Source organism: Planococcus citri, chromosome 4, assembly GCF_950023065.1.
Source record: "Planococcus citri chromosome 4, ihPlaCitr1.1, whole genome shotgun sequence".
In the NCBI taxonomy this organism is placed as follows: Eukaryota; Metazoa; Arthropoda; class Insecta; order Hemiptera; family Pseudococcidae; genus Planococcus; species Planococcus citri.
In genome coordinates this window covers 33,319,328-33,463,506 of record NC_088680.1, presented here as the reverse complement: position 1 = coordinate 33,463,506, position 144,179 = coordinate 33,319,328, and the positions used below count along the sequence as shown (strand labels likewise).

The 144,179-nt window shown below is 35.6% G+C and overlaps 8 protein-coding genes across 22 annotated transcripts; 3 read left to right on the top strand and 5 right to left on the bottom strand.

Annotated features, from left to right (window-relative positions):
* Positions 1–32,949: 32,949 nt before the first annotated feature.
* On the bottom strand, positions 32,950–34,757 carry PPP1R15 (Protein phosphatase 1 regulatory subunit 15). Its single transcript, XM_065364965.1, has 3 exons — positions 33,520–34,757; positions 33,323–33,421; positions 32,950–33,250 (listed from the first exon to the last, which is right to left on the bottom strand). The coding sequence occupies exons 1-3, from the start codon at positions 34,114–34,116 to the stop codon at positions 33,029–33,031; spliced, it is 918 nt and encodes a 305-aa protein (XP_065221037.1). The 5' UTR covers positions 34,117–34,757; the 3' UTR covers positions 32,950–33,028.
* A 232-nt stretch (positions 34,758–34,989) lies between these two features.
* LOC135846017 (zinc finger protein 37-like) lies at positions 34,990–37,918 on the top strand. Its single transcript, XM_065364961.1, has 2 exons — positions 34,990–35,228; positions 35,338–37,918. The coding sequence occupies exon 2, from the start codon at positions 35,400–35,402 to the stop codon at positions 37,587–37,589; it is 2,190 nt and encodes a 729-aa protein (XP_065221033.1). The 5' UTR covers positions 34,990–35,228; positions 35,338–35,399; the 3' UTR covers positions 37,590–37,918.
* A 401-nt stretch (positions 37,919–38,319) lies between these two features.
* On the bottom strand, positions 38,320–44,887 carry LOC135846018 (putative fatty acyl-CoA reductase CG5065). Of its 3 annotated transcripts, none has more exons than XM_065364962.1 (8): positions 44,577–44,887; positions 40,303–40,738; positions 39,963–40,217; positions 39,603–39,858; positions 39,339–39,531; positions 39,023–39,262; positions 38,664–38,924; positions 38,320–38,570 (listed from the first exon to the last, which is right to left on the bottom strand). In XM_065364962.1, the coding sequence occupies exons 2-8, from the start codon at positions 40,645–40,647 to the stop codon at positions 38,501–38,503; spliced, it is 1,620 nt and encodes a 539-aa protein (XP_065221034.1). In that variant the 5' UTR covers positions 40,648–40,738; positions 44,577–44,887; the 3' UTR covers positions 38,320–38,500. The 3 variants fall into 3 exon arrangements, with proteins under 3 accessions (XP_065221034.1, XP_065221035.1, XP_065221036.1); XM_065364963.1 differs by lacking the exon at positions 44,577–44,887 and adding an exon at positions 43,791–44,008; XM_065364964.1 differs by lacking the exon at positions 44,577–44,887 and adding an exon at positions 41,246–41,270.
* Positions 44,888–46,268: 1,381 nt separating this feature from the next.
* Positions 46,269–51,027, top strand: Patr-1 (Protein associated with topo II related - 1). Its single transcript, XM_065362874.1, has 14 exons — positions 46,269–46,526; positions 46,704–46,866; positions 46,963–47,052; positions 47,144–47,235; positions 47,311–47,778; positions 47,848–47,949; positions 48,025–48,358; positions 48,434–48,834; positions 48,909–49,058; positions 49,142–49,267; positions 49,355–49,510; positions 49,632–49,802; positions 50,059–50,280; positions 50,362–51,027. Exons 1-14 carry the CDS (start codon positions 46,503–46,505, stop codon positions 50,620–50,622), a joined length of 2,760 nt encoding a protein of 919 aa, XP_065218946.1. The 5' UTR covers positions 46,269–46,502; the 3' UTR covers positions 50,623–51,027.
* A 250-nt stretch (positions 51,028–51,277) lies between these two features.
* On the bottom strand, positions 51,278–92,738 carry Ca-alpha1D (Ca[2+]-channel protein alpha[[1]] subunit D). 9 transcript variants are annotated; one of them, XM_065362868.1, is made up of 42 exons: positions 90,329–90,818; positions 76,648–77,151; positions 76,425–76,530; positions 73,709–73,848; positions 73,477–73,583; positions 73,240–73,392; positions 72,940–73,154; positions 72,755–72,858; positions 72,517–72,677; positions 72,345–72,441; positions 72,070–72,215; positions 71,893–71,966; positions 71,647–71,798; positions 67,314–67,524; positions 67,065–67,185; positions 66,827–66,924; positions 66,631–66,746; positions 66,453–66,550; positions 66,174–66,297; positions 65,960–66,089; positions 65,700–65,878; positions 65,523–65,616; positions 64,870–64,977; positions 61,062–61,169; positions 59,317–59,369; positions 59,084–59,230; positions 56,079–56,280; positions 55,729–55,998; positions 55,517–55,630; positions 55,191–55,370; positions 55,000–55,102; positions 54,567–54,736; positions 54,238–54,462; positions 53,956–54,160; positions 53,643–53,776; positions 53,101–53,202; positions 52,942–53,022; positions 52,756–52,859; positions 52,565–52,672; positions 51,926–52,089; positions 51,648–51,775; positions 51,278–51,562 (listed from the first exon to the last, which is right to left on the bottom strand). In XM_065362868.1, exons 2-42 carry the CDS (start codon positions 77,022–77,024, stop codon positions 51,380–51,382), a joined length of 5,892 nt encoding a protein of 1,963 aa, XP_065218940.1. In that variant the 5' UTR covers positions 77,025–77,151; positions 90,329–90,818; the 3' UTR covers positions 51,278–51,379. The 9 variants fall into 9 exon arrangements, with proteins under 9 accessions (XP_065218940.1, XP_065218939.1, XP_065218937.1 ...); XM_065362867.1 differs by lacking the exon at positions 90,329–90,818 and adding an exon at positions 92,371–92,738 and having other exon boundaries at positions 72,345–72,677; XM_065362865.1 differs by having other exon boundaries at positions 72,345–72,677; positions 90,329–90,819.
* Positions 92,739–120,903: 28,165 nt separating this feature from the next.
* Positions 120,904–122,137, top strand: MED9 (mediator complex subunit 9). The gene is made up of 3 exons (XM_065363764.1): positions 120,904–121,099; positions 121,238–121,343; positions 121,739–122,137. Exons 1-3 carry the CDS (start codon positions 120,999–121,001, stop codon positions 121,877–121,879), a joined length of 348 nt encoding a protein of 115 aa, XP_065219836.1. The 5' UTR covers positions 120,904–120,998; the 3' UTR covers positions 121,880–122,137.
* Positions 122,138–122,532: 395 nt separating this feature from the next.
* Positions 122,533–136,686, bottom strand: LOC135845284 (serine/threonine-protein phosphatase 2A 56 kDa regulatory subunit gamma isoform-like). 4 transcript variants are annotated; one of them, XM_065363759.1, is made up of 15 exons: positions 136,570–136,686; positions 136,283–136,452; positions 135,977–136,179; positions 135,022–135,334; positions 126,590–126,789; positions 126,154–126,287; positions 125,796–125,865; positions 125,582–125,712; positions 125,435–125,494; positions 125,123–125,336; positions 124,908–125,027; positions 124,406–124,533; positions 123,974–124,075; positions 123,703–123,892; positions 122,533–123,344 (listed from the first exon to the last, which is right to left on the bottom strand). In XM_065363759.1, the coding sequence occupies exons 3-15, from the start codon at positions 136,001–136,003 to the stop codon at positions 123,204–123,206; spliced, it is 1,830 nt and encodes a 609-aa protein (XP_065219831.1). In that variant the 5' UTR covers positions 136,004–136,179; positions 136,283–136,452; positions 136,570–136,686; the 3' UTR covers positions 122,533–123,203. The 4 variants fall into 4 exon arrangements, with proteins under 4 accessions (XP_065219831.1, XP_065219830.1, XP_065219832.1 ...); XM_065363758.1 differs by having other exon boundaries at positions 136,283–136,632; XM_065363760.1 differs by lacking the exon at positions 135,977–136,179 and having other exon boundaries at positions 136,283–136,632.
* Positions 136,687–137,277: 591 nt separating this feature from the next.
* Positions 137,278–139,853, bottom strand: LOC135845286 (protein phosphatase inhibitor 2-like). Of its 2 annotated transcripts, XM_065363763.1 has the most exons (7): positions 139,617–139,853; positions 139,449–139,536; positions 139,139–139,358; positions 138,834–139,013; positions 138,661–138,755; positions 137,875–138,051; positions 137,278–137,800 (listed from the first exon to the last, which is right to left on the bottom strand). In XM_065363763.1, exons 3-7 carry the CDS (start codon positions 139,252–139,254, stop codon positions 137,751–137,753), a joined length of 618 nt encoding a protein of 205 aa, XP_065219835.1. In that variant the 5' UTR covers positions 139,255–139,358; positions 139,449–139,536; positions 139,617–139,853; the 3' UTR covers positions 137,278–137,750. The 2 variants fall into 2 exon arrangements, with proteins under 2 accessions (XP_065219835.1, XP_065219833.1); XM_065363761.1 differs by having other exon boundaries at positions 139,449–139,853.
* Positions 139,854–144,179: the final 4,326 nt, after the last annotated feature.

Below are 144,179 nucleotides of genomic sequence, written 5' to 3'. Positions count from 1 at the left end.
TTTTTCAAAAAATACTCTAAAATTCAAAAATCAGTGATTGAGTAGCTCTAGAGCTAAAATTTAGAAAATCTTTTTTTCAAGTCGTATCCTCACTAACCAAACTTTTTGTGGTGTCCAATGTCCATTGTTGACATAGGTGAGAAAAAGTGGGTTTTCGTGGTCAACTTCTTTTCAAAAAAATACCTCAAGATCTCGAAATGTGCAATTGGGTGCTTTGCTGGAAATCTTCCACCATTAGGCTATATTCTCGCTACTATGTTGTTTTGAAGGTGTTTTTTCACATTTTTTACAATAGGTATTTTTTTTGAAAAATTTGGGCCTTAAAAATTGTCAAAATTAAAATTGCGCTTCTAATGAGTGATTGTAATTTAAAAACTGATCGAAAATAAGGGTTTCTTATTCTTGAATAGCTTTGGACATTCCATTTTTCCATCAGTTTATCATAATTTCGGAAAATTCAACACGGGCAGATGAAATTTTTTGGAAGCTATCACGTCGATCCCCATGATTTGGTAAAAAAAAAAATGCTCAAAATCAATGATTTTGGGATCTTTATTCTTAAACTTACAGTCAGTCAAAAATCAAAAAAAAAAAAAAAATGGAACCAGGAAAATGGTACAATTTGGTACATTTTTTCATTTTATAAAACGATGGGTTTTTATTCTGATGATGAGTCAACAAAAAAATGTTGAAATTGAAAAACTTGAGAATGCTTTAGAAAAACAAAGTAGAAAAAGGATCACATAGTGTCCAACAATCCTACCTTATCCGGTTTTTTGTACACATGTCGTGGTAATCTTTTTTGCTCTGCATTTTTTTTTTTTTTTTGCAAAAAATTCCAAAATATCTCACTTTTTACCATTATTTATTCTAGGTACCCTTTCGTAAAAATTGAACCATTTCATCCTGAAAAATGCAATCTCCTATTTCATTCATCAAAAATTGAAATATTTGAAGAAGTGTCTTTTTGAAAGTTCTTCTGCTTTTTTCTTACTTTTTCATGTTATCCTGTACTTTTTTCCAGTTTTTATCCATTAAAATTTTATACTTTTTTTTTCTTCTTCTTTTAGAATTTTGATAAGTATTCAAAAAAATATTTCTTGAATGATGTCATGTAAAGTTGAAAAAAAACTGGAAAATGCTAAACTTCTTCCCTTTCCTTGAAACTTGAAATGTTTGAAAAAATAATTTTGAATGTAGCCCTTTTTAAAAAATATGTAGGTATTGAAATGAGTGATCCCAAAAACGGTCAGATAACAAAATTTTGAAAGGGGGAGGGACTGACTCTCCTTTGACTCCTCCCTCCCCCGACAGGACCCCTCCACTGTGGTGTTTAGCAAATGTCTCTCGTGCTTGAAAATTTTGTTTTGTTTTTCTGAATTTTGGGCATGCATGGGCACATTTCTGGAGATGGAGGGGGGGGGGTCGACTCAAAAAAATTTTGGGGATGGTTTTACATCAAAATTAACATTTTTGGTGAGTTTCGTCCGAATTGGAGAAAGCGCGGATTTCACTATCTTATACCAAAAAGCTCTTGGTACCTAAAAAATTGGTTAAAAACTTGAAAATTTGAAAATTATAAATTTTTAAATTAAGAAAAAGTTTTAGTCCTTTAGGCTTAAATGTTTTTTTTTGAGTAATGAAAAAGGTCTGAAGAAATGTTGAGTTTCCTCACCCCCTCAGGCCCTCACCATTTTTGAATATTCGAGGAAATTCCTTCTGGTAGTTATAAACACCTTGAAAGTTTAATTAGAATAAGAAACTGACCACATAAATTTCCTTTATATTGATATCCACCTAATTTATTGACTTTGATTGACAACTTGAAAATTCTACAAGGCAAAAAATAAGCTTTTTTTTGCAAAATTTCAATTTTTTGACAAACACTGTAGGCACTTGGCACACAAGACAGGTATACAAATCTGTAAAAATCTTCAGTCCAAGCAAACCTAAATCAGAAGAACATGTAAAAATACCCATCAAGCAGAATTTCAGGTTTTTGAGTTTATTTCTTGAATTTTGGGACATTTTCAGAAATGAAATTTGGACTGAAAATGAAAAAAAAAAACTATACAATACAATTGAGCTTAAATCTGAAATTTGATATGCATGCTCTCGATTCGAAGCAGTTTCAAATCGTTTTGAGTAGCTCTTGAGCCTTTAGAAAATTTTCAGAAATTACCTACATTTGTTACAAAACGTTAAGATTTTGGCCAGAAATATGAAATGTGAAATGTTGGAAATTCAATTTGATATTTCAAAACAGCCTCGAAGTAGGTATAGGTAAGTATCCAATTCTATTCAACAGCTCCCGAAAAAATTCATCACATATACCCACTAGTTAAATTTCCAGAAAACTGATGTCTATGAATTCGGATTTGGGCTGCCACTCTCCCAAACACCAACCGACGCGACGTGTCGTCGTCGTTTCGGCAATATTGACCAATTAGGGTGACTTTTTGGGAAACGGTTACGTACGTTGTTAATATCAACGCGTTTGTAAATTGATCTATATGTAATATAGCAGATGTATTTTCCAAAATGCATTTAGTTTTCGCGAAAGTTTACGCAGTGTTCAAGTTATTTACCAAATACTTCCCGTTGTAATGTTGGTTGTTACATTAACATCGACGTCAACACGACGTATATTAGCAAAGTAAATACACTTGGCGAGACTCTCTCTCTCTCTCTCTCGTGTATCTAGCACAAGTAGGTATATTCCACGTTTCCATACAAATAACCGTTTTACTCGTATAGTACATCGTTTGGGTGAGATTTGGTTTCAATTTAGTATATAGCGAATGAAAAAAAAATCTACCAATCCACGCCACGATTCACGTTCACCCTGTATATCGTATTCGTCATCGAGAGTACATTAAAAAAACGTTATGTTACTAATAAAAAATACCTAATACTGGCTAATAACAATAACGACGAGCGTATGATAAATAAACATCGCGTACGTTCGCGAGTAAAAAAAAAAAGAAAATCGTTGTTTACAAAAGGGATACAGATAAATTTTATATTATATCAGAATAATAAAGGCGGAGACCCAATAATTCAAATCAACGCGGGAATATATCCGAATTGAATACGCTTCTTGGGAGGCTAAAAGGCGGATTAAAGTAACTACAGAGGCACCTTGTATGTAGTATGTGTAGTATAAGCTGTATAGTGTTTTATTATTATGCTGCCGCGCACATGCATGGTTTTTTTGTCTTGTTATTCTGGTTAGTATAAACAAACGTGTTGGCCAATTATTTTGTTATGTATTTGTACGTTAAACGCCTTTAATACCTTTTCAAAACAGGGGGATGTAAGTAGAATAGGTTTAGGTGCCCTTGGAAGAATCGCCAAACTATTCAATAAACATGCCCAGAGTTCACGTGGGCGGTATTCCAGAGGTGAAAATAAACTATTTCAGATGAGAATGGAATAAGAAATGTATGAGAGTGAGTTTTTTAAAATATCAATTTGAATTTTAATCGTATGAGATTCACAGTACGAAAATAGGGCTCTTTACTGTTTAAAAAGTAGATATGAAAATTGCCTGATGGTCTATTTTAAGGGGCTCGGGCTCAGTCAAATGAAACGAAATCATCGGGTTAAAAATTCTCGATAAATAATACATCACGATTTTCAATTAAATCGACACTTTACCACCCCAATCTCTTCGAAAGAAGATGTCGAACACATAATCGTACTTACTAATGGTCGCGGTTTCGCAATTTCAATCCATCGAGCAAAATTTAAAACGCAATCTTCCAGAGAATAACCACAACGCAACAAAAAATTACCGTCGTATTAACGCATTCAGTGTGAAAAAAAATTGATTCATTCAGCACTGTAGGCCTATTTCAATTCTTCGTACGATCTCTTCGACAAGAGGTAGGTAATCTATAATCGTTAATTTCAGTTTTCAAAACAACTATACCTTTCGACACTGGAACTGGGGTCAGTTGAGTAAAAATCGCGCCAATACTGTGAAATTAAAAATAAAAGAAAAAAATCGCGACTGGTGGATGAAAAAAAAGAGACCCTAACCTCGGTTATAATGTTATCCGTTACCTTTGGTGTACGAGGTTTTGAAATTATAACATATCAAATGAAAACCGATGATCCGATCGATCAAAATTAAAATAAAATTAACTATACAAGGGTGCTGACGGCTTGTCGTTGGAGAATGCTCTAAGTGCGAATTTCGTACTCATCTGGAACAATGTGTAACTCAGCATGTCGCGATATTCTTGAACAAGTAGGATGCCAGATCGATTTATCCGTCGATAAAAAGTATACGCGATTTGCACCGTGAAAAAAGGGATCGATTTTTACAATAAAAATCATTTATTAAGTGTTGTCATTTCTCTTTCGAGCCTACTTATTATTTATCAATCTGTATAATGTGTTGACGATGAATTGCGTTTATTATTTTTTATTTTTATTTTACGTCATCGTAACGTCGCGTGAGGTTGTCGCTAGGTTGCTAAGTAGAGACTAGAGACTTGGTGATCGAGATAACCTATTAAAAAGAGCAACTTTTAAATTCGTGATTTCGAACATGCTTAGATTATGTTTCAGAGGTAGACACAGAGGTTTTAGAATCATTGATTCTGAAATATTCATCACAAAAAAGGTTTCATTTTTTTGAAACAATTTTTTTTTATCAACTGCTAGCTCATGTCAAAATTTCTGCAACTTTACAATTGGTATTTTTGTGTTTTAATTTTTTGAAATGATTTTGGATAAAAGATCAAATTTCGTTCCTCCTTATTTCGGTGAACTCCCCCTCCCCCTCTTCTTTCAATTTTGCAATTTTTCTCAGTACTTCGACACATTTTTCGATTATGTTTCCCAAATCCAATATTGTATGTGCATACATATGTATTATGCTTTTTTAAAATCGAAAATAAAATGTAATGTTTTGTGTGGATTAAAGTTTCTTGGTTACCATTTTTTTTATATTTAACATTTTTTGGTTATTGTTTGGTTACTTTTTCCAGCTTTTTAAGTAAGGTGCACCGGGGCAAGTCAGAATGATTTTTTGCAATTTCAACTTTGACCAGCTGTTACTCCCCTTCTAATGAACCAATATGGATCAAATTTATTATGTAGGTTCCCATAAGGGTTCTTAACCTATGGTAAAAATTTGAGTGCGATTGACACAGTAGCTTTCGCTCAGTGGAATAAAATATAAACTGTCCTGACTTACCCCAATTGGGGGAAGTCAGAACAGGCAAAACTTTGCAGAGGTGTAGATCACAAACCGAGCGTCCTAGAAAAATTGCCTAAGCACAAAATTGTAGAGAATTTAATTCTCTTTGAGATCACTCTCATCAGATTTCCACTAGGACGCACGGTTCGTCCGCTATATGCGAAAAACTAAGAAATAGAAAGTCTGTATTTTAGACCAAATTCAAAATAAGTTCAAAACAACAACAAAATACAATTGAACCAAAGATATCTAAAATGAAACTGAATCGCGAAAATTTTTATGCCGTGATGAAGTAGGGGTAGTACCCTCAAGTCACCTTTAGTGGCACTTCGCCAGATATAAACCTCTAGGCGCTAGAGCAAGTTTTCTAACTTACCCCGAATTCCAACTTCCCCCGGTGCACCTTAACTAAAGGTACTTTTTTGAGAAAAATTTGAGTACAACCCCTGCAATGTGTGTATTAATGCAATTTTTGGAGCATTCAAACCATTGTACTTTGTAGCATTCGACGTCGTGGTCGCACTCCTTTACAGGAGATAGCGTATACTTCCACTTCAGCTCTCTGTTCTTGATATCTTCTACTATGACTTTCAACACCTCTCCCACTCTTGCTAATACTTCCTTGTTGGTAATGAAGTCCTTCCATGAGATCCGTACTAGCCTTCAATAATAGTACCACATCTCAAAAGCAGATACGTTCTTCTTGCATTCTGCACTCATGGTCCATGTTTCAAAGGAATACTTCAGAACAGTCTATACGTAGCATCTCATAATTCTCTTTCTCAGACCTAGACTCAATTGTTCAATTTCCCAGCACATTGGCTAGGTTATGGAAAGCACTTTTTGCCATTCCAATCCATGATTTAATTTCTTTATGATCTCTACCATCCTTGTTAATCAGCGTGCCAATGTATCTGAATTGATTTACATTTTCAATTTCTTGAGTTCTGATCTTGATTTTGATCTCTTTATTGCCTCCTTTTGTAAATCGCATAACCTCAGTCTTACCTGCGTTTATTTTCATCCCATATTTTAATCCAGCACTGTTAATTCAGTTGATCATTTTCTGCATCTGCGCTTCTGTCCCAGCAAGGATCACTTTGTCATCTGCGTAACTTATTTCATTTATTCTCTTGCCGTTGATCTTGAATCCCATTTGTTCGATTCGCGCTTCTCTCATTATTTCTTCTACATACCTTACATGTTGAACAACCTGGGTGCGAGGGGGCATCCTTGCCACACACCTCTCTTTATACCATCTACCTTTTAGTTGACTAGACGGCTACTCATACGCAAAATTATCCCACTGGTTATGTCGCCAACTCTGTTGATTTCAGATTGGAAACAAACGCATCTGCGCATGTCTCAGGAAGTCAGGAATTGATGCTTGTGAACAGTAAGGGGAAACACCACCAGAACCCCCACTTCCATCACTAATCCACTGACAACAAAATACACACACGTGCTTCCTGAGACATGCGCAGATGCGTTTGTTTCTAATTTGAAATCTACGAGTTGGCGACATGTGGGATAATTTAGCTATGAGTAAAGTAGCCATCTAGGTTAACTAAAAGGTCGATGCTTTATAGTTTATACATTCAGTCCCCGAGTACTCAGTTCCAATCTTGATGTTTGCACTCTGCTCCCAGTACAGGTTCTTGATTATTTGCAGGTCTTTGTCATCGATATTGTATTTCTTCAGGATCTCCAACATTCTCTCATGGTGGACACAATCAAAATGCTTTCTCATAATCGACAAAGCAACTAGCAAGCAATGATTTCCCTATTAGCATTCAGTACTCTTTAAATGATCACTTTCAGCAGGGCAATTGCATCTCTCGTCCCTTTTTTTGCTACAAAAGCCATATTGTGTTTCGCTTAGATTTTCACCTATCTTCTTTTTAATTCTGGCATTTATGATGGTGGTAGTAGCCAAGGGGGGGGGTGAAGGGGGCCATGCCCCCCTTGCGAGTGAAAATTTGAAAGAAAACATGCAAAAATTGACGTTTTTTTGTTGTTTGGACCCATTTTTTCAAAAAATTTTCACTCTTGCTTTGCTTGAGCAGTAATTTTGCCTTCATTTTCATGATATCATCACACATCACAATAGATTTCCAGAAAATTACTCCTCATTTCGATTTTTTATGCTTAAAAATCTTGTTTTGGCCCCTCCTTGAGAAAATCCTAGCTACGCCACTGGTAGTAGCTTTAGTGTGTGGCTCATTAATACGGTGGTTCTATATTCAGAGCATTTTTGTGAGTTTTTTTTTTTTGGTATTGGTCGGGAATTTACCTCTTTCATGTCCTTAGGCAGCTACCTTCATCTTATATTTCATTTATTATCTTCAACAGCTTCTTTTTATACTCCGGTGTTAGATGTTTAATCAAGTCTACTGGTATGAGATCTTCCCCCACTGCTTTGTGGTTTCTGGCTCTCTTCACCGCGTTCCTCAGCTCCCACATTTCAATTTGTCCCTCAAATTCTCTATTGGCCAGCTCACCTTAATTTGTTAAATTCAATTTTGAATCCTTCAATTTTTCATTATTGTTCTTTTAATGAACATGAGAAATTTTATTAAAACCGAACACTTGAATTCGAGCATGCAAATTGTAGTAATTATTTTTTAAAAAAATTAATCCCCAAAACACGTTTAATAACATTGAAGCTGTTTTCTTCAAGCAAAATTTGTTTCATTCTTCTCCTTCAAATCCCTCAAAACCATATCTATGTATTATGATCTGAAAACTTTTCTTTTCATAAGAAAAACTTGCTGAATTTTTTCTTTTCACTTAATTTCATCGAACCAGCATCTACAATATTTTCATGACATTTCACGCAGCCAATCTGAAATTAACGTCACCGTAGGATCTTCTCCCTCCCTGCCCTCTTCTCATTCCACATCGAATAACTATATTTCATCAATTCCAGCGTAAAAAATTGCTCGATAGAAGTCGAGCACTTTTGATACGCCCACTCAGCAGGTCCCTTTTAGAGGAAATTAAATAGACTCGTCGTCGCATCGTTTAACGGAGAATATCGCGAAAGAAAATCTATATAGTTAATGTTGGAAGAAAATTCATCCAGTGTATTTATAGTTGTCACAAACAGCTTCTATACCATACTATAAAATACTACAGTGGGGATTTCAGCTCGTTATAGTGTATAAGACCGTTTCGCATTAATGGCCATAATTACGTTACTTTGTGTTAATCTGTTGACAATTCCAAGTATAGCGTTGGCGAGAGAATTTGGTGTTTAAATAAACCAAAAAGCGAACCAGCGATGAGTCTATATAAGGGAGGCGATTGCGATAAGTCTTAAAGTAAACCACTTCTTATAGCTGACGAAAGGCATGGCAAGGCGCTATAAGCTTACGTATAGGGATAATTACATAAGTGGCTAGGGAAAAAAAATACCAATACCTTTGGTGGTCGATGGTTGGTGTGTGCTGTCTTTGGTAGGTAAGTATATATAAGGAAGTACAACAGTATAAACACTCGAGTAAATATTTAAGTAACACTTTAATGAGTGGTAAATTCATAGAGAAGCAAACACCCCATAGTATAAGGAAACATGTGGTTTGATTTGAAAACGCGGATTACGCTGGCTTGGATGTTTAGCTATATATATAGGACTTGGGGCAGCGTTCAGTCAAGACGAAGGGGTTAGCGAGGGAATTAAATCTCATGTTCGGTGTAAATCGCGCTTTTATCAAATACACTACCTCTACCTCTACATTAGGCGGGTTGTTTTTTTTATTTTTTTTATTTTCAGCAAACAAGCCTCCCCGAACCGCAATCGTCGCTGTAAACGCGACTTCACTTCGGTTCCGTATTCACATAACAATTGATTGTTGTCTTTTTAAACGATTCGCCAACACAATAGGATGCACTTAAATTGGGTTCCAGTTCGGTATAATATAGCGCGTTCTCTTTTTATAATATTTTTTTTATTTTATTAATAGCGTTTAACGCAGGCAGAACGTAAAAAAAAACTAGGGGGAGATTTTTTAGCCGAAGGCGTGTATTAAAAGACTGCCACGCCGCCACCGCCGCTGCTGTTTTTGTCAGGTCTGATTTGCATTCTTTTCGCGATGTTGTGCGATCTACACGGCTGTGTGTATAACCCGCCTCTACGCCTCCTCCGGTCCCAGGCTCCGATGACAGAGCGCCTCTAAAACCGGGCAGGTCGAAATTACATTTTAAAAAGTTTTTTTAATAGAAGCAATCTTTGCCAAAAACAGTTCGCTTTCTCGTCCTCGTCGTACGTACTGCGAAATTTATTACAGGTCTGCGAACCAACCCCCTTTCTCTTTTTAATTCGCGAATGAAATGATAAAGAGATTATTTTAATCATTCCATTCAGCGTAAACGAGGTTTTTTTCTCTCTCTCATTCCTTTACTCTCTCACTGTAGTGTAGGTATGTATAAAATACTCTTATAGTCTTTATTTTGGACCATTTTTTTCCTGCCCTGCGTAGCTTTCGTACTCTCTGTGTAGTGTTTTAAGGTCGTCTATAGAACGAAATTTTTCATTGGCGAGTTTTTCGGGGGAGAAAAAAAAAGTTCTTCGTGGTTGTTTTTCGTCCTCTCTTATTATATAAAACTACGATAATTATGATTCGGTGCTTTTAATGTGTATAAGTATAATGCGAGCCTTTTGCTCGAACGTACTATTACTCGTGGCGTAAAGTTTTTAATTATTCGAGTTTTTGGTGAAATTTTATTCATTTAAAAAACACCCTTCTGCGTTATTTTATGCATAGGGTTACTTTAACTTGTACCGCTTATAGAATGAGCGACTAAACTTTTAGAAAAATCGCGTAAGTTTTGGAGGTTTTTTTTTTTAGAAATGTGTTTCGAGTGCTCTTTCGCGTTTTAAAAAATGAGACACGAGTCACCGAGTCAGACCTCCCTAGCCTTGATACTTACCTAATTTAATTTTTTTTTTAATACTACAATAGGTACATGTTGTTTAAATTCAAATGATCGGTTTTGATAAAATTTCTCATGCTTATTAAAAGGAAAATAATGAAAAATTAAAGGATTCAAAATTCAATTTAACAAATTAAGGTTAACTGGGCAATAGAGAATTGGACGGTCCTAATGCTACAAAGCACAGCGGTTTGATTACTCCAAAAATTGCATTAATAGACACATAGGTGTAATCTAATCTACCATATACACTGGTCACGTTTTAACCATTCGATGTTAAATTTTGATTCCCACATTTTTCACTCCACCCCCTCCCTCAAATGGTTGGTTTTTACATTATGAGAAAAAATTCTTAAAAATTTTAGCCCCCAAATGAACTTTAACTTATGCCTGATACGACCTAAAGTTGAAAGAAATACTAAAAATGTAATTTAAAATTTTTTTCAAAAAATTTCAGCATCAAAATTCCTCTAAATAGATGATAACCACCTATAATTTCTTTTTAAGAAAATCGTCTTCCCCGTCACCGTTGAAAAAATTGAAAAAAAAACCTGTTAATTGTCATTAATACGTACCTAACCTACCTATTCTAAAAAGATTTCAATTTATGGGTCATGATAATTTTAAATAGCTCCTTTTTCTACTGAAAATATCCCTTCTTCCTACTTCTCCAAGTTACGTTATTCCCTCCACAGTCCACATACAACCCTACAAAGTTGAAAAAAAAATTAAAAGTTTACTAATAGATTTTTTATGTACAATTTTAAGGTCAGAATTACGTACTTACCTATTTTGTTCCCCTTCTCAAGAAGATAGGTACCTCCACTGGTTTTTTAAACAATGCTGGTCTTCTTATATACAAAGCTACTTACAGTTTAAAAAATTCTCTCACCCCATTCAAAAAAATCATCAAATCGAAGCAATTTTCAAAAATTATCAATTTATGCGTCAAAATTTAATATTTTTAAAACTCCCTCAATCGCCCTTATCTTCTTATTTTTCTACACTCCCTTCCCAAAACACACTGCTGAAAATTTATTCAGGAATTATTCAAAAGTTGAAAAAATACAGAGTCATTTTTTTTTTATTGCAGATCATTTTTAATTAGGTAATGTCCATCCACTCACTAGATAATAAATAGGCATTGGAAAATTTTTAATTGATGTTTTGAAAGTAATTAATTTCAATGTGTAGAATTTTGAGTAGAATTTTCACAATTTTCAATTCTTGAAAATATCAATATTTATGCAATTTTATTTCAATATCCAATTTACCATCAACATATTGAAGGAAATTTTGAAACACTAATGCCACATCACTCACTGTTACCTATTTATTTTTTTGACAAGGATATGTTTTTTGGGCTAGGGGTCATTCCAAAATTTGCATGATTCTAATTCGTCGCTACCTGTCTGGGCTCTTAAGGTCACCAACAGACCTGTATAGCCTCTCAAGGTCGTCTGTATGCTCGTCTGCCCTCTTACGGTCATTGACCCGTCTCTCCGGCTTCCTAAGGTCATTTATGTCTGTCCTCTCAGAGTATTATGTCTGTCCGTCTAGCCTCTGAAGGTTACTGACCCGTCTGTCTGACCTCTCAAGGTCGTCTGTCCAGCCGTGACTTACTTCTTAAGGTCATTGATTCAGCTGTCTGGCTTCTCAGGGACATCAGTTTGCACAAATCGCCTCTTAAGGTCATTGACTCATCTGTCTGGCTTCTCAAGTTCATCAGTCGTCTGCATTCTGGCCTCTTAAGGTCATTAACCCGTCTGTCTGGCTTCTCAAAGGGGGTCTGTCCAGCTGTATGGCCTCTTGAGGTCATTGACTTGCCTGTCTTGCCTCTCAAAGTTGTCTGGCTGGCCATTTAACTCCTTAAGGTAATTGACCCATCTGTCTGTCTGCCCAACCGACTAGTCTCTTGAGGTCTTTGACCTGTCTGGCTGTCTTCCCAAGGTCATCTGCTTGCCCATCCATTCTCTTAAAGTCATTAACCCGTCTGTCTGACCTCACAAAGGTGGTCTCTGTCTGGCTGTATGGCCTCTTGACTTGAGGTCATTGACTTGCCTGTCTTGCCTCTTAAAGTTGTCTGCCCGGCCATCTAACCCCTTAAGGTAATTGATTCATCTGTCTGTCTGCCTGACCGTCTAGTCTCTTGAGGTCTTTGACCTGTCTGGCTGGCTTCCCAAGGTCATCTGCCTGCCCATCAACTCTCTTAAGGTCATTGACCTGTCTGTCTCGCTTCCCGTCTGGCCTTTTGAGACCATTGGTCCATCTATCCGGGTTCCCAAGGTTGTCTGTCTGGCGTCTTGGGGTCATTGAACCATCTGTCTGGTTTCTCAAGGTCGTATGTCTACTCGTTTTGCCTCTTAAGGTCATTGACTCATCTGTCTAGTTTCTCAAGGTCGTCTGTCTGGTCGTTTCACCTCTCAAGGTTGTCTGTCTGCTCGTCTGGCCTCTTAAGGTCATTGACCCAATCATAAGATCGAAAATGAAGTATAAAAATAATATAATTTAAATTTAATGTATCGATTAAATTCTTATTTTTTTTTAAATACTTAAAAAAATGAGTCCACATTATTTTGTGATTTAAAAAAATTCGACAAGGTCGAAAAATGAAATTTATCTACATACTAAATTTTTGAGCTTGTGGTGTAACTAAGCATTTTTCGAGGTTCTTTCAATTTTTTTCATCCAATCGAGAAAAAAAATTCGCCAGTTGGGATACCTCTTCTGTAACTTAAATCACGTGTCTGTATCAAGACTTTGAAATATACTGATTAAAACATTTACTTACTCGAGAACTTTTTCGTAAATTGTTATGAAAGCTTAAAAAATAATTGTAAGGTAAAGAGAAAGTTTCAATTCGAAGATGACCATTTGACCAGGATACATGAAAATAATGTTAAAATCAGAATTCCGTTCAAGTAATGTGAGCATCTTTCTCTCGTGTCAATCCTCACTGATCTCATAATTTCAAATTGGATTTTAACCTTCGCATAATAACAACTAGAAATTTTCATCCAAAATTCCTTAACACAATCTCAAACATCACGTCTGTCGATCTCGAGCTACGCTTCAAAGGCCACAAAACTTTATCCTGTACACCGATCTCACGATACTCTGGTATTTTTAGCACGCAAACGCCGCTCTAAATACACCCACCTACATCGTAGAATTAATATACTTAGATTAATCCTTCTTAGCACCTTTATCGAGCCGGTATTTAACACGTATAAAAATCAACAACCACTAACCGAAGCAAGGAACAGGTCCTACGACCCGTTAAATTTTCACTTAATTCGGGGTTGGTTCATTTAATAAACAATAAAGTTCAAACAGCGCGTTTTCTACACACCCATCAACCCGATAGAGGTAATTTCTACCGCTTTAATGGTATTTTCAAAGTTTATAGTTAAACCCGTTATCATGTACTTTTTTTCAACAAAAAATACCTATAAAGCGCCGCACACCGCGCTCAACTCGACCGTAATTATTAACTCCCTCGAACGTACCTACAATTCAATTGGAATACGACCAAAACGAAAAGCGAAAAAAAATACACGAAAAAAATTAATAAAGGATCTGGTTAAATCTTTCGAAACGGATTTATGAAATTGCGCATTGTAAAGGTAGGTATTTTTTACCCAAGCCTTTCTAAATTCCATTTTTAATTCACTTTTCACTCGAACGCTTTCGGTGAAACGCCCAGAAAATACTTTTGAAAGAATTATAAAAGGCCGCCCACGGAGCTCTATAGTTCCTCGTTTAAACGTTTTTATTATTGTTACTATATCAAACAATATATAAACAAACAAATAAAAATACGAGTTGGTTTTTTCCCTTTTTTCTGCGTATACCTACTATAGTTTCTTCTTCGCTGTATTTTTTTTCTCCTTCTTCGATCAACGAAATTGTGTATACGATTTGTGTTTGCGAACGAAATATTAAAAACCTTTTCATTCGGATTACATAAATAATATTCGAAAGCGTTATATACTTGGAACGAATTTTTATCGAGTATATTTTTAATAGTTCGCTCGAGCTCGAGGGGAAAAAATAAAGCTTTTTTTTACAAACTCGGCGTATTATACGAATTTTTTTTTTCAAATAATGGAATGAAAATAGAATAATCACGTAGGGAAAAATAATTTCTCTCGATATCTGTACCAATCCACTACTACCCACTTGCAGTTTTTTCAGCAGTAAAGGCGATTGTCAAATACAATATGACAAATGATTATTTTCCTACGCAATAATTTCGTAGATAATTTATTCAACGCTGTGTTTAGATAGGTTGCCTACTCGAAACTTGGAAGGAGCAATGACCCGAATACCGTCGTCGATGCTCAGAACAGTCACGAGATATCGAAATAAGTACCTTATTGGCTCCACTATTAAAAGCTTGACGACTTTGGGTATCTATGGGTGGGATAGAGAAAACCGAAAAGTGATGAAAATAATGGCTTATTGATAAAACGAATCTTTTTTTCAAGTTGTGAGATTCGGTTAAAGTGAGGTGTTTGAAGAAAAACACTCAAAAAAAGAGAGGTTTTACTGGAAGAGAAATCCTCTGATTTCTACTTTTTTTCGAAATTATTTTTAATGTATTCATTTTAAAGAAAGTACTAATTTTGAATAGATTCATCATGATTCATTCTTCTAAGATTGGCTACACTGCTGTACAAAATCTTGAAGATGAATTTCCCTCAACGTTGATTTACTTATTAACAAAAAAAAAATCAACATTTACAGATATTCTTGCAATACTTCAATTCTAAAGCCAATTTTTCATAGAAATTTTCAAAAATGTTGGCAGCACTGCGATAAAAAATTTTCGAAATATATCTTGGGCAGCAGCACGAGCCAATTAATGCTTTTTATAAAATGAGAAATCTCAAATTTTTCAACTTGTCAACTTTTCAAGTTTCAACGCCCAGTTGAGGACTAAAAGTGCCCTTGAATCGAAGTTGGCAATGGCTCAAGAGGATGTAAAAAGTCAAATCGCATATTTTTAGTGCTGTTTCCAAAATGTCTCCCTACGCTTGGGGAGTGTTCAGGTCAAAAAGCACACTTTTTTCGAAAATGATCCTACTTTGAGACCTCATAAATCCATCCCTCCTTAGTCTTGGGTGCCCAAATTTTTGAAAAACTTTTTTTGTAAGTATCTACCTAACTAAAAAATTTAAATTTTTTGAATTTTTAAACAATTTTAAAATTGTTTTTAGCATAATATAATTATTTTGTTTGGAAATGAACTATTTTAGTAGAGAATCTTTTTTGCTCCTCTTTAAAAGTTATATCAGGTTTTATGTACATACCTACTTGATATTTTCATTTTTCAGTATTTTGAATTAGTATCCCCTTCAGTTCCAATCAATGAACCGAATATCCTAATAAGAGATTAAAATACCTACATAATAAGAATTGACCAAATCCGCAGATGAACATTTAATTGCTAACTTTCTAAACAATACCTACGTTATTGCTCAAATAGTACATCATCTTTGGTTCATTCAAACCTCAGAGTAGGCAACCCAACTTACATTACAGTATTTTAGGGTACAATATTGTTGCACGAAGGACATTCATTCATTGTAAACCTAAATATCACACCTCTTTCCCCTGTTGCAGATCTGTTCGAGTTCTTCAAATTCTTGTCAATAGGTCGATTTTTGTTGAGACATTCGAGAGAAGAAAAAAATGCCACAACAAGACAGATATGGACATCCTAATTCCTATCAAAAAAAATATGATCATTTGATCAATGTTTAAAAATGAGTTTTCATTCGACGATCAAAATATGCAAGTATGTAATCAATCACGTGAAAAAATGTTCTAAGTAGATTATTTTCCTAAATAAATTATACATAAGTAATTATTACTGATGACGATAACCTCCCCACACGAAGTTATCGAAACAAGTCTTAATTATGCTTATCGACAGAATTCCATTTAAATGTACCAAAACCGCTACCTACCTAAATTAAACATCCGATATTACAAAACGAATTGCATATCACATGAAATGCAGGTAAATGATCAAAAAACTCTGAGAACGAAAAATTTAAATACATTAAAAACTAGCAAAAAATGGAAGTTTGTACACTTTTAAATTTTTTTTCAAAAATTAAAATTCATACGAAAGGTTGAAAAAAATATTGCCAAATAAATTAACATCTTCGAAGTACGTATTCGAAATTAAACTCTCAATGAGATCTCAAAGTTATAGAATTTTCAAAAATGGTTTTTCAAGGGTTCATAAAAACAAACGAAAACAGTAAAAAAAAAAAAATCGCCGATCTAATGGGATCGAAGTATGAAAAAATGATTAATTTTCAATAAATTGTTTCATTGTTTTCTAATTTTCACAATAATCAATGAAAAGTATAATAATTTTTGTTTTTCTCCTTACTCTTAGGTACATAGATAATTATCTACCTATACTTCTGTTTATTTATTATTTATTTGCTTATTTTTATTTTTCACTCCCCCCTCCTCCAGCCCCACCAGAATGAAATCAACCCTGAAGGCGTTTTAATTGGCAAAAAAAAATTTACTAAAAACTTCCCACAACTGAATATTCTCCAATTTTTTCGAGAAGTTGAAGGCTCTGGTTCGGGGAAGTTATCATGGTAATTTTCCCTTTAACTCATTTTATTTCGATTGTTATGCCATTTTTTAGTACTACAGAATACCTACCTAATAATTATTTATCTGATACCTACTTAAGCGATTTTCAGCAACAATATTAAATTCCAAAATGGTTGTTTTTTTGGAGTTGGAAACATTAATTGAGAAGCTAGAGCCTCAAAATAAAAGAAATGTATCCAGGCTAAAATTTTGGGCTCTTTGATTTTTGACTTATTTTGAGACCCTAAAACTTGAAACTTTGTTTGAGTCTTTGAGATGAACAGCGAGGAATAATTTCTATGTAATGTGTACAAATGAGCCCCTGAAGGAACGAGAAACTTTTTTCGGAATTTTTTGGGGCACCTAGACTGGCCTTTTTTCCTGCTTGTAACAAGACTGAATCTTCCAAATATGATTGAAAAATTGTCTTCAATTTTATGGCGAAAAATAATTCTTTAATCAGACAAATTTTCACTGTTTTCAAACACGTTTGGTATACGATACCATTTCATTCAGCTTAATCCAAATTTGGAATATTTCCCCCATTTCTTCCAACACTTTTCAGCTTTTGAAATTCTATTTTTCTCCTTCTTTAAGAAGAGATTGCGAAGTAAACCAGTCTCCTTTGAGTTTTTCAACTAAAAAAGGGTCAGAATTAGGTTAATTTTTTTAAAAGAAATGTAGAACATACATCGTATATAAAGCCTCATTTTCAATTATGTTATTACCACGATGAATTTTTCTACTCTAAACAGGGTCGTCGAGAACCAATGCAGACTCATGGCAAATACAATTTGGCTCCATTTCTAGGGACCAAACTACTTGAAGGTTTTTTAGGAGGGGAGGGGGAGGGGGTTCGACTGAAAATTTGTCGACTGATACATATAGGGAGAAAATACCAATTTTGCCAATTGATATCATAATCATAATATATTTTTTTTTTTTCATAATTATTCATATGACTTATAAAAATTTTCATTTTCTGTTTTGGGTTTTCGGGGGTCCAAATGTGCTTTTTTTAAAACTTTTAAACAAGAAACAAATTAACCCGAGCGAAGCAAGAGCAAATGTTTTTGAAAATTTGATTCTGAGAGGCCTAAAAACAATGTTTTTTTAGGAAGTTGATTTTGAAAAAAAAAAGAGGAACAGCCTAAGCGAAGCAAGATCAAAAGCTTTTGAAAATTTGTATTTTGAGAGAACTAAAAACGATGTTTTTTATGCAAAAAGTTAATGTTTTGGCAAAGTTGATAACATTTTACAAAAATCAGAAAAGTATCTTTTTTAAGTTTCTGTGTTGAAAATTTTAAGCTTGTGGTAATTTCAGATCAGAATTCTTGATAAGAATATTATGTTTTCGACTAGATGGCATTCGATTCATTCCCTCGAAACATTCGACATCGCCGAAGCGAAGTTGTATGCCACACAAAGATACACCGAAGACTGGAACTCCGGGTCCACACCGTCCGCAAAGATCTGAGAGGCAGGTATATCTATATACCCTTTATGACACATCGTTAATTACCTACACCAGATCGTAGTACAAAGATAGAAGGTACATATAATGCGTTGATTATATTATTGCATGTAGTAGATACGTTGGCCGCAAATGCGACAATACAAACGTATTAATTCACAATGTTCAATAAATTTCACTACAGTCGACATTTTATGATATTTGATTACAAGTGTAACATATTTTCATGACGTCACAGCGCCGCAATGATGCTGGCATCTGCGACTCCTCACGTCTCTCGTGTAGCTTCTCTACACAGAGAAAACACGGTGCCTTGTACATAGGCTATATACCTTCTCGCTGTGTATGTAATGTATACGATACGCTGCTATAGCTCATTTATAATATAAAATCATAGGATACGGTTGTCGTCTCTCGTCTCAGCATCGAGCGCAGTACACGTACCAAATAGAGATAGAGAGAGAAAGAGCGAAACAGAATTATCAGCGTAATTCATCTTCTTGTGCTATAATATGCAAACAACAAGACTCTTCGGCGTGCTCGTTTTATCGTTCAAACGAATAATTTCTAGGGTATCTCTCCAGTCTCTCTAACTATTACAACTACGTAATACGAAGTATATATCTCGGACAAACAATCGAGAAGAACCCTTACCCTTACCCTTGCCATTGCGAATAAGCTATTCTATTAATATCCTCTTCCTCACTCAGTTAAAGGTTACATTTTTTTAACTGATGCGATTAGAATTGAAAATTTTTCCACCATGTTATTTTTATCTAAACTTTACTTATCGAATAAACGCATCAAAAGCTGTTTTCATACCGCCATTATAACACAATAAGGTAACTGTTTTTGATAGATGCGTTCTCCTTCTCTGCGTTCCACACAGCAACGCGAACGCAACGCAACCGAGGGAAAAAAACGCGCAACCCAAGGAAGTGGAGAAAAAAAACGAAATTTTCTGCAAGATTTAACATCGTTTTTCCAAACATAAAACATCGACATTTTGGGTTTTCTTTACACTGTTCACGTCAAAAGCACGCCAAATGTATAATTATCGAGCATAAATAAGCTCATGCTTATATACATTGTACCTACTACTCGTATTTTAGCGGCGAAAGCGTCGACGAAGTCGCGTCGCATATAATACGCGCCACCGCTGCAGCCTTTTTTTCACGCTTTGAGCAAAAAAGCGCGCTCGTTTATGCGATGGAATTATTTATTTTCATTTTTTGGCGGTAAATAAGGCGCAGCTAGACGTATAATGAAGTGAAATATTATACACGTACTATAACCAGCTCGAAGTAAACGTACATAGTCGACTTACTAGGTAACCGTGTAAATAGAGACGGAAATTAGAAACGAAATATTAACAAATATTTGTGCCCCTATGTGAGTTCAAAGAGACACAATTCGAGGTAGGGAGGAGATGAAAGAAGGAAATAAACTTCTAAAAATCATCTCAAAAAACAGATATTTGGAAATTTTGCGTGCATTGCTGGTCCTGCAAACTCCAAAATCTTTTTTCCATTTTTTAATTTGAAGCTCCTGCAAAGTGCAAACTTTAAAAGAAGGAGGGTCATTATGGCCATTTTCGTGCCCCTCGCTACTTGGAGACTTGAATGGCCTTTTCTTATAGGGCATGGTCCCTATTATTAATATCGGGTGATATTTTCCCAGGGGAACCCATAGGGGGGCTGTGGGGTGGCTCCAAAGTCGAAAATTTCAAAAAATTTTAGAACCACTGCTCGAAAATGTAAAAAATTAAAAATAGCGAATATATGTTGCTTTAAGGGTAAGCAATGCAGCACGTAACGCTTTTTTCATTTTTGACCTTTTTGAGGGTTGTGGTGGGGGTATTTCTATTCTTGAAAATTTTGGAACCCCCTTTTTTTACCCTTCCCGTCGAGCCCCGCTAATGCCCTTTTCATGGTTTATTGCTACTAGTAGTAAGTTCAATTGATATCATTTGCAACCCCCTCAACAACTTGGCTCATATCGAAAAATTCAATTTTTGACTTTTTTTTGAGGTCCACATTTTGGGAAACCATGAAAAGCTATCGAGGCCTGGTTTGCGGCAAATATGTTGCATTTTACTTCTTAATTGACTGGCTTGCTTGAACTTTTATTTCAAGTCAATTTTTGTCTTCATCTTTGCAGATCACTTTCGGGGGTGGCGAACTTTGAGAACCCCTGAAAAAAGTTCTAAATTCAATTTTTTCAAACTTTGAGCTGAAATGGTCTTAAATACATGTGTTTAACCAATATAATATGCGAATGCGATACTTTCATTCAATTTGTTGCCTCCCTAGCCCTTTCTTGACTAACAAATGAAAGTAGGTACATATGTTTATTTCAATTTACAAATCGAAAAATTTTTTGAAATTTGATAAAATTTTCGTAGTTATGAACATTGTTGTGATCCAAAACATCCCTCCTCTTCCCTCCTCAATAGTTTTGTACTATTGTACGAGATTCACTATAATTTCTTAGAATATCTAGTTTTAGAGTCAGGGCCGTCAAGAGGGGGGGGCAAATGGGACAGTTTGCCTCGGGCCCATGCTTTCTGGGGGTCTTGGTGAAAAAGGTCCTGTGATGAAAGAAAAGAAACCCCTGTTTTTTTACTTCTTAAAACACAAATTCTCGAAAGCTTTTGCCCTGCTTCGCTCGAGCTTGTTTTCTTTTCTTTTCCAAAATTGCTGGAAAAAAAATATCATTCAACTTTTGAACTGTTTTAAAGTGAAAAAATAAACTTCTTGCATGAAAAGTACATATCTTTTTTATGCCTCTCAAAAGTCGAAATACAAATTTTCAAGAGGTTTCACCTTCACTTGGGCCTGTTGTCGTTTATTTTTCAGAATTAGGTAACATCCTTAAAAAATCTATCAAATTAAATTTTTAAAACAAAAAAATCAACTTTTTGCATAAAAAACATTGATTTTAGTTCTCTCAAAATACAAATTTTCAAAAGTTTTCGCTCTCGTTTCGCTTAGGCCTGTCCATTCCTAAAAAAAAAACATTGTTTCTAGGTCTCTCGGGATCAAATTTTCAAAAACATTTGCTCTTGCTTCGGTCAGGTTAATTTGTTTCTTGTTTTAAAAATTTTTAAAAAAATCACATTTGGACCCCCAAGAATCTAAAATTAAGCTCACACACCTTTTTCAAAAAACGTGAGCCTTGAGCAAATTTCCCCTCTTGCCCCTTCAATAATTATTCAACTTGGCTTCACTGAAGTCGGATATGTTTCCAGTCCAGTCGACTCTTTTGGTGGTTCTAATTATAAGGGCATTCGTACTTACTATTTATAGTAAAATAAGCATTCAAATAACAAAAAAACCATTTCAGTACTGTTTTGTCACAATGGAGCAAGGGCCACCAGGCACCAGTCTCGTTTCATTTTGCAGTTTTGAGGGTACTACAAAATCCAAAATTCATCAGAATAATACGTTTTCTACGTCTTTCTACCCACTTCAATATTTTTCTCTAATTTTTTCATCTCCTAAATCTAATTTAGGATAGTGCCCGGTAAACACACCGAACGCGAATCGCCGGCGGAAATCGCGGTCGCGAAAATCGCGTTCGATTCGCCGGCGAATAGAAGGCAGAAATCGCAGTGAAAAAAATGAAAAATCTCGTTGCAAAAATCGTAGGCGTATCGCGGGCGAATAGACGGCGGAAATCGCAGTGAAAAAAATGAAAAAACTCATTGCGAAAATCGTAGGCGTATCGCCGGCGGATTCAGCAGTGATATTTTCAACGCGATACTCGCGTTCTATCCGCCGGCGAATCGAACGCGACAATCGCGCTGAAAAAATTTAAAAAAAACACTGCTGAATCCGCCGGCGATACGCCTACGAATTTCGCAACGATCTTTTTCATTTTTTTCAGCGCGATTTCCGCGGTCTATTCGTCGGCGAATAGAAGGCGAATTTAGTAGAGTTCTTTTACAATATTTTTCATGCGATTTTCGCATTTGTTTCGCGTTCAATCGAGTGAGCATTCAGATGTTCTTACGCAAGCATGCAATAACGAGCAGAATGTTGTGTTTTTTTTTTTATCTTTTCGTTCGTGTTTATTTCAAATTGGTTTTCTGGTGTTGAATTTTGATTAATTTTTTTGGAGTGATAACGAACAATTTTTTTTCGTGGTGTGTACATAGAATAAATTTTTCGGCGATGAGTCAGATTGGAATTTTTTTGTGATTATTTCTAATGAATTTTTTTTTAGCAATTTTTGACACTTTTTTGTGATTTTTAAAATAAATTTTTCACTGTATTGATTCAAATTTAATTTTTTTATTCAGCTTGGAATTTTTCATGGTGATTTTGAACTGTTTTTTAGTGATGAATTCTGATAAATTTTTGATGATTTCAAATGGATTTTGTATGGTGACTTAGAATAATTATTCTAAATCTCCATAATTCAATTTTTGTGTTTTTGGTTATTTTAATAAATTACAATTAATGTTGTTGCATTCTTGTGTGAAGTGATTTACCCAAGTATAGGTACTTCATCGTTTTTTCTTTTGTTATTTCCTAGTTTGTCTTCCTACATCAGAATCAGAAAGCATTCTTCACTTAATTTACTCGTTATTTATTTTGTTTTCTTGATTTTTAATTATGTAAACAAGTAAATTACTCGTAAAATTAATTGAAGAATACGTTCTGATTCTAATGTGGGAGAAGAAACTAGGAAAAAACCAAAGCAAAACATCATTGCGATTATCGCCTTCGAATCGCCTTCGAATCGCGTTCTGATATCGCTGCGATTTCCGCCGACGAATCGCCTTCGAATCGCGTTCTATTTCAACAGCGATATCGCTGCGATTCCCGCCGGCGTATCGCCTTCGGATTCCGCTGCGGAAAAAGCGGACATTTTCGCCGGCGATTCGAACGCGATTCCCGCCGGCGATACGCCGGCTGCCAATACGATGGCTGCCAATACGATGATCGCCTTCTATTCGCTGGCGTATCGCGTACTATGTGTTTACCGGGTGGTGATGACCAATGAGTCTTCAATTTTGATTGGTCTAAGCAGGAGCAGGGCTTTGTTTGTGGGGCGCGCGGGAGAACTGCCCCTCCCCCAAAAGAAGGTTCGAAAATATTGATAAATTGTCATAAAAACTAAAAAAAAAAATGGAAGAATTTGAGAAAAATAAAAAATAAATAAATTTTGGTAACTTTTTTAAAAAAATTGAATTTTTTGTTTAGGTCAAAATTATTGAAATACCTACAAAATCTATAAAGGTTGTCACATTGAAATTTTTGAATTATGGAACATTACTACATACATAAATAAATGAAGAGCAAAAAAAAATTATCAACATTTTTTATTTCAAAAAAATTCAAAACTTTTTTGAACAATAAAAAAATAATTCAGGTACTTACTTCGATTTTTTTTCTCAAAACACAGTGGGGGGTATGAAAATTAGGGACTTGCAACTTCAATTTAGCGCCAGCTCCCTCCCCCCCCTCCCCAGGAAGGAAGTATGAAAAAAGGCTTGGATCGAAGACCTTGTTTTTTTTCTTTATACGTACCTATGATTTCTTTTTCTTTTTGACATATCTAATGTGATTTTATGTAATTTTCTACAGACGTTTTCATGTTTACCAAAAAGTATTCTTGTCTAATTTTTTCAAATGTTTTATAAATTCCAAAGTGTTAGAATTTAATAAAAACCTTGTGAACTCCTGTGTGCCTCTATTCGAAAAATTCGTAGTTTGGAGCTCCCTACGAACTCCACAATTCATTTGTGAATTTTGTAGTTTGGAAGTTTTGCGAACTCCAAAGCTATTTTTCATTTTTGTAATGTGGAGCTCCTGCAAACTCCAAAATTCATTTGAGAATTTCGATTTTTGGAGCTTCTGAAAATTCCACATTTCATTTGTAAATTTCGTACTTAATTTAAAGATCCTGCAATCACCAAATTTCATCTGAAAATCTTGCAATTTGGAGCTCTTGTAAACATCAAAATTCAGCTGGAGTCTTTGTAAGTTGAAAGGGCCTCCAATTCATTTGAGAATTTCGCTGTTTGGAGCTCCTGTCAATTCCAAAATTCATTGGAAAATTTTGTACTTTGCTGTTTCTGCAAACTCCAAAATTATTTTTCTGTTTTGTAATTTGGAGCTCCTGCAAACTTTGGAATTTATTTGAGAATTTTGCATTTTGGAGATCTTGCTATTTTCAAAATTCATTTATAAATTTTCTACTTTACTCGAAAAATAATTTTTCAACACAGGGTCCAAGTTTCACTTGTAAATTTTATGGTTTAGATGTCCTGCGAACTCCAAAATTTATCTGAAAATTTTCCTGTTTAGAGCTCCTCAAAACTCCAAAATTCGTTTCAAAAAATTCGTAGTTTGAAGCTCCTGCCAACTTCAACATTTATTTGAGAATTTTGCAGTTCGGAGCTCCTGCAAATTCCAAGGTTCACATGTAAATTTTGTAGTTTCAAGGTTTTACAAACTCAAAGGAACGCCTGCGAATTTCGAAATTATTTTTCAATTTTGTAAATTTAAGTGCCTGCGAGTTTTGAAATTATTTTTCAATTTTGTTGTTTGAAGCCCCCGTGTGAACTCCAAAATTCATACATCTTTCAATATTTTACAATTTGGAGCTCCCGCGGATTCCGAAATAATTTTGTTGTTTGGAGCTTCTGCAAACTCCAAAATTCATATGAAAAATATCTTGTATTTTGGTGTTCCTGCAAACGGTAAAATTCATTTAAAAATTGTATGCACCAATCGTGTTTATATGTAGGAGCTAAACTCAACTTGGACAGGGGTTACCTGTGTTTTTTTTTCGAAAACGGAAATTTACACAATTACTGGAGTCTCCAGAACTGTTTGAAATCATCGCCAATTGACTCAGTGTTTTGAAATTGTGAAACAAAGTAAATTTCAACTTTTTTACTTCCTTGGGTACAATTTTGCGGAAATTGTCACCTACTAAAATCTTCTGAAAGCTTCAGAACAGCTCAAAACGTTTTGAAATCGATTCTGATCGATTCAGTTGTCGAAAATAGGGCACATACCAAATTTCAGCGTTTTAGGTAGACTTAATGAAATTTCGATTTTTCCCCATTTAGGCCCCTAACTTTGATTTCTAAAAATTCACCAAAGTCAAACAGTGCACTTTGCTAGCAATAAAAATTTTGTTTTGATGGTGTAACTGGGCCCCTTCAACTTCAGTACACGACAAACATTTGTTAATAAACTCACGATGGGTTGCCTATGCTACTAGTGAAAAGGAGTAGTTACTCTGTGGCGGGATACCCTGTACATAAAACCATAATTCCCACCACCCTGTTGTCATTTCGTCATGAATTAATTTCTGGGAAAATTTGAAAAAAAATTTCCGCCACTACATTTATCTACTTCAAAGAGTTGATACAATTCGGAGTCATTAAACGAATTGCTCGTTTCCTGCTCGTGTTAAACATTTACTCGCAGCATTCCACCTAAAATTGGTTACGATTCAGAAACTACATTTTATACTATACGTCAATACATAAAACACGAAACAAAACAATAAGATAATTTCGGCTTTAAAATAGATACATGAATAATGTACATGTACGTCGAGACATGGATAAACTGCGCTTGCTCATATCCCTTAAGCCATACCACACCACATAAGCAAAGCACAATATATCGTATCTAAGCTAGCTAGACCTACACACAAATAACGGTATATACGTATTACGTATATTATAGCATATATAGGCTCGTGTACTTTAGATAAACACCGAATAAATTCTAAAACAACAAAAAGAGAGACTATGTAGCAACTCGCGCAGCGCAACGCAAGTCGCAAAAAAAAAATAGAGCCGACTCCATCATCTACGAGAGAGAAACAGAGAGACCGACTCGTAACTCGTAAAATATCGCAAATACGATAATAGTAGTGACAAAAGAATGAAAAAAGAGTACGAGCGTGGAGAAAAAAAATAGTCAAGTTATGTAGTTAAGGACTATAAGCAGGGACTAAGGACAAGGAGACGGTACGCAGCGAACTAAAGTGGCACCCATATTAACATTATACCGCTTTTCAACATGAAACGTACCTCATTTGTCATAAGACGTCATATGCACGCTCCGAGAGAGCGCTGCTTTATACGCTAAGAGTGAGCTCTCTCCCCTTTTACCCCACAACGTACCCTCGATCCGGTACACAACGAGAGCAAATTTGGTACTCAATTACAACTCGCATTCATATCGCCCTCTACCACTCGTCCCTTCTGTAGCAGATTTTTTTTCTCTTTATCTAATAAAGCTCTCTCGCTCTCACGTGCTTCAAAAGCACCCCTTTTACTCCTTATATAGGTACCTACTACCTACCTATACGTATGTGCGCCGCGCAGATATATATACGTCCGAGCCTAAAGCAATGAATTTTCCAAACAGTCCCAGTTCCTCCTTCCTCCTGTCTCTAGCTCCGGTACCGTACTCTTCCCCCTCCCCCCTCATCTATGTAGGTACTAACACACCTGTCGACAAACGTGAAATTAAATCGCGTTTAATTTTTTAACGTCGACGTAGTCATACCTGTACTTTTCATTTCTCGTATAGGTATACCTTCCAATTCCCTTAAAATTACTGAGAAGGTTTTCTAAAGTTAATTTACGCCTTCGATGTTATTTTTTCCTCAACTCTATAATGCATACAGGCTTCCTTGGTATATTTTCATCAATAATATTACATCACGAAATTAACATAACGGCTTGTGTCAAAAATGGAGTGTGAGCTGCAATATCGTATACATTTGGTTGTGACTTTCGTCACGTAGTTACAAAGTATTGTATGGTAGGTAGTAATAAGGTAAATGCAATACTACCACCAATGTTGCATCATGCACTTTACCTCACTACACAATGGTGTTATTGTATCGCATCCCAGACCTCGACAATAATACGTACACCTCGAATTGTTTACGTTTCAGTCCCTCTACCTTTGACACATTTCGTTTCAAAACAGTCGAGAGATGATGAATGAAACGAACGGTGCCACTAGTTTTTTTTTTATGGAGAACTGAGTCTCAATTTCAAGTACGAAACAGAAGACATTCAAAACTGTATTCCATCAACCATATCGAATATCGACTGATTTTTCCTTCATCAATGAAATTCTCAACTGGCTCACATCTCAAATAGGTACCAACTGTGCAGAAAAAAGTTTCGAATAAAAGTTACTCCTTGATGTTTTTTGCAACAATTTTAGTGATTATAAAAATTCAATTAGAAATGAGTTTTTCTTTCCTAATTTTGAAAAAATGATCAAAAACATCGAAACAGAAATTTTTTCCAACAATGAAACCTTTCAAACTGGTAGTTTCCAATTTGAACGAACGAACCAAGCTAAATCAAAAGAGTTTCCCCCAAATTTAAAGTCCTAAAGTTTATTTTTGGATTTGTGAAAATTTAAAAAATTCAAAACGGAGTTTCAAGAGCAACTTTTGAATATTTTCATGAAATACAAACATTTTTTATGAATAAGATGAACCAATATACGAGTTTTGAGCTATTCTGGAGCCTCCAGCGATTTTTTTATTTTCTCCAGAAATTTCAAATCGCTCCGAACTCTGACTGGAGAAGTCAAAAATGAACGTATAAATGGTCGAGAGAGTGCCCAGTTAGCATCTGATCACTTTGCTCAAAAAAATGTATATTTCATGAAAAAATTTTAAAATCGCCCTTAAAACAGTTTTTTTGAAATTAGCAAAAAATTCAAAAATAAAGTTTAATTACATCAAATTCCGGTAGCAGAGATTTTTTTTCGATCTGGCTTGGTTTCGCTCTAATCGAAGGATCTCAGTTCAAAAGTTACAATATATTTTCAACGAGCAATTTCCAAAGTAAATTATTTGTAACCTCAGAAAATATTTGAAAGTAATTTTTTCTCCATCTCGATCTATTTTTTTTTTTTTTTTTTTTTTTTGTCTCAATGAATCCACATCACTATTTCCCCTCCCTCCTTGAAGTGTTCATGGCATGTCCCTTGTCAACTGAAGCCAAAAAAGGAATCAAGTTGATTTTTCTACAATTTTTATTACCGACGAGTTTTCTTTGACAAAATAACCATAATTCCCTTCCTAATCCTTCACGAAATGAGAGAGAAACTCGTCATTTTCATGCATATGCAGTTATGCACTCCCTGAGAAACAACAAATTTCTGAAGGTCGATCACGTTTCAAGATTAAATAAATTTAGAGCAAATATTTTCGTCTGATTTAAAAAAAGAATAGGGACAGAAGATTCAACAGCAGTAATGAAAATTCGAAGAGCTCAACTCGGAAAAGTTCGAAGTTATCATTTGAAAATTTGAAAAAATTTCAGTAGGTAAAGATCCTTTTTCAAATTGAAGTCAGCAGTCAGCTCAGAGAAGCGCAAAGCCTCCCAATTTTGACCAACGTCTAAAAAAAAAAACAAAAAAAAAACTCAAATTGAAGGAGATATGACAATCATGGCGCCATAAAATTGTTTTCAATATTACCTATATTTCAATCGAGCAAATTTATCACATATTGAAATCTTCCTAGAAATGCATAGCTTACAAATAGGTACCTACGTGCATAAGATGACCAATAAAAGGTATAATTTACATGTGGAAGTTTTTTCTCGTGTTTTATCTACAATTTTTTAGATATTTATTTACTAAACGAGGACAAAACGTGGCAGCGAAACTGCACGATATGAAAAAATCAATCTAGAAAAATTTCCTCCTGATTAGATAAGCTATTAATTGCACGTGACTATCGAGTAATTTACAAAAAGAAATGTATCGTCGCTTTTATAAAACAGCTTATGCTGAAGATCAATTAAAAAACACTTATTCTACCTACCTATCAGTCTAATCTGATGGAAAATTCTAATGTAGGTATTTTTTGGCGAGCTTAATTCGTTTATATAAAATTGCAAACACTATAACCAGGAATGTAGAGTGATTCTGAAATGTATGTACTTGTAAATTTGTTTTGCGATTCCTTTGATTTAAAAAAATCAGCAAATTTCAGTCTTCAAATTAAAATCAAGTCTTCTAAAGTTGAAAAAAATTATTAAAAATCTGAGACAAATTTTAAAGAGAGGAATCTCAATTCATGTAATGAGAATTCTTCCATTTTTAATCCCTTTTTCGAAAAAACACTTTTCATGGTCCTTCATCAAGCAATGTTGTTTCCCCCCCCCCCCCCACCTAATCCACAATCATTGAAAAAACGAAAGTCGGTGACGATTTTTTTAAACACTCTTTTTAGTCATTTTGGACCCTGAGATAAAAACCAAGTCCAAATTTTCAAAGAAAGAAAAAAAAGATTTCAATTGCTGCGGTAGAATTGATTTAAATAAACCCATCTTCGAGAAAAAAAACTCCATGGACCCCTAAACAATTTCGGTCCTCCTTCAATTTCAAAAAAAAAACAAAAAAACCATAGAAATAAGAAAAATTGTTACAGTAACTTTCAATTTCTGCGCTAAATTCTTCGAAATACCTATCCCTCATTTTCAAAAAACCCCTTTCCCCATCAATCTGATCAATGTCGTAACCCTTGTAATCTCTCTCTTCAGTTGAACTATTGGAAATTTATTTGTTCAATTCTTGAAAGAAGGCAAAAAAATTATTTTATCATTCTCACAGAACATTTTTGAAAAATGTTCACTCACTTTTATTCACATTTTTTTCATTTTTTGTAAATTTAAGAACGATTTTTAAAAAATTCATTGCTTAAAATTTTGATGCTAAAATTTGGAATTTTTTAATAAAAAAAAGTTTTTAATGGAATTTTAATTTTTTTTCCTTTGGAGGCGGGAGATCCTTGCAAAAAAAATTTAAAAACTTAAAAATTGAGTAGAAAATTAAAAAAAAAAAAATAGGGAATTATTTTCTAATACGTCCAGTGGATGGGAACATAAAGAACATGAAACAAAACTTCAAATTAAGGGTCACCCACAATGAAAAACAAAAAAGGAGCATAAAAAGAAAATTCTTGAAATGCAATTGAATCAGTCATTTCGAAAACCCCATTCTGACCCTTTTTAAAATTTTTCAGGAAATGAAAAAAACTGTTTGTGCGCTTTATTTTCATGGTATAACAGCAAACTTATGCAGTAATCGATAGGTCTTATGATTACTAATATTTCTGTACCTTTACCAGAACTTGAAGTTTTGTAGGCTGCGAGCAATTCCATTGTGAAATATGTGGAGTTATGGGGTTTTCGAAATGACTTGTTTTTAAAACTTGAAAAATGACACGTAATCCTAGAAAATCCAGTAACTACAATACCCAAAATGATTTGAGTATGGATTTTCATTCATTTATTGAAGTTATACCTGCAATCTACGATTCAATTAATTTAATGTAATAAAGAAGCAACAAAAATGTTATCCATTTCACGGCATAAATTAAAAAATTGAATTACGTTGATGTTCATGAAATTAATGTTCTTCATTTGTCTTATAAAAAATAATTTCAAAAACCCTGTAAATGCAGGAGTTATGGGGTTTTCGAAATGACAAACGCTGAAATATGCACTTTTGAGCTACCTTCCAACTTTATCCGATAGAGCTCGCAAAGCACCATCAGAATCAGTGAAAAACATAAAAACCCCTAAAATGGTGATTTATGGGGTTTTCGAAATGACTGATTCAATTACTCTGTGTTTTGTTAGAGAAATAAAACGAACAAGCAAAGGTAATTAATCGCAGAATTAAAAAAAAAAAACAAGAAAATTAATACTTACTACAAAATCAAAAATTTTATAATTATCTCATATTTTAGCACTCGAACTACAGTACCGGTGGCAGGATTTTTCCTTGGAGGGGGATAATTGGGTCAGAACCAAACAATTTTGCCGTCTCATTTTTTTGGGTGGGGGGGGGGTAAAATTAGGCTTTTTGGAGAGCAGAAATCAAATAAATACAGTGGCATAGTCAGAATTTCCTCAAGGAGGAGGCAAAACCAGATTTTTAGGCATGGAAAATCGAAATAGGAGTCATTTTCTGGAAACCTATCGTGATGTGTGGATGATTATAATGAAAATGAAGGTAAAATTACTGCTCGAGCGAAGCGAGAGCGAAAATTATCAGAAAAAATGGGTCCAAACAACAACAAAAAGCGTTCATTTTTGCATGTTTTCTTTCAAATTTTCGTTCGCAAGGGAGGACAATAGCCCCCTTCACTTCCTGGCCACGCCACTGAATAAATATGTCGTTTATTTATTTAATTTTTAAAAAGGAGGGACCTCAGTGACTGAAATTTGCCTGCAAAGTATTATTCAAAGTAAATCGTGTACGAATGTATACCTATAATGTGGGCTTGAGAAGAAAAAAAAGGCCTCTTCTTCTCAAAAAATATGGGAAAAAATGAACATCGGTTTGTAATCGGCATCCATCTCAGTGAAACAAGAGCGCAAAAATGCTAGGAAAATTCCCACTTTATAGCATCAAAATTTTTTCCAAAAAAACTGGCCTCTTGGGGGGGGGGATTATCACCCAAATCCCCCCCCCCCCCTTAAAACCGGCACTGCTCGAACACTCTACCAATGATTTATTCGCATTTTGCTTCAACTTATGAAACATTTTTTCAACAAGGAATTTTTCTAAATAACTAATGTATAAGTGTATAAAATACTTGGCGCCAATTTTTCCTCAAATTCAAAATTTTCAAAAATGAATAAAATTCTGTTGAAATTCAGATAAGTAAATGATTCAGTTATTAAAATGTTTAATTCTAAAAAATTGCATATTTTTCCAAATACCTAATTTAAACTTTCCTCGAGTATTCTCCTCCTCTTTTGAATCAGATGTTCTATACCTACCATGTATCTTATTTCAAAGACTCAAGGTTAACGTCTCCACAGCGACTGGTCCAACTTCCGGGTATAATGAAAGATGGTAAAAAAGGTAACAGATAAGATAGTAAAGAGAAAAACCATGTAGCGAGAGGCGTTAATAACATACACTGTTGTCGTATGAGACGAAAGAATTTGGCCTTTTTGATAAAACTACCACATGAAAGATACTCGTACTTTAATTTTTAAAGAAAGTACACAGGCGAAAAAAAGCATCCCATGAAGTAAACTTCTCAAAATACTCGTTATTTATACTTCATACGTGTATTGTACTCATTTCTAAAAAAGTCATTTATCTTAAAGAACTCATTGTCATTTTCTTCAGTAAATACGTCTTGTTTCTCTTCGACCCTCCCCTCCACTCTGTATTTGTTTTTAACATAATCTGCACTCAACTTTCACTCATTTAGAAGCGCATGCATTACTCCCGCATACAATGAATTTCATCATAAAATATCGCAGTCGTATCGACTGCGAATAAATTTCAATTCACGATAAGTATCACTCACAGTAGACGTGCTGTATAATCAATTCGAACGAGTACTAACTATCTCAAGTTACGAGTACAACAACCCTGTGAACGTGATCATGAAAATGTTCACTACAAAGACAAACGAAATGAATCTTCACAATTTAAGGAAGTTAATCATCGTTTCCTTGGAGCGGAAATTACACCACCGTGAGTGATTTGCGAAAGAAAAATAACAATTTCGTAATACGCTGCAGGCTGCACCTACGCGTAAAGTCGTAAGAAAAGAATTCGATTCGAGGAAACCCCATGACGTCATATACATGACAAACACCAACACGGTCAACGCCATGATCTTTCTTTACCTACATGACGAACAAAAACCACTATTTTTAAGAAATATTTACATGAGAATTTTATTTAAACAAAATTAATATAACCTTAAACAGAAATGCTCTTATTTTTACATTATTTATAAAATTTTTCCATCCTTTCGTGCCAAATTTTAGATCTATGGACTGGGTCGAGAACAGGGGCAATTATAGGCTCTATTGAACGAATTTTCGATTGGAATCGGTTCGCGTCCCGAGCAACCATCTCCCATGGACTAATACGAGCTGCTCTGTAAGCGAAATCCCATGCGATGATAAGGTGTACGGTGGCCAGTTGTGAGTTATCAGCGAAACGGACCTGGAAAACAACAAAACGTGTTAGTGGAACTAGAAGGCGCGAAAATCTGCCTACGTGACTAAGAGAACATACTCGTTTTCTTTTTTTCGATGATGTATCAGGAGTATCTAGAGGAATGTTTGAAGTATCGGCGGGGTAATTTTTATCGGCAATATCATCAACGTAACGAATCTGAAAAAAAAAGATGAAACAAACATACGTTGATTAGAGATTTTGCATATTGAAAGACTAAGGATGGTAATGACCGCAAAAAAAAATAAGACACTCACTTCATCGTGATCATCGTAATCGTCTGTAATTTCGAAACATATGAAGCTATCGTCGCTATTAATTGAGGATTCGCTCGAAGATCTGGATTTACGTAGCTGAGGGAACTCTAATACCATGCTCTTGTCGTGCGTAATATTTTTACGTCTATTATTATTATAGCGCGAGATCATCGAGGAACTGTTACTTCCATAATACATGAATATATTATTCTCCATAAAATTATTAAAATCGTCGTTCTCGTTGATATCGCAATAACAGTTTAACGGGATGAAATACCACTCTGTTGATCCTTTGGACGACGGAAACGACATGGTTATGTTATTCTCCAACATGTTATTATCCAGCCAATCTGTTATGGGTTCTTTTTTAGTTTTGGCGTTACGTTTTTCTTTATTTTTGGAGTCTTTCTTCGGAGTTTTTTTATTTTTGACGATTAAATTGAACTGGCAACTGGTTATAGGTTCTGATTTGGCGGTGAAGTGACGCAGATTTCTGTTACACGACGTGTCATCCGCGTTACTCCCCTTGGTGGCTATTGTCCTGGGGTGGCTTTCTTGATGGATGGATTTACGGTGTTTGCGGTTTCTTCGCCTCATTTTTTGGTGTAGCTGACTTAGATTATTTACTTATATACAGGTAGCTGAACAGGCAGACTTCGAAACGGTACTGGATCTCGGTACAGGTCGCCAAAGCGATGAGAAAGGTGTACTATTCTTCCGTCTTTCCAGACAAGTATTATAATTTGTACAAATTTTACTAGTTTCTAAATTGAAATCTTTATGTACAGAAACATTAGACGTCACCATTTTAACGGTGTTGCGGGTTTCATTATAACCGCAATTAGTCGCTGAAAGGCATCTTTGCTGCGATGAATTTATTAATTTCCAAATACCAAACGATTTATCGCAATGCCATTTCGAATCGATTTGCGAGGATAAACTGCTGTAAATTGAATCATTTATAACTGGGACATCGTGATCGTAATAAAACGATAACATAGTGCAATCACGTACATCAGTTCAAAGTTAACACATCAATACATTTTCACTTCAAATACACCGAATCAATACGAAGTCGACTTTTAAAACGATACGCGCACAATTCACACTACTTTTTACTCGAAATAAAACAAAATCAATCGCGAAATAACTTGGAAAACTTTTAAAACGTAAATGAAAGAATTATTAAATCGAAATGATAATTGTGTAATCAAGGTAAAGATGCTTGTGCCTATCCTTCTCCCCGTTCTCCTCTCCCTGCCCTACTCCATGCGACACGAAAACACGAAACGCTACCGTAATTTGTTTCAATGCCCCGTTTTTACCATTTTTTATCTAAGTTTCACATAACGCTCGTTAGGAGCGCTAAATAAATTCTGCGTACATTTTGGTGACGTAACGTGCCGGCATTAAAATCACGGTTTTTCAACATGCGCATGCGCAAACAGCAGTCAGCGGCGTGGCGACAGCTGTGATCGTTGCGTTCGATGTTGTTGTTATTTTTGAAATTTTGAATTGATTAGATTAATTTTTGATTACTTTTATTTGAGCTGAAAATTGAAATTTGATAGTTGAATATGTCAGCTGCGTTCTACAAAGACAAAATCATTGACCACCAAGAATACTCATGATTTTCCACCTCAAGTAACTTTTCTACGTACCTACCACCACGAAACCACGATTAATCAATGTTATCACTATCAGAGCAGGTACGTAATACAATATGTCAATTAATAATAACACGAAGAATAACTCTTACAGTACGGTATTATGTTCAAAATGCCCAATAATCTCGCTATATTTCCATCTTGTTTCCAGAAATTATCAATCGATGGTCAAGCCGAATTCGTTTCTTCAGATAGCTTCGCATCAAGTAAATCATGGTACACACACGCAGTCTACTAGAACCTTATTCTCGTTCACAAAAGGACCAAAGTTATTGGGACATTATGAAGGAATTAAGTCCACGCTCTCGTGAAATGAATAGACAACTCCGTGGCTTGTCATCCTCATCGTCATCGTCGTCGTTGGATTCTGCATCCGAACTAGGGAGCAATGATTTCCATCCCGATGAGCTTCAGAATCCGATTCAACTGAATGAAGCTTTCATCGAACAAATGGTCAAATTTTGTCCCATTATGAGCGGCGATAAAGATGAACAATCGTACATGAGCGATGGGGAGTACAGTACGAGCAGTGAAACGCAAGTACTGATGGAAAGTGCACGAATTCCGGTCAGTTTATCAGAAAAACGATTTTCGATTTCGCTCGAAGACATGCAACTGCCTCCTCCTAGACGTGAATTACCTTTTAGAGAATCTCGTCGTTCGCTGGCACTGCGGGAGAACCCACGTAGGCTGGCCGAAGTGCTTGAAAATGAGTCTGAATCGAGTCTCAGCGATTCTACTTCCAGCGGAGATGATCGTGTTGCGAATACATCGATGGAAAAACGCAAACTTCCTTTTCGAAAATCTCGTAGTTCGCCAGCAGTACTGAGGACACTACGTATGTCAGAAGAGTCAGAATTATCTGAATTATCTTTCAGCGATCGGAGTGTATGTTCTAATGGAGAAATTCGCAAAGAAATCGAGAAAGAAAAACAGTTCATGCGTCAGTTGAATTTGCGCCATTTTGATGATCATAATCAGAACGAATCGGAAAGCGATTCCGAAACTGATAAAATTCAGAATTCCAAACAAGTCGTTACTGAACATCAATTACCTCGTAGAAATATTCGTACTCCGGTAAGATACGAATCGTTCGACCAATCTTCCAAACCGTCTGCAAAATCAACCGCTCGAAGAAATATCTTTACAGAAACATCTAGCACGAAGAATTTAATGCTCACACGGAGTAGATTAGCTCAAAGCAAATCCAGTGAAAAAAATCGGAACGATGATCAAATCAAAACCACCCCGATTAAAAGTACTATCCTCGGTCAAAAATTGCTAGTTAAGTTGAATCGTGCAGATGTGACTCCTGAACTTCTCCGTAAAGCGCAATCAAAAAATAATTTCGTAGAAACTTTGGAAGAGTCTAACGCTAAAACCATAGAAAGTCACGACGATATCGAAACCTTGTTACAAGCTCTTGAAGGGTCGAGTTCCAGTGATTCAGAATCAAATCGCCGATTAGATCGAGTTAGATCACCGATTAAATCGAAATCACTGATAAAAAGGAAAAAAACAACGACTGCAGAAAAACCTAAAAAAAGTAGAAAATCCGTCGATAAAACCACCAAAACGGAATACATACGAGACCTCGTAGGGTTGAGTTCGAGTGATTCCGAATCAGATCGAGTCAAATCGCCGATAAAAAGGAAAAAAACAACGACTGCAGAAAAATCTAAAAAAAGTAGAAAATCCGTCGATAAACCCACCAAAACGAAATATATTTGCCACGTTTGTCAGCAGTGTTTTACGTCGATGGAATCTTTGAAAGATCACGATGAAACACATTCTGCCAAAAAAATTCGAAAGTGTGAATATTGCGAAAAAACATTCACTCGTAAAGATGAATATGGGAAGCACCGACGTCAACATCAACATGATGTCGATTTCAGCTCGCGTGTCGATAAAGCGTTTAAATGTGACATTTGTAAGAAAAGGTTCTCCTATCGTCATGTCCTGCGACGCCATGAACGAATGCATGAAAATCGAGCAGAGTACAAATGCAAGCAATGTGACGAGAGATTCGTTCGTCAGGATTATTTACGTGATCATGAAAGATTGAAACATTCGAAAAATCCTTACTTTTCTTGCCAATACTGCGACAAACAATTTTCATACAAACATAGGAAGGAGGAACACGAACGTGCTCATAGGGATGAAAAACCTTTCAAATGTCGTTTTTGCAATGCCCGATTCAATCGCAAAGAGTATGCAAAGAAACATCAACTTAATCACGAAATAAAAATTGCTAAATATACTTGCGACGAGTGTGATGATACGTTCGTTAATAAATTTACTTTGCAGCAGCATGTCCAGAAGCATTTGAAACTCAAAGAAGCGGAGGAAACGGAAGATTATATAATTGAGGTGCACCAGTTATTTATTAATGACGATTTTTAAAGTGCTTCTTGTTTCATTTACCAAACTTCCTCGACGATACTTAATACTATGCATACATACTTGAATGTGTTATTTTTACATGAAAATGTAACGTTAGATTTACGATCTGTTTTATTATACGTAAGGCTTTCAGAAGCTATGGTAGTCGAATAGTAAACGCGATTTTTTTTCTATTCACTCGTTATTTTGTCACGTAAATCTCCGATTAATTTATTATATTTTCGACAAAATTTTATATTAGATTATTTAAGGTATACGAGTTATCTAGTGTTTTAAATTTTGTCTACCTATACGTATTTTTATTCGAAATAAACTCTTTACTTCTTGAATGATTATCACTATGAATTTTTGAAAGTTTTCCCTCTCTTCGTTCGGTCCAATTTGCTATTCTGTTTGAAAATCTAAATTTATTTAAATCTGAAAAACATTAAACTCAAAAAATCAATTTCACGCATCAAAAATGATTTTTTCATTTCCTTCCTGGATTATAAATTTTCCAAAGTTTTTAGCATCAAATTTGCTAGGAAAATTTCAAAAATCAAACGTTTTAAACAAAATTTAAAATAAATTTGGTTTATCGAGTTTACTACATTTATACCTTACCTGTTTATTATTTTTTTTGTTAAACTATTACCATCAAAATCTGTCGTAGACCTTTAATCGAATGCATTTGAAATACTTACTTCAGTATGCAATAATTGGTTTGAAATTCAGAAAAAAAAACAATTATTTATTTGTAAATGCAACAGGTGAATTATTACAATACTTACACGTATAAGTGAGCATTTAAATGAATTTTGATTCTAAATTAATTTTCATTTTTCGTATTGGTTAGATACGTAAAATAAATAAAAATAATTACAAATACCTCTGTAACAGTATGTATTGAAAATCATAGTGAAATTAAAAAATTAATTTCTTAGAAGTTTCAGAAGAACAATTCCTGTCATGATTTGCAAAATTTTATGCGCCCAGTACAATCTGAAAAATTATTTTAAAATCGATGATGAGAAAAATGTCAAAGCTTGTTGGTAATAACTGAGTTAGGTACCTACTTATAATAATTATATCTACCTTTGTAATTTTTTCTTGGCACTTGGTATTGTTTCTACAGGATCTTTGAGCACGTATTTACGAACACCAAGGACATAGTTTTTAATATACACATCCCAGTTTAAAGTTGAGATATCGACGTTGAAAATATCTTGATCTATAACGCTGAGCATTTCATTTTGAAGAATTTTCACATTTTCATTGGCGAAATTCCATTGATGGAGAGAAAAAAATTCGCCCATTTTGGCAGCTAATTTAGATCTATGGTAAATTTTCAACATCCTTGAAGAATAAATAAAAATCAAATTCGTGTTATTTTAGAATTATTATTATCATGTGGGTATTATTTATGTGTGTTTGATGATGAACAGATAACTTACATCGGTTTAGACCCACTTAAGCGTAAAACTGCATCCAATAAGAAAGCAGGAAAAAATTGAAACATCATTTCACTGAGTAAATGTATGAAACGATTTGTATGATATGTGAATCCTGGATACCACTGGATATATTTTGATGGCGCCGTTAACGAATGGCGTTGAGTCAAAGCACCTAGTTCTTCCCAACTTAGAGGATTCAATGTACCTGACGTACAGTTGTAAACTTTTATCGCATTTGTCCTGTAATATTTATATTAAAAATTGAAATTATTTTGTCTTTAGGAAATATCTACAAAATCTGGTTAAAACTGGTAACCTGAAAGTAGCAGTATGCCAGGCAGCAGAGACTAAAGTATTTATTACAAAGTCTACTGGTATTATGTCCACAACTAATCGTTGATCACCTAGAATACTGCGTATAGTTCCTCGGCCAATTTCCATCAATATACCAGTAATACCGCTGACGTTGTCGACCCATCCTTCGAACGGTTCTCGCCAAGCAGCTGTCACTGTTGAGGGATAATTTAAATGAAAATTGATACCTAATTGAACGGAGATTTCAGAATCATCGGTCATGTACCTATACTTGGCCTAACAATGGCAACGGCGATATCATCTGAATATTCTGCAACGACCCATTCAGCCATAGCTTTGGTAACTGTGTAAGTATTGGGATGTTTTCTTTGTAATTTACGGCCAATTTTTTTTAGTAATTCTTCTGATAACATTTCGTTAGGTTTAATTTCACCAAAAATATTCGCTGGAATTGGATAAACTGTTTCTAAAATTTCTTCTTTGTCAGCATTCGAGTAAGCGGTAGAAACATGAATTAAAGCCTACAGAAAAAATGAAAATAAATCAAGAATATTTCAATACCTACTACCTAGACGTGTTAGATGATTAGTTATGAATGAGACTTTCATTTGAGTAGGTAACTTACTTTTAAATTTTTCATTTGTTTACAAAACAGTAACACCCTTTGAGTGCCTAATGTATTGAGCGTTACGGCAGTATCCAAACTTTCATTGAACTTGACGGTAGCTGCGGAATGAAAAACTATCGTCACTTCTTGCAAAAGCTTATTTTTATTTTCTTCGGATATTCCTAAATCTGGTTCTGTTACATCTCCAGCGATGCAAACGACCTTTGAAAGTATTTTTTTGTAACATTCTTCGGCTCGAATACGATCAAAGACCTGAACAAAGATAACATTATGAGATAAATATAGGCCTAATATTTAATCATTTATGTTAGAATTGAAGATTAGAAATACTACTGACAGGATTTTGTAGCAAATCATTACATCTTTCTTCGCAGCTTTGACCTTTCTTCGGCCTTATTAATAAATATATGGTGGATACGGTGACGCAAGTTCTGAGCAATTTTTCAGTCAAAGCTTTACCGATGAATCCAGTACCTCCAGTGATGAGAACTTTTTCTTCATCGTAGAATCGAATTATTTCACTTTGCTCGTTGACTGAGAGTAAAATATTGTTGTTTATGGCCGATAAATTATTATTATTATTATTATTATTATTGTTGTTGTTGTTGTTGTTGTTGTTGTTGCAATAATTCCATGACGTGTTCCAATTAATGTCTCTGTATCTACGATTATTGTCGTTCATTTTAATTTATTTTTCAGTTTTGTTCGAATTTCCATTACGAATCAAGTTTGGACTGGAAATTACTCGAAATCAACCATTTTCGGTGTTTATCCTGTAAAAATGCATCGAAATCGTAGTTAAAATATGCTACAGAATGCCTACGTTTGATCGAGTAGGCTACTTTATTTACACCCTGGTTAGAATACTGTATTCCAACGACCAGAAGTGAAAGGAGTTCCTGAGAATTCAGACTCGAAGTCTTTAAACGCGAGTCTTTCAAAATTACGACTCTGTCGAGTCTTCAATTAGTAAAGATTCTAAGTCTTGATCTCTTTACGAGTCTTCATGGTAAAATTCAAAATTATGAGTTGAAAAGTCAATGTTTTGGGTCATTTTAACGTTCCCTTGTTTTCCTCATCCCCTTTTTGACTGACTCGAAATTATTACCTACCAACGAATGTTCCTCAAAATCTTTAAAAAAATGTACCTTTTTTTTGTTAAAAAAAAAAAAAAAAAAAGAATTAATTTAGTATTTTGATTGTATCTTTCTAAATTAATTCTAATATCTAAGTATATTTTTTTCATATTATGAAAAAAAAATTTATATAATATCCATTACTTTTGACTGAATTTTGAAATGAAGCCATATTTTGACTTTTTGAGGAATAAAATTCTCAGTATGAACTTTGAACCTCTGGAATTTAAAAAACAAATAAAAATATGATAAAAATATCTGAATAGGTATAGGTAGGCACCTATTTTAACGACTCGGACTCGCAAATAAAGAATTTAAAGTGTGAAATCATCTGGGCTTGATTGAAGAAATCAAACCTGCTACATAGATTTTCATATTTTTTGTTTTTTTTTCAATTTTTTTGCACGAATATTTTATGAAAAAAGTTCTTTGTCAAGATGATTTTTTTTTTGAGATGAGGATAAATACTGGAACTGGAATAATGTTTTTAAATCAAAAATTTTTTTTGGGAATGGATAGCTGCAGTTTATTTGATTGTACAGGTTTTTTTTTACTGTCCATTTTTAGCAATAATTTGGGTATGAAGTGAAATTTTATTTTTTGTTGCCTCCTTAGCTTATTAACAGGCAGGATATTTCGTTGGAAGTTTCGAGTACTGATGTAATCCATCAAATGAAATCCATTAAATATGATCACTTAAAAATTTTATAATTAATGTGCTTGTCTCTTTCAATTTTCTTTTTGGATGAGACAGAACATCAATATAAGGTAATAACATTTTTTGAGACGAACTAAAAAGGTTCTATGAATGATTAAGGCTCTTTTTTCAAAATTGAAATATCGAATTGATCACATTTTTTAGATCACGAGTATCGCCTTTAATAATAATAATTTTCTCTCGCAGACATATGGTATTTTTGAAAAAGAATTCTCCAGATATTTCGTTAGATGGGTAATTGAGTAGGTAATAAGAGAGAACTAATTGAAAAATTCCATAGGTCAAAATCACCTTTGTATTTTTAATGAACACAAATATTTTCCAATTCCTTCACTAAAATAACTACACCTAGTACCAACCTCCTCGCATGCGAACAAATAATTTGACCTTATATCGTCAATGAATTTATTTCGACTTCGACAGACCTTTAATTCAATCTACGTTTTTAAAAACTGTCAATCAGGTGATTAGAAAAAACCAATGAGCTATTTATTCTTATTGTGGTATCAGATGCGAGCATTTTAAATAGTAGTCGAATCGATACTTCTAGGACAAATATTCTCGTACAATTATATCTTTCTTGTCCTTCCAAATGGTTAAAACGTTATTGCTGCCGTACTGACAAACATTTGATTGGCTGAAAACAATGCGATGACACTTTTGAAATATTTATAAGCTAAACGCCCGTATCGGTGATAGTGTTGCATGCACAAAGAGTATTGAGTTTTATTTTCGTGCTCGAAGAAATATGGCTTAAAGGCAACAAGTTTCAATAGCGTGGTAACACGAGCACGACGCGTAAATATCAGCTCAACGATTTTGAAGGCATTTTTAAGCGTTTAGACCTTTGAATAATTCAGTACATTAGTACCGGGCTTTTTAAAATGGGTGCGTTTTTCTTTTCTCTTCTCCTTTTTTTTTCGACCAATCTAAAAATAGGCACTTGTATGGACGTTTATTTTACCTACCTATTAGATTAGGTACCTGCATGTGTAATAAAGTCGTTATGAAATATTGGTTTTTGATAGTTTTTGGGTAAAATTGACTTGGATTTGGAGTTGCGGTTTATCCGCCCACTTTTATAAGCAGTACAGGGTGTTTCAAAACTCAACACAAGTTCTAACACAAGAAAAACTACGAGTAGGAGGACTTAGGAGTAGGAAAACGTGCAACGACGTATGATGGTTTACCTAACCCTTGATTAATATAGGAGCAAAGATTATTCTCCATAATTACAAATATACTTTTTATCAGTTATTTGAAGAAAAACTTTAATTGAGCATTTCTTCCTCGTATGGATTTTTACAGGAGCTGTTCAAAATACGTATGACACATCAAAAGACCAAAGGAGAAAAAATTCAAAATTTTCCCTAATAAGATGAGCTAAATATTCCAAGACGATGTCACCTGATTTGTGGAGGTTGAAAGCGAGGTACATATTAATCAAATTTCAGCATTCTAACTTAATTTAAAAAGGATTTTTTTGGGTATCGAAATTTCTAAAAATTTGCTGAAGCCTCCAGAACCATTCAAAATGGCTAAAAACCGCTTTAAATCGATGAAATTGATCACGAATTCTCAGAATTAGCCTTGCTTTCACAATGAAATAAAATACCTAAATTTTTCGAAAAAAAAATATGTTTTTAAAAATCAAGTACACTTTTAAGTACGTATATCTTCAGAAGATTGGGTCCAGGGTTCGTGTCCCTGTTCGGAAGCCAATGTCAAGATAAACACACTATACTCACACTTGAGGTTGAGGTATGACTCTGATAAGTGATAACGTTCTTTCTTTCTCACCAGTAGTGCCACGGATAATAGTTAATTGAGGTCAAAAAGGCTCGCTTTGTTTATAAACCCCTATAATTTTAAAGGAGACTACTTTTGAAAAAGGTCACCTATATACTCGTAACGTAGGGCACCTATTAAAAAAATAATTATCTGAGTGGTTTTCTATTTTTCAATACAAACCTGTAAGTTGATTAATTATGTATGGTTTTTCGATGTTTGGCAACGTCTCGTTCGACCGCAATTAATGGTAGTTAAATTGAATGGAAACTCGAAAAATAAACCCAAAGTTTAAAATTTTGAAATTTAATCAAAATAAAAATAAGAAAAATTACACGAGAAAATGTTTAACTTGAAGAAAAAAACTTTAAAACCGAACGAGCAAAGTAAAATAAAACGGTAAGATGCTTAAAGAGGTATTGAACCCATCAGCGTAAACAGTTTAGATAAATCACGACATGATAATTCTAATTGATTTTCAAGAATTATGAATTCTGTAACGATTTTAAAACAATTTTTCATGTATTTTGAACTTTTATTTTTGCAAAAAAAAAAAAGTGCAAATACGTGACTTTTAAAATTAAAATACGTGACTTCCAACCTGGTTTTGAGAAGTATATTCCTAGATATAAAATGATTTCTTTCAAACGATAGGTAGGTAGGTACCTACAAGTATCCTGTAAGTAAGGTAATCTTCAACGATTTGGAAAATTTCCGCGTCACTAGCATAATTTAAAATCAAAATTCTCTCAACTAATTAAATACTATCATAAAAATGAAAAAAATACTCGTAAGTACAAAATTTCAATTAAAAACAACCTTTAAAAAATTCCAAAAAAATTCAACATTAGCACAACGATAACTACCTATTTGAAAAATAGCACGTTTTATTCGAAAATTCAAAAATGTGAGAAACGAGAACCGTTGGACGAAAATATCACTTACAATTAAATAAATGAACCAACTTACCCGCGAAAAATAATAACTACGAATAAAACATGAAAATATTCGAGTTGATAGAAAGAACACTCTCTCCACGATCGAAATTTGTCAATTAACAAAATCGTAAATTGGTAAAAACGGCGGCACGGCGGCAAAAAAGGACTACCGAATGTAATTTGATAAGGTTGCTCACATAATGAAAATCATTGGTCGAAGAACTACCTCCTATACTCGAACCTCGACGAAGAAAGGACAACGCGAGTAGTACGAAAAGGTGGTGAAGAGAGTTTCTTCGTTCTTATTGTTTTATAGCCTTCTTCACTACTGATTGATATCCGAGCGGAGCGAATACATAAAATTACAATTAGGTATCACTCAGTACGAGTAGGAGTAAATATAGGTAAAATGTACCTGTGCATTGGCGATACCTTGCTCCCCCTCCCCACTTCACTATTTGTCCAGAAAAATTGAAAGGTCAGTTTCCTAGGTCTACTCGTATTTGGGATGGTGCAAATAATACCTACTCAAGAAATTAGTGTAGCAAATTTTTAATGATTAAATTTTTCTGAACTTTACAAGGTTCTTATGGGTCCAGGTAAGGATTGTAAGGGTTCATCATTTCGATTTTGGTAAAATTTATAAATCAAACTAGGGTCAAAAATTCCAAAAAATTTAAATTTCATCAAATAGACCTAAAACGCTACAATTTGATACGAACCCTATTTCAGACCACCCAAATCAATTGGAACCGGTTTCAAACTCTTTTGAGTAGTTCTAGAACCTCCAGCAAATTTTTGAAAGTTGAAATTCCCACAAAATTTTACCTAACGAAGTGGAAATGCTAAAACTAACGTTGTACCCTAATTTCACTATTAGTCGATTGGAGGTAGTTTCAAGCTGTTGTGGAACCTCCAGCTCCGATATTATTTTCAATTTTCGAATTGCTGGCGAAATTATCTGGTTCAGAAGTTCAGAACCGACCGAAACCAATTTTAGAAAAATTATATGTAATCGATCAAGTAGGTCACTAACAAGCTAACAAGCTCCAATCTCGTTTGGTACAGTTTTTATGATCTTTTTTGGATTTATCTTGAACTTCTTCAGAGCGGCTGGAGGCTACAGAACAACTCAAAATCACCTCCAAGTTCGAATCGATTCAAATAAATTCAACTTATGTTGAAATTAGGATTGAGGTAAATATTCGCGTATCCACTTCATTAAATAATTTTTTTTTTTTTATTGAAAATTTTCACTTTGAAAGTTTGAAATTTGATTTCCTATAGGTTCCTTCCAAACCAGACCAAAAACCAGAACTGTTGAAAATGGCTCAAGGCTCAACAAAGTGTATCTAAACGATTCAAGAGTTGAAAAATAGTCTATCTACTATACCTACCTAGTAATTTTTAATTTTTTAGACCTGACTCGGTGTAAAATTTCCAGTTCTTCATCTTCTATGAAAAATGAAATTCTAATACGAAAGAGATTCAGAATCAACATCTGAAATCAGAATCAAAATAAAATGTCCTTGCTCCTTGGTCCTTGCCTCGGAGCTGATTCGACGTTCCGTTCCGTTCGACTTCGGAGTCGGACAAAAAAAAATAAAAATATGTGGTGGGCAAAACGATCACTTTCGGTACTTAACGTAATTACCAAGTAATTACCGTGTTATTCGCCGGAAGAGCACGACCTGCGAACCGAATCCGCCACTCCACCTTGGCTTTGGTACATGGCTTTTTGTGATGCATTTTTGTTATCATCATTCATTCATTTAAAAAAAAGCTAGAGAAAGTGTTTTTAAACCAATTTTTACCGTATAAAAATGACATTTTTAACCTGGAAAGTGTAACTAAGTGACAAACAACATTCAGAACAATGCGATAAAGTTCCTGCTACGAAGCAAATACCGTCGTGTTTTTCCGCAAAGCAGTGTTTCGAGGTACAATGATTTGAAGCATGTTACCTCATTCCCTGACCAAGGTAAATATCCTGCATTATTCAGCTGAAATAGTTCACATAAGCCTTACTTTACCATTTATCTACTTCTCGAAAAAACCTTCGAGCTATCAGCTCTGTGCTCGAACGTTGAAATACGTCAAAATATTGCGTATTAACTTATGCTCAGCTTCCGTTATCTAACCCATGTTTTGTTTACAGAAGGTGGTTGGTTCGACGAGACCGACTTATATGGAACCTGGTAATCGTCAAGATGTTTCTAGTGAAAATTATGACTTTTTTAACACAGAATCTGACATCATTTTAGAAGACGAAGAAGAATATGATATCCTAAACAATGAAACTTTCGGTGGATCGAAACCCGGTATGAATTTCATTCGTTATTGTACCTACCTACCTACCTACCGTTCAAATCAAATCTAATTATGGACCGAGTAACTCAAATTTATGCTTATTTCAGCTGCAGTTCCTGCTGAAGAAGATGAATCCATTGCCTGGGATGATAATTATGACCTCCATAACGATGAAACGTTTGGAGGGGAAATCGAAGGTGTGTATTTCATCAGTCAAGGTTTTCGTCATCGACTCCAGAGGAAAATTAAATATCGATTTTGATTTATTTATATATTTTTTTTTTGTAGAGTATGATTGGGAAGCAGAACATGAAAAATTAGTTAACATCATAGGACATACGCCGGAGTCCAGTAAAGATGATATCGAACAATCTCATGGGGTACGTTGTGTGATTGGATTTATTTTTTTGACCATCGTAATGCAGTCGTATTAATGTTTGTTGATTTGAACGCAGATAACCGATGAGAAAAGTTTCATTCTCAGTCCAGATATCATTAAGAAGAATGGCTATCATAAATCGAACGTAACGCCAAAAAAGAACGTTTATAATGAGACTGATTCTCATAAGTTGAATTCGATTAGAAATCAAAAAGATGAAGAACCGTTTAAATTTCCTCCCGTTGTCATAAACGATGCCGAAAGTTCGAGTAACGAATACGAAAGTCATCTAGATTATAGTTATAATGAAGCATTCGAACATATCGAAGAGCGCGATGAATTTGGTAGCAACGAAACTCTCACGAATGATTTCAATCGAGATCAGAAACATGACAAGTGGTATAATTCGAATTTCGATCATTCATCGGGAGGTCCGAACCGTAATTCTTGTGATTTCTCGCAAGGGTATTCGTTGTTTTCATCTGGTACTAATCTATTGCAAAATGCTGGCATTCATATACCTTCCGTTTCGACTTCTTCAGCTGTAAGATAAAATTGTCTAGAGAGCTTACTTCGATCACGAGATGAGTTTTAATCAAAGAATTCGTTTCAGATTTCGAAACCAGTCGATGCTCTGGAAAGCAAATTCGATTCGATGAAACTTCAGCCTTCCACTTCGAAAATTCCTAGCGTTGCTGATTTAGAAAAACAATGGGTAAGCGTAATTTATCTACCGATGAAGAAATTACTTGCCGAAGGGAAATTATCATGTGTTTATTTTATATTTTAGATAAACGAATCTGCCTCGTCTTCGAAATCGATTATAAACGCTGACTGTTTTCGCGCATACAACAGCGCCTTATTTCTGAACGGTAATCACACATCTAACGATACATCTCAGCCTTCGGTCCAAAAATCATCGCAGCCTGAACATATGCGCTTGGTTAACGACGGATTTCCTAATTTTATCAATCAACAAAAAGCACCGGATCAGATAAAAGCACCTTTAATGCAGTTCAGAGTCGAGGAAAATGATAAAAATATACCCAAAAAATTCAACGTCTATGATCCTCAAACCCCTGAAATGGCTACGCTTTTTTATCGTAATACTATAAATTATGCCAGTAAGTTGATCATCGATCTCTACCGACTCGTATTCCATACCGGTTTAATTCATTGCTCGATTTTTTCCTTCGCAGATCTCAACGCGAATATATTAAATTCGTATACGAACACGATGATCCTGCCAGTTGACGCTGCCAAAGGATTCCCATTGGTGGATTTGGCGAAAGAGCCGCCGATGTTGATTCCTAACGAAGCTCCTACTCATATTACCGAAAGTACTACCATACTTTTGGAGAACGCTCGAACAAATCCGATTCCTGGATTAGATCGCATTCATTTGGGAATGTTCCCTCCACCGCCGCCTGGTCTGACCATCGATCCGAGTAAAATGTGCCATGTGCCTGCTGTACCATCTGTTGCAGCTGTGGCTTTACGACCGGCACCGGCACCCGCACAACCTAGCTCGTATTTAACCCTACCACCGCCTCAGGTCCTGAATCGTATTACGACCATTGAGCAACAAAAACAACTTATGGTATTTGATTTTTTTTCTTCATCTTTAAATGTCTGTTATAAACTTGATTGTAAAATGCATTCGTCATTTTGTAGAAAATGCAAAACGAAAGCGATGTGGCTAATTTATCCAATATCGACGAATATGCCGGTATGATGACAGAAAGGGAGAAATATTGGTTGGCTGGTGTTCAACTTTTGCAAATTAATAGTATGGATCCGTATAAAGATGATTATTATTTCACTGTGAGTTATTCGCCGATGAATCTCCTCCGATTGATTCTTGTTCCTATTATTTACATTCAAAATGATTGATTTTTTTTTTGTAGAATTTCCAAGCTCGTCGAAAAGGTAACCGTAATAAGAATCAAAATACGAATAACCCTGCTTGGAAAAATAACCATACTAAGGATTACTCTCCTCTTCAGTTTGAAAATTCATTAGGCAGAGTTCAAGTACGATTTATAATCATTTCCCTTCTTATTTTAATTAATAAGATGAATGTGCTTCATGTATTTGTTTTTTTTTTTTTTTTTGGGTAGATTGGTAGTGTAGTGGCGCCCCGTCAGGTAATCGATACGTATTTAATCGAAAGCTCTCCGAAGACAAATGCCAATATGGAAGATATTATTCAAGAGGACACTCTTGCCAACACATCGAATAGAAAACGTAAAGCTCTGATGCTTCAAATCGAAAATGTAAGAATGATTTCCATCTACGAGAAGATGAAATTTTATTCTACGACTTTTGTCGATTTTCATTTTCAAAACTGATACAATTTCGGTCACGTTTCAAGGTTATATTTTTTTTTGTTTTCAGATGTATTCGAAGATCATAGCGTTGGAAGGATTGCATATGAATAACGGTAAAAATAAACCTGATCCGGATGAAATTAAATTGGAATCCATGTCGATAGCTGCTGTTTTACGAGAAGAAATTTTAAACATGAAAGATGATTTCAAAATTATCATGTCTATCAAAAAAGGAAAAGTAATGGATCTTGTTTCATCTGCAATCATTTTACTTTTACTCGATCAGATTTTGACCTCGAGTTTTCTGATTCGGCTCAATATTTTACTTTCCTAAAAATAGTGAAACCATCGTTGATAAGAATTATTTTCACTAAAAATAGTTTCATTCTGTGTAGAATTCGAGGTTAAAATCTGCTTGAATTTTAAGAAAATGATTACAATTTCGTCGAATATTTAACGAATAGCGACTCATTACTGTCTTTGAATTTCCACAGCGATTGGTGCTCCGATTTTTAAGTTTTTGCGATAATCCAGGCGAGGTTTGGTTCGAAATATTCAAGATACTCGATCGTGTCGTGAGAAGTGATCAAGAGCACGGGTTGCTATTATCGTACCTTCCATATTTCAGAGCCTGGTTGACTACGACGCAATTAACCACACTAATTCTAATCGCTAATCATTTTCAGAAAAATTTAAATTTATATTTACGAGATAAAGTACGTACATTTTTATTTAAATTACTCATTTAAAAAAATCAGACACCATGATTTTCATTTGTGTATGTTTGCCTTTTGCAGTTTTGCGTTTCGGTAATAGCAAATATGATCGAGCAAGCCGAACAGATATTCCTGTTATCCAAACCAGAAGAACAGAACGCCTGGATGGATTTCGTTATTAGTTTAGCTGAAATAGCGCACACATCTTTTGATTTTATACAGAAACCTGTCGTCTCAGTTAAACCACAAATCTTACGTAGCCACTTGTTAAAATGTAAAAAGCTGGAAAATGGTTATATGTCTTGTTTGTTGAAAATTTTTTCTAATAATACTAGAAAGTAATAATTTTTTACGTGTATTTGTGACTCGAAATATTTTTCGTTAATTATTATTCCTTTTTATGTGTCATTATTGTATGTAGTAACCGATTATTTAAATTTTTTTAATGTACGCAATTCACGTACATGTTCTTTTCTTGTTTTTATTTCAGTTTTTATCTTCCCTTCTTATTATTTTTCTCTTCTCCTTCTTTGTTTCTTCTATTTTTTTTTGCATTTTTGAATTTGAAATTTACATTTTATTTCGATGTTTCAATTGAATTTTAACTCACACGTAAAGTTTTTAGTTTTTTATTGTAATTGTATTATTTGAGAACATGTTGAACGTTTTAGACATGTTTGTTGCAGTTTTCTTTGTGTATTGTTATAATCATCTTTTTAAAAAATATAATAAATCATTGGAATTATATCGTTATCTTCTATAAGCAATGGGCATTAAAAAAAAATTGCAATTTTTATTTCATTCGTTTTTATTTTTGTAGTAATTTTTTTTTTAGGGTAGGGAAAGAATATTGAATTGGTTCTGCGGAAGATGATTGTACTTGCCTGAAGAGAAGATTCTTTTTTCAAAATAAATGGGCTGTATATTTGTCCTTCAATTGAAGAAAACTGACATTGGAGAGGGGGTGAGGTTGAAAACAATGTGATAACTCGAAAAATTTACGAAAATAAAACATCAACTTGTATTTAGTAAAATAATAAAATAATATACCAGACGAAAGTACTTAGGTACCTATAACAAAGTAATAGGCGGAAAACGTTTAAATATTCATATGATCAGATTCATGCCTCCGAGCAGCTTTCATCTGTTCTTGAAGTAAAATACGATGAGCAGCTCGATCAATTTCTTCTTTGGTCATATTCAAGGCCTCTTGAAGCTCTCGTGAAGTATATCGAACAAAATCTTCGTCGCAATATTTCGCCAAACCTTGCTCAGCGAGTACCTATAGGTACGGATCAAATCACCCATTTGTTAATTCGACGAAAATTGAAAATTTCGCTTAAAACTTCGAGTTGAAATTTACTCACCCTTCCAACTAAACTTTCAGCAGATCCTACAACTCCTGAAAATGATTTATGTTCTATCGGACTGCCTGGCAGTGATAATGAGTGGCGTTCGGAAGGAATATCGCCGTTTAAAATTTCTTTTTGGTTTCCTAGTTGAATTAAAATTACCATTACGTCGATGAAATGATAAGATTATAAAATACATTTTTTTTTTTAAATAAATAAAAAGCAAAAAATCATAATCGAGCCTACGAAGTTATAAATTTTAAACAAGCCAAACCAATTGCATAGATAGATACCTCTTCCATGAAACGAAGCGCGGTGTTTAATAGGTGTTTCTTTTTTTCGAAACTCAATTCCAGCTACAGCAGATGCCATTTGCTGTGCTACCGCTAACCCATTGGCAACGGGTGACGGAGGAAGTGATTTATCAGTTAAGCATTGAGGTGGAGAATGGTATTCGCTGTTAGTGTAAAAAATATACTCAAAAATTATGCCAACTATTTACAAGTGCGGCGGAATTATGAAAGGTTATTAATGCAATACCTAAATAATTATATTAAAAAATTGTTAAGAAAAATCTGCAAATTAGGTAGGTACATTTTAATTTAGCGTGTGAGAATATAAAACGGTTTATCAAATTTACGAGTAAATATAGCGAGGAATTGGTGAGAAAAAATGTATCAAATTGTTCAAAAAATCCAAACGTTTTGGTCATCTTACCCCTTTGTCTATTTGCTGGATTTTTTTTATCGCTGAAAAAATATTAAAGTGTTAGAAAGGATTTGTATTTGAATTAAAGATGTAAACTTCGATCCTTTCGTCAATTTTTTTTATTTTTTTTTATTTTATTTATTCAGAAGTGATTGTGATTTGACTTGATAAGTAAATATTTGGCTAAATAATTAATGATCTGAGTAGGTATTTGTTTTACTTACACTTCCACAACAACCATATTATTCTGTTGTAATCTCGACAACATGTTGTTTCTAAACGATAATGGAATTTCTTCGAATGCTTGCGAATTACTAAAACTTAAATTCGGTCTGTGGAATTGAATTCATATTTTGTTTAAACCAAAGAAATTGATTAAGCATTTGGATAATGTGTAATTTAAATAAGTACCTACCTGTTGAAATTTGAAATGAAATTTTCCCTCGAAATGTAATTTATTCCATCGGAATTAGTTAATGGCATCGAGGATGAGTATTCTGAAAATGGTTTGGACGGAGCCTTCAAAAAAAATAATAATAAAAGAGATATTGTAAAAGTGGACAGAAAATAAAATAGGTAAACAAGAAAATTGTCATCATACTTTGAACAGTGGACGGTTATGAAAATGTTCAGTTCCTCGTTTCACAGATGACCACACGTTACCAAATAAAGAATGATTCCTCTGAGAAATAAAACGTAAAATACGATCAAAGCAAATGAAAGCAAATTGGGTAAATATTTGAAAATAAGATCAACATACTCGATGAGATGGTTCCGGGTTATCATCAATAAGTTCGTCGAGATTACCAGAAATAGCTCGTTTTAATTCAGGTCCTACATCATGCAATGTACGAAGGCCAGCCTACACATAAAAAAAATACAAAAAAACTCCATCAATGTTTAAATATTCAAAAAAATGAATCCAAATATTTAAAAAAAAAAAAAAATGGAGTAAGTACGAATGAAATTGCATAAATTTTGTTGATTATTAGATAATGCTCATGCTTGAGTGTTTTAAAATCACTTTTAAAATTTGAAACACACCTTCTAAGCTATTAATGTACAGAAAAAATATTGTTCTTTTAAAATTTCGAAAAATTGGAAAAAGAGACTGGTGAAAATTTTGAAAAAATGAGAAAAGAACTGATTCAAGGTATTAGGTTTAAGTATCTACGTTTCTGTATTTTTTTTTTTTTTTCTAAATGGTAAAACTCTTTATAAAAATTAAAGTTGCAAATTAAAAGAGATAATTTTTATTCAAAAAATACTAACGAAAAAATAAAAGACCAACAATAAATTTACTTGTAAGGTAACTGTATCGTGAGATTCTTTGTCTCCTTCTCGTAATTCTTGTTCTTTTCTTTTCTTGAACCGTCGAAAATAATCCTGAATAAGGAATGTAGCATAAAATTTACCAACTGTGACTTCGTCATCATCTGCGAATAAAATTATTTAATTAATTAATAAGAAGATGAAAGTACGTAGGTATGTACTGTTAGCTAACTATATTACACTTTAAAAAAATATTTTTCAGCTTTTCACCCATCCATTTCTCCTTATAGGTAAAAAGATAACTATGGATCAAACTCTGGAGTATTTTCAAATATAAACTCACTTCCAGGAGGCGGAACAACTTGATCTAATAATTTAGGACTGGTTCGTTTCCAAATTTTCTTAATTACAGCTCGTAATTCGGCGTTTGCTTCGTCTATGTTACCATCCGTTTTGATCTTCAACGAAGTTCTAACCACAGCAAACAGAGTAGCATTGAATAGAACCGTTCCATCGCTATTTAGAGGCATATTCATGGACACCAGTCTCTGAAAAATTAACCAGAATTAATCGCTGCTTTCCTAAAACATTATTTTTCATTTATATCGAGTTCACAATTACTTACTTTACACGCTACTCTATGAGGGCACAATTTGCCAAACCCTAAAGGAGGTGATATTTTACGTAACAAGGTGACAACATCTAAATGCTTTATACGTCCTTTAGCATCCGGATCGTATTCGCTCCATAATCTCACAAATTCGTCTAAATGATGCGGACCTAAGATGGACCAATCTCTGGTTAAATAATCGAAATTATCCATAATGACAGCAACAAAAAGATTAATAATCTGTAACCAAGATATTCACGAATATGTTACTTAACGTGCCAAAATCTATAGCAGAAAAATTCATTTTTTTCGATGAAATGTTCCATGTGTAAGTAGGTACCTACCAGGAATGAACATAGAACATAAAACGAAATAAAATAAGCGTATGCGGAGTTTGAGCCACAAGAATTATCTTGAATGGTGGTACTATTCGCTTCTGTTTCGTAGTCGCACATGTCGCCTTTGTCATCAGTATGCTCGGCACAATCTAACATTATACTTTGCCAAGATTCACCTGCAGGTAATTAACAAGCGTAAAAATTTTGTATTTTATATTCGAACATTTTGAGATAATAATTAGACGTTTGAGTGTTCGATAAAAGGCCAGATAGGTACTATCAATTTTACTCCTTCAATTTTCAATTTAGGCAAACTAACTGATTCGAGTTTAATAATTTTAGCCATCCTTCTAATCATAAAAATAGATCTAGAGAGAAATAATTATCGAACAATCAGCGAGTAATTAATTAATACAGAATTTATAAGAAAAATATTAACCTGTAGATGACCGAAATAATACTAATAACGCTTCGGGAAATGATTGGAAGTTATTATTTCGAAAGATAGCCCCGCTCTCACCTTTTTTAATTTTACCGAACATCTGAAATAATCGAGTAGAAGAAATGTAGAGATTTGATGACGAATAATATTTACGCTTTGAAATTGATGAAAATTGCAATTTCACTTACTTGCATACCGATCACAGCATATATGAAAAATAACATTACGATTAATAATGCTACATAAGGCAACGCTTGGAACGATTTTAAAAACGTCCACAGAAGTGTACGTATTCCTTCTCCTCTGCTTAGTAATTTAATCAAACGCATAACTCGAAAAAGCCTCAAGAAACTGCTACTGTATCCTTCCTATAAAATAGAAAATCATCAAAAAAGTTTGATTAGAAGCCTACAATTGTTATATTGTTACAAAAAATAAAAAATTAGAATCTGGATGAGAACGTTGAATTCAAAAATTGATCAAAAAAATAAGAATTTTACTAAATGATAATTACATTTGGTATAGCTGTATCTTTGACGTTGACTCCCAAATCAGCAAACATAATCTCTATAAAACTGCCTAACACAATCACAAAATCAAATATATTCCAAGGATCACCGAAATAATTCTGTAAATGAAACATAAACCATTAATAGGTACCGATTAAATATTGATATCATTCTTATCCTTTATCATTTATTTTTCCCAATCTATATAGAAACTTACTTTAAATCTAAACGCAGCTAATTTGAATAAAAACTCCAAAGCAAACGCCCCGGTGAAAAACAAATTCATTTTATCAAGAAAACCGACATAATCGTCGGACATTTTATCATATTTCATCGCCAGCGTTATGGTGTTCATTACAATTAGCATGAAAATCGTGTACTCGAACGGCTGCGACGTGACAAACCACCATATTTTATATTGAAATTTATGCTTTGGAATGTAGCGTCGTACTGGTTTTGCCTTTAGAGCAAATTCAACGCAGTTACGCTAAAAAAAAAAAAAAAGTTTAGTCAATTTAATTGTATAGTCTCACATAAAAAAATATTGGGATTTTTTTCGCCTCGTACCTGATTTTTATCCAGTTCGCAATTTTTGTATTCTTGTTCTCCTTCGTTTTGAAATGTAACGATGACAAAACCCACGAAAATATTGACCATGAAAAATGCAATAATAATAATATAGATTATAAAATAAACAGCCACGATTGGTCGATAGTTGTGCATTGGTCCCACGTTTTCTTCATTTGAGTCAATGGCGGCGTATAGTAAACTGAAACAAACGATAAAAGTAAATTCAAAATAGGAACTTCTGGCAACCCATCGAAGAGAACTTGTCAAAAGAAAATCAAACCAAAATCGAAGAACTAGATTTTATTTTATTTTTTTCAATCGGAATAAGTTTGATTTGAAGACAATGCGGTGGTGTTAATAAAATTGCATACTCAGTTTGCCGTAAATACGAGTTCGGGTGTTTTTTTACGGTGAACCGAGTATGCAATTCTTTCGACACTAATGCGATTTCTTGCAGAACTGCAAATTTTAATTTTGGAGATATTTTTTTTTTTTTTTAACGGATAAAAGATTTGAAGAAAGGCTCAAATTTGAGCTTTCAAGGTGAAAAATCAACTTTTCACGATAAGATAGGTACAAAAATTGAGAACTATCATTCAAAAATTTGAAAAATTACGGCGATCAAGACCATTTTTTAGCTAAATTCAACACAATAATTTTCAAAACGGAATTTTAATACCCCCCCCCCTCCAATTACGATCGAAATTCAAGGTAAAAAATGATGAGGCAAATTTATTGTTCGTGCTGAGTTCAAATATTGGCTTTTTGACCCAACGTCCCTAAACCCTTCTCCCCCATCCCTCCTTTCCTCTACTAATGCTTCCATAAACTAGTCAAAAAATTGATAAATTTAGAAATGTACATGGTGCATTATTTTTGAGGGGTTTGAGGGCCCCGACAAGGGAAATTTCCGAGCTGATATAAATATTTTTAAGCTAGACAAAAGGGAATCGATAGGAGACTTTAAAATACACCATCAGCCAAAATTTCAGGCGCTGAAATGCATTTTTCGATTTTTGACCAATTTTTAAAAATAAAATTTCGGCCAAAAATGGTGAAAAATTCAAAATTTTACCAAATTGGCCTACAAAGCTGAAATTTAATTTTAAACCCTATTTTTGGCCTCTCGAATCGATTGATGATGATTTCAAACCGTCCTAAAGCCTTCAGTAGATTTTTATTTTTTTAGAATTTCATTTTCATCCCACATTGGAGAATACAGAAATTCGCTGGAAGCTCCAAAACGGTTCAAAACCATCACCAATCAACTCGGCAGGTTGAAAATAGGTCACAAATCAAATTTCAGCTTTCTAGGTCAATTTGGTGAAATTCTGATCATTTCTCATTCTTGGCTCAAATTTGAATTTAGGGTCATTCCATGTCAACTCAACCAAAAAAACGCGATTTTGAAAGTCATGTCTTTCGATTTCAATAAATTTTTTTTTACAATATATACCCACCCAGTAAGTAGGAACCCCGCAATTAGTTTGGTCCCAGCCCCCTCAGGGTGGTGGGGGGGGGCTTCCATTATTTTCACATTGTCTCGAGGTACTCAACTTCAGCAGCCCTTTCCTCCAAAACTATGATACTTTGATCAAAACTGATTTCACAGTTCGAAAGGGCATTGCATTTAGAGCTTTTTAGGCATTTTGAAATTTTCAAAAGTTGAAAGTTCAAATTTCAAAATGGCGCTGTAAGTGGGAGCTACCATTTAAAATTTTGAAAAAATGTCCATAGATGTACCTGTTGATGTTTTTTCGAAATATTCAAGTTTCGAGATGGGATCTCTTAATGGAGGGGGGCACCCCCACCCCCAATTTTGGGCGACACTTTCGAAAGAAAAAATCTGGGGCATGTAATATATCGAATTCTAGGTTTTTGGTGACGCTGAAGACGAATATGACGTCAGATTTTTGATTGGACTCCATCCACGGCCCCCAACAATTTTTTTGGACTTTTACCTATCGGGGGAGGTTCTGAGGGCCATGGGTGAAGTCGATTTGAAAAACTATGGCTATATTCGTGTTCAGCGATATCGAAAACATACTATTTCATGTGTCACACGAATGTAACCATTTTTGGGGGGTTTACCCTCTTTGGGGAGGTGCTGGGGGCCATGGATGGGACCCTATCAACAATCTGACGTCATATTCGTCTTCAGCGTCACCAAAAACCTAGAATTCGATATATCACATGCCCCAGATTTTTTTTTGAAAGTTTCGCCCAAAATTGGGGGTGGGGTACTCCCCCTCCATTGAGAGATGCCATCTCGAAACTTGAATATTTCGAAAAAACATCAACAGGTACATCTATGGAAATTTTTTCAAAATTTTAAATGGTAGCTTCCACTTACAGCGCCATTTTGAAATTTGAACTTTCAAATTGAAAGTTCAACTTTCAACTTTAGAAAATTTCAAAATGCCTAAAAAGTTTTAAATGCAATGCCCTTTCGAATTGTGAAATCAGTTTTGATCAAAGTATCATAGTTTTGGAGGAATGGGCTGCTGAAGTTGAGTATCTCGAGACAATGTGAAAATAATGGAAGCCCCCCCATCCCCTGAGGGGGCTGAGACCAAACTAATTGCGGAGTTCTTACTTACTGGATGGGTATATATTGTAAAAAGAATTTGAGCGAAATCGAAAGACATAACTCCAAAAAAAAATTCGCCAAAAATGTAAAAATGATTTTCAGTTCTTGAAATTTTGGCTAGAGATGTATTTTGAAGTCCTCTATTGATTCCCTTTTATGTAGTTCAAAATTTTTTGAGCTGGTTGGGATTCAGTTCAACGTAATTTCCACTTTTTGTGCCTGCCTCCGAGTTGAACAGAAGCATGACTTTTGAAAAAATTGTTGTATGAAACCACCAGAAACAAAATTTCATCTCCCTAAATTGATATTTAAATTTTTGACGAATTTTTGAAAATTCAAACTTGACCATTTTTTAACGATTAATTTTTTTTATATTTTTTAAAATCATAATTGTAAAACTACTCGTGCATACTTTGGCCATCCTTCGAAAGTTGAAACGGTAAACAAGGTGAGCATAGCGTTTAGTACATCATCAAAATGAAAAGGTGGCTTCTCCCATTCTCGTTGTTCGATTTTTGGCTCTTCGATATCTCCGGATTTATAACTCATGTACAAGCCCCTGTACAAGAAACGGAGTAATTTAATTAATAAAATAATTACGTACCTAAAAATTAAAAGCTGAGTGAAAATAATTGATGTACGTACTCGCATTCGTCTTTTTTACTTTTAGATAAGTCCGAACAACGATAAAATTTTCCCTATAACAAAATATATCATTAATTATTTTTCCTCTTTTAAAACACATACCTTTTTGAACGTTATTGAATTGGAAAACCTTTTAGAAATGTAAAGCCATATAAATCAGTAAGTGTAGTTTAAAGCATTTGCATCAACTCAGTGCAAAGTTAAGATGCGGAGTGAATTTTAGCATTTCAATTTCATTTGGTGAAATTTCAACTTTTAGAAATTTTTTGGAGGCTTTAGAATTGCTCAAAACGATTCGTAACCGTTTTCAAATCGATTTGGCGAGTCAAAAATAAGGTGTTTCTTAAATTTCAGCTTTCTACGTCAAGTTGGTGAAATTTTCCTTTTTTTTTTTTTTTTTTTTTTTTTTTTAGTTTTTGTCCAAATTTGTTTTTTAATGAAATTTTGGCCAGTCTGAAATTTTTTGTTCAAGCAGCTGGAATTTTTTGTTAGCTAACTCTATGACTTTTCTTTTGCAATGCTCTAGTCGAAAAAAAATTTTAAAAAGACAACTGTGTAACCAAAAAGTTCTCTTATCAGTTATTCTCATTGAAAAAAATGCACTAAACCGCTTCTTTATGGCTTTCATCTCGTAAAAGGTTCCGATAAAAAAAAAGTAATAAGCTCACATAACAGGGAATACAAAATCAACTAGAAAAAAATGACAATATGAAGAAGTGCAGCTAAGCCAACATCAATAATAATAATTCATACATTAAATACGTTTCGAAATAAGTACGTACATATGAAAAAAATCTATATAGGCTATTAGTGGCTAAACATAAATGTATAAGTAGATAAGTACATGTCGGAAAAAAAACATCCTTTATCAAAAACTACATTTTCTACAATCGATGGTAACGCATGCAATGGAGAAGTTGATGTTAAAACGAAATAAAATTGTGTCGATTAGCAATGGTTTTTAAAAAAAATGTGATACCAGTGTTTTTTGTTTTCTATATAAGTACATTTATCGACCTACGTAATGCAAATTTTACGGCAAGCAAATAAAAAATAATATTTTCATACGGGATTCGATAATAAATACTTGATCAAAAGAGACATTCGATCAGGAACAATATCACAATAAGGACCACGTATGGGTAATCATACCTATTTATGTCTCTTTAAAAAATAATAACTGAAGGACGCCTACAGACTACTCGATTTGCAGATAAACTAAATACATATAAAACAGTTATAAACGTAAGTACGTTTAAAGTAGGTAACATTTATATTGAAAGCGTTATAGGCATAAATTACTACTTAATTAATCGCATCACTATATTCTATTTATGCAGTCAGCAAGCAATGTGAAAATACAAAGTGAACATTGAAGGATGGAATTGAACGAAATATAGGAGTGAAAAAAAATAAATCTGGTTGAATTGTATTCATTAAAATAGGTACCAATACATACGATTATACTCCTACATAGGTATACAGAAAGATGAGATTCATTATAGACATCCAAATTCACCTACAAACATCTAACAACTCGAGATACATGGAAAAGCATTAAGTGTACAGCGCCAAAAATTTCAACTACACGATTACAACAGTTCTACCAGCTGTGGTAATTACTATTCGAGAAAAAAAAAATAAGAAAAAGAATAAAGAAAGAAAGAAAATATAAGTGCAACGCCATTTTCTAAAATAGGTACATCTCTACATAAACGAAGAGTAACTTAAAAAAGAAAGTTTACCTTAAAAAGCTGAACTCCTATGACAGCGAACATGAATTGAAGGATGTATGTAACCAACATAATATTGCCAATTGTCTTAATGGCTACAATCACGCATTTTACTACGTACTGGAAAACAGGAAAAGTGATGTAGAGGAAAAAGAATCAAAGCAACAACACAATTTGAACATAAGCGAAGACATTCATTCGATTTTTGTTTTGTTTTTTGTTTTTTTATTTTCACGTGCATGTAGGAACAAGTTATATTAAAGTAGCACTGATCCTGGCAGTCTTACAGGGATAGATACAAATGGAGAATACACGTGCACATAAAAATGTGTGGAAAACGTGGGCCATATTACACCGTGCCTCATTAGGCTATCATACGATTGGTTAAATGTCGACTATGCAATTCATTAATCCATGGACTACCTACCTATAATGAATAAAAGTCTACCAAATCCTAATTTTTTTTTTTTACATACGAGTTGTTTGGCGAAGCACATTGAGAATTTGAGAAAAACAAAAATTATATTTATAATATTTATACCTTTGACGTCAAAGATTTATACTTAATATTTTAATTCGCTACGAGCGTAACAATTTTCTTCAATATTCCATCGTCGTGTATGCTTCTGAGAATAATTTGCGCCAAGCTCAAGTATTCATTTGTTAATAAAGTAGTTTTGAAGTAGTGTATAGCGTAAATTAAGTATTCATAGTGCGATAAACTCTGCAGTTTTATCAGTGTTTTATTAATTTAGCCTTATATCTGTAAATTAATTATAACGAAACGATCTGAATAAAGCAAGACATGCTAAAATGCAGATATGTTATGAAGCGTTTCTTTCATTATAGATTTATGTATAATGTAATAGGTATATTTACACCCGACTTGATCTGAGCAATGAACGAATATTGAATAATATTACAATACATAAATAATTATAAGCTATCAATAATCGGAGTTCCTGAACAATTTTCACGTTTTAAATTATAATTAGGTTAATAACGTTTTCTGTTTTGTGCGCATGCGTTACTGATTGTCTTATCACATTGAGTCAGAAATTTTTAAAAGAATGGATAACAAGCAGGTAGGGTGCTTATTATGTCACATGCATCACTTGATTCAATTTTTATATCATCTCCTATCTTGAAATTCTCTTACGCATTCTTACTGGTATTAATGCACATATGAATGTTTTTTGCTGGTTCCAGGACATGGTCATTAGGAACAGCATACCCATGTAGCTAACCTAATCTAATTTGCGAATATGAGGTTCAGTTCAGTTCAAATTTATTTCTTTGGGCACGTGACCAATCGGTCAACATTTTTCATCCTACCTACAATCAAAACCATATCAATTCACAGCAATTTTTTGGATTCAACGGAGAAAAATCCAAACAGAATCCAAAAATACACCACCAAACAAAATTCCAAAGGCTGAATTTCATTTTTAAATTTTTGGAAAATTCAAAGACTTATCTATCTATGGGTACCTATTTTTTAAAAAAAATTCATTGATCCAATTAAGTGGTCAGTTAGTGATAGATTCGAACCATTCGGAAGCCTTCAGCAAATTTTTGAATTTTCCAATTATGGGCCGCAGCGCCGAAATCGAGTGGTGGTAATTATCTAAGCAGTTCTGGAGCCTCCAGTGGATTTTTAGACTTTTCAGTTTGGAAAAAAATACCATAAAAATTGGCCGAAATGCAAAAATTTGATTAAATTGTGATTAAAAGTTAAAATTGATATTAAGGCATTCTATTTGTAACTACCAAAATTGAAATCAATTGAAACAGTTTCCAGGCGTTCTGAAGCCTCCAGCAGATTTTTGGACTCTTCAGTTTGTGAAAAATGTCATAAAAGTGGCCAATAAATATCAAAATTTGATCAAATTGTGGTTTAAAGCTAAAATTTGAATTATAGGATTTTTCTACTTTCAACTTCCAAAATCAATAGAGTAATAGTTTTGAGCCATTCTGGAACCTCCAGCAGATTTTCAGACTCTTCAGTAAGGGAAAAATACCATAAAAATGACCAAAATGTCAAAATTCGATTACATTGTGGTTTAAAGCTAAAATTTGAATTACAAATATAAGCAGCTTATTTTCAACTTCCAAAATCAATAGAGTCGTTTTGGAGCTTCCAGCGGATTTCTAGATTTTTTTTTGTTTTGAAAATTCTCATCTACTGCCATAAAAAAGGAAGAAATAAAATTCCAAACCAGCATCAAAATACATAATTTTTGTGATTTTTCCCATAATTCAGACATAAATTTTCAAAAATCGTTTTTACTCGTTCAGATGCTAAATTCAAATTATTTTTTCGAGAACTGAAAATTCAAAAATCCACTGAAGGCACCAGAATGGCGTGAAATTATCACTAACCGATTGAGAATTACCAACATACAAAGTAGAATGAGAATCGAATAACATCAAAATAATCATTATAAATGAACAATTCCCTTACTTTTTTTTCAATTAAGTACCTATTGCTGGAAAAAATGTTGAATTTGAATCTACATATCTAAATTTTGGAAATTCGGTGCCCAAATTTATGGAAGGAGAAGTTAAGGTGGTTTGTTCAAATTCATGGGCTCAAAATTTATTTTCACCTGGTTTTATGAAAACTAAAACCTACCTATCTACCTACCTACCTACCTATGTATTTTAAAACCTGAAACTTTCAAAAATTCCTTTGGAAGCTCTATAGAATGGCTCGAAAATAAAATCAATCCATTTAGGAGGTCTAAAAGATGAAATACACAAAATGTCAGTTCTCCAGGTACCTCAATTTGATCTGATTCTAAGCAAGTATTTCATGAAAAATAATATGCATTTTAATTTTCAAAAATTTTCCGAAAATTGAAAAATAAAATTCAATGCCTGAAATTTGGTCTTCTGGTATATTTTCTGAGGCTCTCACAATTTTTTTCCATTTTATCCAAAAAAATTTCTGATTACTGGGATTTCTTTCTTGTGAGGAATATTTCCATCATGCTTCGCTTAAGTAGGTAAATTAAAGTGCCTACTTACATAATTCGAATCTAACCATTTTTTTTTCCATTGCAGGCTACATCTAATTTTACATTATTTTCATCCAAATTATCACAAAAATTATTCACTCACATGAGCATAAAGTATGCATTAGGTAAACATAAAACTCGAAAAAAGGGGAGTGTTGCCTTCCCAGAATGAGTTCAACTATGCATCAAGGCGGTCACGATTCTGTTAGCTTAGGATTACACTCTTCTTGTTATAGGCTCCTTTAAAATCGGATTTGATTTATATTCCATTAGTTAGGTTAGCTGTGTGCTCAGGAGACAGCTCCTGCTACTCTTATCTCAGGAAAAAATCACGAGATCTGATCAAATCTGAATCGATCGTATCTGATGTGATACGAGTATAATCAGATCTGACCCAACAAGTCTGATCAGATACAATCAGATCCGATCACTTTCTCATAGGTTGATCTGATTCTATTGATTCCGATCAGCATAGGTAGGTATACCAAATCACACTCGCGCTGTGATTCAGTTTACTTCCTGATCTAATCAAATCCGATCATTTCCCCCACAGGATGCTCTTGGCTTAGAACCGGCGAATTAAGCCTCACTATACTTATATTATGTTTATGAATTACCGAATATAATTTATAAGTAAAATATAGTATATTTAAAATACCTATTAAAAATAAAACGTAAGTAAATTTATTGTAAGAGAAAAAAAACGCCACGCTTGTGCAGAAAGTGTAAGATTAGCGATGAAGAAAAGACGGATATTTACGGAAAATGGATAGGATCGAAGCTGCCAGTTGCAGTCCTACCTTGAATAACTGCACTCCTATTACTGCAAACATAAACTGCAGTAGGCATGTCACCAACACTATATTTCCAATAGTTTTCACGGCTACAATGACACACTGAACTACATGCTAAAATGAATAAATCATATAAATATTACATATTTTGATATTCTTTCTTTACAGAGCCTATTTCAACCGCCAGTACCGTCCATTTTTTTTTTAGGACAGTCCTGGAAACATGATGAGCAGCTGTGAAAAATTAGGACAAAAAAATATTAAATTAAATTTTTAAAAATGAACAAAGAAGGAATTGTTTTTTTTTGGTAAAAGTAAAGGATGGGGAAATGTTTTTGAAAAAATGAGAATTTTTTTTTTGAATTTTAGCAGCTGCAAAAAATATTTAAAATAGGCTCTGCTTATATACATAGAACAGAAATGAATGTATTTCATGAGTTTTCATTTCTATTCATTCGAATGAACGTATCTGTGAATGTAATACCTACTTACTTAATATTTAGACTTAGAAGCTACCTACATAAATAATTGAATTGAAAACTGTTTTATCGAATTTGTAATGTATAGGCATTTTTCTTTTATGAAGATATAGGCATGCCATTAAAAAATTATAAGACTTGGATTTCAAAACGCGTCAATTTTTTGACAATTTCACTCACTTTTAATCCTTTGGCTCGATTGATGGCACGCAAAGGTCTCAGTACACGAAGCACACGAAGAATTTTCACGTATGAAAAACCACCTTTGATGTTACTACCAACAGAAAAAATTACTCGTACATTAGATTAGGTATCTATAAAAGGAGAAGCTTGACACCTTTTGTATTGCATACTCACGTTAAGAAATATTTCTGTACAATGGAAATTATCGAAGCGCAAACGACAAGAAGATCGAGTAAATTGAAGGCTGATCTACAAAAAGCACCATCGTGAAGAACAAGTCCGTATGTAATCATTTTGAGGAAAATTTCAATGGTAAAAACTAAAGTGAAAAAGTTATCAAACCAGGCCAATATCTGTATTGGGGAAAAAACGAACGGATTAGATGAAAATATGTACTTAATTGATTTCCAAGCACTCTAAAGCATTTTTTTTACCTCAGTTCTTGATTTATCTTTTCCAGTAGGATCTTCGGCAGCTAATAGAGCGGATGAAACCAAAATACATACCAATATGGTATTAGTGAAATAACTATGATTGATAATTTTATGGCATAAGATTCGGAACCTGTTTTTTTTTCAAAAAAAAGTTGAAAATTAATATCTGCATTAAAATTTGACCAAGTAGACCTATATGCAGTTGTGCCTGTACCAATTAGTTGATGAAAAAACGAAAAACGACGATGCTTGAGGGATTGGAATTTCCTTCATGGCGATCTTGAACTCTGAAAGACGTCTGGGTCTAGCTGTGACTTGTCCATCGATATCAAGAATTTCTGAAAATTTTAAGCGATTTTAACGTCTTTTAATTTAGAGTAGTAACAGTTCATTCACAATGGATGAAACTCCCCTGCCCTTCATCTAAAGAATCAGCCTCGAATGTAGGTAGGTACCTACCTAAGGTTACTGTAAAAAAAAGTTACTATCTCACCTTCGTTTTCTTCCTCAATTGTGCTGTTATAATCCTGATCATCGACTTGAATTTTATAATCTGATTGAGAGTGAAACTCATCCTCGTCTTTGCTCGATCTGAGAATAAAAACGTGAAATTTTAGAAAGAATGGAGACAATTTCTAAAACACAGCAAGTAGGTATCTAATTGTACTCACCCGAGGCTGTTTTCTTCGGAATTTTCACCACTGCCAAGTTTCAAAGCTCTATCTGAGTATTCATCATCTCCCATATCTGATCCTTCGCGACTTTTGTCCTTTTGTTCGTTTCCATTCTGGAATCATGCGAAAAAATTTTTAACCAGTTTCTCCAGTAAGTAGGAAATACCTATACGATCAAAGTATGTCAATTAACCTCTTCTTCTTCTTCATTTTCTTTCTCAACTGCTGATAATGATTCAGCATCTGCCAAGTTATCCACAGCAATAGCCAAGAAAACGTTTAATAAAATGTCTTTGAAAAAAATTAGTCAAGAAAATATCCATATTTAAGACTGGTCGAAAAAAATGCATAATATTTCGATGCTCGGTGCAGAGAGCGTCAATTTAGGCGAATAAAGAATTAATAGGTAAGTAAGTCTACTAAAAGGATACAATTACCACAGATGAAAAGTATGATAAAATAAACGCAGGCGAACGCTCCCAAACCAGAGACCCCGCCAAAAGATAAAATACCCGTATACATAACCGCATTCCAATCTTCACCGGTAAGAATCTAAAACAAGAATCATCTAGTCTTAATAAAACTAGGTACCTATCAATAATCGACAAAAAGGTACCATACCTAACCAATAAATGCACGTTAAAATCATAGGCTACCTATGGAGAATTGTTCATAATTACCTGAAAAACAGTGAGCAAACTTTGCCAAAATGTATCAAAATTTTGACGCGGTTTCATCGCAGTTCCACTGTAGTTAAACTTTCCGCCGAAAACTTGCATCCCAAGCAACGAAAATATAACAATAAACAGAAACAGCAGCAGCAAAAGAGATGCAATCGATTGAATTGAATTTAGTAAAGAAGCAACTAAATTTGATAATGATCTCCAATATCTAAAACAATAACGTACGAAAGCAAATTTAATTTTTAAATTTACACAACTTGTAAAGAAACATGCCTCATAATGATTCATTTTACTCTGACAGGAAGGTAAAGGTAGATGATAAGTAAATTAACATAAAAAAACTAAAAAGATGGCAAAATGTAGTACATACTACCTATATGTTCCAAACTAATGCTAGTATAGGTAAGCCTCACAAAGTAATGGGGAAAATGGTGCCACACTTGAAAAAAAAAAACTGAGTAGGTAACACTGCTTTTGGGTTTATTATCCATACTGGGTGCCCAGAAATATCAAGTACCTACCCCTAAGAAAGTTTTTCATTAAAAATGTAGGTTGGCAACGTGAAATAGATGCATAGGATTGGTGGAATGTTATCTCTCCAGTCCAACAACCAATCATGTGCTATCATTATTATCATTCACTGTGACCAACCGAAGTATTTTAGTCGAAAATTTTGTTAGGGACCAGGGGGAGGGGCACCAGTTATTAGCCGAGCTAACAGATCGCATACGCCATCTGTTAGCAGAATCAAAAGGCTTAAGCCAGTTCAAGTGTCTGTAGAATTCAACACTGAGGAGCTCAGGGCATCGACCTTTTATTCCTTATCTGGACCACTGTTCCATTAGGAAATCAAGCGAATATTTGATGCAAACCTTCCAAATTGAGCTTGTAAAGAATGCTTCTGCACATTGTGTGAACTACTGAACTTGTCTCTTACCTTACCAATTACCTCACTTACCACACATAGGTATGACCAGATGTGAAAGTTATTACCTTCCACACACAATTATGATCATACGGGATGTAAGTGGGGTAAAGTAAGAGACTGGATTGCGCAATGCGCAGAGGAATTCTTTACACACTCGATTTGGGACAGGGATGCTGCCGATATTAAATATCACAATAATCGAATTGATTGATTAAATAAATGAGCTATCACGATTATCATGATATCACAATACTAACAACTTGCAATCTTTTCTGCTAGAATCACTAAAGTGAATGTGAAAAATTGGGCACTGCGTATATCAGAACTGTGGGTGGAGTTTATTTACAAAAGTTAACACCTCCCTCCAGTTTTTAGTGTGAATTTCTCAGAGTTCAACGGGTACCCGGATTGCCGATTCTCTGGGTTCAACCAGGAAAGGAATCGGATACCCGGGTACAGAACTGGGTAGTGGAAAACAATGAAAAATGTGACGTTGCCAAATAAAACTGACAAAAAAAGTTCATGTTTATATAGCGATCCTAGCAATATAAAGATGAACTGCTCAAAATGACGTCATTTTCTGAAAATTTTACTACCCAGGTTGGAACCGGATAATTTTCAGATCCGGATAAGAATCGCAGATCTGGGTACTCGTCGAACTCTGGAATTTCTTGCTGCACACTGATCCTTTCCTTTCAGAAAAGGTCGCAAGTTGTTGGTATCGTGATATCATGATAATTACGATAATATTAGGGGAAAATTAATTAAGGCTCATTTATATTGGCATTATTGGCCACTGAACAACTCTGGATCTGTTCTGTAAAATTACCGGATTTCCAAAAATAATTGAAAATCCGTAAGAAACTACCGAACGTTGTCCATAGCCATCATAAACAACTATGTTACAACTGCAGCTTTGATTTTCCACGGAAAGTTTACGGTCTCATTCCGCGGCCAATATAAACAAGCCTTTAATTGATTAGCAATCGATAGCATCGGCGGCATCCCTGATTTGGGAGGTTTGCATCAAAATGTACCATTGGAATAGCGGTCCAGATGAGGAGAATAAATGGCCGATGGCTCAGGGTCTCTAAACAACCCAGCTAGCTCCAAGGTGCTTGTGTAGATGTCACTAGTAAGCAAGTAGAAAACTAGTTGGGAAAGCTTGAAAATAAATTTCCATGAGACAGGTAATCAACACAATAGAGGCAACAGTGGCAACACCAGCATAAAGGATGTTAACCCAAATACCCAATTGGGTACATGTCGATTTGTATGCAATACCACCTCGATGAAAATTTATGGTTCCAACTTCAAATTTGAAATTTCCAAAATTTGCCTAAAATCGAGGAATGAATTTCAGTAGTTTAAATTTATGCTGTTGGTGTAATCTGGTTTACAGTCCTTTGTCACAAAAATGTCGAGCCAATTAGGATAAATCTCCCTTACAAGTACAACCTACAGCGTGTGCAAGAATATTGAAAGTTTTTCATTAAAAATATAGGTTGGCAAAGTGAAATAGATGCATATGATTGGTGGAATGTTGTTATTATCATTCACTGTGATCAACTGAAATATTTAGCAGAAAACTTTTTTAGGGGTTCACGATATTTCTGCGCACCCTGTACATAAGTTATAAGTAGGTAGTAGGTACAGGGTGCCCAGAAATATCGAGTACCCCTAAAAAAGTTTTCTACTAAAATACTTTGGTTGGTCACAGTGAATGATAATAATGATAGCATATGATTGGTTGTTGGATGGGAGAGATAACATTCCACCAATCCTATGCATCTATTTCACGTTGCCAACCTAAGTATATTTTTAATGAAAAACTTTCTTTGGGGTACTCGATATTTCTGGGCACCCTGTACCTACCTAGATATTAATTGGACCTACAAAAAAATTCAGAATATGTACACAAGTGACTTTTTAGGGCAAACTAAAAAAAATGTCCAATACCAAAAAATTAAAACACTATTGAAGTAGTTATCAGTAGGGCAGAAGAACATATTCTTTAGCATATTTTTTTCTGTGCTATTAGGCAGGGAATATCAAACACATCTTTGCGAATCAAGAGAATTCAAGTCGACTGAGCCAATATTATTTTGCATATTTTGGCATATTTCGACTAAAAATGCACGTTTTAGCATATTTTCACCTGTTTCAGCGCATATTTCAGCATATTTAGTCAATTTTCACAGTTTTCCCCTATTTTAGGGAATATTTTTAAAAATCTTCAAAATTTGCTTTTTTTGTAATTTTTTGAAAACAAAATTTTTGGAAAACGAAATTTTTTGAACACAAATTTTTATTTTTTTCTCATAAAACTTTGAATTCTATATCCTTTTCTTGCAAATACCTCCTGGAATTTTCACTTTATCAAACTATCAAGGTTACCATTGAATTCGCTTTGTTTTCCCCTGTAAAACGATACAGGTTGGTAGGTAGGGTAGTAAAAAGCCTAATAAAGAATACAAACAAAATGTTCGTGAAAATTTTTCCTCTCAAACTTATCTACTTTATAAATTATAAATAGACCACTATTCCATGATTCAAAAGATATCCAAATTAGAAATGCAATAAACCACGAAATTGAGCTTTCAATGGCAGTTAGATAGGTAGAGTTACGCAGCAGATTTCCCTTTGGGACACCTTTTCCCACGTTACCTAATTAAGATGTGTCAACAACCATTAAAGAAGTTCGCTTTGATGATTTTCTAACCAGTATCTAATTAATAAACCACCAGAGGGGAGCTTTTTTGTTTTATATTTTCCTTTGAAATTGAAACTCGATCTTGTATCCCTGATAACTTGAGTAAAAATAGCCTATTAAAAATTATACTTGTAGGTAGGAATGAAAGATTATTCTTAATTAACAATTTACGACTTGGCAATTCGAGTTCAAATTATTGTCTCAGAATTTGACAAATTCATACCTATTAAGTAAATTTATTCTCAAAAATGTCATATATTTTAACCATATCGATCTCAAAATTCATTTTGAAAATAATACACGTCGAGAACGACTCCTTGTTTTACTCAAGATACATATTCATTCGCGTTAATAAAATTGCATGCGCATCCGCCGTAAATATCGTTAACGAATCATTCGTTCAAAGCATATTACTATTCTAGTCAGAATACATAGTACTACGACATGCGCAATATGAATACCGATTTAAAAAAGCCGCTCCAAAAATTCTAACAGCGAAAAGAAAAACACATTTCTGGCGGCGTCTGGCGTCCATAACGACAAAAGGAAATCGATATAGTCAATCTTTCTCCCCCTCCTCAAACTACCATACTCGTGGTATGTCATTAAGCGTTTTAGGCCATCGGTTGAAACAAAAAAAGAAAAAAAAAAGAGAGAGAGAAGGTTTGTAATGATGAAGTATAGCTTACTTGGTAACTTTAAAAACTCTAAGGAGACGAACACAACGTAACACCGAGATACCCAAGTCTGGCATGACTTTGGTTGAAGTGAGCACGCTCTCGGTAATGCTGCCGATTACAACGAAGCAATCGAATCGATTGAATAATGATACGAAGTAGCCCTAAATGACGAACACAGAGAACAAATTAGAGCAATTAAAAAAACAAACGTGTGAAATCGATCGCTAAACCGATGGAAAATTTCCACAAATTTACCTGTATTCCTAAACTGTACATTTTTAGTAACATTTCGAACGTAAAAATTGATACAAAAACGTGATTGCTAATTTCTGAAAAGAAAAAAAAAATAGGTAGGATGAATAAAAATATTAAGTAGGTAAAATAGAGCGTAGAAAATTACAATAAATTCATAAATTGACCATCGATACCTACCTTGGAAATCTCCCAACCATTCAGGCTGCAAATAATGTTCAGTAGCCAAGACACCAGTATTCAAGAAAACCAACAAAATAATGAGCCAATAAAACGCCTGAGATTTGACAGCCTTTCGACATGCTCTTCTCATTCTTCGGTTTGTTCTAGAAAATACAGAGACACGAGAAATAAAGGGAGTGAAAAAATTACCATTTTCTCTTTTCAATCAGTCTTCAAAATTTTTAGGAATAAGAATAGGTAGTAAGTTTTTAGGCTAGGTATAGGTACATTACCTTCCAATTTCCTTCTTTTTCTTTTTCCACCACGGATCCACTAATTCGTTATCTTCTCCTTCTATTTCCAAAAGATCTGCTTCATTTTTTGATAAATCTATCAAACGAAAAAAATCATTTAGAAAGATATTCATCATAATCTGTATGGATTGTAATGGAAATTCATTAGTACCATCTTGACCATGCCCATTTTCATCTCCTTCGGGATCTATATCTTCTGCTTGAGTTATCCAGTCAAGATATCCCCTCAGGTCTTCCTCAATTTGCTGTTTCTCTCGTAATTTTTGAAAGTCTCCTCTAGCTTTGGCCTTTTCTCTTTCTTTGGAAAATTCTCTACAAAAAAAGAGTCAAAAATAAAGCTGACTGAAACGCATAACCGAGCTTATTATTCGTATTTGAGGCTTAATTACCCGCTCAAAACACCAAGAATCAAGTTCATGACGAAAAAGGCTCCGAGTATTACTAAAGAAATGAAGTAACTCCACTGCCACGTGCTCCCCGAAGCGTCTTGGATCTACACATGAATATCAAGTAGAAAATGTTCAATGCCAAAAGACGATTACCTACGATAAACGACGATTTGGTAATTTCTTACATTGTATAAAACATCAGTCCATCCTTCCAACGTTATACACTGAAATACGGTCAACATGGCTAATCCAAAGTTATCAAAATTCGTGATGCCGAAATTAGGTCCTTCCCAGTAATCACAACATATGTAATTGGCTTTTTCGTTCTCGAGGTTAAGCGACGAACACATGAAACCTGGCTCTTTAGGCGCACAAGGATGAGGCTCTTCCATCATCTCACCTAAAATACATTTTGATTCGTCGATTACTTACCTACCTAATTCTTAACATGAGTAAACGAGCAAGTAGGTAGTTAGGTTACCTACCTGTATTGTTATCGAAACAGGTCTTGTGTAATTTTCCAGAAAACAATTCTAGCCCAATAATGGCGTATATAATGATGACAAACAGAACCAGCAGAGCAATATGCAACAAAGGAACCATAGCTCGAAGAATCGAATTTAATACGACCTGTAAACCTGTAGGTAACAATCGAAATGCACCCGTTTATAGTTATCAAGTCCTCGATATAAACTCGCGATTAAATAGGTAAAATATTATACTTGGTACTCCGGAGACTAATCTCAAAGGTCTCAGGACACGAAAAGCTCGTAATGCTTTGACATCTATTCCTTCTAAATTGAGCGCAGCTAAGATGGCGGTAACCAAACTGCAAGAATTCAAATTAATAGCTACGTGATTAAACATATTCAGCTTTATAAAAAATTCACTGATCGTAAATTTCTCAAATTTTCAAAGAATTAAATACTTAATGGAACATGTGGCAAGATTTACCCAATAACGACGATGGTAAAATCCAGCAAATTCCATCCGTTTCTCAGATATGCGCCAGGATGAGCGACGAAACCGTAGGCTAATATTTTCATAACGCATTCAAATGTAAATATGACTAAAAATACCGACTCTATCGAATCCTGTACAAAAAAAAGAACATTACTTGAATTATGCAGCTGTATACCTACTTGGCGTGTCACGCAATCACAAGAGACATAGGTACCTAAGTATATTTACTGCCAGCTCTGTTGATGGTTAAAAATAATTAGCCTATGGCATGGTAATGCAACAACACGAACAACACACCTGTAAATTGGTTTGTCAACCCTAATAATTGAAGGGATAGAATTACCTACAGAACGTTGAACGCAACTCAGGTACCATAAATACGTTTCTCACAAAAAAGTAGAGGAGTATCCAAAAATACACCTTTAATAAGCCAGCCTTATAATTCTGAATTTCATTTTAAAATTTTTGGCGAATTTTTAAAAATTCAAATGATTAATTCTCCTAGGAAACAACTCACAATTTGACCAAATTGAGGTGAAAAACTGAAATATGTACTGATAAGTTAGGTAGGTATCAATATTTCGGAAATGGGCACTCCATACTGCGCCTGCGCATCTGCAGTTCTGCACAGCTCTATAACAAAAGTCATTCAATCCCACACAGTCTTGCGCAGATTGGCATCTGCGTGAGTTTTGATGCGCATAGCTCAACAAACAACTGTAGAAAAGTAAAGTTGTTTGATCTTACGCAGCCATGCGCAGATCACCATCTGCGCGAATTTAGATGCGCAATGTCCAACGTGTGTTTTCCAGTCAGCTTTAAACAAGTTAGTCGGGGAGCCCGCATAAGAATCTATTGTACCTCCCCCCATTGATCCTCCGGGGCAACTTTTTTCTTTAGGGGGGAGTCCGAAGGAACATTTCTAGCCCTTGTTCTCAAAAAAAAAGTATCCCTACTTACAAAATTGTGACAATTTTGATTGACAGGTCGGCTGAAATCGCAGATTTTGCGTTCCAACATAGGACTTGCACGACATTTTTTAAACCGTATAAAGGTAGATCAAAAGGCAGAGAAAAAATTGTCACCTGTCAAAATTTCAAGTGCCAAAGTGCTTTTTTCGATTTTTGGTAAATTTTTGAAAATCAAATTTAGGCCAAGAATGAGGAAAAAAATCAAAATTTTACCTAATTGACCTAGAAAGCTGAAATTTGGGTTATACCCTATTTTCGACCTGCCAAATCGATTGGAAACTGTTTCAAAACCATTTTGAGTACTTTTGGAGCCTCCAGCAGATTTTTGAAACTTGAAATTCTCATTGGAAAGCCAAATTTACTCTGCACTCCAATTTCGACACTCTCTGAAGACGACTTCAGGTGTGTTCAAGTCCTTTTGGAGCCTCCAGTCACTGTTTGAAAATTCCTGGAGCCTCCAGCAGATTTTTGAAACTTGAAATTCCCAATGGAAAGCCAAATTTACTCTGCATTCCAATTTCGACACTCTCTGAAGACGACTTCAGGTGGGTTCAAGTCCTTTTGGAGCCTCCAGTCACTTTTTGAAAATTCTTGGAGTCTCCAGCAGATTTTTGAAACTTGAAATTTTCACATAATTTCAAGTTGCAGAGCGAATTTTGGCTTTCCAACTCCATTTGATGAAATTTTGTGGGAATTTCAAGTTTCAAAAATCTGCTGGAGACTCCAGGAATTTTCAAAACGGTTTGAAACAGTTTTCAATCGGTTTGGCAGGTCGAAAATAGGGGAATATCCCAAATTTCAGCTTTCCAAGTCAATCTGGTAAAATTTTGATTTTTTACCTCATTTTTGGCCTATATTTGACTTTCAAAAATTCACCAAAAATCGAAATAGGCACTTTAGCACTTGAAATTTTGACAGGTGACAAATTTTTGTCTGCTCTTTCCATCTAATTTTGTACGGTTTTAAAAAATTCGTGCAGGTCCTATATTGGAACGAAAAATCTGCGATTTCGGCTGACCTGTCAATCAAAATGGCCGCCATCTTGTAAGTAGGGCCACGTGTTTTTTTTTCGAGGACAAGGGTTAGAAATGTTTCTTGTTCAGGACTATAGGGAAGAGAGGAACCGTAGCAATTTGTCCCACTATCCTTGGACTGGAACTATTTCTTAGAGGGGGCAAAAAAATGAAAAGACGGCATGTTTGGCGAATTTTTTAAACACTCGAACTTTAAAAATAACTTGTGAAGTTATTAAAAATGCAAAAAATATAAATTCGATACTTGAAACAAGAAAGATGAAATTAGTTCGTACCTTTTTGACCCCCCCCCCCATTTGCAGAGTTTTTAGGTCGCTTTAGGTAAACATTTCCTAAAATTTGTTAACATTTGAAAAATGTAATTTGATGTCTAAAATATGGTACCTAACTGCCTATAATGAAGTGTTTTGGAATTTTTTTCCTGTTGTTTCAACTCACATTTTTCTGGAGTTCAGATCATTTCCCTTGCTTTCATTTCATACGGTATTAAATAAACCATTTCCATAATATTAATTTCGTTTTTGTCAGTCTCCAACTTCGTTCCTTCAATTTTAAAGTTTAGCAAACGAATTCCTATGGGTGAAGTTTGGGTTTCTGCATCACATGGGCGAATTTTTCGGAACCATTGACAGAGCACATTACGTACAAATAACAACTAGGTAAAACTACATATTTGAAAATAAAATATTCAAGAAAACTTACTAGAATACTATTAGTGTCATCCGAATCTAATTGAGGATACGGCGTGTAGACAGCCAGCGCAACGCAATTCGCAAAAATAGTTAACAATATTAAATATTCAAAAGGTCTGTTGGAGAAAATTCAATTAAGGAAACTATCGACTACTTCGCAAATCGAATAAAAAAAAGAAGAAGAACGTATTATCGTATGTACACTTAAAATAGTAAATTTGAAAAAAGGATACTTCCATTCGACAATACTGATACAAATTTTACGTATAGGATTTTTCAGCGTGAATAAAAAAAGAGCTCTTTGAGGTCTATCCGGCGGCTGCTTGATACCCCTGCGGACGGGCCTTTTGATGGGCGCTTTTGTTTGAGCCTGTTGCGCCAACGCCATGTTTCTAAGACTACTGCTACCAGCGGCGGCTGCATTATTGGCCCCGTCGTTGTTCGAGTTAACGTTATTAGAACCTGGGTTTGGGGCACCTCCTCCAGCGCTAACCAGACTTAATCTGGATTCAGGTCCGGCCGCGGTCGGGCTCAACGTAACGTACGAAGATTCGTTATCGTAATAGCTGCTGTCCTCTCTGCTGGCGAGGGCCATACCCGGGGCGGTCATTTCAGCTCCTTTGGGTTAGTATATGTGCTGAGTTGATGTTATCTGAGAAATACCATTTGGCGTAGAATTTCCGCTTGTTCAACAAGTCGTCGCGGTGTAATTCCAACATTTGGCGCGGCTAAATGTTCTGTAATCAAGAAATATAGGAATGTATGATTAATGATTAGGTTCAAGTTGTTGTCTACAAGGTGTTCATTGTAGCGTAGTTATTCGAATTTATTTTTTTCCTCCTGCCAAGGAGAAGTCCGGATCTGTTCAGATCTGACTTATAGTGTGATCAAGATCAGATCTACTCAGATCTGATCAGATCTATTCAGGTCTTGTCAGTTTCAATCAGGTCTCCTCTGATGGATCTAATCAGGTCTGAATTTAATAAATCCCACTCAAACTTTGATCTGGTCAGGTTGAATTTGGATCTATGGAATATCTAGACCCAATCAGGCTTCATCAGATCAAATAATTTTTCCCTATGGGTATTTCAAGAGAAAATCAAATTTTGAAGCTCATTACATCACATTTTATTTTTTCTCTGATAAAAGTATGTACTTATAGGTATTAACTATTCATGGTAGGTAGGTACCTACCTACTATTAATAATTTTGAATTAATTTTCTTGTGGTGTATGATTCAGATTTTCAATTTTTTTTTAGTGTAGAATTTTTTTGTGGTTTCAAATAATTTTTTCGTAGTGACTTCGAAACCATTTTTCTTTTTTTTTCTTATTAGTCATTTTGACTGCAGTTTTTTGGTGATGATTTGGAATTCTATTTTTAATTCAGTGAAAAATTTTCCTGGGGTAATTTCAAATGATTTTTTGTAAATCTGAATGCATTTTTATGGTGATTGTGAATCACATTTTTTTTTGGAAAAAGTCCAAATGCATGTTCCCGCAACAACTTGGATTACAAATGATTTTTTAGTATTGCAAGTTTCCTTGAAAGGGAGATACAGTATTTCTGATGAATTTTTTCGTGATTTCAAATGAATTTGTAGTAAGTACCTAATTCTGAATGAATTTTTTCATCATCTATATTTTTCTATTCAGCAATGAATTTTTCAGTGAGGATTTCAAACGATTTTTTAAAAATTTTGAATACATTTTTTGCGCTTGTGCTGATTGCAAATTATTATCATTTTTTTTTTTTTTTTTTTTTGTAAAAATTGCAACTGGATTTTAACGCAAAGATTTAGAATTTAAAATGAATTTTTAGTGTTTCAAATTTCTTGAAGGGCGAGGGGGGAATCATAAATAGATTTTTCGCGATTCTAAATGATTCTTTGGTAGTGATTTTTGATTAAAAAAATTTTGATTATTTTTGGAATGAATTTTCCAAAGGTGATTTTAGATTTAGAAATATTATGTATCATTTTCATTTTATGTATTCAATTTATGGGGGGGGGGGGGTGTTAGTAATTACATGATTATTACACCCATCGTGTAAGATTCTATATCAAATTGGTAAGGTTGAGTTTTTTTATTAGAATTGTTTTATGATTTTTTCAATTTATTATGTTTTTTGTAAGTTGTCCTGCGACGACTTCAAATTAAATTAGTTATTTTAAAGTTGATTTTAATCGATTCTTTTGGAGAGGGGGGTGATTAGAAATGAATTATCGAAGGTTTGATTTTTCAGCGGCAGTTTAGTTTCAAATTTCTTCATGATTTAAAAAGTAGGTACCTATTTTTCTTTTGTAGAGCGGGCAAATAGCGGTTTTAAAAAGGAAAAAATTGGCACATCAAATTTTTCTTAGGGAATGTGCTCGGACGGGCCTTCTGAACTACCATAAAAAAGCCGACCCTCCCACCCCGTCCTGGAGGAAAAGTTTTTAGGGGGCTAAAACCGGTTCCGATTCACGTTTTTTGCGTTTTACTCCGTAAATATTAGGTTTTTGAGAAAAACTACCATGACTAAAAATGTTCCCCTTTAAATTCTCGATAATTTGATACTACGCTCGATACCCATCTCTCAAGGGGAGTGTGTAAAAAAAAGGGGTGGAAAGAGTAGGTGTTTCAAAAAAGGTCAGTCCAATAAATTAATCAAAATTACCACTTAGAATCATTCGTTTTCGCTCAATTTTTTTTTTACAAAGTCTACTCACCCAATTACTATTTAAACTACCATCGGTTGGTCTTCAACCCTTCCCGGGGGTTCGTGAGGGTTGCTTGATTTTTCAAGTAACACACTACTGAATCTTATAGGTATTTGAAAAACAAACCTGGACGTGTGATATGTCGAATAGTATGTTTTCGAGGTCGCTGAATACGAATATGAACTTATTTTCTGCATACAACCCCTCAAAGCCCCTCTGTACCCCAAAAAGGGGGTCAAAATTTTGAAAAATCGTGAGAAGTCGAGTGATACATATATCGAATGGCATGTTTTTAAGGTCGCTGAGTACAAATATGAACTTATTTTTTGGGTCCAGCCTCTCGAAGCCCCCCTATGCCCCAAAAAGGTGGTCAAAATTTTGAAAAATCGTGAAAAGTCGAGTGATATATCGAATGGTATGGTTTCGAAGTCGCTGAGAACGAATATGGCCTTCTTTTTTGGGCCCAACAACCCCGCAAAGATCCTAACTGCCCCAAAAAAGCCAAAATTTTGAAAAATTGTGAAAAGTTGAATGACATATTGAATGGTATTCGAAGTCGCTGAGTGCGAATATGCCCTTCCGAAAAAAGGTCAAAATTTTGAAAAATTGTGAAAAGTCGTGTGATATATCGAATAATATGTTTTCGATTACTTTTTTGAGGTTGAAATGTTTTTAGCAGTGATTGAGAATTTTGATTTTTGATTCAATCAAGAATTTTCAACATACCTAGATTTTATGAAGGAGGGAGAGGAAGGAGTGATTTTGAATTTTTTGCGGATTTTTGAAACAAATTTTCTACTAGGTAGTGATTTCAAATTGAATAAGTTTGGATTTAAGTAAGTATAGAACTTTTTGTGATTTAAAAAGAATTTTTTCGCAGTTATTTAAAATGAACTTTTTTGTGAGAATTCCATCTGTGTTTTTCTCTGATGATTTCAGATCTGGTTACAAACAAATTCTTTCGTGATTTCAAATAAATAGGTACAGCTTTTTATTGTAATTTTGGAGAAAAATATTTTCGATCAATTATTGAAGAGCTCTATTCCAAAGTGGGTTAAGTCATTTTTTCCTCCAAAAAATGCGTTTAGAGTTTTCGATGCTGAAATTTGTTCTGTTTCCAAAGGTCGGTGCACCTTTCCTTTCTTTGGACATAGAACACTTGTAGAAAAATTTACTTTGAAAAATCGATGACTTAACCCACTTTTGAAGTAAAAATCTCCGAAAAACGTGCCTTTTTTTTAAATGACTTAACCCACTTTGGAATAGAGCTCCTCAATTTTAGAATACGTGTTTTTTTGGTAAAGATTCAGAATTTCATTTTTTAAATTAAATTTTATTCTGAATTTTTTCCAGAATTTCATATGATTTTTTAAAGTAGGTAATTTGAAACCAACTTTTTTGTGAAAATTCCAATTTCGGATTCCAATTGAGTTTACTGTAGTTCGATTTTTTGGGTGGGGGGGGGAGCGAAATTTGTAATTATTGTTTCTTCATTTCAAGAAATTTTTTTTGTACTTAGCGACTGGATTTTTTTGTTGTGATTGCAAATTAATTTTTTTGGGAAAATTTCAAATGGATTTTTCCGCGATGATTTCGGATTTCAAATGAGTTTGTCGTGTGATGATTTTGGAGGGGGGGGGGGGATTATGAGTGAATTATTTTGTGCTTTCAAGTACATTTTTTAAATAATGTGTTGGAGTACCTAAATTTTTCTGTGGTGATTTAATTTGTAATTTTTTCGTCATTTCAAATGATTTTTTTGCATACCTACCTAGTCATTTTTTTCAATGATGATTTGCCTAGAATTATCGATTTTTTTTTGTTCAGTTGGGAATTTTTTCAAAATTTCAAATTATGTAATTTTTTTGTAGCCTATTGATTGCAATAAATTTTTCTATAATGATTTTAAATCAATCTTTCGGGGGCAGTTAATTAACTTTTTACTAGTGATTTAGAATTTCATTTTTGATTTACTTACTATTCAATGTGCTCTATAGTGGCTTCAGTTTTGAATTTGAGGAAATTATGAATATACATTTTTTTGTGGAGCATTTCATGTTCTTTAAATTAAGTATTTTTATATTTTCCTTAGATCCTAAATTGAAGGAGCTATGATCAATTGAACTTTTCAATGTACTCTAGCACTTTCAATTTTGAATTTGAGCAAAATTTGAACCTAACTTTCAAAATTCAATGCGCTATAAAACACAACGATAAGATAGATCGATCCTAGTCCATTCAATTTTGGATTACGAGTAAAATATTGAAAATCGCCTTTTTCGTTCTTCTATTCGAATTCTGCCACATGACACGTCACACGTTAACCTATCTCCAATATTTGAAGGGTTATGCAACCCAATTCCACTCCTTCACTACCAAGGCTCGGCAAACCAATTAACACTCGTGTAGTTTGGGTTCCCCTATCGCTAGGGCGAATTATTAGACACCTGTTATATGAAACACTCGGTATACAATGAGCACGAATCGAAAGCATAAGACTACCTACACTAATAAGGTGATTTTTTTGGCGGGAACCCCCTCATCGTGTGACGATAGCCGACAACACGACGACTAGGTACATCAATGTGCATTGGGTAGGTAGGTAGGTAGGTAGGTATACGAAAAAAATGAGTAAAATAATCGATATCAAACGTAGAACACGAAATAGCACTATAAAAGTAAAATTATACGTAGAGAACGTCGCTCCATTACTTAAATTACCTACAAAATGTGTTTATGTGCGTCTGTGTTTATCGATTTGCAAGTGCCAGTGCCCCTAAGGGGATTTCGTTTTATTGATAAGTTTTTCTCTTCTGTTTACCATCGAGAGAGAGAGAGAGAGAAGCCTACCATGCAGGTACACCCAAAAGCTATAAGCTAATTTACCCTCGGGTAGTAATTTTACCTACTCGTAGTACAATAAAATAATAACGTCTATAAAAATACACAAAAAAACACGAAAGGTCCAAAGAAAAAAAAATAACCGAAAAATCCATAACGATGATTTAAAAAAAAAGTATACATATAGGTGGAACACTTACACAGATGATTGTCTTTCGGATGCAAATTAACACGAAGACCGATAAGGATGAGCCGATCCCGTATGAACTAAAACTATCGTCAGGTGAACCATATGCGAATACATAACACGAGAAAATGGATTATAGTAAAAGAAAAAAAAATTGATGGGTAGTAGAGTGAAAAAAAAAACCGATGACCAAAAGCGAGAAAAGCGGCGGCGGCGTTTATCCCTTATCGTGTAAACCTAGTCCACTAGAATACGGCCAAATATCATTAAAAGTGGAAAGCAGCTTGAAAGTGTGAAACGGTGCCAGAGTGCCGGTGAACTTAAATAGCGGGCGGAAAGAAAACATAGACAACGAGAAACTGCGAACGTACAAGAACGCGAATACGAATATCAATATACTCTCGGATGGATTTTGCGCATCTGCGAATCGAATACACAACAGAATCGGCCAATCATCGCCTCTCGCCGACATTAATCAATCAACCGCAAATAGACGAATTAATTCGACAATTTTTCACTATTTTTTTTTTCTGTTCTCCATCGAGTACACATCGAGCTAGTATAACGCGACAATTTACCATCTTCGAAAGCCGAAATACCTACACGTTCAAAGGTACACAACTCGTTCGTCTTCTCTCGCAAGCTTTAAAGCTTTTAAAGTGCCATTGCCAGAGTACGTAGACCTACCTATTTAAAATTTAACAAGCAGCGCGTCGACTAAAACAGCGCAGCGCAGCGCCAACTACCGCAGCAAACCATAAATACGAGCATACTATACGTGTACTTTCCCAAGCACACAAAAAGCGTGTTACCAGTATAAGTACGAAACTAAAAACAAGCGAAAATTTCTCCGTGTAATCAAATTTATTACATCGACACAGACACACCCACCCCTGTCCCCGCCCTTGGTATCTGTATCTCACCCAGATCCGATGGGTACGTTTCTCTCTCTCTCTGTTGCAGCCCTTCTGCTTTCTACGAGTAATAAGCGCACATATCACACTGCCATTTACTCGAGAGATGAGCATATAGGCGAAGAAGAAGAAGAAAAAAAGAGCAAGAAGTACAAACGATATTAATTTTACAACCTATAAAAATGCCTCGAGCTGTACTCGTATAATTTTTATCGTGTAAGTGTTTGAGGTTGGCTTTTTCTGTAATGCGTGTTGTACGAGTAGGTATATGTGTGTCGTGCCTTTATATTCGTATTTTACCGCGATGACGACGACATATACAGGCTAAAGAAGAGTTGAGTAGGTACTTAAACTAATCATCTAACCAACGCGACGTATAATTTGTCATTAACTTAAAAGGGCATCAGTGTAAAAGATATAGCTTTGTGGATAGGCCTCCGGCTTGGATTTTCAAATTAGCTTATGCCTTTGTGAACGTTGGACTGATTGCTGCAGTTTTTGCTGCATGGTTAAAGTGGTAGCCCCCTTTTACCTTCTTTTTAGGAAGAGTGATATTGCTATGAAGGAGGGGTTTGTTTGAACACTTTTGAAGAGCGTTTAAAAAAGATCCGAAATGGGACATTAAAAATTTAGAATGTAGAAAACTCAGTTTTTAAATGTATGATAAAGAGAGGGGGCACCAATGAAAAATTTGAAAAATCCAATGTTCACATCGTTTCATATTAAAATATGTAGATCTGAATAGGAAATTGCACTTTGTTGGATGTACAAAGGTACGTCTTTTCTAATTAATTTTTCGATCCAATCCCTCCCCTTCCCCTCTTGAAAATATGGGCGGAAAATCTTGTGACAAAGATACTTAGGTATCTAAGATCTAACATATGAAAATTTTTTTCAATTTTTTTTCAATTTTCAGGGCTGTTGTGGGACTTGAGGCACTCATACAAAACTTGTCAGCTGAACAAAGGCTACTTACAGGGAACCTCTAGAAGGGCTGGCTGGCCTCCGATTTGAACGACAGGCCACAGGGAAAGGACGAGATCAGGCCTTAAAACCACCATAACCATTGTTTTTCAATTGGTTTTAACCACTACCACAACCATTTCAACTTCTTTTTGTACATTTCAAAAAACAACAACAAAAAACCAATATGTTGGAAAAAAAATTGGATTGAAAAAACCAAAACCACCAAAAAGTTGTTTTCTTTGGAGAAAACCACAACCACATTAACCACAAGAACCATTTCAATTTTCAAATGTAACCATAACCAATAACAACCAATTCATGAAAAATGTTTTTTTTTTTTTTTTTTTGGTTTCTGTGATTTTTTTTCAATTTTTCCAGACCAGTGATAGAAGTTTTCTGTTTTCTGGTCTCAAATCAGACATTACTCATACCTTAATTTGTTTTTTGGTAAATTTATTTGAGAATTCAAGATTTTTCATAACCACCAAAACCATTTGAAAATTTGAAATGGTTTTTCATATCAAAGCATGTGCAGAACATTTCCTGGATTCTGCATCCAAAATGTGGCCGTCATATCTCTGATCTGAACTATTTGTCCATTATATTCCTTATATGGTCAACAGTTTAGGGTCAAATTAAATTCACACTGAAGAGTAGAAAAATGTGATCCATGTCTTCTTCTTCCTTGCTTGCCCATATACGGACATTGCAACTACAAAATCCCTGCAACCAGTTCCCTCCAGCTATCTCTGTCCTCGGCCTTTCTCGTGAATTCTCCCAGTGACATTTTGGCAGTTTTCTTAATCAAGTCCGTGACTCTGTGTAACAAGTGGGTGATCTTCCCCTTCCCCTCTTGCCTTCTACTTGGCCTTGGACTGTCAATTTTTCCAGGTTGTCCTGTCTCACGACGTGTCCGAAGTAGTGTAATAGGTCTATTCGTTTCCTGATGACTGTGCTTAGCCTTTCCTTTACACCCAGTTGTTGAAGTATTGACGCATTTGTTCTTTTCTGGACCCATGATATCCTTAGCATGCGTCTGTAGCAGTACATTTCGAATGAGTCAATCTTATCTTGATCTGCCTTGTATACTGTCCAGCATTCTGACACATACAGAAAGATGGAGAAGACTAGCGTTTTTACGATTCTCAGCTTTGTGCCCTGCCCTTTGTAATGTTGTGACTTTTCCATATCTGGTTGAGATTTCCCATTGCTGTCTTTGCTATGGCCGACGCGACCTTCTCCTCATTTCTCCGGCTGAGCTTCCCTGATTCGTTATTAATGAACCAAGGTACATGAAGTCCTGTACAACCTCTCTATACCATCAATCTCCAATATTTCAGGTCTGTTTTTTTGCTCCCTGTCGATTATCATTATTTTCGTTTTTCCTTTGTTGACCCTTAGACCTGCCTCATTGCGGGCTTCTTTGATTTTCCTGAGCATTTCCTTCATCTCACCTGGTGTCTCTGTGAGCTGCAGGGTTGTGTCATCCGCATATTGTAAGTTTGACAATATCTTTCCTCCAATTCTGACTCCCTTTTCCCAATCCTCTAGGACAGTTCTCATTACCCATTCTCCATATGTATTGAAGAGAATTGGGCTGAGTATGCATCCCTGTCTCACTCCTTTTGCTGTATGGAAATGATTGGTGAGCTCTCCTTCAACTCTCACCTGTGCCACATTGTCCTCATACAGACTCTCCATGAGACTGACAAGGTGCTCTGGTACTCCAAGTTTTTTGAGGTTTTGCGAGAGGATCTTCCACTTCACATTGTCGAATTAATGCCCTCTCGTAGTCAATGAATCACATAGGTTTCGAAAAAAATTGATATTTTGTAGTAAAAATGGAATTTGAAAAATAAGAGGAGGGGAGAGAAATGAGCCGAGACCAAACCTGAGGCAAAAAGAAGAAAATTTCAACATCAATACCCAATTATTTAGATCATTACTTTCAAGAAATTTAAATTCACTATAAAGTTGAAGCATTCTGATAGGTATGTATGCACCTACTTGAAAACGTCATAACACAAAAGTTTTGAAAAGTGACTTTTCTGCATCATCGTTCTTTCCCTATACCCAATAATGTGATCTGAAGCTTCCATAACCAAAATTTCAGCTACTATAGGATTGATTTTTGATCTTGGCGAATTTTTGAAAATTCAAAATGATTCAGGAACTTGTGTTTTTTTTTAAATTTCATTTTTTCAGAAAAAATGGTAACAGTATGACACCCCCCCCCCCAACCCGATTTTACCATTTCTAGCCATTCTGGAGCTTCCAGCATGATTTTTCGAATTCTTCAGAATGTTAAAATCTCTCCAGAATGCTGAAAATTAATGTTAGGGGCTAAAAAAAAGTAGTGGTTCATTCTTGACTAATTCATTCATGACCTACCTATTTAACAAGTTTATTCGCATCAAGGCATAAGACAAATTTCCAAACACTAAACAGACACTTCGAGTGCATTTTGGACCTGCATTATTTAGGTATACCTATGAGAAGGAAAAAAATCGAAAAATCAAATATCGTCTGTTCGCAGCAAAATTTTTGAAATTTGCATGACTGGCTGCTTTGTCTAAAACTAACCCCTCAAATAAGAATTTCCATAATTTCGAGCCATTCTGAAGCCTCTGACGTAATTTTCGACTTTATTTCTGCATAATTTTAAAGCAAAATCTACGAACTTTTATTTTATTTTTCTTTAGCGTCACAGATAGAGTACAAGTAATAACTCGGAAAATATGTAATTTTTAATATTTCTCGATATCTTCTATCATACTTGAAGGCCAAAAACGTGTAGTGAAATGAAGAGATCCCATTTTTTTGAGTCATGATTTCGTTACTTCAGAGTTCGGATGTGAGATATTGTGCTGAGTAGGTACCTACCTCAAAAAATTATAATTCAACTTGATCGTTTCCTTCCTTTTGTATGACGCGACTATATCAAGATGTGACAGTAACAAGTACACACTTATTATTTTCATCTGACTGTACCATTATATGCGCGTTTTACGTTCATTCTGTTCTCCCACATCCCTCCACACTCTTCATATAACATGGGTAGGTACTTGTAGCATGGAGATTGGAAACTGCTACGTAATACGTAATGTAAGTAGCGATGCTGAAGTGATGACAAGTAGGTACGCAAAAAGAAAAAAATATATTAAATCAATTTCCATTCAGCTATTTTATGATAAATTGTATCTTCCGCAGGATATTGAATTCGTCGTGATGAATTGCGTACAAAGGATGTAAATCCAAATGTGTTTCATATGTGGTGTACCTACTCGTATATAGAATGAACCGTGAACGTCTGCATGGAACATGAAGCTGATTAGCTGAGTACCTAAATGAAGGATTGCTAGTAGATACATATCTTTTGTTTAAATTAGAAAGAAAAGGTTCCTTATTGCTCTCGTTTTTTTGAATTTTTATGGAAATTCAAGGGGTCAGGGTCAGGGTATACCTCAAAAATGATGGATAATCGAACTTGGCGTCGAAAAGCTCCCATCTCTTCCTCTAAATAATTACTAAAAATGGCGGTAAATTTGCAGGTAATCAGTATCTATTAGATATCTAATTACCAAAAAATTCTTGTAAATTTCTGAATAATTACAAAAAATTGCAGTAAATTACCAGATGATTACCACCAGAAATTTGGTAAATTATCAGGTAATTACTTGGAATTACGGTAAATTACCAGGTAATAACCTAGAAATACGGTAAATTACCAGGTAATAACCTGAAAATACGATAAATTACCAGGTAATAACCTAGAGATACAATAAATTACCAGGTAATAACCTGGAAATACGGTAAATTACCAGGTAATTACCTAGAATTGCGGTAAATTACCATTTAATTACCTAAAATTACCATTTAATTACCTGAAATTACGATAATTACTTGGAATTACGGTTATTACCTGGAATTACGGTTATCACCTAGAATTACGGTAATTACTAGGAATTACGGTAAACTACCAGGTAATTACCATAACTTACGGTAAATTACCAGGTTATTGCTGAAAATCTTGGTAAATTACCACATAATTATTGAGAATTGCTGTGATAGTTGGAGGTAAGTTACTGAGTAACTACTCAAAATAACGGTAAATTTCCCGAAAATATGTATCCAAAAATTACCGTAAATCATCAGTAATTAGCAAGGGTGATATGCAAATCCTCCGTAATTATCAAGAATAGCGGTAAATTACACGGTAATTATCAACACTATAAGTACATTTCTGAAATTCAAAAAATCTGTCGACCGAATTAGAATTTTTAACAAGGGACTCTGATTTTTCTAATTCCTGAAAAAATTATAAGAATTTAAAAATCGTAGAAAGTTTTATGAAGCAGTATGTTCTACGTCTATTCTACGTCTAATAAAAGAAGGATTCCCATTTTCAACATACAGAAAATTTTTTAGTACCTGCGAATAAACAATTAACGAGTGTCCAAAAATACGATGCTAGAAAACATTTCGTGGGGGCGGGTGAAATTCATTTTCTGAATTTCGAAAAATATCCAAAAAAAAAAATTTTTGCAAATCGATTTTAAAAACATGAAAATTTATTCAAGTTGAGTGAAAGTTTGTTTACATGCCTTTTCTTGACCTCTCGAACCAATTATGGCAGTTTTGAATTTTCCTTAAAGTCATTCAGCTGATTTTTCGAGTTTTCAATAGGTATTTAAGAATTTAACCTATAGGTGCCAACCTACAGGAAACTACCTACATTTTTTTAAACAATCAAAAACAGATATTGTGTGTGACTCGGTTGAAAAAAATCACGAACATGACCAATCCGAGTTTATATGGAGGCTGAATTTCATTTAGGTAGGTATTATAAAGGAATTCTTCGCTTACCTATTTAGAAATCTAAAAATCTGCTGGAGGCTCCAGAATCTACTCAACTTTGGAAATATAAATTATGATAACTCCGAACAGAATTTTCAATTTTTTAAACTACCTAATTTGACCAAATTTTGATATTTTGAGGAAAAATGAGCCAAATTATTTCTTTTTCAAAATTTTGGAATTTGAATTCAAGTTGCATTTTCAAATTCTCGTTTTTTTTCAAGTTTGAGTAGGTACTTTAAATTTGATTATAGACTACACTGCAGAATGTTAAATGGTTCGAATTTTTGACCAATCAACTTTATTGGTCAAAAATTAGGTGGGTATATTTGAAATTTCAACTTTTTGCTTCTATTAGGTTAAATAATACTTTTCATTGCCAATATTTAAATTCTTCAAAATTCACAAAAATTCAAAAAAATTAAATGCAGCTGCTAAAATGTTATTTACCTACGTATGATATGGTGTTTTTTGTAGTCTTCCAGTAAAATTTCCATTTCCTCAATAATTTTCGAATTCAGCAGCCCTCCTGCTTAACTTCTACAATTTTTTTCCTCCATCGAACACTCTCGACCCAACTCAAAAACTTACTTGCCCGAGATGACACATTTGTAAACAATAAATAATTATCTGTGGAAAGAACCCACTGGCAATCCAACCAACCAACACACATATGGAATGTTTTCCTTATTCACCTCAGTTGGAAGGAGAGTGCAGTAGGGGTGTATTTTTCCAACTTTCTGGCTCGGATAGATAGATATGTTTAATACACGTACCTACAAATATCTACCTTTAAATTTCCTGGAGGCTTCAATTAGATATGCTGCCGAACAAGTTCATTGAAGGGTGAAAAGCTGCAACCAACGCGAAGAACTATATAGAGACGAGTCAAAAGCGAAAAAAGGATTTTCTGCTCAGCACGTATTTACACATGCTTTTGAGCTTAATGAGCTGAAAAATGATACCATTCTACACATGAGTTGACCTACATTATGTAGGTACCTATCTATAGTTTTTGCGAATTATTTTTGTGTAGGTAAAAGTAAACTATGTACCTAGCCAGTCTCGATGCTGCAGCTATACTGATACACAAACGAGTTAGAGGTATCCTTTCCTATCACACCTTTTCCATTTAGTTATCTTCCATTAAACAGGCGAATAAAATGTGTAGGTACCTACACAGCAAATAATATACATAGCATCTACTCGTATAACAACACAGATTCTGCTCTGACTAACAAATCAAGAACCCACTCGATTGCACCTACATCATTTTCGGTTCATTTTAAATGAAAAACGGAACAAATTGATTCATCAGCTTCGCGTGCAAATCGACGACAAAGACACGAAAACGCATATCAAAGCTATGAATCAGCTCATCAAAATTAACTCGTTATAGCAGCATCGTCCGGGATAATTAAGGTTAAAGTAATACACCGCACGATTACCTAAAATGAATGCGCTGGCGATACATAAAAACAGCTGCAGCAGGATCCCTCGATACAGCAGAATGCAATTCGGATACCAGAAAACCCCAGCGACTCATCCACGTCGACACATCGGCGAGAATATCGCGAAGCGAAAAAAAAAACACCACAACACAAGAGTGTAAGTACGTACAATACACAAACACGTGTCTATAACTCTCGACTCGGCCACTCTAACGTTGTTGTATATGTATATACCGCTAATTTAACAATTTAATCGACTAACGCTGATTATAATTTGAACGAATATTCATACGGCGGGTACAAGTAGATTCGATACCGCGATATTCGCCGGAAACGTACATTAAAGCCCCCGAAACAGCACGAGACGATAATTTAAGTATAATAATCCGAGCAAGAGGAATATAAAAAAAATGAGCGAGGAAAATGAGCGAGTGCGAGAGAGAGAGAGAAACGTCGAATTCGAAGTCGTAGCTCGCAATTGAACGGTGGAATAGTCGGTAAGGCTGTTACTCTATTCTTGGCCTGGATATATTCGTAGTGTGCCAAGAACTGAAAATAAAAACAACCGTTCGCGTATGTAAGTATTATAGTATAAGTACGTATGCATTTCTAAATTCGACAATGTACACTTCCATCGCGAGCGGCCAGATAGGTCCGCCGCCGAATTTCATCGACAATGTAAACCGACGTACCTACAGCTTGTAAATTTAGGTACTTTTACAGGTCTATAAAAATCAACTCTTTTAATCGATGTTGTACGCCTAAAGACTAAAGAATAAGCCTACGCAAGTTTATACGTTAATATAGAGTATACAGACAGAAACCCAATTTGCATTAGTATAGGAGAGCGAGAGATGTATAGGCTACTCAATTTACGATAGTTGAGGTTTTTCGGAATGGTACGATACGTGCAGTAATGAAAATGATTATATTGCCCTTGATGCGAAGGATTTCGAGAAATACGAGATTCAGTATGAGTTAGCTTTCCTCGTAGGTACCTAATACAGTTAACGTTGAATATGAAAATCTAACCCTTATATACGGCATCGAGTCAATTAAAATGTAAAAAATGTCATCGGGAAGAAGTGCTGGTTTTTTTCCTGCGTCAAATATCTTTTTTTAAACGTCTCTCAAGTGTTGGATTCCATTGTCAGGCATCGATGTTATAAAGTAGGTACATATAGTGAAAAAATATGATAACGATGGAATATATGTACTTATTCATGTATCGTACGTAGTGTGACACGATTGACAGCAGCCCTTTCAATTTAACCCTGTACCCCTTTGTGAATATATATCGCATTCGAATAAAGCTTTTGTGACGGTTGGTATATCGTGGATGGCAAATTAAACAACGTTTTTGGACACATCTTTTTACATTTTGCTGAATTTCATATTATCAATAGGTAAAACTATCAGAAAATATTGTCAAGTTGAGAAATTCGAGGAAGATGTGAAATTGTGCTTGGATCATTTCTTTCTTGCACATTTGGAGTCATATTCGAATATTCGACCTTTAAATAGGTAGGTATTTGAATTAGCGTAGCGTGATATTATCAAAAATTATCGTTTTTGAATGATAGCTAACTCAGATACCTACCTACCCAATAAATTTCACCATAGATGACCCTGTAAGAGGGTAAAATGTCTTAAAGCAGTGATTGGTAATGTGACTTACGATGGTTGCTATTGTGTTGTTTCCAAGAAATATCCCTTAGAGTATTTCTACTAAATACTCACCGGAATACCTCACATGCTCGGCTAGGGCGTGAGTAGGAAATGGTTGCTTTTACACTCTTAACATATGATCATACACACCATAAATAATAACAAGTTATACACGAGAATAATATTTAATGTGTGCAATATTAACAACACGTTACATGAATAGCACATATGCAAATGTACTAGTTAACATGACACTTTCTTAAACTAAATATACACACGTCGGTGTTACACACTGTGGTGTAGGTTTGGATAAGTGATCTCCTCTGGCAAGGAGATCTAACTTATTCACACTGATATGTGCAAGTACTTACCCAGAGTGGCGACGGGTAGATCATCACTCCTTCTCGTCTATTAAATGGTTTCACTAATAACTAACTAAAACTAAAGCACTAAACATAACACTTAACACTCGAGAGTAAAAACTTATAATTAAATGACTGCATTAACCCATTAACCGTGAATAACATACCCGCGTGCACTCGGATACATTACTGGCGTTCTGTACTCTCGTCGCTTGGCTCGTATGGCTAGCTGACGAGAATACAACGCAGTGTTGCCTTAGTGCAACGCAGTGTTACCATGTGGGCGAGCCCTATACATACCACGTACGGCATAGTAGTATATCACATATGCCCCTCTGAGGTTTGCTCGATGGCGTAACCAGCGGAGAAAAGCACGGATAAAAAACATGATATACTATGCATGTACGTGGCAGCGGAGCTGTCCCCCTGCCCCCCTGCGTTTCTACGATGAGAATGGCAGAGGCATACGGTAAAGAATAACTTAGACAAGAGAAAATAAATTAATCGACCATCAAGGCCCAGCAACAGGTTCATGTAGGGGTAGTACCGCGTAATGATCAAAGAATGGTATTCAAATTTCAAATTTTGTGCTTGGTAGCCTCGCTGCATTGGACATACATATTGCAACATCTTATATGTTACGTCCATTTTTCGAAATCGCTCACTGCGACGTCTGCAAGAAATCTGTCATTTTTTGAGGTTGATAATGCGAAAAATGGCACGTGCCTGCCGGATCGCGATTATCGATATGCAAAATAATGACATAGCGATTTCTGCAATTCTCGCAGAGGATTCGCAGGCTGGGAAACCTGTTATTATAGTATATCCTTCTTGCAGCGTTGTCCGTCTGAACATATTATAACACTTTAATTGTGTTAAAATTGGCATTTTTGATAACACGAAAGCTCGAACAACACCAACTACGAAAAGAAACTGGCTTCTTTAATTGAAGCTGTGTCATCGGTTTCGTGTGTGTCATGACTTGCAGAAAGGTAGTCATCGCTACATCTCCTGTTGGAACCCGTAACCGGTTCCGTGCAAGTCATGGCATTATCAGGCAGCGTACCTGTCCTTTTCGGTAACGTCATCACCTGCGGAATCCTTCAGGACCATGCCTGATTTCTTCCAGATACGGGGTGCGTACCGTGGCAGAGTACCAATTATTAATATGTTCTTATGCGGCTCTTAAAAATGGTTCGTAAACCATGCTACCAAGTTCCTCTCAATTCCCTAGGTGTCAGCCTCCCATTCGGACATACTTGCAACATCTTCTATGTTACTTTTCGATTCCAATCGCCAAGTCGCTGGGACAAATACAACGATTTATTTTCCAGCGAATGGGCGCGTGGTCATTTTCGGTAACTTCACTACTTCGTCTTCTGCGAAACCGTAAACTGTTACTGTCCGAGTCTGTTTCTTCGAGTAACGTTACAAGTATCCGCTTGCTGACTAGGTAGGTGAGTACCGAGGCAGAGAACCGAAATAGTGCATGTCCTTTGGATGGGTTTCAATTGGTTCGACGACCAAGAGTGCTGATCAGCGGTCTTCCTGATTTGAACATGCGTATATAACACCTTGTGTGTTACAGTTCATTTTTTGGATCACATCGCCAATGATCAAGGTAACAATCGCCCTAGCAGGCGGTTCTTTCCATTGGCAATGGAGATGGCAATACCGTGCTCTCGAACAAGCTGCATTGCGCAAGGTTGTCGGCATGGTATGCCTCCATGGCAGAGTACCAATTAATAGCATGTCCTTTTTTCAGGGTGTAAAGGGTTCGTAAACCTTGACCACTAATTTACCAATTTTGAACTTGCTGTAATTGTGAACCAGTTTGAATAATACCTTGCATCTACTCGACGGTAGTTGCATATACCAACACGGTAAAAATAAACTCTCCGAGCATACCAATATAACACCTAGTGTGTTACGGTCTATTTTCGGTAATATCATCTACACAGCCCAAAGGTGAAGAAGTCTTTGAGCACAAGTCTCCTCAAGATCTCGCGATTTGATGGTGACATGTCTCAATTTCTCAACATCTTGGCGCATAGATGTACCGTGGCAGAGAACCAATTATTAATATGTTCCTAGTGGAGGTGTTACGAGCGGCTTACAAAATCCGACCTGATAGTCGATTAAAGCGCATGCTTCAACTGGTTGTCATTACAAGCAAGGTGACAAGGCCGAAATGAGCTTTCAGATACGATTCGACGATCGTTTTCCTATGGCTCGAAAGACTCGATCAGTTTATCGTGTGAGAACTACACCGCGGTAGTTCTAATTACCATCGCGGTAATTGTGCTCCCTGAACATTGTATCACCTCGTGGAGATACTATCTGTCATTTTTTGGTAATAACACCCAGCGTTGAAAAAATAGTGGGTGTTTACCTAGGCAGAGTACCTGTTGTCTTTTTGGTAATGGCCCAAAGTTTCCGAAAAAATCGTGCAGAATTTTAACAGCCACTTCGGTATTACCCAGGCAGAGCACCTGTTGTCGTTTTAGGTATCGACAAAATACGAGGAAAACAACGCGAATCCGTCGCTTCTTTATATCCTGCGATACCAGGGCAGAGTACCTATTAAATTAATGTTCTTCTAGGAGACTTGCGGCTTACATTTCCAACCTGAATGTCGGAGAAGGCGCTTTGCAACTGATCGTTTTATTTGAGAGGAAAGTCAGTTTAGCTTTTAAAGGGACTACACCGCGGTAATCCCGAATACCATCGCGGTAATTCATTTAGCTCTCTGAACATTTGTAACGTTCTTGCGTTACGTACGAAATTGGAATTATTCACGGAGCCATCGGAACTCTGTCCAGTGGAACTCGCGCCGTCTCGGTTGGACGGGAAGCGTGATAATTCTTCATTTTAGGTCACGTTCGGATAGCGTGAGCTCGCCTCAATCTAAGACTCTAGAAAGAGAGAGGCTCGATAGGTATCGCGTATCCGATTCGTGCCTTGGCAGAGTACCTCTTATTTTAATGTTCTTGTGAGAGCGAGCGACTTACATTTCCAACCTGAATGTCGGATAATGCGCATTCAACTGACTTGTTGTTGCTTGTTGAGGGCTGCGGTCCAATAAATAAATGAATAGTTGCGTTCGACGACGCATCTTGTGTCAACCAGGACAAAAAAGAGTGCTCTTCAAACTGGCTACACCTACTGTGTGGCTTATATTGTCTGAAGAGACTTTGCGGCTTACAGTATCAACCTGTTTGTCGATTCATGCGCCATCTTGTCCTGAGGTGGAAAAAATATCTATTCAGACTGCGTGAAAATCGATTCTGGCAAATCAATTCTCGAGTTTGCACGGGGTATGGAATACCAATTCAACGATTGGTGTTCACGTGAGATTACTTCGCCGAGTATTCATCACGCTTAACTAGTTGCAATATACGGCGATATCGCATTAAGGGTTTGCAAAACACAAGAGAGAAAATATAAAGCAAAAAACTCTTCGAAAATGCAAACAAAGATGTTACTAATACTAAAGTCGTTTCTACCTTCGACGAGGTAGTAACGGCTTGTAGGAACTATGTACAAATTAACGAAAATTAATACTAGAACATAAAAAGGTAAAAAATACAAAACAACTAACAAATTAAGGTGACAAACACATCACTGGGTGAAAATTCAAACAAGAAATAATACGAAATGTTACAAAAGAGAATTAATACTAATCAAAGGAACAAAAACGTCATCACCGTGATACATCAATCACAAATAATTAAGTCTTCTAAAAATTAGTTCAAAACGAAAATACAAGTAACAGAAAATTCATACACGTAGGTATGTAATTTGAAAACAAAAGAAAAAGTAATTTTAACATGATATTTACATAACAGCCATGATGAGAATAAAAACAATAAAAACTTTGAAATATCTGCACGCAGGCAGACTTAACAAAGAAAATACAAAATGCAAAAAACAAAAAAAAATTATTTACACAGAAAAATTTACAATGGTAGTATCGAAAAAACTGGTCATTGCGGTGCAATTCGAATGTCATCGACGTAAGTAAGCGGCGCGGTGACTCGTTCCAATAGGATCGTGAACGGATGTGCCGTCGGCGCTTCGTTGAGTGGTAGACGATTGAATTCCGTGTTGGGCTCGGGCTCATACCGCGACTGGAGTATCTCATCGACGATGGAATCATATCAGTTGAGGGGACGTGCCGTTGATCGCCGATGAACCTGAGTCCAGGTGATTTGTCGTTGATCGGTAGAATTTGCCGGTCCCTGGATTGGTTGAAGTTGCGGCTCGTCGTTGGCATTGCGGGTGATCTCATAATATCGCCGCTCTTCGCCGCTTGGCATTACCGTGATAATGTCGGTTACTTCCGGAGTTGGCGGCCGGCGAGTGAGAATATTCGGCTGGAACCTTTGACGACGCTCGACGGTGTCATCGTTCGGTGCGAGTAAACGTCTCAACTCTGGGTGCCACGGTGGAATAATTGGCCATGGTCGGACTGGAACTTCGTTGCCTCGGACTGGCTCGTGTAACACGTCCAACGACGGCTTTCGGAACGAATGCCCTACTGGCGTTTTCGATACGCAAACCATTTTTTCGATACTGTTGAAAAAATATAAAGTATTAGAATTGGCAGTAAAAAACTCAACAAACTACGACGAGTTTGTAACATAGAGAAAAGACCACCAATTCGACGATTGGGATATAATTCTATTTTTCGATCAACTCCTGTTAGAGAAGTTCGAAAGTTGATGTATTGAAAGTTTCAACAATTCGACGATTGTGAGCTTTCAATGTTGTAAATTTGCCAAATTAAGTCTGCGTAGAGTAACAGCAGTGCGAACCATAAAATGAAATATTCTTTGTCGAGTTCAATTGAACGAGTTATTGTCGATACATAGAAGCAGTCATCTTGATTATGACATCTAATGCTTATGTGCGCAGTTTTTTCAGATAAGGCATACGTTACTGTGAATGCATGCACCAATCTGTCGACAAAGCGCAATATATAATAAATATCGTTGAAGGCACACCAGCGTTCTTGAATATTCATTGCTGTAATCAAAATAATTTCGACAAAGTAAATAAAAGACATTGATTCAAAATCTTGTATTCTGATATCAAAAAGTCATACAGTATAGCTTATTACTACTACGACAGTGTGTTTTGGCAAATATTAGAGAACGAGAAATGATAATGATAAAAAATTATTAACTATTTACAAAGAAAACGCGAGTTGGTTTAAAGATCTTCGTCGTCTTCATCCTCCTCGTCGTCTTCACCTTCATCGTCATTTGAAGGTTCGATTGCCGGTACGCCCGTTTGCTGTACTCCTTCGTCGAGGAGCGCTGCTTCGGTGCGTGGTGATACTGGCTGTTGAGATTCTTCGTCGTTGGGAGGACTCTCATTAGTCAGATCATAAGTACCAACGAGATGAGCCGGCTCGGTAGTTTCAATCGCTTCAGTAGTAACTACGGTGGTTACTACTTGTCGGATGGTAGTAAACTCATCATTCTCGACGGAATGTAGAGTTAGAGTCGTATCCTGTACCGCTGTATCAACCTTTGTTAGAATGCGCTGTTCGATTGACTGCGCTCCTCGAGGTAGTTCCTCCTCGGCGGAAGGATCTACCGTATTGGTGAGATCGATAGTTTTGAGAGGTTTATCGGATTCCGCTGACTCGGTTAAGTCGACCGTTTTCACTGGTTTCTCATGCGGCGTTGATTCTGTTAAATCAAGCTTCGGCACGAGTACCTTTGGCTGAGTGCCGACTGTTCCTTCCGTCGTAGGATGTTCAGCATCAGTTTGTATTTTCGGTTGTGACTGTTTACCGAATACCTTTTTGAGGACTAAGTTGCGCTTAAGCGCTGCGTTTACGCGCTGCTGCTTTGCGCGCTGCTGTCTCGGAATATAGGTAAGTAACGTTTGCGGCGGCGAGAGTTTAACTTTCACCGAGCTGCGTGATTTGCGCGGTTTTGATTTGACGACTTTTGTCGTGTCGCTTTCCGAAGCAGAGGCAGAGGTCGTTGAGTCGGTAGGCTCAGGTACACCATCGGTATTGCCGAATATCTCGTACATTCGTCGCTCCGCTTCGGTGGGAGGTTTGCCCGATGGTGGCGTTTTCACCATATAACCGATGTATTTGTCCTCTTTATTGGTCGGGTTGGGTAATGAGTCGGTGTTGAGTACGTTTGACTCATCTCCCGACTTTACCTTGCGATCTTTTGATCTATTCGACGATCTGTGCTCTGAGCGAGAGCGTTCTCTTGCTTTGGAGGCTGCGCGGGATGGAGTTTTAGACGTGCTGAGTTTGTTATTTGAATCATCCGACGAAATCCCGGATTTTTCAGAAACATTGCGGGCTGGTTTCTCCTTCGACGAAGAGATGCCAGCTTTCGCATTATCAGCTTCCTTCTTCCACTCCATCTTTTCCTTTAACGATTCGCGCGATTTGGCATCGGCGGCTAGTCGCTCCTGCTCTTTCGCTTTACTAGCTTTTACATCGGCTTGAATTTTAGTGAGGACTTTGGCGCGTTCGATCACCTCCTTATCGGTAAGCGGTTTCTGTTCGTCGTCAGAAAAACCTACATTTGTTAGGTGCAAGCCACTGTATGGTGAAATCTCAACTTTCGTTGAAGTTGTTGATTTCGCCTTTTGGTTGCGCGGATCTAGCGGATGACATCCAGGTGTCGCTGTACCCACTTTGGGGTATGGCGGCGTACCCACTGCTTTATTTCCCAGGTAATTCGCTGTTGCCTGCTGCAACTGCGGGTTTACGTAGGATGGTGACAGGGTGTCGGTTACGATGTCATTCGGGCTTTGCTGGAACGACGATTTTGGCAGATTGAACTGCGGCATCACTGGTGCGGAAGTTTGTTGCGAATCGACGTTCGTATCAAGCTTCGCTTTTGATGTTGGAGGCGTTGCAGGTGATGATGCGGCGCTATTAGCGTTATTCAACTCGACGGTTGAATCGCTTTTTTCGATAACTGGTTCCGGAATAAATACGGCTGCAATACAGTTTGCTACTTTTTGGTATGTAGCTTTCGTATACTTCGGTCCAAGCTCGTCCACAGATGCCAATTCGAGGTTCAAATCATTGAGCAAATGGCCCGCTACCATATATTGGAATTTTCCGTTTCCCCAGTTGTACGTAAAGGTTTGGGTAATTTGCCGGAACGTGTTATTGTGCAATCGGCCGCTCGCATTCGTTGGCAGCATGATTACCTGTTCGACTTTTTTATCTCCTAAAACTTCGATGAGTTTCCGGAAATTTAGGTCGAAGGTATTCGGTGGCGTAAATGCGAAGATGTCATATGTTCCAATGGATATCATGAGATTTTTCGGAATTTGTTTTAATTCGACGATTAACTCAATTAATTCCGAAATCTTCATGTCGCGCTTATACATGCGCTTATCCATGTTGTCATGGTATGGTTTGCCTTCCGTAATCGCATGCATGATGCCATGAGCATGGATGTCGCCTACAATCCAATATTTGTACGCGAACAGAGCCATAACGGGTTTTGCTTCGCCGATTTTCAAACCGCAGACCGAAAAGTGTTGCGGGTAGGCATTCGTTGGGTAGAATGGCGCTAACACTTCGTGCGTTACCTCCGGGTATCGTGAATCGAAAGTGTCTCGATTTGCTTTCGTATTGGACTGTTTTCCCGGTTTTGCCCGCTTTTTCTTTTTTGGTACGACCGCCGGAGACTGGTTCGCCGTTGGTTGAGCGCTTTCGGCTTGATTCGGTACGTTCAAATTCGCGTTCGGATCAACGGAATTCTGCGTGTTGGTGGTATCGGGCGCGCTGGAGTTCGACTGCTCGCCACTTTGAGCGAGTGGTCTTCCCCAGTAGTCTGTTTCCTTCTTTTGCGGGAAATCCCAGTAAGGTGAAATCGGCGAGTGGGAACTTGCATCCGGTACAGTCGGCGCTGTACCCGGTTGCACGAACGGGATTTTGAAACTAATAAGCGCCCCATCGGCCGCGTCCTCGACGTGAGCGAGTGTCCGTGGGGCGGTTGTCGTAGCGGCGTTCGTCGTGATGGTGCTCGTATTCGTCGTACCGTCGATTATCGTAGCGTTCGTCGTAGCGTCCGTCGCTGCGTTCGTCGTAGCGTTCGTCGCGGCGTTCGCTGCGGCGCCTGTTATGATCGGGAAACCGGGCGGCGGGCGGTGGAGGCCTTGCGTAAGGTTGCTCGCGGTAGCGGCGTTTGTTTGAGGTATCCCTGCGCCCACCGGCGTGGGCGTGGGGATACCTCTTTCCGCGTTTTTTGACGGCTTCGGAACTTTCGGCGTGACCTTTGGTGTACCGTTGTTGACCGGAGGTGGAGGCGGGAACGGTGACAGTACAAACCCCTGGCAGAGCTCGTTTGTCGCCGCGGTAGGTGCAGTGGTCGTCGAAATCGGCGTCGTATTTGTCGGTAAGGTGGCCGTAACCGCCGGCAGCGAAGCTGGCGTCGTCGCATTCGAGCTGGTTGCAGATTGCTGGTTCAAGTGACTGGCTATCGCTGTGGAGCTCGGGAATAGCGATGACATTTTGGCTTTACGAAGTGCCTCGTATTTCGCCGTAGTAGTTTCCAATTGAGCTTTTAAACTCGCGATCATATTATTAGCATCAGTTAATTGTACTTCGAAATCTGACATTTTCTTGTACATGTCTTCGGACAAATCTTGTTGTAGTTCTCTGTCGGTATGCAACTGAGCGATTTCCCTACGTAAAGCTTGCAACTCGCCGGTTGCGGCTTCCGTAGGTTCAGGCGTCGAGATTTGAATACGAGTTACCTCTACCTTGTAGCAGATGTCCTCGCTCACATCTCGTTCGCATCCAATATGTGTACACTTAGTCAACTGCACGCCGGCAGGATTTCGAAGTTCGGAGTTTTTTATCGCTTTCATGATGCAGCTCTTATGATAAAGATGCTGACACTTGGTTATGTAGATTGATTCGGGAACCTTTTTGTCGCCTCCATACTGCTTGCCTGGTGACGTAATCACCAAACCGCATTTGTCGCATGCGAGATGCGTAGATTCTGCCATCACTGTGAACAGAAATGCGACGAGGTGTTAAACGAAGTTGTAAGGCAATACCGATTTAGCGAAAAAATAAATGTTGAATAATTATTCGAAAACAAATCGGCATGGTGGGCCTATTGTCTTTTACGTTAACACTGCTTAGTATATTAAAAGCATATTAATCTTACGAGTTTGTACTTACCACAGGAGCTGACGACAAATATTTAAAATTGAAACGAGAAACGAAAATACTATACTCGAAATAAGTAATAATTACTTACGATAGCAACGCAAAAATAAGACGCGAAGACAGAATACGAAGATTCAAAAACGCATTAGCAAAACATATAGCAAGAGCAAAGGCATGTACTCGGTAGCACGTGAAACGAAATAATGATTTCGATAGTTGGATCAGGTTCGTCGTTGCTTCCAACTGCCGAGTCTTTCCCCCACTTCACTACTCGGCGGCGGCGAACGGGATTGGTCGAACTCGGTGTTGTGTTGGTAGCGATGCGCTCGAACGGCAGGTTTTGACTATAACCTTCTAGAATGTTCTAAGCAGAAAATATCGGACGGCGCCGGTTTCCTGGAACGGGTTTGTCAAAATGTGCGCCTAAATGCGCAGTTCGGCGGTCTTTATTGTTATGATAAACTACGTCGCAATTAAATCGAATTTTTTAACGGCCTGTCAGCCATTTTGCTATCGCTACGAGTCACGTCGCTTTCTCTTCATCGAAAGAAAACATCTGCCTTTTGCTAAATGCACGTTTTTTCTTTGTCTCGAAATTATTGCGTCAGATTTCTTCATCGATTCCAATCTTTTCTCGGATTCGATGGTTGAAATTTGCGTGCTGGTGATTTTTGTTATTATCACCTCGAAATTCTAATTATTCAAATTTTTATTTGTCATCAATTAAATATTACTACTCCTGTGGTTTTTATTTATGTCTTTTTCAGGTATTTGTTCGAAGAAATTTGCGTCACAGTCTTTTACTGTATTGCAAAAATTTCGTGAAAAAATATCCAAAATCTATTATTTCGGTCATTTTATTCACGTTTTGTGATTTTCAAAATTACATTTTGAGATTTGAAATAATTTCGAGTCAACAAAATTTTATTTATTTTGGGCTCTTAATTAATTTCAAAAATTTCTCATTGCCTCGAAAACGCTTTGCAATGCACGAATCTAATTTTCTCGTAAACATGAGGGCATATGTATGTGAAAAATGAATTTCAAAATCTATTATTTCGAAAAAAATTTTGAACTTGTCTGCGTTAGAAAATTGCGTTTTCGTAATTTTGTTTTTTCGAATTTTGAGTTGTAGTGTTAAGAAAAGGCATATGGATTTGTACATGAATCTCAGTATACTAACTAAGTTTTACCTGTACGAATAGTTCCAAAGGTAACTTTTTGAGTAAAGTTGCCAAGTTGTTGATTTATTCCAATTCGAATTCTATTTTTTCTGATTACTTTTTAACTGCTACTTTCTGTTGCGAAAATCTGATTATTTTCATCATACTCGTAGTTGTTTCACCGAGAAAAAACAAACATTGTATTACTTAACACTGATACTGGCAATTTCAAACGACTACATAATTAGTCACTGTACCTGTATTTTCTACTTCTAAATGCTACGTCTGGCAACGTTGCTATATTCCATTTGTACCGCTGGCGGTATTTTATACTACGATAAAATTTGCTCGCCCTTCGTATACGATCTGGAATCTGTATGAAAATACGTGAACGTTATTAGCGATCATAATTTCTAAATAAATTATTACTGCTCATTATTCATAAATCTAGGTTGATTTAGTACTATTATTTGGTCTTAGTATGATCGGTTTCAGTTTCGTAGCTCTTTTAGCTGTTTTTGAAATTTTAAACTAAGAGACCATCGGTATTTTCTACGTGGTTTCTCCTAGCTAATTTATTTCGCAAAGTCATTATTAATTGAGACCGGTTACGTTTACGTAGCTCTTCCTAGCTACAATCACTTTACTCACCGGTAAATTGACCGTAGGTATTCTGCTAATGAACGTTCGTTAAAATTATCTTTCATTTGCGTATCTGAATTGACTAAATTATTCGCTAGTTATCAATGATTTGATTTGGTTCGCTGCTAATTTGTAATTTTGAATTTTACTCACTTTGGAATATTTTTCAAAATACTAAATCGGAGAATTAGCGTTTGAAGCCAAATCACCAAGTACCTACTGTTTTACTTACGTTGAAGTACGCAGTTTTTACTCAGCGATCATTGTTCTGAAAGATAATTACTGTAACGTTCGGTTTCGTCTACGTAGCTCATTTTATAATTTGGAAATAAACACTATCTGAACAATCTGTACTCTGAGAGATCGTCTGGTACTCATTACTTACTTACATTGAAGTATGTAATTGGTACTTACGTGATATTTTATTTTACCATAAAGAAAATTTTGCATCAACGTTCGGTTTCATCTTCGTAGCTCTTCCACGTTAGAATCATTTCACTCGCCGGTGAATTGATCGTAGATGTAATGCTAACTTTCAAAATCTAATCATAAGTTCGAAACCAACTCTTATTAGAGTAATTTTCAACTCACATAGCTTGTTGCTAACTATTTTGAAACGAAAACCGAATGCGATGAATTCATTGTAGAGATTCACTTTACCATTGATGTGTAATATTCACGTTGCTTGCTTTTATCATCGAATAATTTAGTATACAAATAAACTTCGAGTTGTTACCTGAATTTGTATTTGTAGTTATTCGATGTATTTTTCATTTCAGCCTTCATCATTGCTTAATTGCAGCTTCCATTTTTCTTGAGCGCTAAATAATCGATTGAGAACGATATTAGTATCGAGTTTGATTAAAATGCTCTCAAGCAGTTGAGTTGTTAATTATGTGAGGCATATGTTGAACGTTAGGTTACTTCCTACGAAGTATCCGTTTGTTCATTTGCGTGTAATTAAGCTGTGTGAGAGCGTACATTGTTTACTTTCGGCGAAGTATGCAATGTTAAGCTGTGCAATGAGAGTGTGAATGATTAATTAAAGCAAGCAGTATATAATACATCTATATTTAAGGTATGAAAGACAAGTACGAAAATGCAAATTAATCTGATATGACTAAAATTATCACGACAATGATCACATCTTGTATGTGTTTCATTCGTCGCAATCTGATGCGCTGATTCACCCGCAAATACGTCGATTCGCTGGAGTTTCTACGCCGTCGTTATCGTATTAACTAGTTACTCCTTGATTTAACAAACAAATAGCGTGATAGATTAGTATCTATGTTCCTTTGTGCAATTAATAACGCCTTAATGGCAGAACATACTTCGTAATGATCCGTATTTTCAGTCAGCTCGTCCCACCATTGCAGGAACTCTAACTTGATCCATTTCATCGTTTCTGGACCGTTACCATTTTGCACGTAGCATTTCCGATATATTTCGCCATGTCTTTTTGTAATTTTGCAGGTTTGACGGATTCGTTGGTTGGCGATGGTGTGCTCGTGGTTGTTATGGTCACCGTTGTTCATTTCCGCTTCCATTTTTCTATTAAAAATCGAAGTCAGATTGGTATATTGTTTGATATTAGTTTGGACTAAATGCTACGTAATTGAAGGTTTACTTACTCGTTTCAATATAGCTGGCACTGTAGAAATCGCTAAAGAGTGTATTAACGCGTTAGTTAATTTCAACGTAGCCTTTAATTACTCAAAAGTACAACTTTGCTGAGAACAACTTCTAAATTAATCAAACTTTCCTTCGAAGTGATGAAATGGTGATAAGAGCACATTTTCGCCGGTGTTATTCCGTCTGAGTACATGCGGATGCGGTGGCTCACGTTTTTGCCCGTAACGTAACGCGTAACGCTTTGAATAGCGTTATTTTTCAAAATTTTGAGATTTTACTCAAATTTTCGCGTTAAAATTACACAAAATGATTCTTGGCTGTTACGTGATCATTCCCTTGTGGAATTTTTACGTATTGGACGATTCTCAGAGATGGATTTCAGTTTTTTACCGAATTCCAACTCCGAAAATTTCCAAACTAAGTCAATGTTAGTAGTTAAATTTCAGTCTTTTACCGAATTTTAACCTGTTGAAAATTGTGATTGAGCATACGTGATTTATGATTATTCAAAAATCTAATTATTTTCGAAATTGATCATTTTAAATGCCCCAGTCCGCGTTTACATGTGTTTGGTTGTGTCTTCTAATCAAATTATTTGAAATTTAAAACTTTTTCTCGTATTTGTGATTCATTCTGACTGTTTTAATTTCCTGTTTGAAATTTTGCCAATCATAAAATACTTGTGACTTGGATTTCAGCGAATCCTTGTCTGTGGCGTATTTTGGTTACTATCTGAGTATAGTATTCCAAATTTGCAATTACGAGTTTATGAAATAAAATGACTAATCTCAAATTTTATTTAGTAACCAGCCACTCATGGCATTAGTTATAGTACTCTTTAAGAATTGAGCAACTGCATTTTCATTTCTAGGTATTTCACACTGAGGTGGAATTTCAACCTTTATGACTTCTCCTTCCAGTTTATATTCTGGTGGGAGGGATATGAAAATGTTAATTTCATTTTCCTCAGGATTAATCTCAACTGTGACTTTATTGACCTCTAATTTTCTCGGTTCCACAGTGTAGACTTCTTGTAAGTCTTCTGTGACGGGAAACTCCGAGTCCTCAATAAAGTAACTTTTGTAGAGACTTTTCTCAGAGTAATGATATGGGACAATCTGATGGAAATCGTAGGTTCTAAGTGGGTCTTGACCCATACGCATTAGGCGTGCCTTGATTCTCTCAGATTTTCTCTGAGATTTAGTCAATTTATTCGGATCTTTTGCCGGTTGTGCGCTACCTCCTGTCGTCAAATCTCCTGTTTGAGATTGCGACGTTGAAGGTTGCGGCTCCGCGGCGTTTGTCACAATTTTAGGTGTCTTTGGAGGTCGACCTCGCGGCTTCCTAACAGAAGGAGCGAGTTGTGCACTTTGTTTGGGTGTGGCTGCGGATGCCCCAGTCGAAGTTGAGGATTCTAGTTGATCCTCTGTGCTCGTCTGAGTCTCCTCAGTGGCATTGGTATTTTGAGCTGAGTCCTTTGGATCAACTTCCTCTCGTAAATCAGTGGATGTTGATTCCGTAGACTGTTGTTCAGTTGGCACTTCACCATTTACTGCAGTTTCAGTAATCGGTGGGTTGTGCACTTCAACTTCTACTTGTAGTTCGGTAGCTGTTGAAGTACTGGCTTGATCGCGTTTTTCAGCTCTTTGTTGTGCTCGAAGGTCGCGTGCTGTATTTTCAAGCTGTCGTAAAATAGCAGGTGATGCTTCTGCAATGTCACGCTCATTAATACCGACACCTTGCGGTGCACGAGTTGGCGGGTCGTCAACGTCTTCCTCGCTGTCAGACATTGCTTCGCGAGCTTTGAACAAAAATTCTTTGATTTTTTCTTCAATAGAACGCTGGTCTAGTAGAGATTTGAGACAGTCGCTTTTTTCCATGTCTTCGATGTTTTTACTAGTTAGGAATAGCGTTAACTGTCTTATGTTCGAAATTCTATCTACAGTTGTTCCATCTGTAGGTTTCAGAAGGTAACTGTTGAAACCTGACCATTTTATTACTATAAAAGGTCCATGTTTCTTTTGATAAAGTTTCGCAGCTGTTCTTTTTTCGAAACTTGACTGTTTGTGGTTAGTAATTAAAACCATATCGCCAGGTTGCAAATATGTAGGATCAACGTGCATTTTGTTGAAGCAATATTCTTCTTCAATACGCTTTTGACGTCTTTTTTCTCTAATAAATGCTTCAACGGCTTGGCGATCAGTCAAATTCCCGCTTCTGTCTTCTTGCCATTCACTCGTATACACAGCTTTTTTAGCTAACATATCTGCTATGATGTTAGTGTATTCTACTTTGCGTGCGTATACGTGCTGAAATTCTACATCTTCGAGCTCTTGCCTGATAGCAAGAATACGTTGAAATAGTTCAGCATGATGAACTGGCTTGTTTCGGGAATTCTTCCAATTATTGGTTTTCCAAATCGAGCATGTGTTCGTTAGCGCTTTGATTACGTAATTCGAATCTGATAACAATTTCATCTTCTTAACGCCGTTATCTCGTAATATTTCGAGCGCAATAATTATTGCCATTAGTTCGGCGTAATTGTTCGTAACCTGGAATTCTGTGCTTACAATCCTGTCAGATATGTTAGCAGTTGAACCCGGTTTGAAACAGATTCCTATTCCAGCGATAGCTTCGGGTGAGCCATTTTTGGAACAGGCGCCGTCGGCTGTGACTCTGGCATAGCCATTGTTGTCGATAAAGACTTCCTGTTCGTTCGACGGGACGTCAAATATCTTGAGTTCACGGCTTCGACATTCCTCAATGGTTATTGATGGAATTTGGTTGTTTTCGTTCTGATCATGTAATCTTGCTAACGCATCTCGGAAGTTGAAAGTTCTAATTTCAGTAGGAAAACCTGGAATTGTCGTGTCTGGTATGAACCAAGCCTCGTTGGGCTTGAAACCAAACGACGTTGGTGTGTTATTTATTTCGTTCTGGATTTCTCCAACGAATTTACTCCAACCAAGATGAGTGCGATATGGATCATAAACTTCATTGAGTTTGACACGTAACTTATCGCCTATGACTCTCATTGTTCGTTCCACTGAAGAACTCTGAGGGTTGTAAGCTGTCGTGTGTGCAACTTTGATCTCGCATTTTTCCAGCAAATTGTACCAGGAATCGGAAATAAATTGCGTACCGTTGTCAGTGATCACTTTCTTGATCTTGACATCGTGGATTTCAATTTCAAATAAAATTGATTCCATTGCGTTGCAAACTACTTTCTTTTGAATCCTGTGCATGTCTCGAAGCCAGACACGACTGGTAAAGATTTCTTTTGCAACTAGCAAGTATTTCGGATCGTTCTTTAATGCTGGAACTGGTCCATATATGTCTACCGATAGCACGTCGCCAATGGCGTACGCCTCTATTTGAGCGTATTCCAGGACTTTGTGCTTCGCGTAGTTCTTGTTCACTTTGCATATAATGCAGGTGTTTGTAATATCGCGTATATACGCGAGTGAACTAGGATGGTAGTATAGTTGTCTAAAAATCATGTCTAATCGATTTGCCCCAGTATGCCCATAGGCACAGTGTAGGTAGTCGACAGTGTCGTAAAGCAAACGATCAGGTAAATATGGTACTTGCGATTTATCTGGCAAAATTTTCATCAGACGTTTTTTACCATCGCGTGTGTACATTATGTCATAAATTTGTTTTTTACGAAGTGACGTACCCTGTTGCTTCTTATTATTTGCTGGTACGTCTTCTTCTAAGACATCCATTATCTTTTTGCAATGTTTATCTCTAGCTTGTTCGTCTTCTATATTGGATAATAGGTCGAATAATCTAGGTACGTTTTCGTCCATAAATTTGCAATCCAGAGGTGGTAGGGCGGTCTTTTTACTGGCACCTGTGAGTTCATGATTGTCTTCCTTGTGAAAACCTTTCGTGAACCTGGGTACCACTTGGTTAATCATCAATAGATCGAGCTCTGTTAGCTCTTCTATGACGATATTTCCGACTACCAATTCTGGTGCTTTGATGTCGTATAGCGCTTTATTAGACAACTTCATGTCATAGATTAGATCGAAATTGCATATGGTTGTAACCCATTTTGCAGCTTTTCGGTGCGTTTTCGCCAGACTCTCAAATTCTTTGTAAATTGGGAGTAAATTGGCGCGCACGTGGACTCTCCTACTAAAAATCCACATCCAAATCTTTTTGATGACTGAGTAGAGTGTTAGCATTTCTTTGTCATACAGCGTAAAGTTTTTCTGGTGCTCCTTGAAGCCAACAGAAATGAACATAATGATTTGCTTTTGTTCATCTTCCTTGTAGAAGAGAACTGCGTTCATTGCATCGTCTGTATAATGCGTATCCAAGAATAAGTCGCCCTCACGTGGAGGTTGTTTCAACGTGAATTCCTTCAAGTACTCCGATTTGAGTATGTCGAAGGCCTTCTGTTGAGCATCCGTCCAGACTATAGGGTCGTCGCCCTTTGTCAGTTCGTATATTGGGCTCAGGATTTGCATGTATCGGGGAATAAACGGCTTGTACAGCACGGTGTTCCCAACAAGAGCTAACACTTCTTTGTTGTTTTTAAGTACGAATTTGCCATGTTTCATATGGTCTTTCTCAAATTTCAGGAATTTTTCCTTTTTAAGGTCCTGTTTATCAATGTTTTCTTTGGATAAGACGAACCCCAAGTGGTCTGTACGCCTCTTGAAAAAGTGGGTTTTGGTCGGATTCAGTTTTAATCCAGCCCGTCTTATTTTTTCGAATACACTGAGTAGTCTATCAAGTGTTTCTTTAAACGTGGTGCCAGAGACTTTGACGTCATCCACAAACTTGGAGATGCCTTCTTCGTCCTTTAGCACTTGGTTTATCATATGAACAAACTCACCGCTCGAGATCTTCAATCCGTACGGTAGTCTGTTAAATTCGTATACTTGGCCGTTTATTATGAACGCTGTATACTTTTTCGATTCTTCATCTAGCTCTAATTGCCAGAATCCGGACGTAAAGTCCAGCGTACAAAATAGACCATCAGGTGAACCACTGAATATTACGCTATCTATTGTAGCGGGTTCAGTTAGTACGCATTGTAAAAAGTTGTTCAACTCGTCAGCTGCCAAACACAGTCGTATATCGCCATTCTTTTTAATGACGGGTGCGAGTGTATTTATAAAAACTGAACGAGATGGCCGAATTATTCGCAAATCTAACATCTTTTGAGTCGTCATATCGAGGGCTTGTTTTAACCGAGCTGGAGGTCTATATTTTTCACCTCGTGGCACTGCTAGGTGCCCCTCACCGGGGATAAAGTTGAAATGTACTTTTTCACCTTTGTAACATCCCGGATTCAGACTAAATATGTCTTGATAAGCATTGATCTTGTGCATGGCATCGTCTACCTCCTTTTGAGGTGCAATGCCAAGCTCTCGTATTTCAGCTAAATCTTCGATGAGATTTTTCTGCATAATACGTACTGCTTTAATTCGGTCTTCTTCAGGCTCTTTTAGCTTGTCTCTTGTAGACATGCTTGTGGCCATTAAATCAATAGTTATTGTTGTGTGTTCAGGGATCTGCTCGATCTTAAATAAAGAGAGCGCGTCTTTGTAAACATCTGGGTTTATAAATGCAATTGTAAAATGATCGTCATCCTTAGGTTCGTGACTTACGCATCTCTGGCGGAAATGTAAGTGTAGATCCAAATGCTCCATGGCTACTCTTCCCAGTATGAAAGTGTTGCCAATGGTGTCCATTATGTAGAATGGTACAACAAATTCCTTTGGACCAAAATTGAATGTAATTTCGGCCAGAATTTGTGACGCTCGTTCAATTGCGTTATTGGCCATACGTAGCTGCACGATGCGATCCATAGCGATTTCGCGTACTGCATGTGGCACTTTCAATTTGAGTTGTTTCAGCACATTCCTTGAGATAACGTTGGGAAGTGCTCCCGAGTCCAACTGAATGGCGACGATCTTATCACCTACTGTGATTGGAACGACGCAAGTTGGGTCATCGGTACCTTCGTTTACCACTAATGGTTTAGCTTTTTCTTTCAGCTGAGTTTCATCAAGGTGTGCGTTGTCAATCGCTTCGAGTGCTCGAGCTTCTTTAATTATTCGTTTTCGAAGTGCATGATGTCTCCATTTCTTGTCGGCAGGTAGGCCTCTTATGAATTTCACGCGTGTTGTAGTTGTATCACTATTACACGGAAATGTCTTAATGCCATCCCTTGTCAACAATCTGAGCAATCTGTCTTTGGGAGGTTTCTTGATTATTGCATTTTTAACTCCAAAATCTCCGATTGGTCTTCGATCCTTCGCTCTATGGTGAATGTTCAAGACTTCAAAAGGAGTTGGAGAATAATCAAGTTCCGGAAACTCGTCTAATACGAGTTCTGGGTCCTCCATTATCAAACATTTGACATCCATCTCTCTTATGGATTTCTTAGTTTGATTTCCTTGTACTAAACCGTCGTCGTCAAGTTCTGTTAACTGAGCAGGACGGGTGTACTTGTCCGTGAATGTTTCATAGTACTCCTCTGGTAACATGCAACACGTTGGATCTCGTTGGCAATTAGGATTATTGCACGAGGTTCGATATTCCATAAATAAGGTTTTCTTTCTAGGTTCGATGACCTGACTATCTTTTAATGGTTCGTCCTTTATTTCTTCCTCCTGCTTAGGTTGCTGTTCAGGCGGAGCCATGTACGTGTACGGAGGTTGCGGACGTTGTTGGAGTATCTTTTGCATTTCGTCGTATGGAGATTTGAGCGCGTTTCTGCTTAAACGTACTCGTTTCCATTCTTCGAATAATCTGTATATACCTGTACAAGCCATGTCGTAAATTACACGGTACGTAGGTATAGCAGGGTAGTACTTGTTCCTATCCTTTTCGAATTTGAACTTTCGTTCACAAGGAATTACTCGTTGGTTTTTATCTGCCATGACGCCAATCGCTTTGACACCGGAGGCCGTTATCAATTTTTGCGTCTGCAAATAATACATGGGCGGTTCTTTCCAGAATATTACAATTTGGTCGTCCGCCGCGTTTTGAAATATTTTACGGTATTCGATATATCGATCTAGTTTAACGCCAATGCTTTTGGGGTCACCTGGAATGCAGGGTTTTACTATTGGGAAGAATAATATAATCAATTCCGCCCCTTTATCTTTGACTAGTAGATCTAAGAGTTTGTTTAGACTTTTCTTTATTTTGTCATAAGGTTGAGGTGAGTGATTCAATTCGAATTGCAGAGCTGATAGAACGAATTTCTCTCCTTCGGGGAATTCCGTTTTCTCTATACGTCTGTATAATTCTTCAATTGGTAATTGATCACGTAAATATGGTGGCACCGCTACCGGTAATGGCGTGTCTCCTCTTTTTAGGAAGTGCGCTATACCGTCGCCTACCCAAATGAATTCCGTAAAAATCGATTTACCGGGGACTTTGATGTTACTAGACCGTGCCCCTGTAGTGTCTAGTCCTTTTAGTTTTCCGAATTGTCATCGTTTCCTTGGTCTTGACTCTCGTTGGAATCGTGATCTAGGTCGATTTCTTCGATTTCTGCGCAGAAATCGGCGTTATCCGGAGTACCTTCTCCTACCGTACCATCTTCGTTTATTACGAAGAAGTGTACCGGTAGAGGTATCTGACTAGACACTTTCGGTTGGAAAGTCGAGGGTTTTCTGGCTTCATGCGGTTTTTCACCACGATTGTCGCTGTTCTGGGGTTTTGCATTATCGTTGCTGTTGTTATTACCACCAGAATTGTTCGAATTAGTATTAGTATGAGTGTTCTGTTTAACGCCATTACTATTACTAGTTTTGTTCGAGTTGGGATAGAAATTAATTTTCTGATTCCCTTTGAAATTGTTACCTAAAGCCTTTTGTAGCTTTTGGTATGCCATTTGTAGTTGTCCTTCGTTTACATTTTTGTTCGTAACAGCTGGATACGATTTCTTCGGATGTTCCGGCGCATTATGCGGTGAATTCGTGATCATGGGTTGGTTCGTCCAGTTCCCTGTTGGAGTAGGACCTTGCGTAGAATTCCTATTCCTGTCAGAATTAGAATTCTTCGCATTCTTCTGAGAATTCCAACCCCCGTTAGGGTTGGTATTCTGGAAGTTTTGGTTGTTACCCATATTCCAATTCGAGTTAGGGTTTTGATTCCAACTTATCTGTGGACCGAAATTCTGGTTCGAGTTCATCTGAGTCTGATTACTCCATTGATTCGAATTCCAGTTGTTGTTCGGGTTTCCGGGAATTTGAGTCCACTGTCCATTCGCATTGAGTATCCAGTACGTAGATTGTGGTAAACCATTTCCATTATTCCAGTTGTTGTTAGGCATTCTATTCCATTCGAATGATGGAGTTTGTTGCCATTGAACGGGCGTCATCGCGCTGTTGCGAACTGCAATGCGTACATTATTCTTCGGGTCAGAGTCATAGTTGGCGAATTCGTCAAGTTTTCTTATAAAACCTTCCACTGTAGTTTGTTTCGCTAATTTCTTATCGTATGGGTAAGGCACTTTTTCAGCTGCCACTTCCAATACTTTGGAAATATTTGGATGTTTGCGTTTGATTAGAGATAGGACCCATCTCTTTATCTCCAAGAACAGACGTTTCTCCGTTTTGGTTTCGCAAAAATATTTCTGGAAATATTCCCATGCATCGTTTTGACACTGACTGTTCCAATAATGTTGAAGGAATCTCTGTTTTAGGTCTTCGTAGTCCGTTATTCCCACCATGTCGCCTTTCCACTCTGTCGCATCTTGAGTCTCAATTACTCCTTGGAATGCGTAAATTTTCTGAGTTTCGGCGGCATTGCTTTTGTTTACGTAGTCTTCGAACTGACGTACAAATTCATGAGGGAAGTAACGTTTCGATTCGTCATAATAAATGCCAGCACTTCTGACTAAGTTGGCATTTATTTTCAAGGTTGGGTTGGAATTAAGACCACTGTTGGGTCTACATCCACCTTCCTTTCTCATATCCGCAACTGCATGAGCTAACTGGCTGCATTCTGCCTTATGTTTTGTCATTTCGACTTTGAATAAATTAGTCGCTTGGTCAAATTTGGTTTCACATTGCGTTGCCTTTTGCATCGCGCTGTCAGCTTTTTGTAAAGCTGCACCGGTAGTTTGACCTACATATTCTTTCATGCCAGTGGCCCATTGGGTACAGTGTTCACGAACGTCTTTTACGTCGTTTCTGTATCCGTCAATGTTGCGGTTCGTACTACCTGCATGGTCCACAAGATTAATTAGACAGTCTTCTATTCGGATAAGGCTGTGTTCTTGAACTGCTTGACCAATCTGTAGGTTCTCTATGGCACCTTCAGTGAAATCCCAGGTTTGCTGAAACAACGATCTCAACGGATCATTTATTTCAGCATCGGTGGCGATTTCAGGTCGTTTCGGTTCAGTTTTGGATCTGCATTCTTCCCTTTTTGAGTCCCTGTAATTTTGCAGGTGACGTGTCCTCGCTGGGGGCGGGTCAGGGAGATCTGATCCATGTACCATGTTATTTTCTTCGGTAGGTACGTAATCTTCGTCATCCTCATCATCATCCTCGTCATATTCTTCGTCAGAATTGTTTGATGGCGGATGACTGCTGAACAATGATTCCACAAGGTTCTGCGGACTCGATTGTTGTTCAGGTTGTTCTACGTTTAAATCCTGCGTAGGTGGATTTTTTCGATTTTTCCGTTTGGATTTGTTATCCGAATTTTTCAACGTAACGCACGATTCTTCGTGCGTTTCACCAATACATAAGCAATGTACTTGGTGTTGCGTAAGGGCTACCGCTTTACTTCGGGTGCCTGCAGCTGGTCCAGTAAATGCCATTTCGTTCGAATTCAACTACAGCTGGGGTAATATTACGACAAATATTTTCCCTTTTTTGTGTGAAATTTCTATTAAATTTCAAACACAAATTCACGTGCAATGCTGGTTTTAATTCGCGAGTTGGTTCTGGTACACAAAAATATTCTATCACGTAAATTGCGCTTCACTAGCACTGAGCTATACAGTCGGTTGACTCAAGTCGCTAGATTACTACGGCGAGTAATCCGGACAAGATAAAAAGCGCTGAGTCAGGACGAACTGTTTCACACGTGCTCGAAACGTGTTTCTTAGCGGGATTCGAGTGCAAAGTCACTTCAGAGGTGACTCGGACAAGATAAAGAGCACTAGATCTCAGCTAAAAAATTAGCTTCGAATGAATCGCGAACACGAACACGAATTGCTGGAGAAAAAATTCAGGTGCCAAAATACCACCTTGGGTATTTCTGAAAAAATACAAGGACACTGAATTATCACTCAGCTTTGAGTGCTGGTTTGAAAAATACGCGAAAAATACTTGCGATGTGTTTGCTTTGATTGAAAAGCCACTCGCGAAATGTACTGTAATATTTTACGATATTACTTACCAATACTGCTGCAAAATATAGCTTCGAACAGAAGTTCTACTGCTGCTGATCGCGTGGTTGAAAAACAAACGCGGAGAAATTATGCAAATAAATTGCTTAGTATCAAAATTCACTTTAAAAAATAAAACGTGAAAAGATACCGGACAAGACACACACGGAGGACGCAAAAAATGCGCGCGAAAAAATAACGCAATGACAGTCAAGCTGCTTCTCTAGAGGAGCGTTGCTAGAACCGTCGTCACACTTGAAAAGAAAAATATATAATGCGAGCCGCGGTAGCTATCAACTCGTCGGTTGGTGGCTACGCAGCTGCAGCAGCGACATCAAAAGATGGCGGCTAGTGCGACGTGTGTGTCTGTCCTTGGGTGGTGGTAGGGGTCACGCAACAATGCGGCGGACAAGCTGGAACTCGCTTTTCACGTTTCAACGAACGGATTGAGTTCTGAGAAATTCTCAACGGATATTTTATCCATCGATGGATTTCATCATCTACCACCACACATACACATGTAAAAATAAACACGTTTTCGTCAAATTCTGGCAAATTTGACTAGGTGTGTGTGTGTATGAGTGAAAGCAACTTAATACTATCGTGATTATTTACTTTGAAATATTCACAAGTATTCTTTCCTTTCCTATTTTCGGACACTTTGGTCTGAGAATAGTCAAGAAGTGAATCGTAAGTACAATGAAATCATACTGCAAGTATTATTTTCCAAAGTTTGGTCGCGATCTAAACTTTGTACTCATAACGATTTACTTCCTCCAAGCTCAGATTACGACGAATCTGTGCTTTTTGGACACTCGGAAGGGCGCCAATTGACAGTCAAGCTGCTTCTCTAGAGGAGCGTTGCTAGAACCGTCGTCACACTTGAAAAGAAAAATATATAATGCGAGCCGCGGTAGCTATCAACTCGTCGGTTGGTGGCTACGCAGCTGCAGCAGCGACATCAAAAGATGGCGGCTAGTGCGACGTGTGTGTCTGTCCTTGGGTGGTGGTAGGGGTCACGCAACAATGCGGCGGACAAGCTGGAACTCGCTTTTCACGTTTCAACGAACGGATTGAGTTCTGAGAAATTCTCAACGGATATTTTATCCATCGATGGATTTCATCATCTACCACCACACATACACATGTAAAAATAAACACGTTTTCGTCAAATTCTGGCAAATTTGACTAGGTGTGTGTGTGTATGAGTGAAAGCAACTTAATACTATCGTGATTATTTACTTTGAAATATTCACAAGTATTCTTTCCTTTCCTATTTTCGGACACTTTGGTCTGAGAATAGTCAAGAAGTGAATCGTAAGTACAATGAAATCATACTGCAAGTATTATTTTCCAAAGTTTGGTCGCGATCTAAACTTTGTACTCATAACGATTTACTTCCTCCAAGCTCAGATTACGACGAATCTGTGCTTTTTGGACACTCGGAAGGGCGCCAATGTAAGAGGGTAAAATGTCTTAAAGCAGTGATTGGTAATGTGACTTACGATGGTTGCTATTGTGTTGTTTCCAAGAAATATCCCTTAGAGTATTTCTACTAAATACTCACCGGAATACCTCACATGCTCGGCTAGGGCGTGAGTAGGAAATGGTTGCTTTTACACTCTTAACATATGATCATACACACCATAAATAATAACAAGTTATACACGAGAATAATATTTAATGTGTGCAATATTAACAACACGTTACATGAATAGCACATATGCAAATGTACTAGTTAACATGACACTTTCTTAAACTAAATATACACACGTCGGTGTTACACACTGTGGTGTAGGTTTGGATAAGTGATCTCCTCTGGCAAGGAGATCTAACTTATTCACACTGATATGTGCAAGTACTTACCCAGAGTGGCGACGGGTAGATCATCACTCCTTCTCGTCTATTAAATGGTTTCACTAATAACTAACTAAAACTAAAGCACTAAACATAACACTTAACACTCGAGAGTAAAAACTTATAATTAAATGACTGCATTAACCCATTAACCGTGAATAACATACCCGCGTGCACTCGGATACATTACTGGCGTTCTGTACTCTCGTCGCTTGGCTCGTATGGCTAGCTGACGAGAATACAACGCAGTGTTGCCTTAGTGCAACGCAGTGTTACCATGTGGGCGAGCCCTATACATACCACGTACGGCATAGTAGTATATCACAACCCAATAACATGAAGCAGCATCAGGTAATAAATTCAATACTCGCGAGAGAATAATCAAAACTACCCTCGTCATTCTAAACGAAATTTTCCTTTCATTATGTTCTCACAAAAGAGATATCATAGGTAGGTATGTATACAGGATGTCATGTATGATACCTATGTCAAATAATTCGCCTTCATCTAGTAATACAGCAACCCAAATTACCCGGAAGTAAATTAATTTACAGACCTTAAAAATAAAAAGGGGAAAAATTATTGAATATGTACTTAATTAGGTATTTATTGTTGATTCAGTTTCCAAGTAGAATAAATTCTGACGAAATGCCACGTGTTGTAGAATGAATACTCGTATGATCAATCCGCTGGACGGAAAGGTGCACAAAAAAAGTTTTTTTTTAATCTCGTCAATCCGAATTAAAAATTCAAAGAAGTGCGGATTTGAACTGAACAAAGCAAGATTGAAAGAGCAAGCAAAAATATATCACTAGTGAAAATCTCAGATGCTAAAGTGCATTTTTCGATTTTTGGTAAATTTTTGAAAATCAGATTTGGGCTACAAATGAAAAAATTCTCAGTTCGTATGGCCTCCAAACTACGAAAAATTTATTCAATTTTTGTAGATGAAGAATCGAATCAATTTTGGAAATTTGCATGGCCTCCAAATTACAAAATTTTAAATTGATCTCTGGAACTTGCATGACCCCCACTAGAACATTTCAAATTGATTTTTGGAGCTTGCATGGCCTCCAAATAATTAAGGGGTTCCATGGAAAAGGGGACTTGGTCAATTTTTTTTGTTTTTTTGATTTTTACAATTCTGAATGTACTTATTTAAAATTATTTTTTTAAATTCCACCATATTCGGTGATATATACCTAATGAAGAGTTCTTCCTTGAAGAAAACGAATTCGGAAAATGTTTGCTTGTAGAAAATTTCTTAAGTCCATTTGAACTTGTAGAAATCAGGACAAAAAAATAAATTGACTAAGGCCCCTTTTCTATGAAGCCCTTCAATTATTGAATTGGTGATTATTAATCGAAAATCACACGTGGGATAAAATCTGAAAGTTAAAACTTGTGCCTTTAGTATTTAGCTTCTAAAAAATGTATAAATAAACTTCATCTTTAGGCTTTTCAAATTTGTAAAACTATTTAACAGCTAGTTTCTAGCTTCCAAAAATGCTCGGCTTTTGTATTTTAGCTTTCAGCTTTCAGTTTTTAAAATTTTTTTCAATAAGATGAATTTATTGAGAGGAAAGTGGAAACTCATAACCACAACGGGGGAAAAACAGAGAAACTGAAGAAAAGGGGAAAAGTAAAAAGTAAAAATTGAAAAATTATTTAAACTGAAATTGAACCAAATAAATTTACAAAAAAACTCAAATAAAACTGAAAAAATAAAGCTTTTGACTTTCAAAAAACTCCAAAAATCGTCGACTTTCGACTTTTAACTTTCAGCTTTTGACTGTAGGTTATCACCCCTGAATTCAGATGATCTCCAAACTACGAAAAAGCAAATAAGTTTTTGGAGCTTGCATGCCTCCAAACGACGAAAAATCAAATATATTTTTGGAGTTTGCAAAGCTTTTCAATTACAAATTTTAAAAGCGATTTTTGTAGCCTGCATAAGTGCATATTATGACCTCTAAATTGTCTAATTTGAATTTGAATTTGAATTTTGAAGTTGGGGAAGCCAGACAAGCCGATAGACGATCTTGAGAAGACAGACAGAGGGGTCAATGATCTTAAGAGGTTAGAACGGTGAACACTCTGAACAGACATCCTTGAAAAACCAGACAGTTATCTACTCAGAGAACCTTGAGAGACTAGACAGGTAGGTCAATGACCTTAAGAGGCCAGACAGGTGGATCAATGACTTTCAACAGGCTAAACAGACAGATGTCCTTGGGCAGACAGACAGACAGACATTCGAACACCGCGACCCTAGAGAGGCTTTGCAGGTAGGTCAATAACCTTAAGAGGTCAGACAGAAAGACAGGCGACCTTGAGAAGATAAACAAACGAGTCAATGACCTTAAGAAGCTAGACAGGCAGAGACAGGGATGCGGAGCGGAATGAATTTCGTTCCGGGTTCAGGGTTCAGCTCCGACATAAAAAATAATTCTGTTCCGGTTTCCTGTATCGTTCCGCTCCGATTAAAAATATCGTTCCGTTCCGGTTTAGCGTTCTGTTCCGCTCCGATTTTTCTTTTTTGTTTTAGAGAAGGTTGCATTCAAAGTACATCAGAATTTTCATGTTCTGAGCAAAAATTGAAGTTGAAAATGTTGAAATACCCGAAATTTTAAAAAAATGGTTGAATTAGGCGCGTTTTAATGAAATTTAAAGTCCACCTCACTGCTCACATGAGAAATTTGAATTTTGATCGCTGAAAATTGCAGCTTTGTTCCAAAAGTACATTGTATAAATGGTCTTTTTCATGTCATTTACCATGTCTTTTTACAATTTTCTAGTTTATTGAGGTAAAATTTCAGCAAAAACACCTTTTGTTCACACTATAATCTTGAAAATCGTTCATTAAAGGTCAAAAAATTTTGTTAGGTCGGAGCTTTAAAAACCCAAATTTTTATTCCGGTTCGGTTCCGGTTTCACTCCTGCATATTTTTTGAAAGTTGCTCCAGGTTCCGTTCCGCTCCGCCAAAATTCTCCCAAAAGTTAGGGGTTTAGCGTTCCGGTTCGTTCCGGTTCAGTTCCGCTCCGCATCCCTGGGCAGAGATGACATTGATTTTTGGACTTTGGAGTTTGCATGGACTCTAAGTTGCGGAATTTAAAATTGACGTCTTTTGAAGCATGCGTGGCCTAAAAACTATGAGAAGTCGAATCAATTTTCGGAATTCACATTATCGCAATTCGCATGGCCTCTGCCTCTACTTTACGAAAAAACAAATCGATTTTCGGAGTTTGCATGGCGATGGTCTTTAATTTCCAAATTACGTAATTTCAAAATCAATTTTTGGTCTTTGGATTTTGCATGACCTCCAAATTACGATAGAATAGATAGCTAAGATAGGTATTTCAAATTGATTGATCGACGTATATTTCAAGTTGATATTATCATTTTTTTCATTTTTAGAAGTAGCTAAAAATTAAAATTCAAATCAAAAATACGTAAAAAAAAAAAAAGATAATTGTCAGACATAAGTAACTAAATTAATTTAAAAATAATTAAATTAAAATTAAAAATAATTATCAAGAATAAAAGACTACTGATGACGTCACATTCCATCCGCCAATCATTGACGAACAATATTCATTCTTAGAACCAACCTCTCACGTGTTATTTCCTTGGAGTTTGTTGACAGATTTTTGATTTTTGAAGTTTTGTTATCATTTTTTTTATGCAGAGTTTTGAAATTTGATGAAGTGTTCCCTGCAATTTCTCACTATTTGGAAAGAAAATTGCGTTATAATTAATTGTAGATCTTGAAAATATTTCAATATGAGTAGTGAAGATCAATGTAACGAACAGCTTTCTCATGCAGCTTGCAGTAAAGAAGTGGATGTTACATTTTTACCTCTAATTTACGAGATAATTCGAGGGTATGTGCTATTTTCCGCTGTTTAACAGCATTTCCTCAATCTAGATAACTATATTATTTGCTAGCTACATAACATCTTGTTCAAAAACTTCGTAATGCAGTATGCAGTATTTCTTATTGATATTTTGCTCATTTGCAGCTTGGAACGTGATCCACATGACCCTGTTCAGAAAAACGCTCAGTCTCAAGATGTTAGTCAAAAAGTAATGGAAATTTTACGAAAACTGGAGGAGGTTCGCGAATATGTGAGTGTCCTGTTACCATATTTCATAAATTAACATCTCTAGCTGGTCATTTATTATTAAGACTGAAGTAGTGAATTGTGAAGTAGGTATTAGTTAATTCGTAGAACAACTTGGTCAACTATGAATTGTCCATCGTTTATTATTTCGATGTTTTATGAATTATCAATGATAGACGTTTTACTTGAAAAAAGAACACGACTGTTATGGTCAAAGGAAACAAATTTATTGCCTTGTAACCTTTTGATGTAGTTGGATTGAAAATCCCTAGACTTGTCTCGAAATTGACACGTCGATTCTTTCGTTCTTCATCTCATATTTTTCATTTTTTCATGTTGAACATAGAAGTATAATTTTATCTCCATTAATAGTATTCAATGTGTTTGTTATTTTTGCAGATTCGAGGATTACCCGGAATCGAATACAGCAAAAAAGAGCAAAAACAACAGCTGCAATTCTTACGTAACCAGTTGCTGATGAAAAGACAGCTTATCCTGAAATTTAGAAACATGTACTCTTTCGATACGTTAAAATATTAATCAGCACCCCTACAGTTGATACTTGGATGTTGAACTTCGCATTTCATCTCTAATAATTTGAACTTTCGTACGAAAAAGTCATCAGAAACGTATTCATATGTTTAAATATCGCATCTCGCAGATGGCTGGCAGTTCACTCCTGGCTATGGCCAGATATTCGTTCTATCGTGCATAAGTAAATGAATCTATTGTGTATATGCTTGTAAATATCTTTGTAGACTAGAAAGTCATTTAAATATAGTGATTTTTTTCAGTTTTCTTAGCATTGTTTAAATTCATTCTTCATTTTAGCGAAGTATTAGGTAAATAATTAGCACGAACGATTACCTAGATTTTAAAAGATCTACTGGAACGGTCAAACTTCCATGAAAAAACTTTACTCAAAATTTAACCGAAATCAGAGAGTGAAAATTTAGCGTTTAATTTTAGAATTACATTTTCTGGATTTATTTTTTTCTGATTTCAACCCGTTAGATGCTCATTTTCTACGTTTAACTTATAGTCAATCTCACATCGTCAGTCAGTAGTTGAAAATCATTCTTCACCTTTGGCAATAAAACACACTCGTAGAAAAATAAATCGATATCTTCAGCCATAAAAATTACAAACTGATGAGATACCACAAACGATAATTAGGTAATTATAATTCAATATAAATGCGAATAATTTCTCTTTTATTATTAGGTAGTACTAAATAGGTAGGTATCATTACAGTAATTGATAAGTACATAAATTTATTATTCATTTTACATAGGTAGTACAGAACATACACATACGGTAGGGGTAGTAGGTAGTAAGTACATACATACGTATTGCGCTTGAAAACCATTCATCTTGCGCGAAAATTTATAACCCTTTTACAAGTAAAAATTTACAAGTAGGTACTTAACTTTTTATTCATCAACATATTCCCTCCAGGGGGTCACATATTATAGCCAATGAAAAACAATAAAATAATAACGACGCGATATTCGTTGTTACTCGCAACGGGCGAAAACATTTAATTACATCGCCGTGCCCATCGAAGGAGTAAATTTTCGAGAAAAAAAATAACGAGTAGACAGAAACAAACAAAAAAGGTACATCTCGTATAACGATGACAATGTAAAGAAAAAGGTATAAATAGATACGATAAGAGCGCGTGAAAAAAAAGTAGCGAAGACACAACACAATCAAAAGGTTACGCGGAGCGAACGGTATACAAATTACGAGTATAATAGGTACGCTTTGTAAATCGAATAAGTACTCTTGGGTTGGGATAATTTTTTCTCATTATCATCATCATCATAATTGAGGCCAAATTCGATATAGCACATAATATTCATCAACATTGGTTAACATTTGGTGGTGTGGGGAGATATTCATCGGCTCTTTTGTGATCGGTCAATGCTTTCACAGTGTACGTATCGTGAGGTAACTCTGATTTTCGCCTTAATAAAGGTTTATCTTTTTTCACTCGTTCGATCTGGAAAAATAAAACAGAAAAGTTGGATTAATTGTTTTCATAAATCGTAATTTCGTAATAAAATGTAAGGTGGAGGGGGAAGGAGAATCAAAAATTAATTATAGTATTTCAAAGATCTAATCAGATCTGTCGGATCAGAATCAGATCCGGTGAGATCCAATTAAGCCTTTCCTATCAGATCTGATCAGGTCTGAACAGATTCAATCCAATCAAACTGGATTCATAGAATGTCCTGATCTGATCGGATCTAATCACTTCTCCCCTAAATATTAAAATACCAAAAAAATCGAAATTTTTTCGAATAAAAGTTGGCTCAGTTTGATTAGATTTATTCTAATCTGATAAGTTCGATACTTACGTTTTTAGAACCCAATTCGATTCTTTCATACAAGTCGAAGTCTTCGATATCAGCATCGTTTCCCGAAGGAGAACATACGCTGGAGTTGGATAAAGAATTTTCTCCGTTACAATGGTAACTCGGGCTTTGTTTAGCTAATAATTCGATTTTATTCCACATATCTTCTCTGTCTTTCAATTTTTCTTTTTCTCTGCAAAAAAAATAATGTATTTTTTTAGAGCCTCTAGTTTCAAGGAACTAAGATAATATAAGATGTACGATTTTTTCTCACCTGAGCCTTTCGTTTTTATATTTTTGAGTACATTCGTCGAATAATTTCTGGTTCATTTCGGTAAACAATTTCAAAGCGTTATATATCAAGCCGTGAATAGTTCTACAACAGATGATATCAACGAATTAAAAAACCAAAAAAAAAACACATACTTAGAATTCGAAATACATCTGGGTCAAGTTGACAAAACCAAGCACTACAGAGGATCGTTTTTTTTTTTTTTGATTTCAAAAATCAAAGCATAAAGGACGACAGTTTCCAAAACGGTAACCAGATTTCAAAACAACTGGATAAGTTGGCCGTTGAACCCGAATTTTGAAAACTTTGGGAAACAATTGACCATTCTTTTGGTATTTTACGATCCACTGTAGCTCTTTGGCACACCAGTATATTCGTTGAAAATACAATAAGTTATAAAATAATGAATCTTACTTATTCCAATGAGTTTTGGAATTACGATATAATGGCGCGAACATAATTGGAAGAATAACGCTAACGTTATCACTGATCAAAGACATTATGTATTCATTATTCCAATAATACAACGCTCTTTCAGCCACCTAAATTGGATAAAATCACATAAATAAATTTATGAAATACGAATCATTCAACAGAATATTGGAAAACTGTGAATGTACGATGGAGGAGAAAAGGCCAATTTCCCTCTGAGAAATTAATAACCTAATCGAGGTAGGAATTGTGCAGATGTTGAATTATAAAAAAATCATAAAAAAATTACATTCTCATTTAAAAAAAAAAAACGATAATCGATCAAAAATCATTTTTTAGGCGTTGATTTTTTGTAGTGGAGGGGGGGGGGAGGATAACATTTGCTAAATATTCAGTTTGGCTCCTAACAGCAACGCTTGTCCCACACATCGGTACATTCACAATCAAAAACAACAAAATTTAGTAAATAAACACACAAACGAACTTGAAAATGAGGACTAGAGATGCATTTTGCAAGCTGATGAAATAATGGCACCATGATTTTTTGAAATTCAGCCGGTTCAATCACGTCTAAAATTTCTTCCATTTCGTTGAGAAACATGACCTGATGAGTGACAAACAAATTGAATGAAAATTCATAATACGTAAGGCACATCTACACTAATGGCAAGGCCATAGACGATTTCATGGTATGCTTACCTCTTTTGGGGAATGAGTTTTAGGCCAATATTTTAGCAACGAACGAACAACCGGTTCGCTGAGCGAGGCATCTTTTTCTAAAAATTGCACCACGCAATAAGCTAGCTGCGGATGGTAGGCTGATAAGGATTTCACTTTATGTAACGGCAGCAATACCTTGAGTAGAAATACTTTATGTTCTTCTTTCAACGGCAACGCGAATCCGTTTATTATGCTGGATAATGAGAAAATTCATGATTAAAAACACGATAATAGCACGAAAAAAACATCGTACATCGTTCAACAATTTTAGATAACTTAATCCACACGTACCTTCCTAATATTTCCAATAATTCGGCGATACCGTTGTGATGTTCCGTTTCGTAAATAAATCTGAACAAAAAAATCAAAAAGGATTGTAAATTTGGTAACGATAAAAACGAAGAAAACAGCCAAATTAAAAATAAAAGTTCTACCTACCTGTAGAAAATATTATTAATTTGTTTTCGTATGTAAGCTCGTAGGCCTAAAAACTTTCCATATATTCGATGAAGAGTTGTCTTCAAAAAATCTCGTTCCCTCGGATCCTCTGAATCAAATAATTCCAATAGCTGAAAAAATAAAAATCAAATGAATACAACTCCTTAATTGACTTCCATATTGCCTTTTCAAAACTGGTCCAATATTAACTCACCTGCAGAACAAACCTCTGATCAACGTACTTCTTCGCGATGCTCGGTTGAAAATCTGGTGATTCGATAAATCTACAACATAAAATTTTTCAATGTAAAATTAGAACACGAAGTCGATAATTCTGACTGGTTTGTGCTACGAAATCTTTAAACGAATGAGAATATTTTCTCATAAATTAGCATTTTTTAAGTACTTCAGTAATCTGACACAAAATTTATATCACTAATAGAATGACGGACTCGAATAAATTTTGAATATCTATGGAAAATATTGCAACGAAAACGTTAATTTTGCAATCGTAATCCATACGCACAAGCCAGTCATTTAAGATAGTATTGGCCAGTCAAGTGATTTCTTACCTTAGAAAAAATTCGTACACTAATTGTAAATGCGGCCAAGCTGCCTCAAGCGTTGGTTCGTCTTCTTCAGGATCGAACTCTGCTCCGTTGGGATTGCTGCAGGGTGGTAAGGTACGAAACACGTTTACAGCGAACTATACACGAACATACAAAATACAAGGGATTTTAAAAGAACGTCATTTGGTAATTGAATAATTAGCTTTACGTATCGCGTGAAAAAAAAACCACAAATTTATAATAAATTTTAGAACATTTTGAGCACTTTTAGTTTAGAAAAACTATTATTAATTTTCAACGTAACTGAATACTCCTTTTTTTTTTTTTAAATGTAAAATTTATACAACATTCAATTTTCAATTTACCTAGTTCATTTTTAAAGCTTCTATCGATTTAAATACATATACTAAACAGCAAAATAAATAAATGAAAAATATACCATGTGGACTGCTTCCGGGTACACAGCTTCGGTAATAACGTTTTTCTCCGACGTCACGTACTCGACCATTTCTTGCAAAGCATCTCGTTTCACCTCTTTCCATTTAATATCGGATAATGGATCCGAGACAAAATCAAACAAAACGCAACATTGTCGTAATTTTTGAACAAATAACTCTTCTTGCTCCGAAGGTGCCGCATCTGCAAAGAAAAATCAACATCGATACGATTAGAAAACGATATTTTGAACTGTTCAGACACCTATTTAAAGTTACATTGGGGGGGGCGGGGGAATCGAGGATTTGAAGAAATGATATAGAGTACCTTTTTACAGGAGGTGACTAACTCGAACAAAATTTTTTGAGACAAGTAAGAAAAAATTGAAGAAGCGTCGAAAAATACACTTTGAAGCCAAATTTTATGAACTGAATCATTTGGTGAATTTTGAAAAAAAAAATGGTCTGCTTTACACGAAGAAAAAAAAAGAAAGATGGAAACTACGTAAACTGTAAGATTTAATTATAGACCTCTCAAAAAATTAGTGATGGTTTTAGAGCTTTTTGGAACCTTTAGTAGATTTTTGAATTTTCAAAGTCCTAAAAAATTGCGAATAGATTTTGAAATCAATGTTGAAATATGTCTATTTTATTTGTTCTTTTTTCATGGAATTTTTTTTGAAAGTAATTGGAAAAATCCGAGGATTTCTTGGAGGATTTTGTTGACTTCCGAAATTAATCGAAGAAGTTGATTTTCTTGAGTTTAAGAATGCCTTGGAGGCTATTTTTGATTATCCAAATCGTTTGAAGGTGGTTTTGAGCTTTTCTGAGGTCCCAGAAAATGTTAGCATTTTCCAATAGCCAATACATACGTAATTGTGCTCAAAGATACATTTTTCATTATTTATTTATTCATTTATTAAATTTTTGAAAATTTTTCATCACTGAAGAAATAAATATAAATTTGAACCAGCAGAAGGAAACGTCGAAAAATTGTGTCTAAATCAGCTATCAACGTGATTAAGAGAACAGCTAATCCGAGTGCCTATCGATGGGATTATTTTCAAAACTGGACAGGACTCGTAATCAATCCCCCCCCCCCCCAAAAAAAGCAACACTAGTAACCAAAAACCCAAAAAGTAATCAAACAAAAAAACAAGACGCGAGCAAAATGTTTTAATGTAGGAGCATTGAAAAAAATTGCAAAAAAACCAGAACACTTAAGTTTCACCTTGAAAAGTGGGACTATTTTGCAATTTTTTTCAAGTTGGCGAAAAAACGAGACTTTTGAAAAAATTTGGAGGAAAAAGTGAGACTTTGAAATTTTTGGTAGAAAACTACAATTTTTAAGCATTTTTTTAAAAAGCAAAAATTGTTGACAATTTTTGAAAAAAAGAAGAATTTTTTGAAATGTTCTGTTTTTTAATTTTAAAAAGTTGGACTACATATTTTTCAACTTTTTGATAATTTTTAGCAACAAAAAGAGTATTTTTTAAAATTTTTGGAAAAAACGAGACTTCTAGACAACTTTTAGAAAAAAGTGACTTTTTTTTAATTTTTAGCCAAAAACTACAATTTTTATCCATTTTTCAAAGAAAACCGAAAATTGTTGACAATTTTTAGAAGAAGAAAAATTTTTGGGAAAAAACAACACTAACAATTTTAGCAAAAAGCAGGAGTTTTTGAGAATTATTGACAAAAAATAGTCAATTTTTGGCGATTTCTGGCAAAAAAGCGAGAATTTTGGGTTATTCTTGAAGGAAAATGAGACTTTACAGCAATATTTTACTAAGAAGCGATCCCACTTTTTCTTTTGGTGAAAAAAACGAGACTTTCGAGTAAATTTTTTTTAAACAAGTGAAAATTTAGCAATAAAAAGAATAAAACGGTGTTTAATTTCGGCTTAAATCAAACTTGAGCTTTCTACCTTAAATTAGATTATATACATGTTTTGAAAAAGAAATAGCTAGTTCAAGTTTAAATTTTAAAACTGAAAAATTAAATTCAGCATCAGATATTTTCACTCATTTTTGAAAGCTTTTTCAATATTTTTTCGTCCGGTCCAAAGTTTGTCCACTCTTATTCTTGTAAAATTTAAAAACAGGAATTCTTTTTCAACACTTTGAAAAAAGGCTGCGAATTTACATGTTTACCATCATTTCAGCATTGTAAACAGACACTTCCAGCACTAAATTAAGGGCTACAGACAAGGAACGACTACAGGAGGGGTGATTCACTCCACATCCTGATTTTTTGGACGGTTCGAAAAAATAAAGAGCCTGAAACAATAAATTATCACAGGGTATTGCCGGGTAGAATAGTCATTTTTTGCAAAAAAAGAAACTCAATTTTAGGGCAAGTTACCCCCCCTCCCTACAAATGAAGCCTTTATAGAAGAGTCCACCTGTGTAAATCCAACTTCATTTTATGGAAACTACACCCACATTGTCAACTTTTTTCAAACCCAAAATTGTGTGGGGAGGTGCCCAACTGCCCATGGGCCCAAAGTGAGATTTTAAAGATGAACTACCTGGAGAAAAAAAAATCTAAAAATATTACACATCTGAACATATTTTTAGAAGGAAAAAATTTTGTGTGCTTGAATTAGGTTCGAAGATGCGGCGATTTCAAATTCTCTTTTGTCAATATCTCCCCCCCCCCCCCCGGTGGATAGACTCATGCTTCCTGTACATATTTTGGATAAAAAAAATCAAATTTTTTTATTTAAAACTCGTTGAAGTTGGATTTTTTTTCAAAAAAAAAGTTAACGTAATTTTAGACAATGGGAGGGGGATGGGGGAAAAATTTTCTGATCTACAATTTTTTTGGAGGTGTCCAACAATGTTCAATCAAAATTTGAAAAATCCGAGGACAGGGGTATTTCACCTATTGTACCCGGGAATATGATATAACAATATTTTTTGGCTCTATTTTGAAAATTTGATCATCCACCTACATATGTACTTAGTTCGTTATTACAAGCAAATGAAGACTATTCGGTTTATTTTTTTTGTTTCGTTATTTTATCAAGAAACGTCAAAGCTTCTCGTATATTTAACGAAAAAGTTTCACAATATCCCAATTCCTTCTCAATGTTTGTGTGATTTTTCTCAAAGTATATTTGTACATCATTATGTTTCTATTACCTCGAAAATGAAAAGTCAACTAACTGAAATATTGCAAAATTCTATTGCTATGGATTTTACATCAGGAGTGGATAGAAAAAAACATTCTTGAAAGAAGAAGGACCCAGCTTCTTTTTTAAACTGGATTATTTTTATTTAATCTCAAAAAATGGAAAAAAATTTGTCTCAAACATTTTTTTTCAAAAACATGAAATTTTTCTAATGTTTTATCGTAACTCAAATGCTAACGTAACTACCTATCCCAATTTATAAGAAAGTTCGTTACATAATGAAATCATATTCGTCGCTGTCAAAAAATTACTGACCACTTCACACCACTAATTCCTATACCAATCAATAATTCCAAGTGCACTTATACATATCTTACCCACTAACGACGGTAATATACGAAACGCGTTCGAATCGTTCTTGAGACCGGCCGCTCCGTACGTGCCGTTCTTACACACATAGTAAGAATTATACGTGAAACTGCTGGCATTATTTCCGATCTGCGGATTACTACCGGTACTATTGTTGCTATTAGAACCGGCGTAATTGCTGTTATTATTCATATAATAAACAACCGAAGGTGGTGACGAAGGAGTCGTCGTCGTATCTGATCCTTCTAAGCTTCCAGTCATCGAAACGTTATCAGTTCCGATCAAAAGATCTAAACCGTTATCCAAGCTGGATGTCTTGCAGAGTACACTTTTAGCCGTCGAATCGGTCGGAGAATCTGCCAAAAGTGGTTTATTTAAACCTGTGGGGTTACTTCCACCGCCACCAATATTGTACGTTCCATTCGTCGGATGCATGATCACTGTTCTTTGAAGCTTTTCAAGCTTATTCTTGGTATTTACAACGAATTGCAGTATTTTGAATAAGGTAATCGGTACAGGTATAGAGAAAGGTAACTAGGTAAATAGGTAGGTACGCAGGCGGGTAACAATGATAATCATTCACAAAAAAGGTGACTCGTTCGTCGAGCGAGTCGATCTACTCGAGACGAGTAGCATTTAGATTAAAAAAACAGCCATTCGGATGCTCGCTAATCGGTGTAATCACAAAACGAAGCCGATAATAAACCACTCGAAATTGGCGGTAGATTTGGATACAGATCCAATGTACATATAAATATACTCGTATCTTAGTCACAGCTAAGCTATATACAAATAACTCTTTATAACCAACAAAATGGTAACATGGCGAATATCACAAGTAATCGTAGGTATAGGTAAGTTGCTCGTGATCTAACGCTGCAAAAGTCGATTCTATTACGAAGAAGTAAAATTCTCGTCACTCTTGTAAATGGTAACTATCTCGAGATTAGCGATCGTTCTAAAAATTCCAAGGCAGAAGCCGGCTAAAATCTGTCGAAATTGTTCTTCGAAATCACAACCGTTGATTTTTGGTTACTCTGGATGAGCAACATGGCTTTAATGTTGCTTCTGCCGCGTATTACGTTGAAATTATTCATCATTCGATGTCATTTCGATGAAATGCTCCAGAGTATTATTTTTCAGCGATCGTGTATTCTGTCTACGATGGTAAAATGGTATTAGCTACGTTCTTCGATGTTCTTTTGACTCGTTTCGTCTTCATCGATATTCTACAACAAGCGATAAATGTATTCCAATCGATACGAAGAGTACTCATCTCGATCCTCGGCCATTTTTTATCGTAAATGGACGAAATACACTCGATAAATATATAGATAATTCACGAGACAGACACGAAAGCTGCGACTTGGATTTAAACAAACATGCAATAAGGTAAGCTTACCAATCTATCGACGAGCTTAACATGTACTTCAGTTGAATAAACCAATGAAAAACAGCGATAACTGGACGGTTACGACAACGATCGTAGGATTACATTCAACCATATGGAATAATCTACTACTAAAACCCGAACACTTGGGAACTGATCGTTTCTGACGTTCTGTCGCTCTCGAATAAGTAAACCTTTCCTCGATGGCAAATAAAAATTTTACTTTTGTTTATATTTTACTTTATTTATTATTATCGTCGTTGTTGTTGTTGATGATGATGTTGTTGTTTTCGTAAGGATAATTTTCGTTCGACGAGATCGGACTGCGCTTCATTAGCTCATTTTGTTTCACTTCGTCGCACTTCACTTGATTTCACTTCGCTGGGCAATAATCGTCGAACTGATTCCGTATTTTTTTCAAATCCGTTGTCGCCTGTCAACTTCGTATACTTATATGTATGAGCGAATTAACAACGTCTTTTTACGCAAAAAACTCGCGCTCACCAACAGATGAATACCGATACAACGTTCGACTGTTCGTAAATAACCGTAAAATTATATACATATACGATAATCGTACACTATTATACGATAGATACGTCCATAGATATAGGTGTGTGAGCAAGGTATAGGTACATACGAATGTAATAAGCTATCAATTTGTAATTCGTATTCGCGTTCGTTTCGCCTTCAATCGATAAACTGAACTATCAGCACGCAATTCGTTAAATTTAAGGCGTACAGTGTTACCAAAAGACACGCTGCCGCTTTACTACGTCAGCTTCGAGCTCACAGCCCGGCCTGTTACACCCTTTAACGTTGAAATTCAGCGGTGGAAACTTTGTGCTTTTGATTATGACGTCATCAATTTACGCAAAATCACGATCGGTGTGTGTTTCGGTTTCGAACAGGAGAGGTTTAAAATAAACTACCCCTCTTCTTTCCACTCTGCCATTCACCTGGAAATATCTCTTAGAAGGATAGGGTACAATATTGAAAACTTCGATCTGAGAAAATTGTCAATTCCCAAGTTTGTTTCAGTTATTTGTTTAAAAAATAGAAGGGGCACAATTTTAGCTTTCAAGCACTTTTTTTCATCATATTGGAGTTTTAAATACTCAAAGTAGCCAAAATTTGTGAACTTTGTGCTCTCAGACGGTCAGGTTACTTTTTAACAAAAACACGTTTAAAATAATTCAGAAGCCTTTTTTTTACTCCGAGTAATTGTTTCAATCATGCAAATCATGTTTTGTCATTAAAAAATTAAATTTTTGTAGCCAAAAAAAGTTTTTTTTCGAAAGCCAAGCCAAGCTCAAGCTTGTGCACTATTTGTTTAAAACAGTGTTGTTCCTTCGGATGTGAAAAAAATAACTTTTTTCAATTCTCACCACATTAGAAAAAAGTGAAAGTTTACATATACCGGGTGTTCCGTAACAGGTGTCGAGTAATTCGCCTGTTAATACAGCAACCCAAACTCCGTGAGAGCGAATTGGGTTGCCGAACCTAGAAACGAAGGGGTTAAATAATGAAGTATTGTACGTGGGTTGAATGTGATTGCGTTGAGCTGAAAAAATTTGAAAGAACAAAAAAGGGTCTCTGCAATGTTAGCTCAACTACGAAATTGAGAGAACTATGATCTATTGAAATTTTCAAAATGCTTTATAATTTTTGCTCATGTCCAAATTGAGAGCACTAATATTGTTTGAAAAATTTCAATCAGTCATTGTTCTTTCATGAAATTGAATTAAAATTGAATTTAATGACCTTTTTTGTTTTCATTTCAAGGATCTGCCACGTGATGAAACCTTATTCATCTTATTCGACATCAAATACCTCATAACTTGATTCCTTTAATTTTTAGGATCAACAAATCAACTCTTGCCAGTAAAGTTTGAGTTGCTGTATTACCAGGCGAATTAAAACATTTCAAAATTCACATATTATTTAGTTCAGAGCTCGTACACAATTTTTTCCAAAAAAAAATAATCAAAGTAACCAAAAAAGTGACAAAACGAGAGAAAAACAAAAAAAAATTGAAAAAATCATTAAAAAAAAATCAAGCCAATTTTTGGCAAAAAGCGAAACTTTGACAATTTAGCCATAGAAAGTGTTTTTTGGCAATATCTAGCAAGCAAGGAAGATAGACAATTTTTGAAAAAAGTAAGACTTTTTTTTGCAAAAACGAAAACTTTTAGAAATTTTGCTAAAAAGCGAATAGGTATTTTTGTAAATTTTTGAACATTTTCAGCAAAAAGCAAGACTTTTTGGCAATTTTAGGCAAAAAAGCAATACTATTAAGTGATTTTTGAAAAAAAAAAGTGAAAATCTTTAGCATGCTTGCGAAGAAGCGAGAATTTTTGCCTGATAACAAGAATTTGACGATTTGAACTTCGGAATGAAGTACATAACAATTTTTGGGAATCACTAGCAAAATATCATGTTTTCGCAATTTTCTTCAAAAAAGCAAGCGTTTTTTTTTACAATTTCAGGGTGAAAAACGAGACTTTTTGAATTTTTTAGCAACTTTTTCTATTATGCTAGATAGCGAGAATTTTTCTCTTTTTAGCAAAAAGCAAGACTTTGTCAAAGAAGTTGCAATTATGGGCAAACAAATTATATTTACTTTTTCGCAATTTTTGTAGAAAAAGCGAGACTTTTTATCAATTTGTTGACCAAAAAGTGAGAATTATGGTATTTTTTTGATAAAAAAGTGAGATTTTTATGTGTTTCTTAAATGAAAATGAAGACTTTGGAACTTTTCCCAAACACGAGAATTTTTTACAATTTTTGGAGAAAATGTGGTAATTTTTCATATTCCTCTTAACAATTTTTGTCAAAAAGTGAGACTTTTTCAATTTTTGAGAAAGAAATGTAGCTTTTGGCCTTCATGCATTTTTTTGGAAAAAAATTGAAACTTTTTGGAATATTTTCAGAAAAAGCAGAAAGCGAAACTAACAATTTTAGAAGGAAGGACTTCATTATAACGTAATGCTGAAAAGGTAGTGTAGCCAGTTGGAAAAGAACAGAAAAGAGTACATTTAAAATTTTGAAATTTTGACCAAAAAAAAGTAGTTTTAGCAACGAAAACAATATTGAAACTTTAGTAACTTGATTACTCGAATAATAACCTTACACGAGCCTTGTGAGTTTCAAATTTTGAATTCTCAAGTTCAATGTTGAAACTGTTGAAAGTTACTCAATTATTATGCAAATTCGTAAAGTAAGTGCAAATATGAAATTAACTAAAACTATAAATGCAACAGGTTCAAGAAAACTATTGTTTATACTATTCATTTAAATAAGCACTCAAGTTTCAAGTGAAAAAAAGTCAAGATTCAGATTTCTGAGAAAATTCGAATTTACGTTCATTAAAATAATGAAACGTCAACAGAGAACTGTTTCAGTTTCTAAACTCATACGAAGAAGAAGATTCATTTTCAATATGTCAAAACTCTACACTCAAAACTCGCGCTCGAAGTTTAGTTCAAAAAAATTCAAAAAAGTTGGCAATTAAAATTATTAAAATATCGTCCAAAAATTACCTCTAATCGATGGCAATTTGAACAGCTCTCGATTACTGCTAATATTGAACCTCGACGAGCTTCTCCTCTTATCTTTACGAATGGTAGAGGCACTTAGTTGTAATTTATTAATCTGCGTCGGAGGCGGAGGAGTAGCTACTGTTGGATGCGGATACGAAGATGAGTTAGAAGTGCCATCGGCAGACATCGCGTCCCACGACACTATATCATGGACCATTCCTTTATTCGTAGCTCCTGCGGCTACGGCCGTTGAATCATCGGCTGTTGAGGAGTTTGAATTATTCTTAGAATTCGAGTTTCCACTGATGACACCCTGTATCAACAATAAATCAAAAAGAAAACATCGATTATAAATATAAATGAAGCGAAGAGTAGGTATATGCTTATATTATACAATATTTTTACGTTGAACGTATCATTATCTCTCATTCTAAAATACCTCGGTAATCGATCGAAACGACACCGTAACGATAAATCTATCAAACAGGCACGTATTGTAATTCGTATTCGAATGAATGAAATACACATAGCAATTCACTTCATTAAGCATGTACATTGTACATCACAGGCAAAACCAATCATCTCAGTACGCCATTTTATTAATGAAATTATGTATACTCTCGTACATCTTCGTACGACAGCTGCAGCTGAATCTTCAACACTTCAACCGATCGCCGAAGCAAACACAAGGAAATTAGGACAATTATCTATAATTTTTTTCTCCTCATGGATTCAAAATCGTATAAGACTGGTTTACTTCGCTAGTTAATTAGATGATTGACATTCACAATTCACACTATCGACTGTAAGCTTTCTGTAACTGATAGACGTAGACCTACGGTGGCATGTCACACCAAGTCATATAAACGTTGATCACAAACAATACGTACACACGAATGATAAATCTGCATAAAATAACGCTCATCGTCGCCGAAAAACTCCGACACAACTTTACCTTAAGCTTACGAAACTTGTTGGACATTCTTTGAATATCGCTTGAAAGACTGGCCCGAAACGCAGCTCCAAATGTTCGGCATAAGCAAAATTTCACCGACTGAGAATAGATTTAAATCGTAACGACGACGACGAATCCAAAACATTTGATTCCACGAGAGCTAACTGAAATTTTCTTAAGTCACTCGCAATGTCTCGAACCCTCTGCAATTCAAGTATTTACCAATTTTGCACATGAAGCATAGAATTGCTACCACCTCGTCACCAAAATGATCAACGAGTAGTGATTATAGAGCAAAATACTTACGAATACAATCTCGACGGACAGACTGGTCAATAATTCGGAATCCTGATTACCTCTCGACGATCGCTATCCTCATTTAGAAGATCGGAATTTTCACTACGAGTTGTTGTTGCATAACGGCATCGCAACGTACTTCAACTTCGACGGAGGACGGATTGAAAGCTACGACTATGCTATGACAAAGAGCAAAAATGACTGAATAACATCGAAAACTTCGCCCTTTTTCGCAATCACAATGATAAAGTGAAACCGAACTTCAATTTCGTATTATTTTACAGAAATTAATATACTTTTTACACCAACAAGATCAAGTGTACAATGTACAAATTACATATCGTATTTTATTCGTATTTGGTTTGGATTCAGTGTTGACTCGTTGCTGTATTCGTAATTCGTTGTTTTCGACGACTTTCAATTTCATAGCAGGGTAGCCAACTAGCCAACCGATAACTTTACGTTCCCGTTCCGTTCTCATTCGCTTGCTTGCTTCGCTTGCATTTTTGTTTTACCCAATCGTAAATTTATTTGATCATCTGCATCTGCAGGGAAGGCCAAAAGGGGAACGGGACGCATTCACAACACAAACTTTGAAACTTCAAACAAACGAGCTTTGAAAGTTGAACTTTGATTCATCGAATCCATTCCTGTGTAATGAAACAACCGAAAATGATATTTCTCAAAGCAACCTATCTAATTTCACAAATTGTGAAGCTGCAGTCATCGATATTATATCGATGGATAGAATAAATTTTCTCAAAATCATACGTACATATTATACATAATTATTTTCAGTTACATTTTCTTCAGAACACGTTCCTCTCAGTCTCAACTTGTCCAATTTACATATTAATTTGTGAGCGGAATGGTCAATGCCAATGACCAGATTCTTCTGAGCACATTTTCACTTTTCGATACCAACATGCTATACCACTCTGCTATTCATATTCTCAAACAGCCAAAAAATTCCAACGAAACTACACAAATAAAATTTTCTAAACCACTCTGAGAAACAATCTTATTCAAAAGCACTATTCCGTACCATGTTGTAATCCACAAAAAGAGCAAAATAAATTACCTACAGTATAAATCAAAACGCTAGCGAGACAACTTTTATGTATCTCTGTCATAGATAAATAGATGGATGCAATAATGATACATATTAAATAATAACAATAAGGTTGTTAAACAGAAACGCCGAATACTGCTCAATTGGATCATGACTAAAAATGAAACAGCATTTTAGTAGTAGGTGGACTTCCGTCGAATACATTCGCATTCGAGCATAATAATGATGGTGATGATGATAAATAATAATTGCAAAAAAATAAATAAACGACTACATAAACATAAATAAGTAGTTACAACACACGAATACAACATAAATAATAATATGTACAACATTAATATACCTATAACTTAATTTTATTAAATATTACGAGACCTTGGTACAGCAGTGTGACATCGTTTACGCTTAACTAGCGTGAGTGAATGCGGCCGACGACGTGCCTTCGGATTGCTCATCTTTACAATAAAAAAAATTCATCGTAGAATTATGGAATCTAAGATGGTATTGTTACTTAATTCTATCAAATTACCTCCATCATCGTCATCCTTATTTTCATTTTGACCGTTTTCTTCTTCGTCTGTTTTCTTCTCTTTATCTTCATCTTCATCTTCGTCTTCGTCTTCTTCTAGTAATTTACGAGCCATTTTTGCAGCGAAAAACTCATTGTAGTGGGCCTTTCTTTTACTTTCAAACGCCTTTCTAGCAGCTGTGGAATATTAAATGAGAAACAAAAACGAAAAATATTAGGCAATTGGTCGATATAGTAACGAGCTCTATAAATAAAGCGTCATTCTACAGAAATAACAACCGTTCGATGTTGTTAACAGCGAAAGTTGCCCAATTATTGGAACAAAGCAAGCTAGAATGAGTCAAGATTCAAAATTGACCGAAAATAGTTCGCCAGTTCTGAGAATCGTCGGAGGGGTAAAGTTACAAATAGGTCGAGGATAATAATTAATATTCGAGAAAAATCTCGAACTTCGATTCTGAATATTTGTTTGCAAAATTTGTGCGCAGTTTTCATCACAGCTGAAAGGGAAAGCATTTTTAAGGCTTCAAATTTCTCTAGCTCTATTAATTTTAAATGTGGGCCTATTTTACAAGAAATTTCGACGCTTTGTAGAATGGATCATGAAGATTTGATTCAGAATACAAATCGAAGGAATCATCTTCAATTTTTTGAAGCCGGCACAATTACTCCTTCAATTTTTAGATATGGCAACCCAATTCGGCACCATCAGGTGAATTCTTCAGAACCATTGACAGGACACCCCAAGAACATATTGATTGTAGAACTGAAATAAATAATAATCACCTCTCTGTTCTGGGGTTTCTTCCTCATCAGGTTCACTGTCTGAATCATCGACGGGCATATGAACAGCGAGTTCTTCTTCTTTTTTCTTATTTATTCTACATAAAACAACAGGAATAACGTTCAGTAACTTCAAAAGCCAGTTAAAATTGAAAATAAAGACACTCAGCGCTCACGTTTCAGCTAATAAATTAGGATCAACGCCACCATCCAGAAGATCTTCTGGTAATTCGCGTTCGAACGGTGTTTTTGGTTCGTCTACTTTCATATGACCGTAATCCTTGTCGGCAGGATGAAGCGTCGCTATTATATTCATCTCGTCCCATTTCGTGGCCTTATCTTTCGCCGATTTGACACTGAAAACGTGTAAAATAAAAATGAGAAAAATTCTCACAAAATAGAAGAAAATCGCGTAAGCCGATACATTACGACAATCTATACTAAACAAATAGCACAACGCGAATATAGTACAAATAAATACCATTTGGTAGACTCCGAAGTTTCAAAACTGGAAGAATTTTTCAATATGCCTTTCGACGGTTTCTTATTCAAATTCAGGGCAACATCTTTCAGCGTACTATCTTCTTGTTCAGCCATCAAGAAAATTCGTTCGAGGTTCGATTTATCGGGTTAGTATACGGTAGAGAAACTTCAAAATTGGATCGCAACCGATGTACCGATCATGCTTCTGTCATGACAACCTAAAAGCATAAGAAGAAAGGAATTATTTCAGTCGATGAGATGAGAAAATACTCATTTATTATTTATAGAAATTTAGAATAGGTACTTACTACTTGGATACGTTGTTGAAACACTACGAAGATGATACCCAATTCGATGCGATAGAATGAATCTTTCTCTCGTAATCGATGGCACAATCTATACTCAACGAATTAAAATTAGAAGATTCTACTCCGAGTACAGATTGGTTTGTCAAAAATTCAATTTAGTGAACGCACTTTCTGGGTTTCTTGTATTGATGTCAATTTACTAACGAAGAGTCCCCAGAGTAAGCGTCGACTCGAGCTATCGTATTATAGGAACTACAACACCAAATCCACTTGACGGAATGGAACCAAGACTTTCAAATTTCAGTATTCAACTGCTCGAGTTTTTTAGGATTAAAAAAGAATTTAAACAACGATTACTTTTTGATAATTGATGATAACAATTGCTTAGTCAACCAACAACTCAGGAAAAAAAATTGTTGAGACCGCATAGACCGCAAACATCAATGATTCTTCATCATTTTTGTGGAGCAATTTTTCTGATGTTGCTTGGTACAGGGTGTCCATTAAATTTAATTCCGTTTTTTCGCAGTAAATGTGATTACGTAGAATGTACTATAGTTTTTTTCGAAATTGTTTTAATAAACAATGAAATAATCATGAATTATATTCTAATTAATTCGTATTTCTGTGAAAAAACGAATTCAAAAAACTAGATAGAGAAGAGCTACGCAAAGACGACGAAACTGAATCTGAAACTAAACGGGAGAACGGAACATTGAATATTTTGTTGAAAAAAAACTCTAACCTACATTTTACATTACATAATTAATTAATTATGTATTTTAGAAAAGAGTTAATGAATTGATTGAAGTATCTAAGTTGGTCAATGGTCAATGGTCAATTTTTATGAGACATCTCAGACAGAAGTTGATAATTCAAGGGTTGAATTTTCAATTTCAAAACTCTCACAAGCCTCGCGACTAGCAACTTGGAAGTCGGAAGGCAAGGCAGAAACTGAAAACTTGAATCGAAAAAAATAAATAAATAAAACTGAAACTAAAAACTGAAAACTTGAACTGAAATGTAAAAGTTTTGCCATCGCTGATTCAACTGAAGAATAAAATTCGAAGTTAGAACGTGAATGTGAAATAAAAGAAAATGTTATGTTCATCATAATCATTCATATCATTGGTCTCAAATTATTTTGTTTGAATTCGGCAAATTTTTCGACTTGAGCGGAACATTTCGATAAAGGTGAAGAATTATTTACGAAAAAGTCGGTAGGTATACTACATATGTATATATGTAAATATAGTGCAAAACGAGATCATAAATACATATACATAGTGCAATACGAGATCACCGACTCATTTTTGGTGATCTCGGTTTTTTTTAGATGGCGCACGTTAATAACGAGATCACCTACTACCTCTGTGCAAAGTTTCAGCTATGATCTCGTTTTTAGCGTGAAACGTCTACGGATATACAATTGTAGTTGAGTCGGATGTTCACTCGCAGCGCCGCGGTCGTGTCGTCGTATATTTCGCGGGATACGCCGCGCGCTAATACCGAGATCACATTATTTGACAACGTCGCATGCGTACCAATGCGGTTATGATTTTCATAGGTAGAGGTACGTGATATTTTAGCTACATATTTAAAATGTTTTATTAGGGTTCTGTTTTATTTTAGCAATTTATCATGTTGACAAGAATTTTAGGTGCTTTAGTTGAATGTTATTTTCTTATTTCAGTGAAAATTTTTAATGTGAAAGTTCATGTTCTGATTTTTCTGAATTTTTAAAAATCATATTTGACTCGAAAATTAGCCTATTTTTGATATGGTAAAAATTTGAAACAGAAAAAAGTTCATCGAAATTAAAATTTCACCAATACCTTGAGACCACATTTGGCGGGTAGAATGAATTTGAATACCAAAATTGAAGCTTTCGAGGTGTTATTTGTCACTTTCAGGCAGATTTTTCAACACGAAAAATTCTTTTAGGAAGTTTCCATCTCGGAAATTATTTTTTTTCTAGTACTAACCATCTTATCCATTGGGTGTGATTTCCAAAAAGCGAAGTTGAAATGGTATTTTGTAGGTCCAAAATTGAAATAACATTCAAGTATCCACAAAATAGAAGGAACATTTTATTGGAAAACTGTAACTTTGAAAGTCATTTTTCTCAGCATTTTGGTACAATTTCTTAGGCGTGCTTTCGAAATGACCTTTCTTAGGTCTAAAATTTTCAAAAAAACATCAGAAAAATTTGATTAGCCCTCATAAACTTTGGAAATTTTTTTTCTAACCATATTATAATTTTCGTAGCGTTTTAGTTGGGTTTTCTACAGACACGTATGTGCTTGAAATGGTATTCTTTGACCCCAATTTTTTTTAAATCGTCGGAAAAAGTTTAAAAAATTCAAATGTACAGCTTCAACTTCTTTGGAATAAGCATAATTTCCCTAGTTTTTTCAACGTATGCGAAGATACCATCTGGCCAAAGTTTCAGGCATACCAAAGTCCTTTTTTTCGATTTTTGAAAAATTTTCAAAAAACAAATTTGGCTCGAAAAATTAAAATTTTACTGACTTTAAATACTAGAAAGCTGAACTTTTGTGTATTTATATTCTACTTTCGAACATCTGAATTGATTAAAAACAGTTTCAAATTATTTTGAGCAGCTCTGGTATCTCTAGCAGATTGTTGAAAGCTGAGATTTTCTCAAAAGTTTTCCAAAAGATGTTGGAAACCTGAACTTTATTATGTAGGTATTCCAATTTCAACGAGCAGAATCGACTGCAAGAGATCAAAACCGTTCTGGAACTTTGAGCGTCATTTTGAAAACTTCAGTATTTCAAAAACTTCATAAAATTATGTTTAAACTATGTTTTCCTTGTAAACTCAAGATGACTCACTGGACAGATTACATACCCTTTTCCCCAAAATCGGTTTCTGCTGGTTTGGAATCAAACCTTGACCAGCGACTTCATACTTCATTGAAAAAAAGTAAAGAATTAAAAATTCCGCTGGCGGCTCCAGAATGACTAGAAATCACATACAGGTTTTAAAATAGAAAATCGCTTTACAAAAACACACCCAGAATTTTGAAAAATTGTGTATAATCCGCCAAGTGGGTATATTTGCAAACACGAATCGCGAGCATACATGTTAACGTCTATTTGGGTAGAGTTTACGGTGTTTTTTGGGACACTGAAATATTATAACACGGCCGCAGGCTTCAGAACAAGTTGGCCCTATTTTCGAAATGCCAAATAAATTGGAAACTGTTTCAAACCGTTTTGAGCAGTTCTGGAGCCTCCAGCAGATTTTCGAAACTCGAAATTCCCACAAAGTTTCATCAAAATGGAGTTGGAAAGCTGAAATTCACTTTGCAAACTAATTTCAATACGCTACGAAGTCGACTGCAGGTCGATTTCAAGTCGTTTTGGCCTCCAGCGACTTTTTGAAAATTACTGGAGCCTCCAGCACATTTTTGAAACTCGAAATTCCCAGAAAATTTCATCAAATGGAGTTGGAAAGTCGATTCTGCAAACTAATTTCGATACCTACGCTACGAAGTCGACTGCTGGTGGATTTCAAGTCATTTTGGAGCCTCCAGCGACTTTTTGAAAGGTCGCATGGCGTTTTTTGAAAAATTAAAATTTCTAAAAAGTAGCTGGAAGCTTCAAAACCATTTAAAACCATCATGTAGTCGACTTCATATCGTATTGAAATCAATTTGCGAACTAAATTTCTGCTTGCGAACTCCATTTGGTTTGGTAAAATGTTGCGGGAGTTTCAAGTTTTGTATTGAGAAAAACTCCTTTTACTTCCACGAAACGTTTCGTGCAAGTAAAAGTGCAAGTAAAAAGTGTTTTTCTCAATATTTAATACGTGCGAAAAAGGCGGTAAAGATTACTTGGAAATTTCAAGTTTCAAAAATCTCTGGAGCCTCCAAAATGACTTGAACCTACATGAAGTCGTCTTCAGAGGGTGTTAAAATTGGGTTGTAGAGTAAATTTCAGCTTTCCATCTCCATTAAGTTTCAAAAATCAGCTGGGGGCTCCAGGAATTTTCAAAAAGTCGCCCGAGGCTCCAAAATGACTTGAAATCCATCAAAAGTCGGTTCCGCAGCGTATTGAAATCAGTTTGCAGAGTAATTTCAGGTTTCCAATTCCATTTTGATGAAATTTTGTGGGAATTTCGAGTTTCAAAAATCTGCTGGAGGCTCCAGAACTGCTCAAAACGGTTTGAAACAGTTTCCAATCGATTCGCCATGTCAAAAATGGGTATATCTCAAATTTCAGCTTTCTTGGTCTATTTGGTAAGATTTTGATTTTTCCCTCATTTTTGGCCTTAATTTGATTCTCAAGAATTGGCCAAAAATCGAAAAACGCTCTTTGGCACTTGAAATTTTGACAGGTGATAAATTTTTGCCTGATCTTTCGATCTATCTTTGTACGGTTCGAAAAATTTTGTGCAAGTCCTATGTTGGAAGCAAAATCTGCGATTTCAACTGATTTGTCAATCAAAATGGCCGCCATTTTGTAAGTAGATCCACCTTTTTTTTGAGAACAAGGGCTAGAAATGTTCCTTAGGACTCTCTCTTCAAGAAAAAAGTTGTCCTGGAAGATCGACGGGAGGGGGCGCAATAGATCCTTAAGCGGGCTCCCCGACTATATCAAATCATTCTAAACTTCAACTTTCTCGGTGAATTCGGAGATGATTTGATTTTATTTTTGGCCCATACTGGGTTTTTACAAATTCACCAAAAACTGGAAAATGCGC

Coding starts and splice junctions, on each gene's coding strand:
- PPP1R15 (XM_065364965.1), bottom strand. CDS start 34,116: ATGAGGCGAAGAAACCGCAAACACCGTAAATCCATCCATCAAGAAAGC. Junction 33,422..33,519: donor ATTACGATGATCACGATGAA/GTGAGTGTCTTA, acceptor TTTTTTTTTCAG/ATTCGTTACGTTGATGATAT. Junction 33,251..33,322: donor CATCGAAAAAAAGAAAACGA/GTATGTTCTCTT, acceptor GTTGTTTTCCAG/GTCCGTTTCGCTGATAACTC.
- LOC135846017 (XM_065364961.1), top strand. CDS start 35,400: ATGGTACACACACGCAGTCTACTAGAACCTTATTCTCGTTCACAAAAG.
- LOC135846018 (XM_065364962.1), bottom strand. CDS start 40,647: ATGAACGACAATAATCGTAGATACAGAGACATTAATTGGAACACGTCA. Junction 40,218..40,302: donor ATGATTTGCTACAAAATCCT/GTCAGTAGTATT, acceptor ATCTTTGTTCAG/GTCTTTGATCGTATTCGAGC. Junction 39,532..39,602: donor CATTGTTAGGCCAAGTATAG/GTACATGACCGA, acceptor ATCCCTCAACAG/TGACAGCTGCTTGGCGAGAA.
- Patr-1 (XM_065362874.1), top strand. CDS start 46,503: ATGTTACCTCATTCCCTGACCAAG. Junction 48,359..48,433: donor TAATACTATAAATTATGCCA/GTAAGTTGATCA, acceptor TTTCCTTCGCAG/ATCTCAACGCGAATATATTA. Junction 49,059..49,141: donor AAGATGATTATTATTTCACT/GTGAGTTATTCG, acceptor TTTTTTTTGTAG/AATTTCCAAGCTCGTCGAAA.
- Ca-alpha1D (XM_065362867.1), bottom strand. CDS start 77,024: ATGACCGCCCCGGGTATGGCCCTCGCCAGCAGAGAGGACAGCAGCTAT. Junction 65,617..65,699: donor GTACAGAAATATTTCTTAAC/GTGAGTATGCAA, acceptor TTCTGTTGGTAG/TAACATCAAAGGTGGTTTTT. Junction 53,777..53,955: donor AGTTGTTCCGCCTCCTGGAA/GTGAGTTTATAT, acceptor TTTTATTCGCAG/ATGATGACGAAGTCACAGTT.
- MED9 (XM_065363764.1), top strand. CDS start 120,999: ATGAGTAGTGAAGATCAATGTAACGAACAGCTTTCTCATGCAGCTTGC. Junction 121,100..121,237: donor ATTTACGAGATAATTCGAGG/GTATGTGCTATT, acceptor GCTCATTTGCAG/CTTGGAACGTGATCCACATG. Junction 121,344..121,738: donor TGGAGGAGGTTCGCGAATAT/GTGAGTGTCCTG, acceptor TTATTTTTGCAG/ATTCGAGGATTACCCGGAAT.
- LOC135845284 (XM_065363757.1), bottom strand. CDS start 130,524: ATGCATCCGACGAATGGAACGTACAATATTGGTGGCGGTGGAAGTAAC. Junction 126,288..126,589: donor ACCCGGAAGCAGTCCACATG/GTATATTTTTCA, acceptor GTTCGTGTATAG/TTCGCTGTAAACGTGTTTCG. Junction 125,866..126,153: donor GTGTACGAATTTTTTCTAAG/GTAAGAAATCAC, acceptor TTTATGTTGTAG/ATTTATCGAATCACCAGATT.
- LOC135845286 (XM_065363761.1), bottom strand. CDS start 139,254: ATGGCTGAACAAGAAGATAGTACGCTGAAAGATGTTGCCCTGAATTTG. Junction 138,052..138,660: donor AGAAACCCCAGAACAGAGAG/GTGATTATTATT, acceptor AATATTCCACAG/CTGCTAGAAAGGCGTTTGAA. Junction 137,801..137,874: donor TAAGGATGACGATGATGGAG/GTAATTTGATAG, acceptor TTTATTGTAAAG/ATGAGCAATCCGAAGGCACG.